The sequence below is a fragment of the Monodelphis domestica genome, chromosome 3 (assembly GCF_027887165.1).
Source record: "Monodelphis domestica isolate mMonDom1 chromosome 3, mMonDom1.pri, whole genome shotgun sequence".
In the NCBI taxonomy this organism is placed as follows: domain Eukaryota; kingdom Metazoa; phylum Chordata; class Mammalia; order Didelphimorphia; family Didelphidae; genus Monodelphis; species Monodelphis domestica.
Window position 1 is genome coordinate 3,647,639 of NC_077229.1, and position 125,516 is coordinate 3,773,154.

The window sequence follows — 125,516 nt, forward strand, 5'->3', positions numbered from 1 at the left end:
AATTGCCTTCCAGAATCCTTGGATCCATTCACAATTCCACCAGCAATGAATTAATGTCCCTACTTTTCCACATCCCCTCCAGCATTCATTACTTTCCTTTGCTATCATGTTAGCCAATCTGCTAGGTGTGAGGTGATACCTCAGAGTTGTTTTGATTTGCATCTCTCTGATTATAAGAGATTTAGAACACTTCTTTATGTGCTTATTAATAGTTTTGATTTCTTTGGCTGAGAACTGGCTGTTCATGTCCCTTGCTCATTTATCAATTGGAGAATGGCTTGATTTTTTGTACAATTGATTTAGCTCTTTATAAATCTGAGTAACTAAACCTTTGTCAGAGGTTTCTATGAAGATTGTTTCCCAATTTGTTGTTTCCCTTCTGATTTTAGTTACATTGATTTTGTTTGTACAAAAGCTTTTTAATTTGATGTAGTCAAAATTATTTATTTTACATTTTTTGAGTCTTTCTATGTCTTGCGTGGTTTTAAAGTCTTTCCCCTCCCAAAGGTCTGACATGTATACTATTCTGTGTTTACCCAATTTACTTATGGTTTCCTTCTTTATGTTTAAGTCATTCACCCATTTTGAATTTATCTTGGTGTAGGGTGTGAGGTGCTGATCAATTTCTAATCTCTCCCACACTGTCTTCCAATATTCCCAACAATTTTTATCAAATAGTGGATTTTTTGTCCCCAAAGCTGGGGTCTTTGGGTTTGTCATAAACTGTCTTGCTGAGATTATTTACGCCAACTCTATTCCACTGATCCTCCTTTCTGGCTCCTAGCCAGTACCAAATTGTTTTGATAACTGCTGCTTTGTAATATAGTTTGAGGTCTGGGACTGCAAGGCCCCCATCATTTGTGTTTTTTTTTCATTATTTCCCTGGATATCCTTGATCCTTTGTTATTCCAAATGAACTCTGTTATGGTTTTTTTCTAAATCAGTAAAGAAAATTTTTGGGAGTTCAATGGGTATGGCACTAAATAGATAAATAAGTTTGGGTAGGATGTTCATTTTTATTATATTGGCTCATCCTATCCATGAGCAGTTAATGATTTTCCAATTGCTCAAGTCTAGTTTTAGTTGTGTGGAGAGTGTTTTGTAGTTGTGTTCATATAGTTCCTGTGTTTGTCTCGGGAGATAGATTCCTAAGTATTTTATTTTGTCTAGGGTGATTTTGAATGGGATTTCTCTTTCTAGTTTTTGCTGCTGAGCTGTGTTGGAGATACATAGAAATGCTGATGACTTATGCGGGTTTATTTTGTATCCTGCAACTTTGCTAAAGTTGTTGATTATATCAATTAGCTTTTTGGTTGAATCTCTAGGATTCTTTAAGTAGACCATCATGTCATCCGCAAAGAGTGATAACTTGGTCTCCTCCTTGCCTATTTTGATGCCTTCAATTTCTTTGTCTTCTCTAATTGCTATTGCTAGTGTTTCTAGTACAATGTCAAATAGTAGAGGTGATAATGGGCATCCTTGTTTCACTCCTGATCTTATTGGGAATGCATCTAGTTTATCCCCATTGCAGATGATATTAGCTGATGGTTTTAGATATATACTGTTTATTATTTTAAGGAACGATCCTTCTATTCCTATGCTTTCTAGAGTTTTTAATAGGAAGGATGTTGTATTTTATCAAAGGCTTTTTCTGCATCTATTGAGATAATCATGTGGTTCTTGTTGGTTTGCTTGTTGATGTGGTAAATTATGTGGATGGTTTTCCTAATATTGAACCAGCCCTGCATCCCTGGTATAAATCCTACTTGATCATGGTTGATGTATGTTTTCTTGATTTTATCTCCAAAGAACACATAAAGTCTTCCTATGAGATCATATCTTGCTATTTTAATGTGTACAATTATTATTATTTTCCCAAGGTGATATATCTGTATTTATTTATTTCTATAGATACTCATCACCTGGTTATGATGTTGCAGAGTTTGAGAGAAATGTGTCCTATATGTGTATGTTATTTTGTAGTGAATCCAAATCTTTAAAGTTGTCCCCTGCTACTGTCTTCTGTCTTCGTGTTGTTACTAGGTAGTGTTTGTTTGTAACTATAGTGAAAGTGTGTAGTATTAGAATGGTGCAAAAATCTTATAGTTCATGTCAATAATCAGTCTGTGTTCCTCTTTTTTTTTCTGCAATGTCTTTGTTACAGTTCAATTGTCCTTTTTGCTGTCATCTATGTTTCTTCTATGTTGTTTTCTCCTTTGTCTTGATCTTGATCTCCATCTCCATTTTCTTCTTCTTCTGATATCTTTTTGACTGCAGCCATTTTGTCTGAAGTAATCTCTTCTTCTGCTGCTGCTGCTTTTTTCACATGTGAGCAATGCAATCATGCTTCTTTAATACACGAATAGCTGACAGTGTTGTCAAAATAACAAGGAACGGTCCTACCCATAATGGTTGTGTCGCGGTAGTTCTCTTAAAGTTTTTAATGTAACCTGAATCCCCAGGTTTTATCAAATGTAGTGCATAATCTAATGGATCCCTTTGAGTTAAAATTCCCATTTCTTGTAATTCTCTAACCCCGTTTTGTAACTCTGTCATGTATTCAGCAAGTGCAAGATCCCCTCCAAGCATAGATATATAAGCTGTTTTAAAACTTTTTGCCTGCAATGGTGAATGTCCAATTAACATTTCATATGGTGAGATATGCACATCTCCTCATGGTCTAGTGCGCAGATAGAACAGCACTAGAGGCAAAATCTCTGACCACTTCAAATGAGTTTCCATGTATAATTTCCCAACCATAGTTTTGATTTCTCTGTATAGTCTCTCCACCTGCCCAGAACTTTGAGGGCAACATGGGACATGAAATTTTTGCATGATACCTAGATTCTCATAAACTTGTTTTAGAACCGAATCTGTAAAATGGCTCCCTTTGTCAGAATCTACTCTTAGTGGTACACCATATCTTGGAATGATCTTTTTCAACAAGATTTTGGCTAGAAAGTTACTAAATGGAAAAGCTTCTGACCATCTAGTTAGATGGTCCAGTATTACTAGACAAAATTTAAGTTGTCCTGATTTGGGCATGTTGATATAATCTATTTGCAAATGCTCAAATGGTGTGTGAGCTAGTGGATGACCACCAAAAGCCTTTTGCTTAAATATGTTTTCGTTAAATTGTGTACACACCGAGCAAGCTGAGCAGATCTTATTTGCCACAGTGCTAATTCCCAGAGCTAACCAAGTTTTTTTTAATAGTATAAAGTAATGCTTGTGCCCCAAAATTACCCTTTTTGTGTATTGCTTGTCAGATAAGAGTAAAATGCTTTTGGAAGAATTGGTTTTCCCACTGACGCTATCCAAATCCAATTTTCTTTTCTAGCTCCAAAATTTTGCTCCCACTTCTGAATCTCTTTGTCATTGTATGCTTTTTCTAAATCTGTGGTATCTGTAACAGAGAGATTCATAATGCAAGCTGGAGCATTTTGCGCAGCATATTGTGCAGCCATATCTGCCATATGATTTCCTCTGGCAACTAAGTCTCATCCTAAAGAATGCCCTTTGCAGTCAATCAACTGCCAGCTCTTTTGGTAGTTTGAGAGATGATAGTAATTCTTGAATTATTTCTGCATGAGCGATTCTTTTCCCATGAGATGTTAAAAATCCTCTCTGAAGCCAGAGAGAACCGACAGCATGGCAAATTCTAAGGGCATATTTGGAATCAGTAGAAATATTTGCACATTTGTCTCTTGCAAACTCTCATGCATGTTTTAAAGTGATTAATTCTGCTCCCTGAGCACGTAGGTTCCTGGGTAGTGAAGCAAACCAAAGAGTTTCAAATTCGTTTACTACCACAGCACCTGTAAATCTTTATTTCATTCTGCATATGATTATCCATCTGTGAATAAGATCAGATCAGGGTCGTCAAGAGGTGTGTCTGACTGATTTTCTCTAGGCCTTTCTATTAATTGCACTACAGTTTCACAATCGTGAAATGGTTACTGCTGTGATGGCAAATCAGGTAATAATGTAGCTGGATTTAAGGTGTTGCATCTCTTTAATGTTATAAGTTCATTCCCCAAAAGCTCTATGTTATATTTAGCCAGGTGCTGATCTGAAAATGCCTGTGTTCTGAACTTTTGGAGAAGTGCCTTGACTTCATGTGAACAAAAAACTGTCAGTGGACAGCCTAACACCAAATTTGCAGATTTGGTAACAAGCAATGCAGTTGCTGCCACCCCTCTTAAACATGGAGCTATTCCTGTGGCTATGGGTCCCTCCTTAGAGGAAACATATGAGCTGATTGGCTTTCCAATGCTTATTTCCATTTCTAATTTAGTTGGATTATCTGATTTAGTTCCAACCTCTAATTTAGGTGCTTTATGTTCTTTAGTTTCTGCCATTGTCCCTTTAGCCTTGAGTAATTCCTCATATCGAGTTTGCATTTTATCTAGTTTAGTCTCTAGAGAGTTCACTTTTAACATTAGATCACTTCTTGCAGTAGTTTGATTGATGCTTGCTTTTAAATGTTTAAACACAAAGAGTTCATTCTCTAGATTCAAGGAGTTAGCAAGCTTCTTTTCTGAAATTCTTCTCAAACAAACCTTTAAGTCTTGGACTTTTTAATAAAATTACAATACAATCCCCACTGAAGACGGTGTTCACCAACACTTGGATCAACTCAAAGTGTTTGAATTATGGGTGTGTGAGTCACTTATCAAAAAAACAAACAAACCCAAAAACATAAAAGAAAAATAAATAGAGGAAAAAATTAAACTTTGGAAAGAAATCAAAGTCAAAATCAGAATCAAAATATCAAAAACTATGTATATAAAATTTCTGAATTAACAAAGAATAAATTCATAACAGGCACTTGTAATTAGGGTCCAATTAAAGTAAATTTCTGTCCTATAAATCTGTAGGGGAAAAAAATTGCAGTAATATTGTATTGAACCCTTATAACTCAGGACTACAGGAAGTTGTATTTTAAGAGAGGGAAAAAAAGGACAAGATTTTTGTGTAAAAAGGGAAGTGCCATTCTCTGGTCTGATCATTTCATTATTTCTCAGGAATAGAGGAACCAGACTAGCCAATTGTTAGGTACTTTCAAAGAAAGTGTTTTACAAGGAGTGTGGTTCAAAGAGTCCTGTGTCGTAACATATGTCAAGTGCCTCAAACTCAAATCTCACATTAGGTTCAAGTCCTTTCATATTGGCATAGAAGTTCATCAGTCCCATATGGATTGGTTTCCTTTTGACCGGTGTACTCTTTTGGTACTTTTCAGGTTCAATCTGTATCGGGTAAGCAGGGTCTAACCTGGCCTAGGATTATTGGACTAAGTCGGGCAACAGTTCCTAGGATGGCAGGCAAATACGAATCACTAGGGCCAGCTGTCATCTGTGTGGATGGCAGTGTGATTGGTCAGCTGGGACCACCCACCCTCCCTCTTGGATAATGGTCCCACAGTGCCCCCTCTTGGATCTAAGCCCACCTAACATTAGCCACTGCATTTCCCATCCATGTGGTCTCCGGCCATCTTGCCCTTGGAATCCCTACATCCTCTCCTTTACACAGGAACTAAGAACAGCACACCCACACCTCCATTTAAAGACTCCATTGCACCCATGTCATCTAGACACTGAACAGAAATGTAGCCTCTTGGAGTTGGAGGATGTCTGGCTACTACCCTCACTGAAAGGGTCGGATAGTATTGTGGGAGAAACCCAACCACGTTTGAAGTAGGGTCTCAGCCCAAGAATGGGAGACTCAAATGTCCCTCTATCCAGAAGGTAGAAAAGAATTTTATTTGAAAGAGAAGAGCTTTTTAAGTTTGTATATTAATGGAATTGCTTTAGGGACTGGTAGAGTGGTGTGGGAGCTGATGGGATAGCAGAGGCACTGGGTGGATCAGGTTTTACATATTTATTGAGGCCTTAGATTACCAGATTCCCAAGAATCATGTCCCCCCTACCCTTTCCCCCTGCCATCCTTTGTTAGTATGGGAGAAGTCTCACTATCCTTCTGGAATGTCTTCATCCAAGTGGGGAACATCACTAAGGTAAAATCTGAATACTGCAAACGGTTATTATAGTAACTGAATAATTCTAAACTAAGATAAATAGTGGCACAAAGCAACCTGACAGTTTTGAACTAAAGTACAGAACAGTACAGTTCCAGTAACAATGCAGAATGGCTAACTGATTACAAATACAGATTTTGCAGTTTCTGTTTAACTAGTGCTAAGTGGTGAGAAACACAAGATTTCAGGGCATGAGGGTCCAATCTTATTCACTACCCACTGCCCACTACCCACCTCCATCAAGATGATCTGCTGAGCTTGTTTCCAGGCACTCTAAAGAGAGCACCTCCTCTCTCAATCTGAGTTCATCTAGAGATAGCCCAGAAAAATACTGTGAAGTCCTCTTGGGGGTCACTCCCCCCATTTTACCCCTAGTTTGGATGCCCAAGGGGGAACACAATTTCTCTTCATGCATATAGAACTAACCCTGCTCATCTGGAGGTTTCAAGTCCTGTTGTCCACAAAGCATCACTCACTGCTCCCCATTTTCAAGCAACCAGTTGACATCAATTTACTTTTACAAAGGTGATTGGCTGAATGCATAGCAAGCACAGTGGTATACATCATTCCCTTCAGACCAGTTGTTCAGTTTCCCTTTGTATAATTGAAAATATGTTGCCCTAAAAAAGAACTACATTTCCTGGGAGCCCACTGACTTCCAGTCGTTATGTACCTCCTGTAGACAGGGGATAAACATTCAGTGGGAGGTCCTGCTCGCGCTCTTTAGCATCTTGGCTTGATGGTGGTTAGTGGGATTTTCAACTGGCTGATCAGCCATGGGCACATGGTCTTTTTTATGTTAACTTTTATTCCTTCATTTCTAATGGGCAGTAATAAATCTCCTAAAATATAGTATTTTATTATTTGAAATTAATTTTAACTTTTACATTTCTGGCAACCAGAAGTTGGAGAAAAAAACTCTACATTTTTTAAGATAACCTAAGTAATTTTTTAAGTCATGTTTTTCCTGCCACAGCTTTTCACCATGCCCACCTCCTGTGAGAACACCAAAGTCTACTTTCACTTTGCCTTTTTTTTTTTGGCCACTTGCACCCACTACTGGCTACTACTACTTTAAGGAACCTAGCCAGGGACTCTGGCCAGAGAAGAGATAAGCCACTTTTCTCACCCATCTCCTTGAGCCCTGGTTCCACAGTTCCTCGCTATTGTCTCTGGCATTTCTGCTCCTGATCCTTCTAGCTCAAGCTGCTAAGTCCCAGTGTCCTTCTAACTCCTGCTGTTGTCGATCCATCCTCCTGAGTTGTCACAGTCATCTGCTCTTGATATTCTTGATCATAATCTCTCATTCTCTTCCTGATTTTGGCCCCCTACCCACCAACCTTGGTAGTTGGTCCACCCAGACTGCTGATACCTCCTGCTGTGTCTTTGGAACTCATAAACTTGGAGCTGTTCTCTGGGCAGCTAGTAAAAACTGGGGTGTATTTTCCTTGGGCAACAATAAGCCTCCAAACTCCATCTCCATGTGGCTGGGGAAACAAACTGGTCCCTAGCTTTTAACGTCAAGGGGAAGGGGAGAAGTTTTTACTCTTCCAAACAGGAAGTAAATTACAAGCAAGGCCAATTCTATGAAAGAGCAGTGCATTGCCCATCTCAAACAGCTTCTAGTTCTAGAATGTTTTTTTCTTCTATCACTGATCCTTTCAATTATCTTGCTTGAGACTCAGGGGAGGAATTCATCTCCCTACAACCCTTTGCCATTTGGGCCTGTCCAGTCTCTAAGATTCATCCAGTTTGGGATTCCTAAACACCATGTTCTCCCTCACTATGGGAAGTCATGAGGAGCTCTGACAAAAGGAATCTGAACAGGGGGTAGCTGGGTAGCTCAGTGAATTTAGAGCCAGGCTTAGAGATAGGAGGTCCTAGGTTCAAATATGGCCTCAGACACTTCCCAGCCCTGTGACCCTGGGCAAATCTCTGTTAAGATTAAAATTAGTTTCTCTGTTAAAAGTATTATATTTTTAGAGGTTTATTAAAGATTAAGAAATAAAGAAAATACAAATATAGAAAGCACGTGTCTAGGCCCAGAAAGCCCATTCACAACCACTCACTCTACATCTTACCTGCCTGGTGGAGAGCTGAGTGTGCTAAGAAGCAGAAGTAGGGAGAGAGAGCAAGTAGATGGAGAGCCCCCTTAAATAATAATTGGTGATCTCGCACTCAGGTGAGATTCTGGAGAATTCTGGCAAGTTCCAAGGACTTCTGGGGATTGAAGTCTGGGGTTCAAATCTCCATTTTTACATTCTGTTTGATCTTTTGGGAAAAGATTTTCCCCAAAAGGATCATGAAAACATAATCAACTTAAGGATTACAATAATTTGAGGATAAGAGGAACAAAGAACAAAAGCAAAAATTGCTAGATGCATTGACAAAAGCCAATTAGGGGGCAGTCACCTTTGGCATGAAAGTATACATATAAATGTTCAATCAACCACACCCAAAGTTCATTCTTGATCTTCTCGTGCAGTTTGTGGTCTGGAGGCATCTTCATGGTGTCTTCTCCAAACAGGTCAGTTTCTGGATTCAGAGAGGTATCATGTTTCTTTACCTAATATTTTTCTTAAAAGAAATTTAAACTTTGCAATGTAAAATAATAATATTTTTACATTTCCCCACGAAGAGGGTGATTGAAAAACACAGGATCACTTAGGGATGCATGGCTGAGTTATGAGGCATATGAATCAATTTGCAAGAGAAATTAAAAACACATCAGAAAAAAAAACAAAAAAAAAGAAAATTTCTGGATGAAAATATAGACTATCAAAGTCTTATGTGTTAAAATTCCAAGTAAAAGAAAAGTAAATCTATAACAGGTCTTTGAATCAGGGCCCAATTAAAATGATCTAAGCAATGATGCATTTACCCAGTCAGTAGCCAGAATTACAGAAATTTTGCCACATTATGAAAGACAGAAAAGGGACTAGATTATAGGAGCCAGGTTTGGGATACTCATCTGTAAGTATTTTCAGAGTGAGTGTAGATACAAGGAAGGCCTACGTCTTAACATATGTCAAGCATTTCAACCTTGAGTCTTCACACTAGGTTCAAGTCCTCTGTATTGGCTTAGAAGTGCATCAATCTATCCTGGATTGGTTTATCTTTGGCCCTGTGCAATGGCTCTTTTGTACATTTTGTCCTGGCATCAGAATCATTAAGCAAAGTCCCATAATTTTGTTTAAACAATTAGTGGCATCATTTTTATAGTCTCAAGCTGTTGGGGCATGCATTGACATTATAGCAAAAGTATTTTGAACTTGTATTACTGCTAAATAAAAAAGTTAAAGAAAATCTTAATACTGTTGACATGTGCTTCAAATATAAAAAGAGAAAAAATACTGAAATAGTATATTGCACATGCAAGAAATATATAAGAGTTTAAAAAATTCAAAAATGTAGCTTATAATCATTGACACAATGTGTCAGCTAAGAAAATATAGAATACAAGGCTTTCTCACCGAAAATGAGATCCATTTCCTCTTCATATGTGGCCATGATCCACTGTGAGTACAAGCAAATGAATTTCACAAGGTAACATTTTTTTTAATGAAGAATCTTATTAAAGATATGTAGGAATCAGTATCCCCAAAATTCTCAATACTCCAGTTAATTACAATAGCAAACAAACACTATCATTTTTTCACATAACTTGCTATATGGCATTTTAAAACCCTATGAACTGATGGATATTTGTCACAATTTTTAAAAACATAGCAAATCTTTGAATCTCGGTAAATACATTTTTCAACAAAGTAAGACTTATTTCTGGTTTTGAACATTATCAAGAATTCTAGATATCATTCTGGTGGAAGTAAAATGAGCTGAAATGTTATAAATGAGAGATGCTCCACTTTTCGGAGTCTTCCAGGGGTTCTATATGCCCCGGCATTAACTTCCCGGCTTCCGTTCACATTCTCATAATGTGGGAGTTGGGAGTATAATTGTATTTCACTTCAGCTACTAAAATGGGTCTTACTTCGTTTTAAGGGTAGGCAAAATGTCCAGAGATTGTTGAGAAAAATTCTAAAAATCGTGTCTAAAGATTAAAACCCTTAAAATCAACTTGAGATAGTTAGCTCATTAAATTTTCCAAAGGTTGTTATAGCAAATTTTCTGATAGAGTCTATCTATCCTCTGAAATTTACAAAGTCAAAAATAGAAAAGCTGTTTTTATATGGGCCTACTCAATATTTGTTCAGTATGGTTATAGGGAAAAAGCTAACAGTAGTTAAAACCCAGTACATTAAAATGATTCAGTATAACAGAATAGTATTGAATGCAGTAATATATGAACTTAAATCACAAAGTTAAATCTTAAACAAACCAATCAGTAAAACACAATAGAATACAGATTTTTATAAAACATTGGAGTCTGAAAAACCTTAAAAATATAACCTCCAGTTTCTTTAAAGTTCCTTGGTTTTTTTTTTTTATCCATTTAGATGCCTATTGTCAGAAGGCAGAAGATTGGTAATGGTTAGGCAATTGGGGTTAAATGACCTGCCCGTGGCCACACTGCCAGGAAGTGTCTGAGGCCAGATTTCAACCAAGGATCCCAGTCTCTATGCCTGGCTCTCAATTCACTCAGCAGACTCCCCATAGTGAGGAATCTCAAATTTGGCTAAAGAGTCTCAGGGAGCTGAATTATTCCCCTGGCACTAAGGTGAAATAAATAAAAGTGTCAGTACGGTCAAAAGATATCCTTTTAAAGTAGCCATTCTTTAAAATCCTGTTTGGAAAAGTCTCTTCCTTCTTTCTTCCTCCCCCAGTGATATCCCCTGCCCCCAGTCCATGTGGAGGCTGATTGAATCCTAAAGAAAAAACACCAGCTGATGGAAGTGAGTCTTGGGCCTGGGGTGATGAACGATCTGCTCTGAGGCTCTGAGGCTAGAGTTAGCTGGGGCTGGGCAGGTGGGTTGCAATGTGATCGAGAGCACAGGTCCGGATTGCTGGCCGGGCAGGATGGGCTGGCATCAGGTGAGCGGGAGGAGGAGTGATATGAATCCAACAGGTCTGGATCATGAGGCTTTTCTGAAAATCCTTGGAAGAACATGGCTTAAAAACAAAACAAACTAGGTACTAGCTATGAAAAGGTGAACTTAGTTACAGTAGAGAAAAGATCAGAAGATTGAAGGTATTTTGTCACAACGTGGTTCGTCACAACCAACGTGGTTTGCCAACTGTTGAGATTAAAATTAGTTTCTCTGCTAAAGGTATTATTTTTTTAGAGGTTTATTAAAAATTAAGAAATAAAATACAAATATAGAAAGCATGTGTCTAGGCCCAGAGATCCCATTCACAACCACTCACTCTACATCTTGCCTACTTGGTAGAGAGCCGCATGTGTTAAGAAGCAGAAGTACGGAGAGAGAGCAAGTTGGCAGAGAGCCCCCTTAAATAATTGGTGATTTCACACTCTGGTGAGATTCTGGGGAACTCTAGGAAGTACCAAGCACATCTGGGGATTGAAGTCTGGGGTTCAAATCTCCATTTTTTACATCACTTAACCCCTAATGCCTACCCTTTACCACTCTTCTGCCTTGGAACCAATACATAGTATTGATTTGAAGATGGAAGGTAAGGGTTTTTAAAAAAAGGGAATCTGAACAGATATAAAGAGACTGGAGGTGAAAAATTTTAAGCCTTTTTAGACTCTATTGGTTTATGAAAGTCTCTGTATTTTATTGTCTGCTTTAAGATTTAATTTTGTTGTTTCAAATTCATACATTAATCTGGTCAATACCATTCCATTACACTGACTCATTTTAATCTACTGTGTTTTAACTACTGTTGTATTCTGTTACTTTTCCCCTATAATGATACTGAACAAATATTATTGAATAAACCCATGGGGAAAAAAACAGCTTTTTATTAATTGTCACATAGATGATGGATGGACTTCATCAAAAGTGGTCACAATTATACAACACCCTTTGGAAAATTTAATGAGCTAAATATGTCAAATTGATTTTAGGGGGTCTTCAAGCATGAATTTAAGATTTTTTCTTTCAACAACTATGAAAATTTTGCCCGCCTGTGGAGTTATTTGTAATAAGAGGTAAAGGGTCCATTTTAGTAGCTGAAATGAAGTACAATTATAATCCCGACCTCCCACATTTGTAAAAATGTGAATGGATGGGTTATGATGAACTCATACCAAAGGAGCTGAGAAGTTGATTCCAGGGCATCTTACTCCTAGATGGCTCCCAAGAGAGAGTAGCTCTCATTTGTAACTTTTCAGCTTACTATACACTTCCACCAGAATGATCAAGATTCTTGGTCACATCTCCTCCAAGTCTCCACTCCACTTCCAGAGGAAGCGGTGAATATGGTCACAGTGGTGAGGCAAGGGTTTTGAAATGGCTAATCAGCCATTCGCACATGGTCTTTATTTTGTATACTCTTTATTCCTTGATTTCTAATTATCACTAATAAATTCTTAAAATATATTTTTACTATTAAGATTTAATTTTAATTTTTACACAACTTAGTCACATGGTCCTACTGTTGGATAATAAACTTTGTAAAAATATAATTCAGGCATTGGATATTAATCTAAATCTTACATTTACAGTGACCATAGAAATACGGTTCGGAATTCTTAATTCTAACTAGATTAGTTTGAAAAGAAAGCAAGTTTCTTCTGCCATGGCCTTGTGCCAGTTTTCTGGGCTTTGCTGCTGCTGCCTTCTCCCTCCCTCCCTCACTGCTTGGGTGTTCCTCCTCCTGCTGCTGTACTTACTGCTGCTGTTCCTATTGCTGCTACTATAAGCTGGGTGTCCTTGGAGCTGGTCTCTTGAGACTGGGAAAGTAGAAATCCCTTTCCTTTATATTGTCAGTGGCTGAATAGCCATTATTCACTGTGACCCCTTAAGCCAGATATGTATGTGTTTTAGCGACAGTTATACTCTAACCCTCCTGGCTTCTTTCACCTGGGTGGAAGTAACACAGAACTCTAACAAGATTCTATCTCCAGATTAAAATTCCAGAAAACTGAAAGAAGAGTTAACCTTTTGTTATTAGAGGGTGTTGATTACTGAGGTAAAATACAGATTTTAGCCCTATTTTGCTCTCTGTAGTCTACTCTTTTCCTTTTTTCAAGCCTCCATGTGGTTTCAAGCATAGTAGCCACTTAAATCTTATTTTTGCCCCCAGCCATGTGGCCTGAAAGCAGCTCCCTGGAAACACTTGGCCTCTGGCATTTATCCATAGAGGGGAGGGCAAGGAAGGTTACTCCTCCAAAGTACAGACAGGAAATAGAATTGCAAGGATGGTCCACTCTATGGTCTCTAATCCACTCTGCTATTTGCTTGCGTTTTATGGGCGAGTTCATTCCATTCACATTCAGAGTTATGATTACTAGCTGTGTATTTCCCAGCATTTTGATTTATGCTCCTTTTCCTGCCTTTTCTTCTTTCACTATTTCCTTTTTTGTTTGCTTTTGAACAGTCCCCCTTGTTCCCACCCTTATTTTACTTCCGTTTCTAACCCCCCTCCCTATTTATCCCCCCCTTATTTTCCCTATAGTCTGTCTAAAATTAACCCCCCCCCTCCCTCTCTTGTACTGCTTCCCTCCCATTTGTTACCCTTCTTCTCCCCTATAGGGTGCAACTCTATTCTCTGCCCCCAATGGATTGTATTGTTTTTCCCTCTTTGAGTCATATGCTTGAGTATGCATTTTTGCATGCATATATCTATATATCTATTTATGTCTTGTCCTTTCATCCTATACAGTTTGTTGCTGTTCCCTCTAAGTATACTTCTTTTTGCTGCCCAGGTAATAACAACAGTTTTTAGGAGTTATCAATGACCTCTTTTCTTATAGGGATACATATCATTTTAACTTGAGTCTCTTAAATTTTTTTTTCTTTTTCTCCCTCTTTTTTAATTACCTTTTGCTGATTCTCTTGAGTTCTGTGCTTGGACATCAAATTTTCTGTTCAGGTCTGGTCTTTTCTTTACGAATTCTTGAAATTCTTCTATTTTGTTGAATGACCATACTTTCTCCTGTAAGAATGTAATCAGTTTTGCTGGGTAGTTGATTCTTGGTTGTAGACCTAGTTCCCTTGCTTTCCGGAATATCATATTCCATGCCTTGCTTTTTTTCAGTGTGGATGCAGCCAGATCCTGAGTTATCCTCACTGTGGTTCCTTGGTATCTGAATGACTTCTTCTTGGCAGCTTGTAATATCTTTTCTTTGGTCTGATAGTTCTTGAATTTGGCTATAACATTCCTGGGTGTTGTCAGTTGGGGATTAAGTATAGGAGGTGATCTGTGGATTCTATCAATCTCCACTTTTCCCTCTTGTTCAAGGATTTTGGGGGCAGTTTTCTTTAATAATTTACTGTAATATAATGTCCAGGCTTTTTCTTTTGTCATGGTCTTCTGGTAGGCCAATAATTCTTAAATTGTCTCTCCTTGAACGATTTTCTAAATCCTCTGTTTTGTGAATCAGATGCTTCATTATTTTCCTCAATTTTTTCATTCTTTTGGTTTTGTTTCAGTGTCCTGATGCCTTGTGACGTCACTTGATTCTAGTTGTTGTATTCTGGTTCTTAAAGACTGGATTTCATCTTTAGTTATTTGGTCGTCCCTTTCCTTTTGGTTGGACTTTCTTTGGAGGTCATCTTTCATCTTCTTCACCTCATCTTTCATCTGCTTTGCCTCATCTTTCATCTCCTTTGCCTCATTTTCCAGCTGGTTGATTTTGGCTTTCAAGACACTATTTTCTGTTTCCAGATGACTTATCTTAGTTTTAAAATTCTTTTCCCAATTGTCTTCAGCCTCTTAATTGTGTTTTGAATTGCATTTTGAGTTCTTCCAAAGCCTGTATCCAATTCGCTGGGATTTCTGATTTTTCCTTTGCTGATCCCTCCCCCTCTGTTTCATTCGCTCTTTGCTCATTACCTGTGCAGAAGCTGTCTATTGTAATTTCTTTCTTTGCTCCCCGTATTTGGCTGTGCTCTTGCTCCTCTCATTTTGTTTTGGTTTTGGGGCTGTCAGTCTCCCCTCTTGGAGCTTTGTCGGATCTCTTGGTACAGTCTCTAGGGGAGGAAAGTTAGCTTCCCTGTCCTCTGGAGGCATTTGATTGGATTGAGTTCAATTGCGTTGGGCTGTATGTGGTATGAAGCTCTGAGGCTCTGAAGACTCCTGGAAGGCTGGGTCACCCAGGTTCTCTCCAGTTCTCTCCAGCTGCTTCTCAGCTATCCGCAAGTGCCTTTGCCCGCCTCCCTAAACTCTGAGGAGTTCTAATGGGTTTAGGTTGAACTGGATTGGTCTGGATGTGCCCCGAGGCAACGGTGAGACTGGAGCCCGATGGAGGGACCCAGCCAAGGCCCTGTCTCTCCCTGGCTTCCACCCCGCTGTGGAAGCTGGATGCTCCGAGCCCGGCTCCCCACTGCTAACAAGGTAGACCCTCCAAATCAGCACCTTTGCCCGCTCAGAGCTTCCTGCTGCTGCTGGGGGCTCAGCCCTTTGGGTTGTGAGGGAGGGGTCCTGGGACCTACCCTCTACTTTCCCCTTAGCCTTGAATATTCTCAGATTCGGGCTATTGGGGGGCATACCTTTTGAGTCCAGAAGGAGGGTTTCCCGCTTCTGTCCTGTTTTTCAGCTTGAATTTCAGTGCCCTAGGAGCATTCAGTCTGTATCGGTTAAGGAAGGGTCTTCCATGAGGTCTGAACTTTTGCTGCTTGCTATGCTGCCATCTTGCTTCCTGGCCCACTCTATGGAAGGGCAACTAAATTACTTATCTCAAATAACTATCATTCCTAGCAGCACTGGTGCTTCCAATTACCAAGAATATCCTGAAATTCATCTCCATAGACAGCCTTGTCATTTTGGCCTGCCCACTCTCTACAACACAGCCTAAATGAGATTCCTCCACACTATTATAACCACAAAAATGTGGGTTTCCAAGACTGTGAATTGCCAAAACTGTAAAGGTTTCAGTCAAACTATAAAGATAATTTTTAGTGTCTTGATTTATATTAAAATTAAGTAGTCACCATGGGAAAATTCCCAAATATGAAAATACCCACGAGAGCTGGGTTTTATGGAGATTTTAATTAATACAAATGAAGCAATTAAGGGAAGAGAGTAGAAAGGGCCTAGGCCTGAGACTTAAGGAAAAGTGAGTCAGTCTTTATCACTCACCACAAGATAGTCTCAAGCAAGCTCCAGTCCTCCACTAAAATCCTGAACTGAGTTCAAAGCTCCAATTCAACTTAGAAACTGAACTACTACTAAACTGAACTGAATTCTCCTTTTAAAAAATTTTCCCTTGTATCACCTCCCCCAAATTTTCACATCTACCAATCAAAGTAGACGCTTTTTCCCAGGTCTGCCCAGTCTTAGTTATCACCACTCTTTAGTTCTCACCTTCTCTGGGTAAACTAAACCATCACACATCTTTTGTTAAGCTTGCCTTTTGTAAGTTGCTTGACCTATCAGTGATTAAGCTTTAATGGGTACTTAGCACCCTTTTGTATTAGATCTAAAAATAGACCACCTAACTTGGGGTTTTTGCTACACTATGAGTTGGGGACTTTTCATTGTTCAATCAAGAATTTGCAACTTTATCTTCCCCTAAGGCACTGTCTGAGCAGGGTGGAGTAATTTTAAAGTTCTCAATACATTCCTGACCAAGTACCTCTATTGTAAAAAATGGGGAATAGCTTACTCAAATCTCTGAAGTAGAGTCTGAGCAGTTTTATGATTCACACTATGCTCAGTGCAGAACTCTACCTCAATATGGGAGATCACAGAGATGTGACCTATGGAATGTGGGTGGACGGTGACACTAGGGAGGTGAAGGAAGCTGGAGTCTGGAGTTGAATTTGGAGTTCTGCAGACACCATTGCTGTGTCAATTCATTCTTTTCTGAATAGTAAATAAAGCTCTATAACAACAGATATTGAAATTTTAGAAAAGTACTCTTCAATTCAGTGCTGTATCCTGATATATATACTGTTTGTTGATTATTTTAAAAGACATGAGATTTGGATTAACACAAAATATTCAGTTAGTTTAAAAATAGAACATGACTTGAGTTTTTCTAGCTGCTCAAAGATCCCCATGTTCTCAGCTACTCTGACAGGTAGAGAAGTGTGAGAGGCAAGGCTCCAACAAAATTATATCCTGTCTATGCCAACATGTAAGAACAGGATAAATGGTATGTTGGGAATCAATTTTTAGGGTAGCATATTTCTAATTCCACAATGCTCTCCCAAAATGGACGAAAAGTTCCTCCACAAGACTGGAGCTGAATATGAACACCTTTCCACACAGTTTTCATTTTTGAATTTTCTCACTAGTGTGGTTTTCACATATAGCATGATTGAAGCCACAACTAAATGTCTTCCCACACTACTGGCAGTCACAAGACTTCTCCCCGGTGGGTTCTCTGATGTGTAACAAGAGAGGTCCTCTGATTGAATGCCTTTCCACATTGCTTGCATTTATAAGGTTTCTCCCCGGTGTGGATTCTCTGATGTACAACAAGTTTGGAGGTGCGAGGGAATATCTTTCCACATTGGTTACATTCATAAGATTTTGGTCCAGTGTGGATTCTCTGATGTACATCAAGACTGGAGGTGCACATGAAAGTCATTCCACACTGATTGCATTCATAAGGTTTCTCCCTAGTGTTTATTCTCTGATGTACAACAAGATGGGACCTCTGAGTGAACGTCTTTCCACATTCCTTGCATTCATAAGGCCTCTCCCCAGTGTGTAGTCTCTGATGTACAGCAAGATGAGACATCTGATTAAATGTCTTTCCACACTGATTGCATTCATAAGGTTTCTCCCCAGTGTGCACTCTCTGATGTACAGAAAGACTGGAGATGCGAGTGAATGTCTTTCCACACTGATTGCATTCATAAGGTTTCTCCCCAGTGTGCATTCTCTGATGTACAATAAGACTGGAGGTGCAAGTGAATGTCTTTCCACACTCTTTGCATTCATAAGGTTTCTCCCCAGTGTGCATTCTCTGATGTCTAGAAAGATTGGAATTACAGGTGAAAGTCCTTCCACACTGCTTGCATTCATAGGGTTTCTCCCCAGAATGGATTCTCAGGTGTGTAACAAGACTGGAGGCAGAAGCAAATATCTTTTCACACTGCTTACATTCATAAGGTTTCTCCCCAGTGTGCATTCTCTGATGTGTAGCAAGATGGGACCTCCGATTGAATGTCTTCCCACATTGTTTACATTCATAAGGTGTCTCCCCATTGTAGATTCTCTGATGTCCAGCAACATTGGAGCTCTCACTGAATGCATTTCCATATTGCTTGCATTCATAAGATTCCTTGCTAGTATGCATTCTGTCATGTCCAGCAATACTGGATCTATGTATAAAAGTCTTTCGACACTGATTATTTTCACTAGATTTTTCCTTAGGTTGCATTCTTTGATTTTCAATATGAGATGAATTTTGATGGGCAACACAGAATTCCCTAGAAGCAAAGTTATCAGGACTTCTATGCATGAATCTTTGTAAGTCCATTTCTTCCACAGGATAGTTAGCCTCTGTTGAATTTGCCTTCATTTCAGGTCTAATCTCTCCTTCTAAAAGAAACAATCAGTAAAACATACATATAGAGTGATATATACACATATATAAGTATCTTTCCTCTACTGTCAAAAAATAAACCACTTTCTATCCTATTTCCTCAGGTAAGAAAACATCTTCCAAATTAAATGGACAGAATCTATCCCTTGAAATTGCCATGGCCTCAAACTTAAAGAACACTTTAAATAATAAAGAACTTCCCATATAATATTATTGGTTCTTCATAAAAAATTTGGGATTCGGAACAGGCTAACTTTATTACATTCTTAACTCAGACCATGACCTCAGAAAGGCTGGATGACTGACATGACCTGAAATCCTGGCAGCCGAGACCAAATCTTGTGACTGGGCGTGCTCTGTCCACAATACCAAACAATTTACTTTCAATATTTTTGCTTTCATTTTCATTGTCTAGACATTCAATATTCTCCTCACAGGTATGACAAAACTTGGTGCATGTAAATGAAATAATTCTATTATTTCATTATCTAGCTTCTGCGTGATCATTATGTAATTCCCTTCATGATTGCTTTCAACCTTATTTTTTGTTCCCGTATTTGAGATCAGATGAAGATATTCAGAAATCTTTTTTTCATTTATCCAAGGTATAAAAGATTTTGTTGAGTTCCCTACTCCTTGAGAGAAGCCATTACTTTTCTTTTAATGCCTCTTTTTAATAAAACCCTTCCACTAAATATAAATTAAATGGAAACATGGCATTGCCCATGTTTAAAACGATGTCTCATATACTGAGTTGAGTCCTAGGTCCTTCTGTAAGGAAATGGTCATCAAAGCTCCTACAACTCGCTTCCCTATTTCCCACCTCATATAGGTAAAGGCATTTTCATGATACTCTGTTAAATAATTCCAACATAGGTGGTGGTGCGTTCTCATTGGACCCGAGAAACTGGTGAGGATTCTTAACCATGTGTAAGTCACAGAAATTTTGTTGGTCTCAGGTTCTCCAACTATACCTTGGACATAATAATATCAAGTGACTGCCAGGGTTCCTATGAGGATCAAAAGAGATCAAATTTATAAAGTATATGACACATACTAGGGGCCATATGAAAATGGTGTTCATTTTTATCATTAGAATTGGGATTATTTCCTCCTTTGATTGTTTTTCTCCTTAAACTGTCATTCTCTACACTTTTCTAGTTTCTGATTTCCCTGTTGAATAAAATGCATTTCCATTCCCCAACACTCCTTTCTCCCTGGATCATCTGAGAGTGAGATTGAGGATCTGTTACTTCTTTCTAAATGATCTTCAAATTTGTATTTTAAATTGTGAGCTCTAAGACAAACCAGATTGGTATTATCCTTCCTTTGTATACGGAGAGCTTACCTTGGTTCCTAGAACATATTTCTTATTTAATACATGTTTACTGACTGGGTCCTGGAATTCTGTCAGGCCCAAACTCTACCAGAATCCTAGTCTGGAATCTCTCCTGGAAGGCAAATACATCCTCTGGCCTCAGTTGTGATTCTGCCCCTCTCTTCCCCATATTTCTCAGCAGTCAACAATAACTCTGTTGGAATTAGAGTAGACCCAATCCTGGAGATCTCAGAGGCTTCACTCCAGCCTCTCATCTCCCTCAAGTGAGGTGCTGTGGTCACCCGATTGTCCAAAAACAGGACAAAGACTGGAACCCTGAGACCAGGAAAAGGCTTGGGCTGATGATTTAGGGAAAGCTTAGCCCTGGATTGCTTCCAAATAAGGCAGCAGTCTTCACTCCTGCTCATAGGCTGCAGGTCAATGGAGAGAAGGAAAATCAGGAAACCAGCTGCCTGGCTGCACTCTACATTGAGGTTCCCTGACCTCAGCTGGATCCTCAGCAGGGCAAGGCAATGCTATGACTTCTCCTTCATGTATTTCATTTGCCACCACCAAGGCAACCTTCCAAATATATCCCTGGTTTCTAGCTCTCCTTCATGGCTTCCTAACAACTCCTACCTCACCTTCTGAGTTGAGAACTTGGCCTCATATTCCACTGAACAAAAGCTGGACCTCTCTGCAGAGCTCTCTCTTATCCTCCACCTTTCACCCAGCTCAGCTGCCTCCTTTTCCTCTCTGGCCTCAGGATCAGAGGAAAAGGTCATTCTTCTGCAAACTAGAGAAAATCTCTTTCCATGGCAAAGAAGCCCATCCCATCCCTCATCTAAGCCCATCTATTCTTCCTTTCAGGACTCCCATTGTTCTTTCACCTTCAGCCTTTCACACACTAATGAGATAAGGACTCTCTTCCTCTGAGAAACAAACCATTTCTCCCCAATGCTCCAAACACTCTCACTTGGTGTCTTTCTCCTCAGGAGGTAGTCCAACATCTGTTCTCAGGTACATGGCTAAAATACTAGACATGGCCATTTGCAGTAAGTTATCCTGGTGCTTCTCCCTTGTTTTCTATACTATATTTCCCCCCAGAATCCTCAGTCTGGCTCTCCTGAAGCCCTAGGCCACCTCTCCCATTAGACCTCTCCAGTGCTCCTTCCCTGCAGAGACTTCCCTCTCATAATGAGCTTCCTTCGAACAGGGATCTAGAGGGATTTCACAGAACTGTTGGCATTGTGCTATCTGCTCTAACAGAGGGTGAGTTCCTGGAGGGCAGGGGATGTCAGCTGCAGCACTTTATGGGCCCGTAACTTAACCCAGAAACCAACATAGAAGAAGCCCTCATATATGTTTCTGGATACTAAAAAACTCAGAGGTGATTAGCTCACCTCTTCTGGCTCCTGGAGGAGACTTTCAAGCCTTTCAGTCTAAAACAATGATAGGCAGACCTCATGAAGGGAGCTGATAGAAAAGGGAATCCAACAGCCTCATCTTACATATGGGGAAACTGAGGCTCAAGGGTTCAGTGACTTGCTCAGGGAGCCTTAGTAAAACCTCTGAAAAAGAATTCCATGTCTGATCCTCCCGCCCCCAAATCTAGCACTGGCTTCACCAGAGCACCCAGAAGCACCCAGAGCACCAGGTCACCCTGGCTCTCCCACGCCTCTTTTGACCTCCTTCACCTGGGCAGCGGCTCTGTAGGCCTTCTGGCTTCAGCATGCACTGGACTTCCCTCTGCTCCAAATAAGAGATCACTTCTTGTGGGGGAGCTGGAAGCCCTAGGAATGGGGAACAGGCAGGGAGGAGAATTGAGAGAAGTTTGTCACTGAGTTCTCTTGAGGGAAAGTTGGGGGAGTCCAGTGACTTCACTCAAGACAATCTGTCCATGGGGTTCCTCCAGGATTCTGCACTTCCCCCCTCAGTGAATGTAATGCAATAGTCCAGGGTAGGATGGGCCTGTTAACCTCCTGGGGGGCCTTGAATAAGCAACAGCCCCTCCACACCCCCCAATCCTGTTCTGGTCCATTCTGGAGGAACTCCAAAACTTCCAAACTAGATGCAAGGGTCAGTGCTTTGGGTCACTCTGAAGCTCCAGACACAGGGACCTTGAGGAATCGACTTCTATCCCATTACACTGCATTCTCCTCCCTCTCTGACAGCTCTTTGAGCCTCGTGGACTCTTCTCTCCTGGAGCTCTGCCTCCTTTCCTGTGAAATTCAAAATCCTACTTGAGCCCAATGCTATCTCCCAGCCAGTCCATTCATTCTGAGAATCACAGAGGTGTGCAAGAAGGGCCTTCAGGGGCCCTAGAGGAGAGTTTCCAGAGCATTTAGGGAAGGGAAAGGAGGGGGAAGAAGGTCAGGAAACCAATCTGGAACCGTAAAGTTTGGTTCTCAGGCATTTTCTTTAGAGAAAGATAGACTGAATCCATAGTTTTCCATTATTTCAAAATGAGAAGCAGCTAGAAGAGGAGGGGGCAGGGGCTTTGGATTAGAAGCAGGAAGGCCTCAGTTAACATTTTGCCACAAACAGCTCCTATGTGGATGCCTGAGAATAAGGCACTTAATCAAATCTATTTCTTCATCTGTAAAATAGAGATAATTTTATCACTTAATAAGGAAGAAGAAGGTAAGGAAGAAGTGCCAGAATATTACTGAGAAAAGCAGCCGTAGAGCCCTAGGCAAGAGCAGGTCATTATAAGTTCTTCATCCCTTCCTTCCATTTTTTACTGGCTCTGCTGGAGGCTTAATGCAATAGGAAGAAAGATTAAGAAGAAACCATCTCTCCTGAGGACATCAAGGAGCTGTGAGTTTATGATGGTTAAAGAGAAAAAGATCCCCAATAGAGGGGAAGAGGGTGGGAGGAATAACTGCCTGAACAGGTTTCTCAGATGGGTTTGGGGGACCTAATTCTGGGTCCTAAAGACAAGAGAGAGAAGCAGCTCTGAGATTACTTCCACGTCTGAGATTGGTCAGAAGCACCAAAGGGAGCTCCCTAACGTCCCATTACATGATGCAAAGTCCTTTTACAGGAGAACCAGGCAGCAGGAGGGCTCTGGCTCTGGGACTCAGCATACCAGCCCTCATCCCTTCCTCATGACTGAAAGCTGCTCCCAACCCTGCCTGCTGCTGAGGGCGATATTCCCTTGGATGGCAGACACAGACAGCAGGGAGAGGCTCCTTACCCACAAAGAGCAGGTTCCGGGCATTCTCCAGCATCACCTCCTTGTACAGCTCCTTCTGGGGAGGGGACAGGAGGCGCCACTCCTCACGCGTGAAGTCCACAGCCACATCCTGGAACATCACAGCTTCCTACAGCAGCCCAAGGCAGAGCACAGAGAGCTGAAAGCCACATCACAATGAAGACCCCACCTCTGGTCAGTTACAGGAGGAAACTGGCCCACAGAGAAGGGAGGGGCCCAAAGTCCCGCCCTTTGTCAGTGTCAGAGCCAGCACTAGAAGCTGAGTCTGTAAGAGCCCAGTGGAAGCTGGAGAAGAGCAGCTCTAGGATGTTCTGGAAGGGAGCTGAGGAGGTTCTGGTAAGTGAAGGGAAATCTCTAGAGGACCTCCAGTGCTGCCTGGATCCCAGGGGCCACATTGCTGGGATGTAGGTGTCACAGAATCATGTGTCTGAGGCCCCATTGCTGTGTCCCAGGGCAGTCAGCGACAGTGTGAGAGTCACCAATGTGCCAGAGCCAGAGCCACAGAGGGGGGAGCTGGAGGAAATATGAAAGGCAGGCGAGGGAGGGAGAGGGGGCTTTTGACCCTTCCCCAGAACTGACTGGCTCTCTGGGCTTTCCTGATCTCTTGAACTCTGGCAAGCCCAGCTGAGCAAGCTGAATGGAAGAGATCTAGAACGGCTGAGACCTCCCTCTCTCCCTCCCTCTCTTTCTCTGTCTCTACTAATAAATGCTCATCAGTCAGGTCATGAGTCACCAGATCATATTTTACGGATAACACTGTGGAAGGCACAACAAAGGAGAGAAGGTGCTCCACAGAGCTCGGGGACTCGGGATGCAGCCCGGGTGACCCATCCTCGGAGAAGGCTGAGCTGATCTCAGATCATTTACTTATTCATCCTATTGACCAGTAACTGCTTTTGTCTGCTAACTGCCCGAGTCCTGCTTCTCTGCCTCCTGGCTCAGCTCCACACCCAGCCAGCCTGTAACAGGGGAAGTGCAGAATCCAGCTCTTGGGCACCTCATCACTGTTCTAGCCTCATTTCAAGGCATTCGTTGGCCTTGGAAGATTCAGGGGAGTCCCAGGGAGTCAGTTTAGTCTTTCTTCTCTCTTGAACCATCTCAGACATGTCTGGTTTGCTGCCCAGTCAGGGCCCTGACCTTGCACTGGACTCACACAAAAACTTCCTCTTAGTCTGAGGAGAGAAGGAAGGCTGGGGTGCTGCTGGCCCCTTATTACTGATGATTCCAGTCAATCACAGCATCCCTGACCATCTCAGTTCTATAACCACTGGTCACCCTCCATCCTGTAGTAGATGTCACTTACTCTGTCTTGTCTTTGTTCTGTGCTCCCTCAACCCAATCAATGAGATCTAACCTTCTGTTTAGGGTTTGGAGCATTAACAGAGGCAAGCCCCTGGCCCCTTTCAGTGATAGGCAGTATTGTTCTGCTTGTCTTTCTTGGAGACCTGCCTCAGTTTACCCTTTCGTTAAATTTCACTCTCAACATCTGCAAATGTGAGCTTCACAATCATGGACAGAACAGTAGATGTTCACTAGTGAAGAGGAATCTGCAGTATTTTTAGAAAGAGTCCCCAAAGGGAAAAGATCATTTGCTTCTTGAATACCCCAAGCAGAAGAAATGCAGGAGGGGTGAATAACTGAAGACAACAGCAGCATCAGAAGAACATCAGAGAGAGCAGAAAGAGGCTTCTTTGAAAAACTACAGTGAAGGAGAAAGGGAGGAAGGAGGAAACCTGGGAAGGCTAAAGGTGAAGCTGAACCCAGAGGGATCCTGGGAAGACTTCTGTGGCCTCCCATCTACTCTAGGAGGATGCTTCTTGTGTAGGATTGCAGAACTACAGGGGAGAAGAGGAGGTAGATACAGAGAAAAGACGGGGACTGGTGAGGCCATCTAAAGGATAAGAAACTTTCCTTTCCATTCCCTCTACACTCAGCACCTGTTCTGCCCTTCAGGGGATTCCCCAAGAGGTAGAAGACAGTCCTTTGCAACAGTTCATGGAAGTCTTCCCAGGTTAGTCTGAAATGCTGCTGCCGGTTATTCCTCATAACCCAACAGGGTGACGCTATAATCACACGCCACAGCTTGGTCAGCCATTCCCCAGTGAATGAAGGTCCCTCCATTTCCAATTCTTTGCTACCACAAAAAGACCTGCTATATACATATCTTGGCATCAATAGGTTCAGCCTGTGCCTGGCAAGGACCCCGACCATTCCTACAACAGGCTCTCCTGGCATATACTGACCTTCCACGGTCTGAATCGGGGCCTCTCCATGGGCTGTCTGTGTCCCTGCAGGGAAGGTTCTCCCTCCCTCCCGCCTCTGGCCTCGGAGCTTCCTTCCAGTCCCAGCTGAATCCTCCCTTCAGGAATCAACGATCTCCCCAGAGCCCTGAGAGCTTCCCTCCCGCAATTCGGGCCTCCATCCCACCTACAAGAGCTGGTTTGGACACGGCTGCTGAGGGGTCTCCTCAGTCAGACTGGGGGGGCCTGGAGGGTGGCCGATGGCTTCTCCCTGCCTTTGGGCTGAGCAGTGACTCAAGAGGGATCAGGTGAAAAGAAGCAGAGGAAGAGGGTGTGAGTGTCGCTGGGAGAGCAGAGAGCAAAGACAGGATCCCCAGACAGGGAAGAAGAAGGAGGAGTCCATGGCCGTCCTGGGCGCTCACTTGTGTCCAGAGAGAAATCCAACAAGGGAGGCAGCGCCTGGGGGGAGCTCTTGGGGCCTGAGCTGCCCCAGGGCCCAGGAATCACTCCCAAAGCCGGGGAGAGAGCCGGGAAGGGCTGGTCCTCCTGCCTGGGATGTGGGGACAGACGTGGCCCAGCTGGAAGGAGGCAGCAGCTTCCTAGCCCTCTTGGTCAGAGCCAGGGAAGGGCCTCCCTGGCTGAGGGGGCTCCATCTGGGGCTGGAATGCACTTACCTGGGCTGCGAGTCTGTCCCTCTCCAAGGCCATCCCGGGCACTCCAGGCTCCCTGTGGAGGCAGCAAAGCAGCCCCAGTGAGTCCCCCCTGAAGCTCCTCCAGCTTTCCCGGCCTCGTCTCTGTCAGGGTTAAATGAGGAGTTTGGACACAATAAGGGAGAACCTTGAATCGGTTCAGGTTTTCCGAGAATACAGCAGACGAGTAAATTCAGGTCAGCCCTTCAGGCCAAGGAAAGGAGCCGCCCAGCAGCTTTTCCTGTGAACGGTTTAGGTTCATTAAAGCAGAGACAGTAAAAGAATAAAGCAAAGAAATACAGGAAAATGTCCTCATGTCTACACTAGCTGCTCCCCAGCAGTCCAGGTGGGGCTCCCTTGGCCAGAGGGCAGTCCTCCCGGTGGGGAAGGCCCTCCTCCTCCCTCAGCCTCCCATCCCTGACTGCAGGGCCTCCTGGGCTCTCTTCCCCTTCCTGCCAGCCTCCATTCAGCCCCTCACCTGACTTTCCTCTGGCCCAGCCTCCTCATCAAATCCCCCAGGATGCTCTCTGGCAGTCCCAGTCCGGATGGCCCCATCCCCCTCCTCCCTGCCACCCACTTGGCCCCGGGACACACCAGCCTCCCGGGGGTCCATGAACAGCACCTCCAGCTCCCTGCCTGGAGAACCTTCTCTGGCTGTCCCCTATGTAGCGGCTCATAGGCTCTTCCTCCCTGGCTTCCCTACTGTGCAAAGTACAATCCCGCCTCCTCCAGGAAGCCCTCCTGAGCTCCTCTACACTCTCAGCCCTCTCTCTGTTCCTTATTGTCTGAGCAGAGCTTGCATGGGATGACTCTGAGGCTGCCCCAAGGGCGGGGGAGCAGGAGCTCGGGGGTCCGGGGCCCCGAGGCTGGGAGGCAGGACTCCTGGGTCCTAGCATGGCTCGGTAAAACTGCACCCAGTCCTGGTCCCTCCCCGCAGGTCGTTTTAGGAGCAAAGAAGGTCCCGAAGAGGAAGCCGAAGACCCCAGCCAAGCCCCGTCAGACACCAGAGCAGCCCCGGCATACATCCAACCCCACAGGAAACTCGGTCGGTCCCGCCGAACTACAGTGTCCCAAGACGCGAGGGGAGGGGAGGGGCTCGCGGCTTTGGGGGGCTCCAGGAGGCCCAGGCGGGAGGTGCCGGCCCCAGAGGGACTCTGAAGAGGCAGGATTCGAACTCAGCCACGTTCTCTGCCGCCCGCCCTCCCCCAGGCTCCTCGTCCTCGGGCCGCTCTCCACTCGGGCGTCCCTTTCCCCCCGGTGCCCCGCCACCACGTCATAATTACCGAGGCTGCAGGCGCGGTCTGGAGGGAGTCCCGCAATCGGCTACTGAGAGCAGTCAGAGAAAGCTTTGGACGTGGAGGAGGGGAGAAACTGGCGGCGAGCTTCACTTCCGGCTTCCCGGAGGCCTTTGCGCACCCGGTTTCGCTGCTTGATTGCTCCGCCCCGCCCCTTGGCGCTGACCCTTCCCCTCTCCCCTCCTCCTAAGCCTCTCTTCCCCGCCCCCCGTCCTCCCCTTTAATTCTCCGCGCCCACTGAGGGTCGGGCCCGGCCCCGCCCCCGCCCCCGCTCCCGCCCCCGCCCCTCCTTTGTGAGTCATTTAGACCCTGGAGCCTGTGCTCGCTCCGCTCTCTGTAGGGCGCTCCGCTCTCCTGGCTTTCCCGGGGCCTCCGGCGTCCCCAGTTCCCAGCTCTTCTCTCTCCTAACACAGCTCGGGGCGCTGCGCTTTCCTCGGGGTCTCGGCATTCCCTCCTAGTGCGAGGCTGGAAGGGGGCCCGAGGGCACCGCGCGGGGCATTCTGGGTAGCAGAGCGATCTCCACGTGGGCTCTGGTTCTCGGATGGGGACTTTCTCTGGCGCTGCTTCCCAAAGCCAGTCAGGAAGACGCGGGAAGGAGGCCCGAAGGGGGTTCCTGGGCCGGGCCAGCCAGATTCGGGCCGTTTCAGGTGTCGGGCTCCCTTTCTCCGTAGCCTGTCAAGGAAGCCCCCTTCTGCCCAGTCTCTGCAAGGCTTCCTGGAGCCTTTCCCCGGCCATCACGCGGTTTCCTTCTTCCCGGCATCCTCTCCGCTTCCCTATCTTCTCTCCTTTCCCGCAGCCTCCTTAGGCTTCACCTTCCCCCGCATCCTCTCCCTCTTTTCGGCAGCCCTTTAGCCCTCTGTCCACTTTCTCAGGCTCCCGCCTTCGACCCTCCCCCCCTTGGCGGTTTCTCTTTCCTCCTTAGATTCTCCCCCCCCCCCCAATCTTGCTAAGCCCCCCCTCCCCCTCCCCTAACTCGGCCTCCCTTCTCAGGGGGGTTCTGGTAGTCCATGAGGGAAGGGGAGGGGAGGGGAGGGCAGGGGCGGAGGCGGGGCTGGTGGAGATGGAGGAGGCCTCAATTTAGGATGCTATGAGAGAAATTCTCTGAGCTGGAGCTGGAGCCACTTCCTGTCTCACATGTACCACTGGTAGCTTAAACTTGGCTTTGGACAGCCCAGGGGTCAGCCAGTTGTTCCTGATTTGTCACTTGCTAGCACACGTGGGTCATAGACCTTCCTCCCCCACACTTAATCCTTAAGGCTATTGAGGCAAAGGGACCAGTTGAGTGACTTGCCCATGGTGAAATCGAGGCGGTCAGTCTTTCAGATTAGAGAGAAGAGTGGAGACCCCCCCTTCTCAAAGTGGGGTTCAGGGGAGTCAACAGAAGTAAAGGATTGGCTCAGAGAGAGGAGAGGAGATGTGAAGATTTCCCTCTTTAGCTATGGCTGCTCTCCCAGATTTGCTCTTGTCCCTCTTGCTTCCCCCTCTACTACTCCAGACGGTCTCTATTCACTCACACTTGATTCACTGCTTGGGGAAAAGATTATTATTATTTTAATGTCAACTCAATCAGGGTAATACAAAAGAAATAACTGGCAAGGAAAGTGGGGAAAGGGGGTCCTTGTCTCTATCTAAACCCTTTCCCCTCCCTCCTCAAGTTTGGGGGGCACTCAGGCTTTGGCAACCTAAGCCCCCTAAGTGAGTGTAAGGTTGACTCACCCTGGGTTTGGCCCCTGGGCCACAGTTCAGACCCAGGCAACAGGAGCTGAGGTAAAGTCTGACAGAGATTCAAAATGCCTTTCTCAGGTTTCTCTTCAGTAAGTCCTTTCAATTGGGAAGTATTGGTGGGAAGGATTTCCAGTCACAAGCAGGAAAAAGTGAGTAACCCTCAGGAGAAAGTGTTATTCAACCCTCTCTCTTCGGCTTCTCTCAACTGAGAGACCAACTGATCTTCCAGTAGGAATCTTCTGCTGAAGATTCCAATCTCCTGGGGACCCTCCCCTGTCGAAGTGATCAGTTCCACACACTCTTCAGCCTGGCACTTTTTCTTTAGTGCCAGCCTCTGTCACAATGGTCACACAGCTCAAATACCAGAGATCATATCTGAACTCAGGTCAGGACCTCAAGCCTGGCTCTATCCCTCCTGCCACCTTACGGTCTGGCCAGTACTCAGGTGGTTAGCCAGCATCTGGAAGAGTCATGAGTCTGTGCCATGTGAGACCTGGAGAGTTTAAGGTTGGAAATGAGGAAACTGGAGAAGCTGAGGCAGAAAAGACATGCCAGTGATCTCCAACCATTTGATGATCTGCCAAGTAAGGAAGGATGAGGTTTCCCATGTTCTGTTTGGCCTCAGAAGGCAGACCTGGGAGTAACAGGTTGGCAGAAGCAGGAGCTGAGAAGAACCTCAGAGGCCATCCAGTGGGATCTCTCTTGTGGGACTGTAAGGGTAAAAAATGAGGGGTTATTGACTGAATATATTATACTGGTGGTCACCAAGGATTAATTCAATCCCAATAAAAAACTCAGTTTAGGATTTTTATGGTGGTTTAATTACTATAGAGGGAACAAATTAAGAAGAAGAGAGAGAGAGGAAAGAATTTAAACTGCTCCAACCAGGGTGGAGCCAGGCAGGAGTTCAGAGGCCTTGGCCAAGGGGCCTTCTCAATCTAGCTTGCCTACCAGCCACGAGACCCCTTCCTAGATGAGGGGTCTCCTAGGAGGATAGATTAGGAGGTAAAGAAAAGGATGAATCAGCCTAACCACTCACCACGTATGCTAAGAACACCACCACAAGCTCCCCATGCTGCCGAGTCCAACGTCTCCGTGAGAGAAAGCCCAGAGAGAGGAATTGATGGGAAACATATGGTATGGTAGTAGTCTTTCGGTAACCAAGGATGAAGATTGTCTTTGTGCGTTTTCATCTATGGTGTCTAGATGAGTGTGCACAAAGACACTTTTGTGAAGGAGATTTAAGTGGAAAAGTCGTTGCACACAGTCCCACTCTCTAGGCACTGGAAGCCTGGGTCCAGTGGCACGAAAAATCGTTAGGCCTGGAGACTTCCTCAGTTGCATTGGATGGCCGTGTTGTCCTTTGTGCTCCAACATGCCCTAAGCACTCCACAGTGCCTTGCTGTGTCGCCATCTCAGCCGTTGAACCTTGTAAAAAATAGACTCGAATACAGGACTACAATCCCCATGAGCCTTTGCTCCACTTCCCCAGAATGCCTTGTAATCTCACCTGGGCCGAGATCAAGAAGGTATTTAAGTTGATTCAAAGGCTTTTGAGGGGCTCTTGGCTCTTTTTGGACTTCCTTTTGGAGCAGGCTCGTCTCTTGCGTGATGTGAGGTTATTTTGCTAGGCCTCTGGCCTAGGCACATGTTTCTTACTTGTATGTTCTTTAATCTTTAGCCTTTAATAAACCTCTAAAAAATATAATACTCCTTGCAGAGAGAAACTAATTTCTACCTGCCTCAGTCTCCCCATCTCCCCTAAATTTTAATCTTTACAGATGGCGACCTAATGGGAAAAAAAACCTCAATCTTCTGATTTCTTTTCTGATCTTAAATTCAGTTTTAATAGCTAGTACCTAGAAATTTTTTTTTGAGCCATAACTCTCTGGCCAAGGTTTTCTACCCTCACAAAGCTGCTACAGGCTCCGGACCTGCTGCCCACCCCACCTGGCTCAGTCCCGCCGCTTCCTGCCTGCAGCCTGCAGCCCTGAATCGTCCTCACCTGGTACCTGGTCTTGGCCTTGCCCACCCCCGCAGCCGCTCCAGCTCCTGGCCTCTCACCGGCCCGCTGCCTGCCTATTTCTGCACCCCAGACCCATGAGCGTGACCCCAGCCAGCTCATCACCCAGATCCTTGGAGCAGATCGCTCAGGACTCATTGCGACCAGCTGGTAACAGTATTGGCCACGTGGGCGGAGGGGAGAGACGAGAGGGAAAGGAGAAAGGGCAATTTTCCCTTAGGCTAAGCCTCCACGTGGCTGGGGGTATTGGCCACAGGGGGATCAGAGAGGGGAAAGATAGAAAAGACTAGAGAGAAGAAATAGATCTTTTCAAACAGAAACTAAAAAGCAATGGGTTTAAAAGGATTTTTGACTCTTCTGGCAATTTCATTGATTTTGCCTGCCTGTCTGGGAGCAGACTCAGCCCAAAGATTCAACTGAACTTTGGGGAGGAAAATGGGTGGCCCAGCGAACTGGAAGCCAGGCCCAGAGACGGGAGGTCTCTAGTTAAAATCTGGCCTCCGATGCTTCCCAGCTATGGGGCCCTGGACAGATCCCTTGAACCCCATAGCCTAGCCTTTACTACTCTGCCTTCGGACAATAGACATTTAAATGGATAATTAAAAACAAACAAACAAACAAAAAACCCAAGGAACTTTGAAGAGACTAAAGGCTATATTCTAAGGCATTTCAAACTCCAATGGTTTATAAAAATCTCTGTATTCTATTGCATTTTTTGTTATGGTTCAACTTTGTGATTTTAAGTTCATATATTACTGGATTCAATATTATTCTGCTTGATCTGAAGGTTGATTGAATTTATTTTGAATGTACTGAGTTTTGAAATTCTGTTGTTTTTCCCCTATAACTGTGTAGAACAAATATTATTGTGAATAAGCCCATATATGAAAAAAACAGCTTTTTTCTATTTTGCTGAGGATAGATGGACTTCAGAACTGGTTATAATTGTATTAACAACCTTGGAAAAATTTAATGTGCTAAATACCTCAAATGATTTGATTTTAAGGGTTTTTAAATATGATTTTTGGAATTTTTTTAACAATCTGGTTATTTTTGCCTGCCCCTAGCCAATAGTAGCTGAAGTGAAATACATTTTATAAACCCCCAACCTTCCCACATGTGAATGGAAGTTGGGCAGTTAATCTCAGGGCATTTGTATCCCTATAAGCCTCCAAGAAAAAGGAGCACCCCTTTATTTATGCTCTTCAGCTCACTATTTTACTTCTACCAGAATGATATCTAGATTTCATGATTATGTTCTAAACCCAAGATGAGTTTTACTTTGTTTTAAAAAATATGTTTAAATACCAAGGTTGAAGGATTGCGATGTTTGTAAAAATTGTGACAAATGTGCATCAATTCATAGATTTTTAAAATGTCATACATCGACTTATGTGAAATATGAAAGTGTGTTTGTTTGCTATTGTAATTAATTGGGCTATTGAGAATTTTGGGGATATTGATATCTACATATTTGTACTACTGTATTTTTTTTAAAATATATTTTATTTGATCATTTCCAAGCATTATTCGTTAAAGATCATTTTCTTTTCCTTCCCCCCCACCCCCCATAGCCGATGCGTAAATCCACTGGGCATTAGATGTTTTCTTGATTTGAACCCATTGCTTTGTTGATAGTATTTGCACTAGAGTGTTCATTTAGAGTCTGTCCTCTGTCATGTCCCCTCAACCTCTGTATTCAGGCAGTTGCTTTTCCTCGGTGTTTCCACTCCCATAGTTTATCCTTTGCTTATGAATGGTGTTTTTTTCTCCTGGATCCCTGCAAGTTGTTCAGGGACATTACACCGCCACTAATGGAGAAGTCCATTACGTTCGATTATACCACAGTGTATTAGTCTCTGTGTACAATGTTCTCCTGGTTCTGCTCCTCTCGCGCTGCATCACTTCCTGGAGGTTGTTCCAGTCTCCATGGAACTTCTCCACTTTATTATTCCTTTTAGCACAATAGTACTCCATCACCAACATATACCACAGTTTGTTCAGCCATTCCCCAATTGATGGGCATCCCCTCGTTTTCCAGTTTTGGGCCACCACAAAGAGCACAGCTATGAATATTTTTTGTACAAGTCTTTTTGTCCATTATCTCTTTGGGTGTACTACTGTATTTTTAAAGATGAAAAAATTGTTAACCTTGTTCAATTCATTTGCCTTCTACTCACAGTGATCATGGCCAGATACAAAGAGGAAATGGATCTCATTTTTTGGTGAGAAAGCCTTGTATTTTATATTTTCTTAACTGACACAGAGTGTCAATGGTTATAAGCTATATTTTTGAATTTTTTAAAGCTCTTTTATTATTATATTTTTCTTGCATGTGCAATATACTTTTTGAGTTTTTTTTATTATTTTTCTCTCCTTTTTATATTTCAAGCACATGTCACCAGCATTAAGATTTTCTTTAACCTTTTGATTTTTCAGTACTACAAGTGTAAGATACATTTGTCAGCATGCCCAAAAAGCTTGTGACTATAAAAATGATGCCACTAATTATTTAAATAAATTATGGGACTTTGCTTAATGATTCTGTCTGATTCCAGGAGAAGATATACACACAAGAGCCATTGCACAGAGCCAAAGAAAGGCCAATCTAGGATGGATTGATGCACTTCTAGGCCAATACAAAGGTCTTGAACCTAGTGTGAAGACTCGAGGTTACTATGTTTAACATGTGTTAAGACATAGGCTTTCCTTGTATCCACACTCACCCTGAAGATACTCACAGACGAGTATCCCCGAAACCTTGGCTCCTATAATCTGGTCCCCTTTTCTGCCTCTCATAGTGTGGTACCTTTCTGTAGTCCTGGCTACTGATTGGGTAAATGCATCATTACTTAGATCATTTTGATTGGGCCCTGATTGAAGGACCTGTTATAGATTTATTTTTCTTCTACTTGGAATTTTTACACATAAGACTTTGATAGTCTATATTTTCATCCAGAAATTTTTCTTTTCTTTTGGATTTTCTGATGTCTTTTTTAATATCTCTTGCCAATTGATTCATATACCTCATACCTCAGCCATGCATCCCTAACTGATTCTGAATCTTTCAATCACCCACAACACGGGGGAATGTAAAAAAAAAATCATTATTTAAATTGCAAAGTTTAAATTCCTTTTGAGAAGAATTTTAGGTAAAGAAGATGCTACCTCTCTGAATCCAGAACTGAACTGTTGGAGAAGCCACCATGAAGAAGCCTCCAGACCACAAGTTGCACAAAATTGAACTTTGGGTGTGGTTGATTGAACATTTATTTGTATGTATACTTTTATGCCAAAGGGGACTGCCCCCTAATGGCTTTTTGTCAATGTGTTCAGCAATTATTGGTTTTATTCTTTTTTCTCTTATCCTCACACTATTGTAATCTTTTAAGTTTATTATGTTTTTATGATCCTTTTGGGGAAAAATTAATTTTTCCACAAATGATCACACGGGGGAATGTAAAAAATAGACTCGAATACAGGACTACAATCCCCATGAGCCTTTGCTCCACTTCCCCAGAATGCCTTGTAATCTCACCTGGGCCGAGATCAAGAAGGTATTTAAGTTGATTCAAAGGCTTTTGAGGGGCTCTTGGCTCTTTTTGGACTTCCTTTTGGAGCAGGCTCGTCTCTTGCGTGATGTGAGGTTATTTTGTCTAGGCCTCTGGCCTAGGCACATGTTTCTTACTTGTATGTTCTTTAATCTTTAGCCTTTAATAAACCTCTAAAAAATATAATACTCCTTGCAGAGAGAAACTAATTTCTACCTGCCTCAGTCTCCCCATCTCCCCTAAATTTTAATCTTTACAACCTTCTTGTTGGTTTCTTCCGTCTGTTCTGCCGAAGCAGTCTTCACATGCTGGGTGAGCAAAGCCTTGGTTCACCAGGGGTCTGCGACCTGATGGCTACCTTCACAAGGTTTAGCCAGCCTGTCGAAGCCGTTGCCCGGGGTGTGGCCACTGCCGCATGCTAGCAGCTACTGGGAGCCACAAGTGAGAGCTGGGTGTCAGGTGGGGGTCAGAGGCTGGAGAGCTGCCCTAGAAGGGCATGACAAGCCCTCCATACCAGAGATACTACCCCTCCCTGAGCACCCCATACACCCTAGGGAAACATATAGACAGTTCTTTACATCACTTCCTGCGTCTTCCATGTACCAATGGTAGCTTAAGCTTGAATTAGGACAGCCCGGGGGTCTGTCAGTTGTTTTTGATTTGTCACTTGCTAATACATGTCAATCATAGGCCAACCTCCTCAACACTTGGGGTGTATACATTCCTGGTTGCTAGAATTTCTAAAGACTAAGCAGGGCAGAGAAAATCTAGAATTCACAGCACCCATTAGGAAGGAAAGGACAGAGAATTGAAAGGACTTGACTGAGGTCACACAGGCACTTCTTGTCTGTCAGACACAGCGTACTCCAAGCTATGATGTTGGACCAGGGCTGAAGAGCTCATTTGGTAATACAGAGTTTTGGCCTTGGGATCAGGAAGAACTGGGATTGACTCCCACCTCAGATGAGTGTAGCTATAGGATCTCCCACAGGTCACTTCACCTGTCTCAGCCTCATCTCATAAATGGGCATAAGTATATTGACTACCTACCAAAGTGATGAGGACTGAATGAGCTAATAACTTTAGAGCACCATGGCCATCCTTAAATTCCTTAATTTGCTCTCTTCTATTGTTGTTGTTAAAGATTGGGGGGGGGGTGAGGGGAAGTGAGAGAAATGAGTGACGTCAAGGGGAAAAAAGAGGGTTTTGGGGTCATTTTTTAGTAGAATGAGATGCCTCCTGAGAGACTGGGCAGGTTCACATTGGTGTCAGGGAGATTGGAGTTCAAGTCCTTTCTCTAACATATTATACTCAAGTGTAATCTTGTTCACCTTCAAAAGGAAGGGCCCAGGTTGGCCTCAGTAGCCTCTAAGGTGCTTTCTAGTCTCCTTCCTTTCTCGGAAGCCTTCTAACAGGCTGCGCATTGGCTTGTCCGTATTCTGAGAGTCAGGATTTCTTTCCTATATGAATCCAACTTGGTGGCCTCTGGATCCCTTCCAAGCCTAAAGTCCGGTGCTTCTGCAATCAATCAGCTCCCCTGACAGGCACATATTGATTGACTCCTCTGTGTAGTCGACTACTACCAGTGATCCCCTCAGTCCTAGAGCGGGATGCTGTCTTTCAGAGCCATTCAGAACGGACTTCATGGCATCTCGCTTGAGGTTCTAGTACCTTTGAGACCCGGGGATTCAGGACCTGAGGGCTGCCTCAGGTGTTCTTCTCTTGTAACCTCCTGGATATTTGTGAGGTGAGAAGACCTGGGGGACAAGCAGCTTTGGAAAGAATTCTGCTCCAGCTCTCTTAGGGTCTCCCCCATTCCCAAGTGCGAATGTTCTCTCTTGGTCTGTTTGTTCAAGTCTTTGGGATGTTAGATTTAAAATAGGTTGGAGCAAGGGAAATATAGAACAATTATGAATATGGCCAAGTCAACTGAGTTTTATAGAGAAATTTAATTAATAATACAATGATCAATCAAAGAAAGAGAGAGAGAGTAATCAAACCTTCCCTATGACAACCATCTTGTTAACATGTTTTCTTAGAAGTATTCCAGGTCCACTCTGGATGTAGGAAATAAATAGTGCTCCTTTCTAGCTCAGTATAAGGGCTCTGTTCACAGTCACAAGATATTGTAGTGACTGAATAAATGATGGATCACACAAGTGGAGAGTAGGGAAGGGTTCTATATCACCTTCTCAGGAGCCTGGTCTTCTGTGAAAAATAACCTTCAAGGGATCCTTGGCCTCTAAGGATTTATAACAGGTGTAATCAGTCTTATTCTCCATATGAAGGCCAGACATAGTAACAGAAGCAAGATTGGCCTCCAAGGATGGGCTGTTATTGGAACTATTGCACATGTTGGTTACCAATCCCTAAATTGTATCCAGTTAACTCAGATATCCCAACATTCAAGGTGACCAAATCAAAAGTCTGTGATCAAGTATTTAGAAAATAAGACCCAGTGACTAACGAGTCTGGGATGGAGAATCTCATCTTTCTCTTTCCCTTGGCTGGGGGAAAGGGGAGGGGAAGGTAAGAGACCTCTTCCCAGGATTATGAAAGCTTGTCACTTGGAATGAAAGAGAAACACGGAAAAAGGAAAGTAGAGATACCTTCCAGGGTACCTTATAGGTGTGCAGTTACTTACATATTGTCTCTGTTAGTCTGTGAGATCCATGAGGGAGGGCAGAGATCACATTTTTCTCTTGCTCTGGCACAAAATGGGTACTCTACAAATGCTTATTTCTTTTCTTTCCTTTCTCTTCCAATCTCCTCAAGCATTTCTGACAACACAATAGTGTTCTATCACAATTATATACTATAACTGGTCCATCCATTCCTCAATTGATGGTCTCTCTCTGAGGTTTCCATTCTTTGTCACCTCAAAAAGAACCATAAATGTTTTGGTATATCCTTAGAAATCATTTCCCTTAGGACTTTTAAACTTTTCTTATTAGAGGGTATTGATCACTGAGGTAAAATTAACAGATTTTAGCCCTATTTTGCTCTCTGAAGTCTACTCTTTTCCTTTTTCCAAGCCTCCATGTGGTTTCAAGCTTGGAAGCCACTTAAACCTTATTTTTGCCCCCAGCCACATGGCCTAAAAGCAGCTTCCTGGAAACAATTGGCCTCTGGCATTTACCGCTAGAGGGCAAGGAAGATTACTCCTCCAAAGTACAGACAGGAAGTAGAATTGCAAAAATGGCCTACTCTATGGAAGAAGCATGAATTACTTATCTCAAATAACTACCTTTCCTGGCAGCACTGGTCCTTTTAATTACCTAGAGTATCCTAAAATTCAGGGGAGAAATTCATCTCCCTAGACAGCCTTGGCATTTTGGCCTGCCCACTCTTTACAACACATCCAAAATGAGATTCCTCCACACTATACTCAGTGCAGAACTCTACCTCAATATGGGAGATCACAGAGAGGTGACCTATGAAATGTGGGTGGACGGTGACACTAGGGAGGTGAAGGAAGCTGGAGTCTGGAGTTGAATTTGGAGTTCTGTAGACACCATTGCTGTGTCAATTCATTCCTTTCTGAATAGTAAATAAAGCTCTATAACAACAGATATTGGAATTTAAGAAAAGTACTTTTAAATTCAGTGCCTGTATCCTGTTTTATACATTGTTGATTATTTTAAAACACATGAGATTTGGATTAACACAAAATATTCAATTAGTTTTAAAATAGAACCATGTGACTTGAGTTTTTCTAGCTGCTCAAAAATTCCCCATGTTCTCAGCTACCCTAACAGGTAGAGAAGCATGAGAGGCAGGGCTCCAACAAAATTATATCCTGTCTGTGCCAGCATGTAAGAACAGGATGAATGGGAAGTAGAGAATCAGTTTCTAGGGTAACAGATTTCGAATTCTACTATGCTGCCTGAAATTGGATGGAAATTTCCTCCACAACATAGTAAGACTGGAGCTGAAAATGAACACCTTTCCACAGAGTTTTCATTTTTGAGGTTTCTCCCTAGTATGTTTTTCACATATAGCATGATTGAAGCGACAACTAAATGTCTTTCCACACCACTGGCATTCACAAGACTTTTCCCAGGTGGGTTCTCTGATGTGTAGCAAGATAGGACCTCTGATTGAATGTCTTTCCACATTGCTTGCATTCATAAGGTTTCTCCCCAGTGTGGATTCTCTGATGTCTAGCTAGACTGGAGTAATCTGTGAATGTCTTTCCACATTGCTTACATTCATAAGGTTTCTCCCCAGTGTGAATTCTCTGATGTACAGCAAGACTGGAGGTGCATGTGAAAGTCTTTCCACACTGATTGCATTCATAAGGCTTCTCTCCAGTGTGAATTCTCTGATGTACAGCAAGACCGGAGGTGTGAGTGAATGTCTTTCCACATTGCTTACATTCATAAGGTTTCTCCCCAGTGTGAATTCTCTGATGTACAACAAGACTGGAGGTGCAAGTAAATGTATTTCCACACTGCTTACATTCATAAGGTTTCTCCCCAGTATGAATTCTCTGATGTTTAGCAAGATGGGAGGTATATGTGAAAGTCCTTCCACAGTGCTTGCATTCAAAAGGTTTCTCCCCAGTGTGAATTCTCTGGTGTACAACAAGACTGGAGGTGGAAGTGAATGTATTTCCACAATGCCGGCACTCATAAGGTTTCTCCCCAGTGTGCATTCTCTGATGTTTAGCAAGATTAGAGGTACATGTAAAAGTCCTTCCACACTGCTTGCATTCATAAGGTTTCTCCCCAGTGTGCATTCTCTGATGTACAGCAAGATGGGACCTCTGGTTGAATGTCTTTCCACACTGCTTGCATTCATAAGGTTTCTCCCCAGTATGCATTCTCTGATGTACAACAAGATGGGACCTCTGGTTGAATGTCTTTCCACATTGCTTGCAATTATAAGGTTTCTCCCCAGTGTGCATTCTTTGATGTACAGCAAGACTGGAGGTGTGAGTAAATGTCTTTCCACATTGCTTACATTCATAAGGTTTTTCCCCAGTGTGCATTCTCTGATGTACAGCAAGACTGGAGGTGTGAGTGAATGTCTTTCCACATTGTTTACATTCATAAGGTTTCTCCCCAGTGTGCATTCTCTTATGTACAACAAGACTGGAGGTGCAAGTGAATGTATTTCCACATTGCTTGCATTCATAAGGTTTTTCCCCAGTGTGCATTCTCTGATGTATAGCAAGACTGGAGGTATGAGTGAATGTCTTTCTACATTGCTTACATTCATAAGGTTTTTCCCCAGTGTGAATTCGCTGATGTACAACAAGACTGGAGGTGCAAGTGAATGTATTTCCACACTGCTTGCATTCATAAGGTTTCTCCCTAGTGTGCATTCTCTGATGTACAGCAAGACAGGACCTCCTCTTGAATGTCTTTCCACATTGCTTGCATTCGTAATGTTTCTCCTCGGTGTGCATCCTCTGATGTACAGCAAAATAGGACATCTGCTTGAATGTCTTCCCACATTGCTTGCATTCGTAAGGTTTCTCCTCAGTGTGCATCCTCTGATGTACAGCAAGATGGGATCTCTGATTGAATGTCATCCCACATTGCTTGCATTCATAAGGTTTCTCCCCAGTGTGGATTCTCTGATGTATAGCAAGACTGGAGGTGCGAGTGAATGTCTTTCCACACTGCTGGCATTCATAAGGTTTCTCCCCATTGTGCATTCTCTGATGTACAGCAAGACAGGACCTCTGAGTGAATGTCTTACCACATTGCTTACATTCATAAGGTGTCTCCCCTGTGTGGATTCTCTGATGTATAGCAAGATGGGAACTCATACTGAACGCCTTTACACATTGATTACATTCATAAGGTTTCTCCCCACAGTAGATTCTCTGATATCCAGCAAAATTGGAGCTCTCACTGAATGTATTTCCATATTGCTTGCATTCATAAGAGTCCTTGCTAGTATGGATTCTATCATGTCCCGCAACACTGGATCTATGTATAAAAGTCTTTCTACACTGATTGTTTTCACTAGATTTTTCCTCAGGTTGCATTCTTTGATTTTCAATATGAGATGAATTTTGAAGGGAAACACAGAATTCCCTAGAAGCAAAGTCATCAGGATCTCTATGTATGTATCGTTGTAAGTCCATTTCTTCCACAGGATAGCTACCCTCTGTTGAATTTGTCTTCATTTCAGGTCTGATCTCTCCTTCTAAAAGAAACAATCAGTAAAACATACATATAGAGTGATATATATACACATATATAACTATCTCCTTTCTTCAGCTTTCAAAAAATAAACCACTTTTTTTCCTATTTCCTCAGGTAAGAAAACATCTTCCAACTTAAATGGGCAGAATATCTTTTGAAAACGTCATGGCCATAAAGTCAAAGAACAATTTAAATATCAATGAGCTTCCTATATGATATCATTGGCTCTTCATAAGAAATTTGGGATTCAGAATAGGCTAACTTTATTACATTCCTCACTCATACCATCACCCCAGAAGGCTGGATGACTGAAATGACCTGAAATCTTGGCACCTGAGACCAAATCTTGTGACTGGGCGTGCTCTGTCCACAATACTAGACAATTTACTTTCAATCTTTTTGCTTTCATTTTCATTATCTAGACACTCAATTTTCTATTCACAGGTATGACACCACTGTATAAGAAATACATTGTAACACAAATAATTCTATTATTTCATCATCTACCTTCTGTGTAATCATTATGTAATTCCCTTCATGATTGCTTTCAACCTTATTTTTTGTTCCCATATTTGAGATCAGATGGAAGAAATTCAGGAATTTTTTGCATTTATCCAAGGTATAAAAGATTTTGCTATATTCCCTACTCTTTGAGAGAAGCCATTACTTTTCTTTTAATGCCTCTTTTTAATAAAATCCTTCTACTAAATATAAATTAAATAAAAACATGGCATTGCCCATGTTTAAAAAGATGCCTCATACACTAAGTTGAGTCCTAGGGTCCTTCTGTAAGGAAATGGGAAAGAAAGCTCCTACAATTCTCTTCCTATTTCCCACCTCATATACGAAAAGGCATTTTCATGATACTCTGTTAAATAATTCCAATATAGGTGGTGGTGCGTTCTCATTGGACCTGAGAAACTGGTGAGGATTCTTAACCATGTGCAAGTCACAGAAATTTTGTTGGTCTCAGGTTCTTCAACTATAACTTGGACATAATAAGATCAAGTGACTGCCAGAGTTCTTATGAGGATCAAAAGAGAAAAATTTTAAAGTATATGACACATACTAGGGGTCATATGCAAATGGTGTTTATTTTTATCATTAAAATTGGGATTATTTCCTCCTTTGACTGTTTTTCTCCTTAAACTATCATTCTTTTCACTCTTCTAGTTTCTGATTTCCCTGTTGAATAAAATGCATTTCCATTCCCCAACACTCTTTTATCCCTGGATCATCTCAGAGTGAGATTGAGGATCTGTTACTTCTTTCTAAACTATCTTCAAATCTGGATTCTAGATTGTGAGCTCCAGGTCAGCCCAGATTGGTGGTATCCTTCCTTTGTATGTGCAGAGTTTACCTTGGTTCTTAGAACATATTTCTTATTTAATACATGTTTACTGACTGGGCCCTGGAATTATGTCAGGTCCAAACTCTACAAGGATCCTAGTCTGGACTCTCCTGGAAGGCAAATACATCCTCTGGCCTCAGCTGTGTTTCTGTCCCTCTCCTCCCCGTATTTCTCAGCAGTCAACAGTAACTCTGTTGGAATTAGAGTAGACCCAATCCTGGAGATCCCAGATGCTTCACTCCAGCCTCTCATCTCCTTCAAGTGAGGTGCTGTGGTCACCTGATTGTCCAAGAACAGGACAAAGACTGAACCCAGAGACCAGGAAAAGGCTTGGGCTGATGATTTAGGGAAAGCTTAGCCCTGGATTGCTTCCAAGTAAGGCAGCAGTCTTCACTCCTGCTCATAGGCTGCCGGTCAATGGAAAGAAGGAACATCAGGAAACCAGCTGCCTGGCTGCACTCTACATTGAGGTTCCCTGACCTCAGCTGGATCCTCAGCAGGGCAAGGCAATGCTATGACTTTTCCTACATGGATTCCATTTCCCACCCATGAAGGCAACCTTCCAAATATATCCCTGGTCTCTAGCTCTCCCTCATGGCTTCCTAACAACCCCTGCCTCACCTTCTGAGTTCAGAACTTGGCTTCATATTCCACTGAACAATACCTGGACCTCTCTGCAGAGCTCTCTCTTATCCTCCACATTTCACCCAGCTCAGCTGCCTCTTTTTCCTCTCTGGCCTCAGGATCAGAGGAAAAGGTCATTCTTCTGTAAGCTAAAGAAAATCTCTTTCCATGCAAAGAAGCCCATCCCATCTCTCATATAAGCCTATGTATTCTTCCTTTCAGGACCCCCATTGTTCTTTCACCTTCAGCCTTTCACACACTAATGAGATAAGAACTCTCTTCCTCTGAGAAACAAATCATTTCTCCCCAATGCTCCAAACACTCTCACTTGCTGTCTTTCTCTCCGTGAGATACTGTCCAACATCTGTTCTCAGGTTCATAGCAAAAATGCTAAACATGGCCATTTGCAGTAAGTTATCCTGGTGCTTCTCCCGTTTTCTATACTATATTTTCCCCCAGAATCCTCAGTCTGGCTCTCCTGAAGCCCAGTACACCTCCCCCATTAGACCTCTCCAGTGTTCCTTCCCAGCAGAGACTTCCCTCTCACAATTAGCTTCCTTGGAGCTGAGATCTAGAGGGTTTCTATAGAACTGTTGGCATGTTTCTATCTGCCCTAACAGAGGGTGAGTTCCTGGAGGGCAGGGGATGTCCACTGCAGCGCTTTATGTCCCCCATAACTTAACTCAGGGCCCAGCATAGAGCAAGCCCTCATACATGTTTCTGGCTACTGTAAACCTTAAAATTTCTTAGACTTGTGAATGTTGGAAATTTCACCATTGGGAAATTTCATACTTGAAAAATTTCCTATTGATAGTGGGAACTCTATTGGAATGTGAACCCCATTGGCATGGGAGGTTCCTCCTCCTCCCTTCTTAAGATTACTTTAGGACAGAAACCTTTTGCTGAACAATGGAAAGGGCTTTGACCTATGCTTAAGCATAGAACAGGAAGTTCTTTGAGTCATGATTGATTTTAGAATTGATACAATAGAGATACTTGGAATGACAGAACCAGGTCTTGGAAAATAAAATTTCCACCCCACTCAGTCCTAACAGGATTTAGGAAGGGCTGCAGCAAAGGATCAAGATTTAATTATTTGAGAATATGACCTTCAACATACATGTGCAAAGCCAGAGACCTCTGGGCGGTCCTGGGTTAAGCTAGAGCCACCATTGGCACAGGGAAGACATGGACAGTGATTGGTAGATATGAGAACTGAGGGGAGGGAACTTGGATGGTTTCCTTAAAGATCAGGGGGGTCTGAGGACTAGAGGTGGTTGGAGAGGTTTTGCTCTGAGAGGTTGTGCTCTGAGAAGTTTGCTCTGAAGGAAGCTGGAGGTGGAGGCCCCTGAGACTGTTTCTCCATTTTGTTCACGTGAGTGATAGGGACTGATCTCTTTTCTTTGCCTCAGCTATCAAAGGGCTTGGGCCTTTTGGCCCAGCCTAAACAGAGGGGGTATTTAAGCCCTATTCCCTTCTCTCCCCTCTCTCCCTCTCCCTCTCCCTCTCTCTCTCCCTCCCCTTCCCCTTCCCCCTCCCTCTCTCTCTAATACCTTTCTTCCTCCTGTTTGTAATTAAACTCCATAAAAGGTTGACTGCTGACTTGAGTTTTCATTAAGGAATTACATAGCTGAATTCCTTGGAGACTTTAAATTAATATATATCAGTCTTTAAAAGTGATTTCCTTGTCACAATACTAAACAGCTCAGAGGGGATAAGCTCAACCCTTCTGGCTCCTGGAGGAGAATTTCAAGCCTTTCAGTCTAAAACAATGACTTCTTAGAGGATCACAGGTAGATCTCATGAAGGGAGCTGATAGGAAATGGAATCCAATAGCCTCATCTTACATATGGGGAAACTGAGGCTCAAGGGTTCAGTGACTTGCTCAGGGAGCCTTAGTAAAACCTCTGAAAAAGAATTCCATGTTGGATCCATCTGCCCCCAAATCTAGCACTGGCTTCACTGGAGCACCCAGAAGCCTATGGTCACCCTGGCTCTCCCACGCCTCTTTTGTCCTCCTTCACCTGGGCAGCAGCTTAGCAGGCCTTCTGGCTCCAGCATCCACTGGACTTCCCTCTGCTCCAAATAAGAGATCACTTCTTGTGGGGGAGCTGAAAGCCCTAGGAATGGGGAACGGTCAGGGAGAAGAATTGAGAGAAATTTGTCACTGAGTTCTCTTGAGGGAAAGTTGGGGGACTCCAGTGACTTCACTCAAGACAATCTGTCCATGGGGTTCCTCCAGAATTCTGCCCTTCCCCCCTCAGTGAATGTAATGTAATAGTCCAGGGTAGGATGGGACTGTTAACCTCCTGGGGGGCCTTGAATGAGCAACAGCCCCTCCACACCCCTCAATCCTGTTCTGGTCCATTCTGGAAGAACTCCAAAACTTCCAAACTAGATGCAAGGGTCAGTGCTTTGGGTCACTCTGAACCTCCAGACACAGGGACCTTGAGGAATTGACTTCTATCCCATCACACTGCATTCTCCTCCCTCTCTGACACCTCTTTGAGCCTCGTGGACTCTTCTCTGCTAGAGCTCTGCCTCCTTTCCTGTGAAATTCAACAATCCTACTTGGGCCCAATATTATCTCCCAGCCAGTCCATTCATTCTGAGAATCATAGAGATGGGCAAGGAGGGCCTTTGGGGGCCCTAGAGGAGAGTTTCCACAGCATTTAGGGAAGGGAAAGGAGGGGGAAGAAGGTCAGGGAACCAATCCGGAACCCTAATGTTTGGTTCTCAGGCATTTTCTTTAGAGAAAGATAGACTGAATGCATAGTTTTCCATTATCTCAAATGAGAAGCAGCTAGAAGAGGAGGGGGCAGGGGCTTTGGATTAGAAGCAGGAAGGCCTCAGTTAACATTTCACCACAAACAGCTCCTATGTGGGTGCCTAAGAATAAGGCACTTAATCAAATCTATTTCCTCATCTGTAAAACAGGGATAATTTTATCACTTAATTAGGAAGATGAAGGTGAGGAAGAAGTGCCAGAATATTACAGAGAAAACCAGCAGCAGAGCCCCAGGCAAGAGCAAGTTATTATACACTCTTCATCCCTTCCCTCCATTCTTTACTGGCTCTGCTGGAGGCTTAGTGCAATAGAAAAGAAGACTAAGGACAAACCATCTCTCCTGGGGACACCACGGAGCTGTGATGTAGCAGTCCAGCCCATAGGCATTATGGGGAGACAAGGATTGTGAGTGAGCACATGGCCATCCTGTGCATGGCAATAAATTTTATTGCCAGCGTGGCTGAAGTTTAGGCGCGAAACCTTGCTTTCCTTTGTCTCACTCTCCCGGGGATAATAACCCCACCTTCACCTTGTCATAAGTTGCATTATCCAATGGGAATACCCCAGGTAACTCATCCATATGTATTGAGGTATCATATAACTGTTCAATATGTATTGAGCTGTCAAGCATATAAATAAACGAGCCGCAGTCAGCTCCGCCCACTTGGAGGACATCCACAGGTTTGATAAGGAACATCTTCTCCCCTGTCTCTCTCCTCTCTATCTTTCTCACTAAGGCCTGGTCTTTAGGCCAGGCCTGCCTTACTTCCTCTCTCTCTCTCTCCTAATGCTACCTAGCATTATCTACCTCCTTTAGTTTCTGATCTCCTTTCCATCTGAGCTAGCATTATCCTCTGACCAGTGTAGTGTTAAATTGAGATCATTGGGTGGGACAGCCTGGATAATAACACCCAGTGGTCGGAGCAGCTGTGGCTCTTAAAAATTATAATTGTCTACTGACTCAATTATTTACATCTCTAAAGTCGGCTCGTTCACGCCCTTTGCGGGATCAAAACTTCTACTCTATCTCTATCTTCTCTCACCCTTGCAGCCTCTCGCAGGCCGGGAGGCTACATGTGAGTTTATGCTGGTTAAAGAGAAAAAGATCCCCAATAGAGGGGACGAGGCTGGGAGGAAAACCCGACTGAACTGTTTTCTCAGATGGGTTTGGGGGACCTAATTCCAGGTCCTAAGGACAAGGGAGAGAAGCAGCTCTGAGATCACTTCCGTGGCTGAGATTCTCCAACACAAATTTGATCTCAGACTTCAGGAGCACCAAAGGGAGCCCCTAAGGTCCCATTACATGATGCAAAGTCCTTTTACAGAAGAACCAGGCAGCAGGAGGGCCCTGGCTCTGGGACTCAGCATACCAGTCCTCATCCCTTCCTCATGACTGAAAAATACTCTTAACCCTGCCTGCTCCTGAGGGCGATATTCCTTTGGATGGCAGATTCTGGCACCAAGGAGAGGCTTCTTACCCACTGTTAGCAGGTTCCGGGCATTCTCCAGCATCACCTCCTTGTACAGATCCTTCTGGGGAGGGGTCAAGAGGCGCCACTCCTCACGTGTGAAGTCCACAGCCACATCCTGGAATGTCACCACCTCCTAAAGCAGACCAAGTCAGAGAACAGAGAGCTGAAAGTCACATGACAAGGAAGAGCCCACCTCTGGTCAGTTACAGGAGGAAACTGACCCACAGAGAAAGAGGGGCCCAAAGGTCCCGCCCTATGTCAGTGTCAGAGCCAGCACTAGAAGCTGAGTCTGTAAGAGCCCAATGGAAGCTAGAGAAGAGCAGCTCTAGGATGCTTCGGAGGGAAGCTGAGGATTTACTGGTGTGTGAAGGGAAATCTCTAGGGGACCTCAAGAGCAGCCTGAATCCCAGGGGCCCCCACAATGGTATGTGTCAGTCACGTGTCTGTGGCCCCATTGCTGTGTCCTAGGGCAGCCAGCATCAGTGTGAGAGTCACCAATGTCCCACAACCAGAGTCACGGAGGGGGGAGCTGGAGGAAATATAAAAAGCAGGCAAGGGAAGGACAGGCGGGCTTTTGTACCTCCCCCAGAACTGACTGGCTCTCTGCGCTGTGGGGTTTATCTCTGAGCTTTCCTGATCTCTTGATCTCTGGGAAGCCCAGCAGAGCAAGCTGAATCGAAGAGATTTAGAAAGGCTGAGACCTCCCTCTGCCTCTCTCCCGCCCCCTCTTCCCCCGTCTCCTAATAAATGCTCATCAGTCAGGTAATGAGCCATAATGAGCCACCAGATCATATTTTACTGATAACACTGTGGAAGGCACAACAAAGGAGAGAAGGTGCTCTGCAGAACTCGGGGACTCGGGATGCAGCTCGGGTGACCCATCCTTGGAGAAGGCTCAGCTGATCTCGCATCATTGACTCATTCATCCTCTTGACCAGTAACTGCTTTTGTCTGCTAACTGCCCGAGTCCTGCTTCTCTGCCTCCTGGCTCAGCTCCACACTCAGCCAGCCTGTAACAGGGGAAGTGCAGAATCCAGCTCTTGGGCACCTCATCACTGTTCTAGCCTCATTTCAAGGCATTCGTTGGCCTTGGAAGATTCAGGGGAGCTGCAGGGAGTCAGTTTAGTCTTTCTTCTCTCTTGAACCATCTCAGACATGTCTGGTTTGCTGCCCAGTCGGTGCCCTGACCTTGCACTGGACTCACACAAAAACCTCTTCTTAGTCTGAGGAGAGAAGGAGGGCTGGGGCACTGCTGGCCCCTTATTACTGATGATTCCAGTCAATCACAGTATCCCTGATCATCTCAGTTCTATAACCACTGGTCACCCTCCATCCTGTGGTAGATGTCACTTACTCTGTCTCATCTTTGTTCTGTGCTCCCTCAACCCAATCAACGAGATCTAACCTTCTGTTTAGGGTTTGGAGCATTAACATAGGCAAGCCCCTGGCTCCTTTCAGTGATAGGCAGTATTGTTCTGCTAGTCTTTCTTGGATTGCTGCCTCAGTTTACCCTCTGGTTAATTTCACTCCCAACATCTGCAAATGTGAGCTTCACAATCCTGGACAGAACAGTAGATGTTCACTAGTGCAGAGGAGTCTGCAGTATTTTTAGAAAGAGACCCCAAAGGGAAGAGATCATTTGCTTCTTGAATACCCCAAGCAACAGAAATGCAGGAGGGGTGAATAACTGAAGATACCAGTACCAGCAGCACAATAGTAGAGAGAGCAGAAAGAAACTTCTTTTAAAAACTATAGACAAGGAGAAAGGGAGGAAGGAGGAAACCTGGGAAGGCTAAAGGTGAAGCTGAACCCAGAGGGGATCCTGGGAAGATTCCTGTAGCCTCCCATCTGCTCTAGGAGGCTGCTTCTTGTGTTGGACTGCAGAACTACAGGAGAGAAGAGGAGGTAGATACAGAGAAGACGGGGACATAACAGGGTATCTCAAGGACCAGAAACTTTCCTTTCCATTCCCTCTACATTCAATACTTCTTCTGTCCTTCTGGAGATTTCTCCAAGAGGTAAAAGACTGTCCTTGCCCTCCAGGAGCTCACAGTCCGGGGGAAGGAGACAATACACAGAAACATGGACTCAAATCAAGCTCTGTCTAGGAGAAATGGGGAAGAATGGAAAAGATGGAGGTACTCTGAGAGGGATGAGGGAAGGTTTCTTGTAGAAAGTTTTGAGTTTTGAGTTGGGACTTACAGGAAGTTTAAATTGATCAGTGATCTAAAACGTGGAGGGAAAATATTCCAGACGTGAGGTAAAGTCACTGAACATGTCTGGAACGAGACACAGCCAGATCCCATGGTGGATAGAGTGCCAGATCTGGAGTCAGGAAGACTTGGGTTCAAATGTGACCTCAATCACTTCCTAGCTATGTTAACCTGGATAAGTCACTTAACTCTGACTGCTGAGACTTCATCACTCCTCTGTCTTAGAACTGATCCCAAGATAGAAGGTAAAGGTTTTAAAAAAAAAACAAAAAACTTTTCCATTTGGGGCAGTTGGATGACTTTGTGAATAGAGAAGTAGAACTAGAGACAGAAGGTCCTGGGTTCAAATATGACCTCTGACACTTCCTACCTATGTGACCCTGGGTAAGCCACTTACCCCCAATTGCCTACCTCTTAGCCATCTGCTGCTTCACAACAGATGCTCACCATCAACTCTAAGACAGGAAGTAAAGGGTTTTTTAAACTCTGTAGCGGAGGTAATCCAGGAGGCCAGGTTCCCTAGATTCTAGAATACAGACTGGGGAATAATGAATAAGAAGAGGGGAAAGAGGGCTTTGAACACCAAACAGAATGGTTTGTATTTGATCCCGGAGAGAATAGGGAGCCATTGGGGTTTACAGAGTAGGAGATTGACATGATCAGAACTGAGCTGTAGGAAATCACTCTGGTGGGAGACAGACCCAGCAGCAGGTTGTCTTAATAGTTCAGGAGGGAAGTGATGTGGGCCTCCACCAGAAGGATAGCAGTGACACAGGACACAAGGAGGCATGTTGGAGAGATATTGCAAAGGTGAAACTGACAGGTCCTGGCGCCATATTGGATACATGGTTAAGGGACAGTGAGGAGTCAAGGGGGGCTTCTTGGTTTTGAGCCTGAGGGATGAAGAGGCTACAGCTTTTATAAAGTGGGGGTTCTATCTAGGTGAGAGAAAAATGTGTTATGGACTGTAATAAGAAAAGGAAGATTGCAAAAGGACTTTTGCAATATGAATTTCCATTTGATTGACAGGGACATGATGGAAAGTCACATGGAGCCCTAGTCAAGATTCTAAGATCTCAACTGTAGTCTCCTGGAGGAAGCTTTTGCAGGAGATAGGAGATTTTCCATCTGTCTACCAGGTTTCTGGCCCTTTGGAAGATACCAGCTTGAGTGAGAGAAAACCTGCTTGGATGGTTGCTGGCAGCTGGACAGAAGAACCACTTCTCTACTGAACCTACTTTGGACATTTCTTCTGGGATCTTGGCTCATATACTGGACTCTATTTTGTGAGATCATGTTTGGGGAAACTTTATTTAGCATAGATAACATAGCCATTAAGATAATTTTATGGGAATTAGGATTTGGGGTTAAGATCCAGAACCTACCCGTACCCTTTTACCCTCCTTCCTCTCAGCCTTCCCATCAATAAACTTAAACTCTTTAGACGTTTTCTCTTATTATTTCCTCTAATGATCCATCGTAAGAGGACACACTGAGCTCAAGATGTCTACTGGTCACCTAGTATGAATTCTGTGAGGAAATTTGAGGTGTAAGACTGGAGAGATTGGGTCAAAAAATGTAGATCTGAGACTCATCAGCAAAGAGATGGTGCTTGCATCCCTGGTAGCTGATGAGATCACCAAGTAATGAAGTCCAAAGGGAGAGGAGTAGAGGGTCTAAGACAAGGCTAGAAGAACTCCCTCCTAACCCTAATGTTACTAGATCTAGAGGAGAAGCTAACAGAGAAGACAGAAAATCACAGGTCAAAAGAGGTAGGAGCTAAATCAGAAGAGAGCCATGTCGTAAAACCTTAAAGAGAAGAGAATATTGAGAAGACTGAACCAAAAGCATCAAAAGCTTTAGACAGGATTGAGAGGAGGACTGAGGAGGTAGTCTCTATTAATAATCTCAGAAAGGGAAGAGCATAGGGGAGGAGGTATGGAGGTAAGGAGGAGAAGGCAAAGGCTGAGAAGATAGAGAGAGGATGGAGGGGATTCCACTGATGAATGTTCTTATGGGGAAAGGGAGATGAGGCCTCACACTGAAGTTGGAGACACTTAGTGCTTACAGTCTACTTATTCTGAGGGGGGAGGCTGCAACTTGTAGTCAGGGTGGGGGTATCCAGTGTGGCACTTAGACAACTGGTATAGCCTTGACCCAGGGACCAGATTTCCAGACAAATGAGGAAGAAAACAAGAAGCATAACTGTGACAAGTGAAAGATGAAATGCCTGAGGAATCAAAGCTCTGCTCTTCTGAGCATATCAATTTATTAAATCAATGTACACCAAGTACCTAACCAATTAGGACCAGGCCCTTTCCTGGGCTTAGGACTGGACATCAAAACCAGGGGGAAAAGAAACTTATCTACCTTAAAAGAGGTGAATTGGGGGGCAGCTGGGAAGCTCAGTGGATTGAGAGCCAGGCCTAGAGACAGGAGGTCCTAGGTTCAAATCTGGCCTCAATGACTTCCAAGTTATGTGACCCTGGGCAAGTCACTTGACCCCCATTGCCTAGCCCTTACCACTCTTCTGCCTTGGAATCAATACATAGTATTGACTCCAAGTTGGAAGGTAGGGGTTTAAAAAAAAAAAAGAGGAATTGAACAAGACCAGCAAATGCAAAGGAAACAATCCAGTGTTGGTTCATGTGTTTTCTAATTGGAGAAAAGATTAGGGACTTGCCAAATCGGGATGGGGAAGAGGGACAAAGGAAGCTCCCTGAAAAGGGGTACCACTCCCTCCTAATGTCTGTAAGCAATCAAAAGAACAAAGAAATAAGAACTGATTGATCAGTAAGTACCCAGTGTGCAGATAAGACCCACTGAATGCCCGAGACATACAATCAGGAGAAAGCTCTTCCCATCAGTCTCAGAATTTGACTGTGTTTCTGGTCAGCCTAAGCTCTGGCCTTAGCTGAGGGACTCTAAACCGCAGGCACAGGCAGTCCAGTTTCCAGCCAGGCAAGAAGAGGTTCAAATAGTGTAAAGAGGCTTTCTCCCAATTCTCTCAATTGAATAAACTTTCCTCCCCAGACAGAATTTGGATGAGGTACACAACTGGAGAAGGGACCCAAGCCAGCTCCAGCACTGAGTCACAAGATGGAGATTGTTTCCACAATTCACCCCTTTCTGACCCAAAGTTCTCCCTTCCTTCCCAAGAGGGAATCAGTAGATGGCACAAGGTCAGCTTTTCACAGGTTCTTCACACACCCTACAGGAAATGCTGATACCATCCTTTATGGGAATACTGTGAAATTGAGATTTTGTATAATTATTATTTTAAATTACAAAGTTTAAATTTCTTTTGAGGAGAATTTTAGGTTAAGAAAGTTGCTACCTCTCTGAATCCAAAAAGTGAACTGGTTGGAGAAGACACCATGAAGATGCCTCCACAGATCACAAACTGCACCAGAAGATCCAGAGTGAACTTTGAGATATAGCGATTTGAACTGTGTGGGGTTTGAATGCATTTGTTTTGTATGTATACTCTTATGCTGAAGAGGACTGCCCCCTAACTGGCTTTTTGTTAATGCACCTAGCAATCTTCGGTTTTGTTCTCTTTTCCTCTTATCCTCAAATTATTTTAATTTCAAAGTTGGTATGTTTACAAGACCCATTGGAGAGACTAGTCTTCCTCGGATCTTAGGGAGAATGTAAAACTGGAGTCTTTGAACCCCAGACTTCAATCCCCAGAAGTCCTTATTATTTGCCAGAATTCCCTATAATCTCACCTGAGTCCCCAGGTTGTCAAGATCACAATTGGTATTTAACTGGCAGTAACCCCTCCCACGCTCTTCTCTACTTGCTCTCTTCTTTTCCATTGCAAAGATGTAGTAAGTAAGCTTTGAATGGACTAATCAGCCCCTGGGCACATGGTTCTTATTTTGTATTTTCTTTATTCCTTGATTTCCAATAATCCTTAATAAGCCTCATAAAATATATTTTATTTTTAGAGACTAATTTAATTTTTACAGTTAATGGAAACCACAATATTGGATGAGAACTTCTAAATTTTTTAAAAAAAGATATCCTAGATCATTTATTTTTAGCCACATTTCTCCTGCCAAGGCTCTCCTGGTTCAGCTTGTTTCTGCTGCCTGCTTCTGCACTCCATCCATGCTTGCCTCCAGCCATCCACTCCGGACCTGCTTGACCCAGATCTCTCTCCTGGTCCCAATCCACCCTGGCCCTGGCCCAGCTGATTTCCAGCCTCCCAGCCAGATCGCCCCAGGCCAGCCCCAGGCCTCAGGCTGCTGGTAGCTGCCCCTGTCTTCTGAATCACAAACCAATTGGTAAAAACTGGGGTGTCCTTTCCTTAGGCAACAATTAGCCTCCACTTGGCAGGGGACCTGGGGGGGCGGTGAACAAGAAGGAAGAGTCTTTTGCAAACAGGAACTTGATTGCAAGCATGGCGTATTTCAAAGGATGTTTTTGCATGTGTGCACTGATTCTTTCACTTAGCTTGCCTGAGATTGAGGGGAAAAATTCATCTCCCTGCAACTCTTTGCTATTTGGGCCTGTCCAGTTTGAGATTACTAAAACCTATGTTCTTCCTCTGTGGGAGATCCAAGAGCCTTGATAAAAGGGATATCAATGGATAGAGAAACTTTAAAGAGACTGGAGGGCATATTTTTAAGACTTTTCAGACACTATTGTTTTATAAACATCTCTGTATTTTATTGCATTTTGCTGATTGTTTTGTTTAAGATTTAATTTGGCTGGTTTTAAGTTCATATTTTAATGTATTCCATACTATTCTGTAACACTGAATCATTTTAATGTACTGGGTTTTAACTACTGTTATATTCTGTTGCTTTTCCCCTATAACTATACTGAACAAATATTATTGAATAAGCTCATATTAAAAAAAAAACAGCCTTTTTTCTATTTTGATGTTGGAAATTGTCACATAAAGAATGGATAGACTTCATCAAAACTGGTTATGATTGTATAACAACCTTTGGAAATTTAATGAGCTAAATATCTCAAATTGATTTTAAAGGGTCTTTAGACATGATTTTTAGATTGTTTTTCAAAAGCTGATCATTTTGCCTGCCTCTAATAGGAGGTAAGGTCCATTTTAGTAGCTGAAGTGAAATACTGTCTCTCTCTCTCTTCTATTTCCCTCTTATCTCTAACTATTGTAGTTTTCCTCTTAGAAGGTAAATTTTGTATGCACCTGCAGTTAGAAATTTTTGGGGTACGGGATGCTTATATTTAGTGATCAATTGGGGAGACTAGTCCCCCAATCATCATGGGGGGGATTGTGATTTTTAGATTTTCTCCATCTTGCTTAGTCTAGTACCCAGGAATGTACACACCCACACTACACTGGCATGTGCTAGCAAATGACAAATCAGAAACAACTGACTGTCCCCTAGGCTGTCCTAAACCAAGCTTGAGCCATCATTGGCACATGTGAGAAGCAGGAAGTGATGTAGAGAACTGTGCGCCAGTTCAATCCTGGAACTCGAGCCTGGAGGAGCTCCCTCAGACAGCTTCCTTAATCGGTCATAAGTGGTGAGTGATAAGATTGACTCCCGGGGACAGCTGGGTAGCTCAATGGATTGAGAGCCAGGCCTAGAGACGGGAGGTCCTAGGTTCAAATCTGGTCTCAGACCCTTCCCAGCCGTGTGACCCTGGGCAAGTCACTTGACCCCTACTGCCTAGACCTTACCACTCTTCTGCTCCAAGACAGAAGGTAAGGGTTTAAAAAAAAAAAAGATCAACTCCCCTTTCCCTTGGCTCTCAGGGCAAGGTTGCCCTTGGCCAAGGCCTTGAACTCCTGCCTGGCTCAGTCTGAGCCGGAACAGTTTAAATTAACTCTTTTTTTAAAATTTCTTACTCCTTCTGTGATTAAACACCATTAAATTCCATTCTGACTTGAGTTTTTAATTTAGGATTTAAGAAATTAAATCCTTGGTGACCAATAATTATTACATTCAGGCTCAACCCTAAATTTACCCCCTTACAATTTACTCCATCCTATTTATTCTTTAGAATTTTAGCCACCAGAAATGTAGACACACCCACTTAAGGATTAAGTGTGGGGGAGGACAGTCTATGACTCATGTGTGCTAGCAAGTGACAAATCAGAAACAACTGACTGCCCTCTGGGCAGGCCAAAGCAAAGTTTAAACCACCATTGTTACACATATGGCACAGGAAGTGACACAAAGAACTGCCTTTAAATTTCATGGTCACTTCCTGTGAGGACATCTTTGCCTTGGAACTTGACTCGGGCTGGAGATCTCAGACTGCTTCCCTTTGGACTGTCATGTGGTTAGTGAAAAGGCTGACTCCCTTTCCTTGGCATTTCTGGAGACACCAACTTCTGGAAAGGCCCCTCATCTTGGAGAAGGCCTCGTGGCTGGAATCTATGTTAAATTTAATCCTCTGGGAGCCCCCCTTGCTGGAGCCTATGAATTCCTGCCTGGTTCAGACCAGGGCAGAGCAGTTACCTCTGTTTCTTTCTCTCTCTCATTTCCTTAATTTCTTCTCACTATTTATAAATAAACTACCAAAAAAGCCATTCTGACTTGAGTAATTCATTGGGATTTAGTAATTAAGTATTCAGTCCAACCATAACTTTTACCTGTTATAATACGGAAGAACAGAGATTTTCTGGAACTCTCCTCAAAGAGGGGAAGCTCCATACTTTAGTCCCCATAAATTTCTCTAGTGAAACCTCACAGAAGCTGCTTCAGATTGAACAGAATCCTTAGAGTATCAAGTCAAAAAATGTAGTCCAGGAGAAAAAATGTAATTTCACCCCTCATGCCATGAGAAAGAGGATATTTGACAGGACTGGATAAAATCATAACAAAATTCACTTTGGAAAAACAGAAGATCAACCATATCAAGGAAGATGATGAAAAGAAGCCAGGATAGCTGGGGAGCAGCACGGCCAGAGCTCAGAGCAGATCACAAGCCAGCTGTCATCCTAAACCTGGGGGACTGGTAAGATAAGGACATAAAACAATGGAACAGGCTAAAGAAAATACCTCCAGTCAAGTGGAAAACAAGCAATTTGGGAGAAAATTCCTTATTTGGTAAAAACTGCTAAGAAAACTGTAATGCAGCCTGGAAGGAAAAGAGGCTCAGAGCCTAAGCCTACACAATACTCTACTAGACATGGTTTAAGCAAATGTGAGCTTAATGTTAAAGATGACACTATAACAAGGTAGGAGAGAAACATCTCATACATATCTCACTGCTACAGGGAAATGTATGTAGAATAATAATTTATTTTCTCCCTGATTATAGATAAAAACAACTTCTCACATTCATTTTTTTTTTAGTTCCAAATAGTCTCCCTGAGTGAGCAATCTGATCTAGACTTTACCTGAGCAATCACATAAAATATTTTTCCTCATTAGTCATTTGTGAAAGAAATCTCAAACCAAAGAAAATAAAAGGAAGGAAAAAAGGGAAACAAGTTTTCGTCTGAATTCAGAGTCCATCGGTTCTCTCTGGAAGCAGATGGTTTTTCTCATGAGTCCTTTGGGATCGTCTTACAACCCTAAACTCCTGAGAACAGCCAAGTCGTTCACAGCTTCTGACCACACAGTGTTGTTGTTAGCCTACAAAATGTTCCCCTGCTTTTGCTCATACTTCTCAACAATTTATGGAAGTCTTCCCAGGTTTGTCTGAAATGTTGCCTATTATTTCTCATAGCCCAACAGGGTTACACTATTATCACACACCACAACTTTTTCAGCCATTGCCCAGTTAATGAATGTCCTTCTATTTTCAATTCTCTGCTACTACAAAAAGACTTGCTATATAAATATCTTTGTAAAAATAGGTTCTTTCCCCCTGTTAGGGATCTCTATGATACATTCCTAGACCAAAGAGTATGCACAGTTTGAAAGCCTTTTGGGCAAATTTCCAAATAGTCAATCAATGGATGACTACTCCATCAACTATGCATGAGTGTACACAGGTCTCTGACATGATCATTTCCTTTTTCTGGCACAATGGCAAAATTGTCAGGTGTGAGAGGTACTTTTTAGTTCAAGGGCACAAGTGCTTAGCTAAACTCAAGATAGAGATAATACCAAAAAATTGGAAAACTTTGATTCCTTAAAACAGAAAAACTTCTGCACAGAACCTTAACCTCTGTTTGCCTCAGTTTCCTCCACTGTGAGATAAAGAGAATAATAACATTTACCCCAGAGTGTTATTATGCAGATGGCTAAAAGCAGATTTTTAGGAGAACATAAAGTACTCCAGTCAGTCTGTATCCCATTCTTTGCCACTGAGCAGGATGCCTTGGGGACAAGGCCAGGATGTCTCCCTCAGGACCTCCCTAATCCTATTTGCAGAGAAAACTCCCAAGCCTTCCAGAAACTCACCCCTTTCTCTCCAGCCTGTTCAACAAGGGAAGGACTAGACCAGTGTGGAATTCTACTGAACAGAGAAGGAATGTTCCCAGTTGCTGGTTCTGGTACAAACAGGTCTGTGCAAGAACACTCAAAGCTCCTATTCTGAGAAAAAGGTCCCATTTCTGTGTGTGGGTCCTTCCTGGGCTCACCCCAAACTCCTCGGACTCTCTCTAGGTCAGGGAGCTCAGCAGCAGGCCAGTGAGGGGGTCACTCTTTGGAATGGATACAAAAGCTACAGGGGAGCTCTTTGGGGGCCTCCCCAGCTGCCTGATTCTGGCTGTCACAGGTGTGATTTTTAATTTCTCTCCATCTCGCTTGGTCTAGCACCCAGGAATGTGCACACCCATATTACACAGGCATATGCTAGCAAATGACAAATCAGAAACAACTGACTGGCCCCCTGGGCTGTCTCTAAGCCAAGCTTGAGCCACCATTGGCACATGTGAAACTCAGGAAGTGAGGTAGAGAACTGCCTCTGGAGTTCTCGTCATTTCCCGTGGAGAGGGCTGAGTGGCAGTTCAATCCTGGAGCTCCAGCCCTGCAGACAGCTTTCCTTCAGATTGGTCACGTGAGTAATAAGGACTGACTCCCTATTTTCCCTTGGCTCTCCAAGGCCTTAAACTCCCACCTGGCTCAGCCTGAGCCAGAGTGATTTTGAGTTAACTCCTTTCCCTCTCTCTTAATTTCTTCCTCCTGTTGTAATTAAAGCACCATAAAACTCCATTCTGACTTGTTTTTCATTTAGGATTTTATAAATAAAATCTTTGGCAACCAAATAATTATTGCATTCAGTCTCAACCAGGTAAGGGCCCTGACCATTCCTATAGCAGGCTCCATTGACATATACTCACCTTCCAGCCTCTTCCTCTCCCTTCACACCTCCCTCCTTTTCCTCTGACCCAGAGACATAGGCCTCCTGGCTGACCCTTGGCCAAGATGTTTCATGGTCTGATTCTGGGTCTTTCCAGGGGCTGTCTGTCTCTCTTTAAGGAATGTTCTCCCTCTTGCCTCTGGCCTCAGAGTTTCCTTCGAGTCCCAGCTGAATCCTTCCCTCAGGAACCAATGAACAACCCAGAACCCTGAGAGCTCCCCCCCCCAATGCCTGCCTCTGTCCTGCCTACACAGAGCTTGTTTGGACACGTCTGCTGAGGGGACTCCTTGGTCAGACTTGGGGGGCCTGGAAGATGGCCGATGACTTCTCCCTTCCTTTGTGTTGAGCAGTGACTCGAGGGAACAGATGAAAAGAAGCAGAGGAAGAGGGTATGAGTGTCGCTAGACAAGCAGAGAAAGCAAAGACAGTATTCCTAGACAGGAGCTGGAATGCACTTACCCGGGCTGTGTGTCTGTCCCTCTCCAAGGCCATCCCTGGGACTCCAGGCTCCCTGTAGAGGAAGCAAAGTAGCCCCAGTGAGTCCCTCTGGTGAAGCTCCTACATCTTTTCCAGGTCTTGTCTCTGTCAGGGTTAAATGAGGAGTTTGAACAGAAAAAGGGAGAAGCATTGAATCATTTTAGTTTTAAAGAGAATATAGTAGAGGAGTAAATTCATGTCAGCCCTTCAGGCAAAAGGAAAGGAGATGTCCAGCAGCTTTTACTATTAACAGTTTAGTTTCATTGAAGCAAAGACAGTAAAAGAGTAAAATGAATCACCAAAGGAGAGAAATACAGGCAAGACATAAAGAAAATTTTCTAATGTCTATATGAAATAGAATAATAAACTGAAACTGTTTCTTATTGAAATCAAGAAGTAAACTCATGCAAACTGTTTCTTTTGCAATGACTGCTGTCCTCTGACTGGCGGTGACTAGAGAGAAGTGCTAAGGGAACCTAAGGCTGCTTATTTATAATGGAGATAGAAATGAAAAATGCTGAGGGATGCTGCCACTCAGAGATACTGGTACACGGGGATGCTGCCACACAGGGAAACTGCTCTAGATAGATACTGGGGAATACTCTGGGGTTTGCCTACTGATCCCTACTGATGGCTGATGGATCAATCAATTTCCTAACCTCCTTCCTCTCTCACTCACTCCCTTAACTGTAGCATACCAGGCATGCTAGCATCTGGGAAGTATGACTGATGTATTGATATTGTATTACCAGACACATGGTCAGACCTCTTGATGGTCATTGTATGGAAAGGGACAGTCCGAAGTTCTAGCATAGGACTGGCAAATTCATGGGCTGGGCCTTGATAGCCATGTTGCCTCAGCTTAGCTCAGCTCAAACTACATTCATTTGCAAAGCGCAGGTTGGATTAATCTCCACCTCTTTGATCTCATAATTGTCAATTCAACCAATGTTAAAACCTATGTCATGTTACATATTCGTGGATCACCTCCCAATACACATTCTTAAAACCTCCAATAAATACTGGGGAACTAGCGTGAAACTCCCTCTCTTACTTTCCCTCTCTTCCCTCCTCATCTCTTATTCCCTCTTCTCTTACAGCTCTTACTTCCCTGTATCTTCAAAGTGCTTCCTACTAATGCTGAGACTCTCTTGTCTATAGGAGGCACAAAGGAGTTGTGACTCCCCCCTTTTCTAGTGACGCTGTCGCCCCCAAAGCTTCCTATTAATGCTCAGACTCTCTTCTCTACAGGAGTATCAATGAGTTGGTAGTCCCCACCTATTCTCTTAATCCTCTTATTTCCTCGGAGTTCTTGTTACTCCCCATGTGTTTCAACTTTTGCCTTTGAGTCTATATTATTCTCCCATTTCCTTAGTCTCCCTTCTCCATCTCAGGTTATTATCCACAGATAAATAATATAGGACTCCCGTGGGGGGGTCGCTATATCAACCACCCTCTTCTGGAAGTCTTTGGCTCCCCCCCACAGTGGACTAAAAAATATTCTTTTCTTTTCCTTTTCAAGTCAAGGGATTTAGTGGGATAACAGGATGGGAAACTGAGGTGAGAGGGATGAGGAAGTCCCTAATCTAAATGAGGGATCGAGAAAGTAGTCCAGTCACAAATTGTGACTCTTATACAGTTAGGAAGATGGAGGACAAAAGCAGTTCAAAATCTTCTTTCTTCTTCTTCACAAAATCAGCCTGGCTTGTCTCCTTTCTCAGCTTCAACCCCAGAGAAAAACAAATTTCAAAGTCTCTCAGTTTCTCCTGGCCAGCTCAACTCTCAGATAGACCACCAACTCAAAGCCAAGTTTATCCTTCTTCTCAATTTCAACTGTCCAAAGCCAGAGAACCACAAAGCCAAGTCAGCTCCACCAGAGTCTTTCAGCCTCCAGAGAGAGTGATTCCAAGTCCAGACCAGTCTCTCTGGTCAATTCAACTGCCAACTCCTGGGAACATTGTTTTGGAAACTCCTTCTTTTGATTGACAGATGGGTCTCCATTTTCCTGCATCTTGGTTTACAAGCTCTCTCTCTCCCCAGCCTCTACTACATATACTAGCTGCTCCCCAGCAGTCCAGGTGGGGCTCCCTTGGCCAGAGGACAGTCCTCCCGGTGGGGAAGGCCCTCCTCCTCCCTCAGCCTCCCATCCCTGACTGCAGGGACTCCTGGGCTCTCTTCCCTTTCCTGCCAGCCCCCATTCAGCCCCTCAGGTAACTTTCCTCTGGCCCAGCCTCCTCATCAAATCCCCCAGGATGCTCTCTGGCAGTCCCAGTCCTGATGGCCCCATCCCCCTCGTCCCTGCCACCCACTTGGCCCCGGGACACACCAGCCTCCTGGAGGGGTGTGTGTGTGTGTGAACAGCACCTCCAGCTCCCCGCCTGGAGCACCTTCTCTGGCTGTCCCCCACTTAACGGCTCATAGGCTCTCCCTCCCTGGCTTCCCTACTGTGCAAAATACAATCCCGACTCCTCCAAGAAGCCCTCCTGAACTCCTCCTCACTCTCCGCCCTGTGTCCGCTCCTTATTGCTTGAATAGAGCCTGCTTGGGATGACTCTGAGGCTGCCCAAGGGCGGGGGAGCAGGAGCTCGGGGGTCCGGGGCCCCGAGGCTGGGAGGCAGGACTCCTGGGTCCTAGCATGGCTCGGTAAAACTGCACCCAGTCCTGGTCCCTCCCCGCAGGTCGTTTTAGGAGCAAAGAAGGTTCCGAAGAGGAAGCCGAAGACCCCAGCCAAGCCCCGTCAGACACCAGAGCAGCCCCGGGATACACTGAATCCCACAGGAAACTCGGTCACCCTGGAGCTGTCGATCCCGCTCCGCTCCCGGCCTAGCCAGCCCCGCCGAGCGGCAGCGTCCCAGGATGCGGGGGGGGTGTGGTGGGGGGAGGGGCTCCTGGTTTTAGGAGGCTGTAGGAGGCCCAGGAGGGAGGTATCGGCCCCAGAGGGATTCAGCCACGTTTTCTGCCGCCCGCCCTCCACGAGGCTCCTCCTCCTCTCCCTCCCCCTCGGTCCTCGTTTCCCGCAGACCCCGCCACCACGTCATAATTACCGAGGCTGGAGGCCCGCGGAGGAGGAACTCTCACAATCTACTGACAACAGTTAGAAAAAGCTTTGGAAGTGGAGGAGGGGAGAAACTTGTGGCGAGCTTCACTTCCGGCTTCCCGGAGGCCTTTGCGCAGCCTATTTTGGCGATTGATTGCTCCGCCCCGCCCCGCGGCGCTGGCCCTCCCCCTCTCCCCTCCTCCTGAGCCTCCCTTCCCGGCCCCCCCCCCCCCCCCCCCCGCCTTCAATTCTCCCCGCCCACTGAGGGTCGGCCCCGGCCCCGCCCCCGCTCCTCCCCTATGGGTCTTTGGGCCTCTGGAGCCTGTGCTCGCCCCGCTTACTGTAGGGCGCTCGGGTCTCCTGGCTTTCCCGGGGCCTCCGGCGTCCCCAGTTCCCAGCTCTTCTCTCTCCTAACACAGCTCGGGGCGCTGCGCTTTCCTTGGGGTCTCTGCATTCCCGCTTTGTGCGAGGCAGGAGGGGGGCCTCGAGGGCACCGCGCGGGGTATTCTGGGTAGCAGATCGATCTCCAGGTGGGCTCTGGTGCTCCGATGGGGTCTTTCTCTGGCTCTGCTTCCCGAAGCCAGTCAGGAAGATGCCGGGAGGAGGCCCGAAGGGGGATCCTGGTCCGGTCCAGCCAGATCCGGGCCTTTTCCGGTGTCGGGATCCCTTTCTCCGTAGCCTGTCAAGGAAGCCTCCTTCTGCCCAGTCTCTGCGAGGCTTCCTGGAGCCTCTCCACCGCCATCACGCTGTTTCCTTCTTCCCGGCATCCTCCCCGCTTCCCTGCTTTCTCTCCAACTTTCCCGCAGCCTCCTCAGGCTTCACCTTCCCCCGCATATCTTCCCTCTTCTCCGCTGCCATTTGGCCCTCTTTCCACTTTCTCAGGCTCCGGTCTTCGCCCCTCCCCCTCTAGGTGGTTTCTCTTTCCTCCTTGTATTCCCCTCCCCCCTCCCCCCCCTCCTCTAACTGGGCCTCCCTTCTCAGAGGGTCTTTGGGAGTCGGGAGGGGAGGGGAGGGGAGGGCAGGGGCGGAGGCGGGGCTGGTGGAGATGGAGGAGGCCTCAATTTAGGATGCTATGAGAGAAATTCTCTGAGCCTGAGCTGGAACCACTTCCTGTCTCACATGTACCACTGGTAGCTTGAACTTGGCTTTGGACAGCCCAGGGGTCAGCCAGTTGTTCCTGATTTGTCACTTGCTAGCACACGTGGGTCATAGACCTTCCTCCCCCACACTTAATCCATAAGTGGGGTGTCTACATTTCTGGTGGCTAAAATTCTAAAGACTAAGCAGGGTGGAGTAAATCTATAATTCACAGGAATGAGGGGAGATCTCTTCTTGTCCCCCCCCCCCTTTACCCAGCATCCTTTTCAGGCCAATGTTTGGCGCTCTCTCCCCGGAAGTATAGTCATGTGACATAAAGCTAGCAGGCTCGGGAAACAGGTAAGACCAGGAGGTTTCCTTCAGACAATAGAGTCAATTAAACACATTTCTAATAAGTACACTGGAAAGCATAGAAACGACTGGAGTTTTCTTAAAAAGAGAAGTCGTACCAATATCTAAAGGCCATCAAACATTTCAGCTGATGGGGATAAACTAGAAGCCTTTTGAATTGGATCAGGGATGAAGAAAGGATACTCATTGTCATCAGTCTGAGTTCATTTTGGCAGACAGTATTATGGGAAAGGAACTTGCTATTTCCCAACAAAAATCCTGGGATAGCTGGCAAGCAGTTGTCAAAAACTAAGCCTCCATCAACATTCACACCATATACTGACAGGAGGTCAACATTTCTACCCATTTTTGGCAGACATGTTCATAGCAGAAGGAAGTTAGGCAAGCAAATAACTCCGGTGTCATCCCTGGAAGTTAAAGGTAAAGTTTATATAATGAAAGCAGAGACAGAGAATTATATGACATAAAGTGGATAATTTTCATGACAGCAAATGAAAAGTTTTGCTCAAAAGAAACCCAAACAGGATTAGAAAGAGCAGAAAACCAGAAATGTTTGTAGTGACTTTTCTCCTAAAGGTCTCATCTATAAAACATTTAGTGAATTGAGTCACATTTATAAAATTGCAAGTCATTTCATAATTGATAAAGTGATAATTGATTTTGTTGTCTAGTTTATGTACAATATACATTATAGCAATAATCTTACAATGGAAGCTGGCATGTCTGTAGATATGTTTAGCAATGCACTGTTTCTGTTCTTCAATTATTTTCTGCATGTACCATATTTTGTATTTGTGATGTTCCTTAATTATTGTCATTATGTGTCTGCTATGGACTGCCTAAAACCCCTAATGGATGTTAAGCTATGTGACATTATGGCTTATGTAGCCCTGGCTGTAATCTGTGCCTGTGTGGTCTATATGTCTCATGTCTCTGTATGCCTATGTGTTATGTGTCTAAAATATCTGGTGACCTGGTTTAGAAGGGATGACATGAAGATGATGGTTATGCAAATGAAATTCCAACTAGATACCCTCGACCACTTAATAAATCTGAATATGACTCAAGGCTTTAAACAAGATACCAACAGATTAAACAATAATGGGAAAAACTTAAATAGGCAAGATAAAGAGGAAGCAGCAGGAATGATTTTTTATTTTTATTTATTTTTTAGATAATAGGAGACAGGTAGGAGCCAAATTTGAGATACTTGTCTGTATTTTCACAAAGAGTGTAGATACAAGGAAGGCCTATGTCTTAGCATCTGTCAAGCTTTGCAACCTCGAGTCTCACACTAGGTTCAAGTCATTTGCATTGGCTTAGAATTTTCATCAACCCCATCGGGAATGGTTGGTCTCTGAACTTGTGCTTGATTGTGTAACATTTAAAAGAGTGGTTGGCATAAACTGTGACCATGGAAATATGGTTTACATCAAAAATAAAGTGGTCGCCAGGGAAAAATTCCCAATCAGTCTTTAATCCACTTACCACAAGATTTGTCCCAAGCAACATTCTAGTGTTCAGAGAGACCCACCAGTTCAGCTCCTGAACTCCACTTCAGCTTCCAACACTGAATTCTTCCTGAACTCTCCTAAACTGGTTCAGACAGCTCCTTTTAAAGAGAATTTTCTTCTATGTCACCTTCCCTAAGTTCTCACATCTACCAATTACAGTAGACATTTTCCAAAGGACAAACCATTCTTAATTCACACCTGAGTAGACTAAACTTTTGAGTAAGTTCACACCTCTTTGCCCCTTGCAAGTTTGCAAATTGCTTAACCTTCATAGGTACGTAGCACCTCTTTGTATTAGATCTAAAAATAGACTTAGCTTAAGTGCTTGGCCTCACTATAAGTATGGGTTAAGTACTTTTTCATTGTTCAGTAAAGAGTTTACAACTTTATCTTCCCCTAAAGTATGCTTAAGTATGGGTGGAGTAGAGTTCTCACATTCCTGACTAAGTCCCTTCATTGTTTAAAATGGGGAATGGTCTTAACCAAGTGTTCTGAAGTAGGGTCTGAGAATTTTTAAGATTCACAATCCCCCCTGATGATCATTGGGAGACTAGTCTCCCCATCATAGTTTTAAGTTATTTGTTAATCCTCTCAACTTGGCCTGAGCTCTGGGGATGATATGGAACATGAAATTTGGGAGTTATTCCCAAGCAAGAATATATCTGATTTAGGACAGAATCAGTAAAATGACTTCCTTTATATGAATCAATACGTGCTGGTAGTCCAAAGTGAGGAATAATTTCTTTTAAAAGTATCTTAGCAACAAAATCTGCTGTGGCTCGGGTTGCAGGAAATGCTTCCGGCCATCTGGTTAGTTGATCTACTATTACTAGACAAAATTTATAACTTCCAGCATTTGGTATTGTTATGAAATCTATCTGTAGATGTTCAAAAGGTGTGTAAGCCAGAGGACGCCCACCAAACGCTTTGCCACGAAATGCACGTTGGTTATTGTAAGGTAGCACAGAGAGAAGCTGGTCAGTTTTCCTCCCCCCTCCCAACACAAATAAGCATAAAAAAGACCAAACTCCTGCCCTAGCCTTCTCTCATCTCCTTTGGGGGTAGGCTTCCTAGTAATTCCAATTTCAGTCCATAGTTCTGTGAGTGATACTCTCTGCTTGCCCCTTCCTCATCCTCTTCTCTATTCAGACTCCGTTAACTATCACATTCTCCCATCCAAGAGGCACACCTCTAGGAATTATGTTCTTTTTTCTTATTTTAATTTAAAATATTTTTCCATAGTTAGTTAGTGGTAGTCTCTCGGTGACCGAGAATGACAATTGTCTTTGTGCATTATCATCTATTGATGTACCCTCCTGTGGCTTTGGAGTCCAAAGGCTGAGGTGCACAGTTTGTAGCACATGGGGCATGGGACGCCAGTTGTTACGGGAGGTGCAGTTGTGGCCTGGTGTCGGCGTTCATGCGCAGCGTCAAGACGTCGATGTCGCTCATCTTCAAAGGTGGTGGCAGCATGGTGAACGTGGGCTCGCCAGCTGCTTCTGTCAGAGGCAGCAAGTTCTAGTTGCTTTGGTGTCATGCCAGCCCACTTCAAGTTGGACTTTAGCTGATCCTTGAATCTTTTCTTTGGTCGGCCTTATTTCCTGAGTCCAGCTGACAGTTCACCATAGAATACCTGTCTTGGTATTCGCTGTGGGTCCATGCAGATGGCGTGTCCAGACCATCGTAGCTGGGTTTTGAGGACCAGGACTTTGATGCTGGTGGAGTTGGCTCTGTCGAGGACTTCCTGGTTGGTGATTCGGTCCTGCCATCGGATCCTCATGATTGACCAGAGAGAGTGTTGGTGGAATTGCTCCAGCTGTTTCATGTGCTTCCGGTACAGCGTCCATGTCTTGCAACCATACAGGAGCGAGCTGAGGACCACTGCGTTGTACACTTTGAGCTACGTCGCAGTGCTTACACCTCTGTGTTGGAGGACTTTGCAGCGCAGCCGCCCAAGTGCCTGGCTGGCCTTTTGGATCCTGGCATTGATCTCGTGGTCTAGGGACCCGTCGTTGGTGATGGTGCTGCCCAGGTACTTGAAAGTGTTGACGTTAGAAAGCTGCGTGCCCTCGATTGTAATGCACGGCTGGTTCGTTGGCCTCCCTGGTGCAGGTTGGAACAGCACCTCTGTTTTACTGAGGCTGATAGTCAGGCCAAACAGTTTTGTTGCGGTGGAGAACCTGTCCACAATGGTTTGGAGATGATTTTCTTGGTGGGCCATGAGAACACAGTCATCTGCGAAGAGAGCTTCCAGGATGAGTCTCTCTGTTGTCTTTGTTTTTGTGGTCAGGCGGCGAAGGTCGAATAGTGAGCCATCCAGTCGGTATTTGATTTAGACGCCCAGGTCTACATCCATCACAGCATCATGATTCATAATTACACATACACACACACACACACACACACACACACACACACACACACACACACACACTCTCTCTCCTCCTCCCTCCCAAAGCTTACAAGTAGTTCCACTGGGTTAGAGGAATATCATTGTTCCAAATCTACTTCTATGTTATTCCTATTTGCAGTAGAGCAATCCTTTAACATTTAAAGCCTAATCACATCCCCACCTCACTACATGATTGATCATATGTTTTTCTTCTATGTTTCTGCTCCCACAGTTCTTTCTCTGGATGTGGATAGTGTTCTTTCTCACAAGTCCCTTGGGATTGTCCTGGATCACTGCATTGTTACTACTAACAAAATCAGTTACTATTGATTGTGCTACAATGTATCAGTGTCTGTGTACAACGTTCTGGTTCTGTTCCTTTCACCCTACATTATTTCATGGAGGTCTTTCCAGTTCACATGGATTTTTAAAAAATATTGTTTAATTTTTTTATGGAATTCCTCCATTTTTTTATTCCTTTCAGCTCAATAATATTTCATCACCAACATATACCACAATTTGTTCAGCCATTTCCCAATTGATAGACATCCCCTCATTCCAATGTATTTTACCACGACAAAAGATTGTGGCTATAAATATTTTTGTACAAGGCTTTTTCCTTATTATCTATTTGGGGTACAAAACCAGCAGTGTTTTTGTTGGGTCAAAGGGTTGACAGTCATTTAAAGCCCTTTGTGCATAGTTCCAAATTTTCCTCCAGACTGGTTGGACCAATTCACAACTCTACTAGCATAGTATTAGTGTCCCAATTTTGCCAAATCCCCTCCAACATTTATCACATTACTTTGCTATTGTAATAGATAATATTTGGAGGGTATATTTGATGGATAGTAGATAACTAATGGATCAGGTAGTTATCTTCCTTTGCTTATCCTCCTCCCTCTATACCTCCCTTCCTCCCCTCTTCAAATCCCCCCTCCTGCCCTCTTCTTCCCTTCAGTTTCCCCTCTGCCTTCTTCTTCAGTCTCCTTCTAAGTCACTCAGAGTGAGCTGTGATGTTTCAGTGGAAATGCTCTTTTCTCTTCTTTGTCTCAAGTGAGGGTTTGTTGGGGAAAAAAAAAAAGATAAAGGATAAGGTAAGAGGAGTGGGATTTCCCTATTATCTATAATGAATGTTAGGTTGGAGTATATTGAGAGAAATGGCAATTCAGTCACTAGCATGAAACAGTCAGAGAGAATTACATGGACTATTGTCCTTCTGCCTTCAAATCAGCCAGGCCACCGCCAACTTGATTATCCCAGGTCCCAGAGAAACCCAGCTTCTTCCTTCAGGGTCACCATCAGCCCAAAGCCTCAAAACAGTCACCTTAGGCTTGGTTCCCAAACTGCTTTTCCTGGTAACATTCCAAATGGAATTTTCCTTTGATTGACAGCTGATTCATCTCCAGCTTCTGTTCTTTGCATGCATGCCTCTTCCACACTGTCCTATTGGTCAATCTGCTAGGTGTGAGGTGGTATCTCAGAGTTGTTTTAATTTGCATTTCTCTAATCAGGAGCAATTTACACTTTTTCGTGTGCTTATTGATCGTTTTGATTTCATCACAGGAAAACTGCCTATTCATGTCTCTTGAACATTTGTTGATTGGTGAATGACTTGATTTTTTTGTAAATATGACATAGTTCCTGATATATTTTGGAAATTAAACCTTTTACAGAGTTTTGTTATCAAAATATTCTCCCAGTATGTTGCTTTCCTTCTAATTCTGTTTGCATTGGTTTGGTTTGTACAAAACCTTTTAAATTTGATATAATCAAAGTCATTCATTTTATATTTTGCAATGTTCTCTATCTCTTGCTTGGTCTTAAATTCCTTCCTTTCCCACGGATATGACAGGTATACTAATCTATATTTACCTAATTTATTTATAATTTCACTCTTTATATTTGTCATTTACCCATTTTGAATTTATCTTGGTATAGGTTGTGTGTGATTATCTATTCATAAAAATAGTCACTTTGGCACCCAGGGTATTCTGGACTCTGTTAAGAGAGAATGGATAGCCCCTGGGATAACTATTATAGCTTCTAAAGTGTGAACAGCCTGCCCTACATGCCAAGCATATAACCAACATGATTTTTGTGGAAAAGCCTTTGGTGGGCGTCCTCTGGATTACACACCTTTTAAATATCTACAGATAGATTTCATAACAATGCCAAAGGCTGGACAATATAAATTTTGTTTAGTCATAGTAGATCAACTGACCAGATGGCCGGAAGCATTTCCTGCGACCCGAGCCACAGCGGCTTTTGTTGCTAAGGTGCTTTTAAAAGAAATTATTCCTCACTTTGGCCTACCAGCACATATTGATTCAGGTAGAGGAAGTCATTTTACTGATTCTGTCCTAAATCAGATATATTCTTGCTTGGGGATAACTCCCAAATTCCATGTTCCATATCATCTCCAGAGCCAAGTTGAAAGAATAAACAGAGATCTTAAAACTATAATTGGCAAATTATGCACTGAGACACATCTAAAATGGACTGAAATTCTTCCTCTGGCCCTATTTTATCTTAGAAGCAGGCCTAGAGGAAACCTACACATCTCACCATTTGAGATGCTTTTTGGACATCCACCTATACAGGCTAAACCTTTCTCCCCTGCATATACATCACTATTAGGGGGATACTACTATTTCTTCCTATATGCAGGAAATACAGCACAAACTGCATGAAGTTCATGAATCCAGAGCTGCAGTACAAGCCGGACCACTAGACTTTTCTCTTTATGACCTGAACCCAGGCGATAAGTTGTATATTAAAAATTTCCAGCATACTGGAGCAACTCAACCTTCCTGGGAAGAGCCATTTCAAATATTGCTAACTACTCCAATATCTATAAAGATTGGAGAGGACTCTTGGATTCATTGCTCACATGTGAAAGGAACATCTTCTGTTGAGACTCATTGACTGTATACTATCACATGAATTGGAGATAATAATCCATTGAGAAGTAGATGCTGTTTTTCAAGAACACATTGAATTCATGATTTTTTTCCTTTCCCCCTTATTTATATTATTGCTTTTCTTTTATTTTGATGAGAATATTTGATTTTTTTTCATTTCTCGTACTTAAGGTACATACAATGTTAGTTTTGCTATAATATTAATACATACCCAGACAGCTTTAGACTGTGGGGACCCACCATTTATTGATAAGTGTTATGGGACTGTGATTAATGTTTGTGTCTGATTCTAGGAAATGGGATAAAAACAAAGAGCACAGAATTAACTTGAATAGTGCCAAAAAGAGCACACAGGGAAACTAATGTGAAACTCAAGGTTGCAATGCTTGACATATGTTAAGTCATAGGACTTCCTTGTATCTACACTCTTTCTGTACTCAGATAAGTACCAAAGTTTAACTATCATCCTGGCTCCCCATATCCCTGAGAATGACAAAAAATAAGACCAAGGAATGACACTTCCCTATCAAAATAAAATTCTAGTTTCTTTTCTTCTTATAGTATGGCAACTTCCTGCAGTCTTGGCTGCAAATGGGAAAGTGAAATATTACTGAATTCTGTCCCACAGACTTGTGGATAGAAACTACTTTAAATTGGAGCTATACAAGGGGTTATTAGAAATTTATTAAACCTAAATAAGGGTCTATTTTGAATTTTTTCTTTCTTTCCATTTTTTCCTTTCCTTATTTTTTTGTTGTTTTTCTCTTCTTTTGATAATTGACTCATACAACCCCATAACTCATCATTGCATCCTGAGCTGAACTGGATGCTTTTTTTTTAACACCCACTTTATGGGGGGGGTTGTATTGTAATAAAAATCCAAAATTTTGAATTTTTGTTTGAAAAATTTTGTTTGAGAAAGATCTTCAAGGAAGACACTTACTAATTCCTAAATCCAGAGAATGAACTGTTGCAGAAAGATACCAGAAAATCCACACTACATCAAGAAGATCAAGCATGAACTTTGGATGTGGTTGATTGAACTGAAGTTTGATTGAACATGTAAATGTACACTTTCATGCCAAAGGGGACTGCCCCTAATTTGGCTTTTTCTCAATGTGCCTAGCAAAACATTGGTTTTGCTTTCTCTCTTTTCTATTTCTATCTAACTATTGTAAATTTCATCTTAGAAGTTGAATATTGTATACATCTGTAGTTAAAAGTGCTTTAGGACTACAAGATGATTATGTTAAATGACCAATGGGGAGACTAGTCTCCCAATGATCATCAGAGGGGATAGTAAACTTTAAATTACTCCACCCCACTTAAACCTTATTTTAGGGGAAGATAAAGTTGCAATCTCCTGATTGAACAATTAAGGCATTGGAATGTCAATAATTTTATTTTATTAAATTTTGTTTCATATTTTAAATCCACAATATCATGGTATTTTAAAATTTTTGCTTTATAAGAATTTTTGGAAAAACTTTATAGAGAAAATGATGCTAATTACAAATTTCTACAGAACAAAGACATTATTTTCTTACTAAATTAACTCCACATTAGATCCAGTTAACATGAAATGAATTAAGGCTTCAAGAATAGTTAGAATTTTTAAAACCTGAAGTATGTAATATTGTTGTAAAGCAAATGATAACTTCTTGTTTCCTCTTTTTATCTTGATTGTATTAGTTTTGTTTGTGCAGTTTGAATTTGTTATCTATTTCTTAAATTGCCATAAATTCTTCCTTATCAAGAAATTGATCTGAAAGGTAAACTATTCTATGCTCCTTTAATTCTTATGGGATTACACTTTAGGTCTTAATCATATGCCAATGTGGACCTCATCTTAGGAGAATTCATGACATAGTAGAGTGAATTGTCTGATTTTGAGTAAGGTGACAGCTCAGTGTGAATGTCTGTGGTTTCTACGATATATGAGAGGGAAAATTATGAGTCTGGCCCTAAATTAATTTTATTTAAACTAAGGTAGTAGGGGGGAAAGATGGAAAAATAGGAAATATTTTCCTCACTGCTCCATTTTGTTTTCTATTCTGTGGTCACCATTAGGGTGCCCTAGCCATGCTTTCAGGGAAGTCCAGCCAGGAACAAAATTGAAAGAGAAGAGGTTTGATATCTGTTCTTACCTCCATTTATCAAACCTTTTCTTCACCCACTAACTCAAATCTTGTCTCAGGAACCAACAGGTTTTTTATTTTGCCTGGGCCCCCAAAGGGGGCAGTACAAGAGACATCATCCAGCCTCTGTCTTGTGACCTCTCAACTCTATTACTACCTTTTACCTGCTGCCATTCCATCTTCATTAAATGATTTCCATCATGCAATGCTCACCTCTGTGACAAGTTCAGACTCACGCTAGGTATACTGCCCCAGAAAGGGTAAAGGGAAAATTTCCTTCATAAATCACCAAGACTGAAACTACATATAAACATTTTCCCACAAAGCTTAAGGTTTCTCCCTAGTGTGGATTCTCTGATGAACAGCAAGACTGTAGCTATGAGTGAATGTCTTTCCACAATCCTTGCATTCATAAGGTTTCTCCCCAGTGTGGATTCTCTGATGTACAGCTAGATTGGAGTTATCTGTGAATATTTTTCCACATTGCTTGCATTCATATGGTTTCTCCCCAGTGTGGATTCTATGATGTACAGTAAGTTTGGATCTCTCTTTGAATGCCTTTCCACATTGCTTGCATTCATAAGGTTTCTCCCCAGTGTGAATTCTCTGATGTACAGCAAGATGGGAGTTATTTGTGAATGCTTTTCCACATTGCTTGCATTCATAAGGTTTCTCCCCAGTGTGAATTCGCTGGTGTACAGCAAGATGGAACCCCCGACGGAATGTCTTTCCACACTGCTTGCATTCATAAGGTTTCTCCCCTGTGTGAATTCTCTGATGTACAGCAAGATGGGAGTTATTTGTGAATGTTTTTCCACATTGCTTGCATTTATAAGGCCTCTCCCCAGTGTGGATTCGCTGGTGTACAGCAAGATGGGAGCTCATACTGAATGTCTTACCACATTGCTTGCATTCATAAGGTTTCTCCCCTGTGTGAATCCTCTGATGTAGAAAAAGATTGGAGCTCCGACTGAATGACTTTCCACATTGTTTACATACATAAGGTTTCTCCCCAGTGTGGATTCTCTGATGTACAGCAAGATGGGAGCTCAGTCTGAATGTTTTTCCACACTCCTTGCATTCATAAGGTTTCTCCCCAGTGTGAATTCTTTGGTGTACAGCAAGATTGGAGCTGCAACTGAATGACTTTCCACATTGTTTGCATTCATAATATTTTTCCCCAGTGTGGATTCTCTGATGTAGAAAAAGACTGGAGCTCCGACTGAATGACTTTCCACATTGTTTGCATACATAAGGTTTCTCCCCAGTGTGGATTCTCTGATGTACAAAAAGACTGGAGCTCTGACTGAATGACTTTCCACATTGTTTGCATTCATAAGGTTTCTCCCCTGTGTGGATTCTCTGATGTACAGCAAGATGGGAGCTCCGACTAAATGTCTTTCCACACTGCTTGCATTCATAAGGTTTCTCCCCAGTGTGGATTCTCTGATGTTTAGAAAGAGTGGATTTATCTGTGAATTTCTTTCCACATTGCTTGCATTCATAAGGTTTCTCCCCAGTGTGGATTCGCTGATGTACACCAAGTTGGGAGCTCTTAAGGAATGTCTTTCCACATTCCTTGCATTCATACGGTTTCTCCCCAGTGTGCATTCTTTGATGTTCAGCAAGACTGTCCCCATTCAGAAAAGTCCTTCCATACTCATTACTTTCACTCGATTTTTCCTCAGTGTGCATTCTTTGATGTTCAATATCAGATGAATTTTGAGGAGCAACACAGAATACTCTGAAAGCAAAGTTATCAGGCCCATTGCTCATGAATCTTTGTAAGTCCATTTCTAATACAGAAGCGCTCATATCTACTGGATTCTTCTTCATTTCAGGTCTGATCTCTCCTTCTAAAAGAAACAAATAGTAAACATACATATAGAATGATACATACATATATGTAACTATTTTCTTTCCTCATCTGTCAGAACATAAACTGCTTTGTATCCTATTTCCTCAGGTAAGAAGAAATGCCTTCCAAATTAAATGGACACAATCCATCCTTTGAAAATGCCATTACTTCAAAGCTAAAGAACAATTCAAATAACAATGAGCCTCCCATGTGATCTCATTGGCCCTTCATAACAAAGCTGGGATTTTGGCCAGGCTAGCTTTATTACATTCCTAACTCAGACCATGACCTCAGAAGGACTGGATGAGTGACTTGATCTGAAATCTTGGCAGCTGAGACAAATTTTGTGACTGGGCATACATACTCTGTCTAGAGTACTAGAATATTCAGGTTCAATCTTTTTGTTTTCATTTTCATTGTCTATACATTCAAACCTCTCTTCTTGGCTATGATGCCACTAGGTGCCTGTTGATTAAAATTTCTATTATTTGATCATCTAGCTTCTCTGTATTATATAATTCCTTTCGTGATTGCTTTCATCCTTATTTTTTGTTTCAGTATCTGAATAAGATGAAGAAAATCAGCACTCTTTTTTACATTTATCCAAGACATAAAAGACTTTGTTTCTGTTCCCTACTCCTTGAAAGCAGCTATTACTTTTCTTTAAATGTCTCTTTTCACTAAATACAATTTAAACAAAAACATGTCAGTTCCCATGTTTAAAAATGTCTTAAGTTGAGTCTATGATCCTTTTATAAGGAAATGGGCAAAAAAAGCTCATGCAATTCTCTTCCTATTTCCCACCTTATACAGATACTGATAATTTCATGATATTCTTGTTTAAAATCCTAATATAGGTGGTGGTGTATTCTCATTTTACCTTAGAAACTTGGTAGGACTTTTCAACCTGGGCAAGTCACAGGAGCTCTACTGGTCTCAGGCTCCTCAACTATAATATGGATATAATAATATCAAGTGACTCCTAGGTTTCCTATGAGGATCTAATGAGATATTTATAAATTTTCTGTCATATACTAGGGGTCTTATGCAAATGATGCTCATTTTTATCATTAGAATTTCAGTTATTTTCTCCTTTGATTGCTTTTCTCCTTAAACTGACATTCTCTTCACTCCTCTATTTCCTGAGTTCCCTGTTGAATTAAATATATTTCTGTTCCCCAACATTCCTTTCTCCCTGGATCATCTCAGAGTAAGATTCAGGATATGTTACTTCTTTGTAAACCACCTCCATGTCTGAGATGGGACTAGATTGTGAGCTCCAGGACAGTCCAGACCAACGTTTTCCTTCCTTTGTATGCTATGGGATTAGCATGGTTCCTAGAATGTTTCTTATTTAATACATGTTTACTGACTGGGCCTAGGGCTTATGTCAGGGCAAAGCTCTACCAGGATCCTTGCATTCTGGTCTCTCTTCTGGAACATAAATGCATGCTCTGTCCTCAGCCGTGTTTCTGTCTCTTTTTTGCACTTATTGCAGAGCAGCCAACAGTAACTTCATTGGAAATAGAGCAGACCCACTCCTGAAGATCCCTAATCCTTCTCTCTAGGATTTCATCTCCCTAAAGTGAGGTGCTGTGGTCACCTGATTGTCCAAGAACAGGACAAAGTCTGAGCCCCAGAAACTAGGAAAGAGCCTGGGCTAATGATTTAGGGAAAGCTTAGCTTTGGATCACTTCCAAGTAAGGCAGCAGTCTTTACTCCTACTCATGGGTTGTGTGAATCTTAGACATTGCTCAGACTATACCTTAGAAGATTTGGTTAAGCTATTCCCCATTTTAAACAATGAAGGTACTTGGTCAGGAATGTATGGAGAACTAAAATTACTCCACCCATACTTAGGCATACTTTAGGGGAAGATAAGTTTTAAACTCCTGATGGAACAATGAAAAAAGTCCTTAACTCATACTTATAGTAAAGCTAGAACCTTAAGCTAGGTCTATTTTTAGATCTAATAAAAAAGGGTGCTAAGAACCTATGAAGGTCAAATTAATCACTAAAAGGTCAAGCAACTTACAAAGGGCAAGCTTAGCAAAGAGGTGTGAAGTTTTAGTCTACTCAGAGAAGGTGATATCAAAAGAAGATGTGAACTAAGAACGGTCAGTCCTGGGGAAAACGTCTACTGTGATTGGTAGATGTGAAGATTTAGGGGAGGTGACATAAGAGAAATTTCTCTTTAAAAGGAGCTATCTCTCTCTGAACTTGGTGGTAGTTTGGACTAGTTGGAGTTCGGACTGGAGAGAGTTTGGAGTAAGTTTGGAGGAGCTGGGTCTCTGAACTCAGTTCAGGAGTTGAGGATTTCAGTGAAGGACTGGAGTTTTGCTTGGGTCAAATCTTGTGGTGGGTTAATAAAGACTAACTGTCTGCCTTAAGACTCAGGCCTAGGCCCTTTTTCTACTATTTCTCCAGGCCATTTGGCCTAGGCCCTTCCTACTATAAACTCATCTCTCTACTCTTTATCTTCCCTTAATTCTTTCATTTAAATTAATTAAAATCTCCATAAAACCCAGCTGACTTGGGTATTTTTCATATTTGGGATTTTTTTCCCCATGGCGACCACTTATTTTTTATTTAAATCAAGACACTAAAAATTATTTTACCAGTGTGGCCAAAACCTTATAGTTTGGCCATTTACACATTTTCTCAGTCACAGTTGCAGGTCAATGGAGATAACGAGAATCCGGAAATCAGCTGCCTGGCTCCACTCTACATTGAGGCTCCCTGACCTCAGCTGGGCCCTCACAATGGCAAAGTGTGAATTTTAGATTTACTCCACCCTGCTTAGTCTTTAGAATTTTAGCAACCAGGAATGTATACACCCCCACTTAAAGATTAACTGTGGGGGAGGATGGTCTATGACCCATGTGTGCTAGCAAGTGACAAATCAGAAACAACTGACTGACCCCCTGGGCTGTCCTAAGCCAAGTTTAAGCCAGCATTGGTACATGTGAGACACAGGAAATTACGTAATGGACTGCCTTTATATTTTGTGTCACTTCCTGTGAGGGGAGCTTTTTTGCGGACTTTGGGGGTGGAACTTGAGTCGGAAATGTGGGTCCTAAAACTACTTCCCTTAGACGACCACGTGGCGAGTGATAAGGCTGACTCCCCTTTTCCTTGACCCTTCTGAGGGCACCAGCCTCCAAGGAGGCCCCTCATCTTGATGGAGTCCTTGTGGCTGGAAGCCGAGGTAGATTAAATCTTCTGGGAAGACTCCTTGGCAGAGAGGCCTCTAAACTCCCCTGGATCAAGCCAGGCTAGAGTAGATCTTCTACCCTTTTCCCTCTTTCTCTCTCATTCTTAATTTCTTCCTTCTATTGTAAATAAGCCTCCATAAATTTCCATTCTGACTTGAGTATTTCATTGGGATTTAGAATTTAAATCCCTGGTGACCACTAAAATTATATTCAGTCTCAACCCCTAAAATTTACCCTTAAAAAAGGTAATCCTGTGATGTCTCCCTCATGGATTCCCTTTGCCACCCAGCACAGCAGCCTTCCAAATATTTCCCTGGTCTCTAGCTCCCTCTCATGGCTTTCTCTCACCCCCCGCCTCACCTTCTGAGCTGAGAACTTGGCCTAATATTTCATTGAAGAAAAGCTGGACCTCTCTGCAGCTCTTATCCTACACATCTCACCCAGCTCAGCTGCCTTAATTTCCTTTTTGGCCTCAGAATGGTCATTCTCCTTCCATGGACAAAGAAGCCCATCCCATCCCTCATCTAAGCCCATTTATTTCTCCCTGAAGGTCCCCCATTGCCCTTTCATCTTCAGCCTTTCCCACACTAAGGAGCTAATGAATCTCTTCCTCTAGGAACCAATGAATCATTTCTCTCCAGTGCTCCAAACACTCTCACTTGATCATTTCATCCCAATGAGATGCTGTCTAACATCTGTCTTTGGGTTCATAGCTAAACTGCTAGAAATGGTCATTTGCAGTGAGTTGTGCCACTACCTTTCCGTGGTTTTCTCTGCTATACTTTCCCCTAGAATCCTTAGTATGGCTCTCCTAAAGCCCCAGGCCACCTCCCCCCATTAGACCTCTCTAGTACTCCTTCTCTTCAGAGCCTTCCCTCTCATGACTGGCTGCCCTGCAGCTGGGAAGTAGAGGGCTTCTACAAAACCATCAGCATGCTGCTATCTGCTTCACTAGAGGGTAAGCTCCATGAGGGCAAGGGAAATTCACTGGAGCCCTTTTTATCCCCTATATCTTAGCAAAGGACTTGGCACAGAGTAAACCCTCATACATGTTTCTGAATACTAAAGAGCTCAGAGGGGATAATCTCAGTCCTTCTGGCCCCTGCAGGACACTTCCAGGCCCTTCAGTACCAAACACTGACGTCTTAGAGGGTCAGAGACTGATCCCATGAAGGGAGCTGATAGGAAATGGAGTCCAACAGCCTCATCTTACAGATGGGGAAACTGAAGCTCTGGGGTTCCATGACTTGCACAGGGAGCCCCTACTAAATCCTCTGAATAAGAACTCCATGTTGAGTCTTCCCACCCCCAAATCTAGTCTTGGCTTCAACAGACCATACAGAAGCCTTTCATCACCCTGAATCTCCCACATCTCTTTTCCCCTCCCTCACCTGGGCAGCAGCTCCTCAGGTCTTCTAGCTCAAGCATCCACAGGGCTTCCCTCTGCTCCAAAGAAGAGATCATATCTTCTGGGGGAGCTGGAAGTCCTGGGCATGGGGAATAGTTAGGGAGGAGGATGGAGAGAAGCTCATCACTGAGTTATGAGTTATCTTTAGGGAAATGTTGGGGAATCCAGTGAGTCCACTCAGAGACTCTGTCCATGGGGTTCCCAAAGAAGTCTGCCCTTCCCCCACCCCCTCAGTGTCTATAATGAAAGAGCCCAGGGTAGGATGGGCCTGTTACTCTGCTGGGGGACCTGGAATGAACAACATCCCCCTCCCCTACATCCTGTTCTGGTCCATTCTGGCAGCAACTCCCAAACTCCCACAATGGGTCTGAGGATCACAGTTCTAGGTCAGTCTGAAGTCCCAGACACTGGGACTGCTTTTGTCCTATTGCCCTGCCTGCTCCTCTCTGAGTCTCATGTACTCTTTACTATGGGTATTTCTGCTTCCTCTCCTGGGAAACTCAACAATCTTCCTTAGACCCAATGCTGTCTCTCAGTCAGTCCATTCATCTTGACAATCACAGAGGATAGCATGCAGAGGCAATGGGAAGCTTACAGAGTCTTCTGGAGGAGAGTCTCCCCAGCATATAGGGTGAGGAGAGAAGGAAGGAAAAATTTGGAGAACCAATCTGGAACCAGAACATTTGGTTCTGGATATTTTCTTGAGAGAAGGCTCAACTGAGACCATAGTTTTCCATTATCTGGAAATGAGAGGCAGTTAGAAGGGGAGGGGACAGGTGCCTGGGATTAGAGGCAGGAAGGCCTCAGTTTACATCTCACCACAAATAGCTGCTATATGGGTGCCTCAGAATAAGCTACTTAATCAAATGTATTTCCTCATCTGTAAACTGGAGATAACTGAAGGTGAGAAAGAAGTGCCATAATATTACAGAGAAAACCTTTGGCAGAGCCCTGGGACAAGAGCAGGCTGTTATAAATGCTTCATCCCTTCCCTTCCTTCCTCACTGACCGCTTAGGGCAATAGGAAGGAAGACTAAAGACAAACCATCTCCCCTGGGGACACTCAGGATCTGTGAGATATAAAAGATACCCAATAGTAGATCCACCCTAGAGGGGAAGAGGGTAGGAGGAAAACCCTCCTGAACAGTTTTCCCAAATGGGTTTGGGAGACAATTCTCGGCCTGGGAGAGGTGAGACAGAATCAGCTCTGAAATTACTTCTATGTCTCAGATTCTTCAACACACATTTGATCTCAGACTTCAGGAGCACCAAAGGGAGCCCCCAACATCCCATTACATGATGCAAAGTCCTTTTATAGGAGAACCAGGCAGCAGGAGGGCCCCTGGCTCTGGGACTCAGGGTACTAGCCCTTATCCCTTCCTCCTGACTGAAAACTGCTCCCAACCCTGCCTGCTGCTGAGTGTGATATTCCTTTGGATGGCAGACTCCGACATCAGGGAGAGGCTCCTTACCCACAGAGAGCAGGTTCCGGGCATTCTCGAGCATCACCTCCTTGTACAGCTCCTTCTGAGGAGGGGACAAGAGGCGCCACTCCTCTCGTGTAAAGTCCACAGCCACATCCTTGAACATCACCACCTCCTAGAGCAGCCCAAGTCAAGAGTACAGAGGGCTGAAAGTCACATCACAATGAAGAGTCTACCTCTGGTCAGTTACAGAGGAAACTGACCCACAGAGAAGGGAGGGGCCCAAAGGTCCCGCCCTTTGTCAGTGTCAGAGCCAGCACTTGAAGCTGAGTCTTCAAGAGCCCAATGGAAGGTTGAGAAAAGCAGATCTAGGATGCTCCAGAGTGAAGCTGATGAGTTTCTAGTGTGTGAAGGGAAATCTCTAGGAGACCTCCAGTGCAGTTTGCCTTTATATTTCGTGTCACTTCCTGTGAGAGGAACTTGGCAGTGGAACTTGACTGTGGAGGGGCTTGAGTGTGAGACCTTCGACTGCTTTCCTTAGACTATCACGTGGTTAGTGCAAGGCTTACTCCCTTTTTCCTTGGCTTTTCTGGAGACACAAGCTTCTAGAAAGGCCCATCTCTTGGGCCTCCCTTTCCCTTGGCTTTCTGGATGTACCAACCTCTGAGGAGGCCCCTCATCTTGGAGGAAGCCACATGGCTGGAAGCTGTGCTAGATTTAATCCTCTGCCCCTGCCTCCCCTCCTGGGCTGGGGCCTCTGAACTGCAGCCTGGTATCTCTCTCTTTTTCCTCTTTCTTTCTTCCTTAATATCTTCACTCTATTATAAATAAACCATCATAAAATTCCATTCTGACTTGAGTATTTTATTGGGATTTAGAATTTAAGTACCTGGTGACCAACTAAAAATATATTCAATCTGACCATAAGTTCTATCCCTAACAACACTGAAGGCAGAGAGACCTGGTGCCTGCATGCTACTTGTCCTGAGGGGGTGGGGGCTGCAACTTGTAGTGGGGGTGTCCAGTGTGGCACTAGGAGGACTGAGGATAGCTTTGACCCAGGGACCAGATTTCCAGGCAAATGTATAACGGAATAAAGAGCTTAACTGTGACCAGTGAAAGATGAAATGCCTGAGAAATCAAAGCTCTGCTCTTCTGAGCATATCAATTTATTAAAGCAATGTATGCCAACTGCCTAACCAATAAGGACCAGTCTCCTTCCTGGGCTTAGGGCTGGACATTGAAATGAGGGGGGGAAAGAAACTTATCTGCTCTAAAATAGATGAATTAAACAAGACCAATGAATGCAAAGGAAAAAATCCAATGTTGGTTCATCTGCTTTCTAATTAGAGAAAAGATTAGGGACTTGCCAAGTTGGGATGGGGAAGAGGGACAGAGGAAGCTCCCTGAAAAGGGGTCCCTCTCCTTACCAGTATCTGTAAGCAATCAAAAGAACAAGGAAGTAATAACTGATTGATCAATATGGATCCAGTTTGCAGAAAAGATCCACTTAATGCCTGAGATGTACAATCAGGAGAAAACTCCTCCCATCAGTCTCAGAATCTGACTGTGTTTCTGGTCAGCCGAAGCTCTGGCCTTAGTCTCTAAACAGCAGGTACAGGCAGTCCAGTTTCCAGCCAGGCAGGAAGAGGTTCAAATAGTGTAACGAGGCTTTCTCCCAATTCTCCCCATTGAATAAACTTTCCTCCGCAGACAGAATTTGGACGAGGCCACAACTGAAGAGAAGGGACACGAGCCAGCTCCAGCACGGAGTCACAAGATGGAGACTGTTTCCACAATCCACCCCTCTCTGCCCCAAATCCCTCCCTGCCTTCCCAAGAGGGAATCAGCTCAATAGATGGCACAAGGTCGGCTTGTCCCAGCTTCTTCATACTCCCTACAAGAAATGCTAACACCATGCCTTATGGGAATACTGAGAACAGAGATATTCTGGAAACAGCAGCCATGTCAGCCTCAGCATCTCTCCTCAGAGAGGAGAAGCTCCTCACTTTAGTCCCCATAAATTTCTCTAGTGAAACCTCACAGAAGCAGCTTCAGACTGAACAGAATTCTTAAGAGTATCAAATCTAAAAATATAATTCAGGAGAAAAAAAATGTAATTTTGCCCCTCATGCCATGAGGAAGAGGGTATCTGACAGGCTGGATAAAATTGAAACAAAATTCATTTGGGAAAAACAAAAGATCAGCCATATCAAGGAAGATGATGACAAGAAGCCAGGATAGCTGGGGAGCGGCACGGCCAGAGCTCAGACCAGATCACTAGTCAGCAGTCATCCTAAACCTGGGGAACTGGTAAGATAAGAAGATAAAGCAATGGAATAGGCTAAAGAAAATACCTCCTGTCAAGGGGCAAACAAGCAATTTGGGAGAAAATTCCTTATTTGGTAAAAACTGTAATGCAGCCTGGAAGGAAATGGGGCTCAGAGCATAAGCCTACACCATACTCTGCTAGACAGGGTTTAAGGAAATGTGAGCTCAATATTAAAGATCACACACTATAAGAAGGTAGGAGACAGACATCTCATACACATCTCAGGGAGATGTATGTAGAATATTATTCTATTTTCTCTCCAATTACAGGTAAACACAATTTCTAACACACATTGTTTTATTTTTAATTGAGTTCCAAATAGTCTCCCTACGTCCATTCCCCCTCCCTGAGAGAGTGAGCAATCTGATCTAGACCTGAGCAATCATGTAAAATATTTTTCTTCATTAGTCATTTTTAGAAGAAATCTCAGACCAAAGAAAAGAAAAGAAAAGAAAAAAAAAGGAAACATATTTTGGTCTGAAATCAGAGTCCATTTGTTCTCTCTCTGGAAGCTGATGGTTTTTCTCATCACAAGTCCTTTAGGATTATCTTACAACACTGAATTGCTGACAACAGCTGAGGGGTTCACAGCTTCTGATCATCCAGAGTTGCTATTATGCTATAAAATATTCTCCTGTTTCTGCTCATACTTTGCATCAGTTCATGGAAGTCTTCCCAGGTTTCTCTGAAATGCTGCTGCCTGTTATTCCTCTTAGCCCAACAGGGTTACACTATAATCACACACCACAACTTCTTTGGTCATTCCCCAATTAATGAATGTCTCTCCATTTCCAATTCTCTGCTATATGAAAAAGATCTATTATATAAATATCTTTGTATAAATAGGTTTCCCCACCCCCCTTGTTGGGGATCACTCTAGGATACATGCCTAGTTCAAAGGGTATGCACAGTTTGAAAACCTTTTGGGAAAAGTTCCAAATGGTCAATCAATGGACGACAACTCCACCAACAATGCATGAGTAGCCCAGCTTTCACACATCTCTGAAGAGAACATTTTCTTTTTCTGGCACAATGGCCAAATAAGCATTAAAGGGTGCTTCAGAGGTGTTTTACTTTGCAGTTCAAGGGCACAAATGCTTAGACAAACTTGAGATAGAGGCAATTACCAAAAAAATGAAAAAGTTTGATGCCTTAAAACAGAATAACTACTGCACAGATCATTAACCTCTGTTTGCCTCAGTTTCCTCAACTGTGAAAAGAATGAGAATAAGAACATTTACCCCAGAGCATTATTACAAAGATTGATGAAAGCAGATTTTTAGGAGAACATGTAGCACTCCATTCTGTTTCCCATTCTTTCCCACTCTTCCCATTCTTTGCCACTGAGCTGGATGCCTTTGTGACAAGTCCAGAATGTCTCCCTCAGGACCTCCCTAAGCCTATCTGCACAAAAAACTTCCAGGCCTTCCAGAAACTCGACCCTTTCTTTACAGCCTCTCCAACAAGGGAAGGACTAAACCACTGAGGAATTCTACTGCACAGAGGAGGAATGTAACCGGCTGCTGGCTGTGGTACGAACAGCTCTGCTCAAGAACACTCAGAGCTCCTCTTCTGAGAAAAAGGCCCCATTTCTGTGTGAGGGTCTTTCCTGGGCTCACCCCAAACTCCTCAGACTCTCTCTGGGTCAGGGAGCTCAGCAGCAGAAGGCTGGTGGGGGGTGTCACACTCTGGAGTGGAGACAAAAGCCACAGGGGAGCTCTGTGGGGCCTCCCCAGCTGCCTGATTCTGGCTGTCCCTGGCAAGATCCCTGACCATTGCTAAAACATGCTCCACTGGCATATACTGACCTTCCAGGCTCTTCCTCTCCCCTCACACCTCCCTCCTCCTCCTCTGACCCAGGGTCACTGGCCTCCAGGCTGATCCTTGGCCAAGACCTTCCCTGGTCTGACTCTGGACCTTTCCAAGGGCTGTCTGTCTCTCTTTAAGGAATGTTCTCCCTCTTGCCTTGGGCCTTGGAAGCTTCTTTCGGGTCCCAGCTGAATCCTCCCCTCAGAAACCAATGATCTGCCCAGAACCCTGAGAGCCTTCCGTCCCACAATGCCTGCCTCCATCCTACCCACATAGAGCTTGTTTGGACACGACAGCTGATGGGTCTCCTCAGTCAGACTTGGGGGGGGGGGGGGCGGCTTGGAGGGTGGCCGATGGCTTCTTCCTTCCTTTGGGCTAAGCTATGCCAGGCGCACACCAGGATGTTCCTCCACACTGGCTGACTTGGGCTAAGAAGAGGGAAAGAGGAAGGAGCTGGAGAGACCCGGGAAGACTCAAGGACTTGAGGCAGAAGCCAGTGAGCAGCACCAGAGGACAATGACTTCCCTGAGGACGGCACAGACCAGGGGACACCCTCAGGCTTGGCTCTAGGCCAGACTCAAGAGGGAAAAAGTAAAAGGAAGCAGAGGAAGAAGGTGTGAGTGTCGCCAGGCAAACAGAGAGAGCAAAGACTGGATGCCTAGTCAGGAAAGGAGTCAATGGTTGTCTTCGGTTCACGCTTGTGTCCAGAGAGAAATCCAACAAGGGAGGCAGCGCCTGGGGGGAGCTCTTGGGGTCTGAGCTGCCCCAGGGCCCAGGAATCACTCCCAAAGCCAGGGAGAGAGCCGGGAAGGGCTGGTCCTCCTGCCTGGGATGTGGGGACAGACGTGGCCCAGCAGGAAGGAGGCAGCAGCTTCCCAGCCCTCTTGGTCAGAGCCAGGGAAGGGCCTCCCTGGCTGAGGGGGCTCCATCTGGGGCTGGAATGCACTTACCTGGGCTGCGAGTCTGTCCCTCTCCAAGGCCATCCGGGCACTCCAGGCTCCCTGTGGAGGCAGCAAAGCAGCCCCAGTGAGTCCCCCCTGAAGCTCCTCCAGCTTTCCCAGGCCTTGTCTCTGTAAAGGTTAAATTGGGAGTTTTGACAAAGAGAGCAGATTGTAATCATTTAAGTTTTAATGAGAATATAGTAGAGTTGTAAATTAATATTATCACTTTAAGCCAGAGGAAAGAAAACTCCTAGCAGCATTTAACAATTACCAATTTATTTTATTTTATTTTTAAACCCTTACCTTCTGTCTTGGAGTCAATACTGTGTATTGGCTCCAAGGTAGAAGAGTGGTAAGGGCTGGCAATGGGGGTCAAGTGACTTGCCCAGGGTCACACAGCTGGGAAGTGTCTGAGGCCAGATTTGAACCTAGGACCTCCTGTCTCTAGGCCTGGCTCTCAATCCACTGAGATACCTAGCTGCCCCCACCAATTTAGTTTAATTAAAATAGAGATAGTAAAAGAATAAAGTAAAATGAATATAGTAAAGCAGAGAAATATAGGAGAGGTAGAGAAAGAAAATTCCCTAATGTCCGTTCTCCTATCACTCCCTATATTTACTACCTAAAATTGCCTATATCTACCTATAACTACCGCTAATAACAAAAACCCCATGAAGTTCCAACCCAACCCAGCCCAATCAAAACCAAGTCAATCAGTGTTTAATCCAACCCCAATTAGGTCTGTCAATGAAGACCAGCCACACTCCAAAAAGTTCGAGAAAGAAAAAAAAACCTAACAGCCCCAAACAAAACCCTCTGAGTAACCTGAGGCTCACCAGTTATATTCCAACAACTACATGCCAACCACCAACCCAACACACAGCAACAAACTTCTCCCTCAATTAACAGACCAACCAATTGATGCTAGGCCCCTTTTCTACCCTTTTTCTACCTCACTTCCCATCTATGGTTTCTACTTCCTATCACTGTGAGCTGGTTAGTGCCTACACATCTCTATGGTAAAAGGACCTCCAGGTCCTCTGTTAAATTAAAAAAGGAATAAAGAATTTATTTTTACATCTCCTAACTCTGGGTCCTGCCTCAGTTCCCCTTCCCCCAACTTCATGGCCCCCTGAATGGAGCTCCAGCCAAGGCTCTTCCCAACAGGCCACTCTTGGCCCAGCAAAGTCTGACTTCTCTGCCCTTCTGAGCAGCAGGAGTTGGCCAGGAGCCCCTCTCCCAAGGCACTCCTTCCACCCTTTCCCCCAGTGTAGATAAGCCCATCTTCCTCACTGCCTTTGGGCTCACTCTCTGGGCCAATTGCTCTTGGCTTGACCTCCGAAGAAGGCTGCCCTGATCTCCCTCCAAGTTTGGGATCTGGCTCAGCCCTATCCCTCCTGGGGCCAGGCCTGGGTCTCTGCACCCTGAGCTGGGGAGGGAGAAGGGACCCAGAGGACAAGGGGCCATAGGAATCACCCAGGGCCAGGCCTGCCCTAAGGGGAGAGGCTGATACCAGCGGAGATGGGGGGGCAGCTTGGGAAAAGAAGGGGGTGCAAAGGGCAGATGAGCCCCTCCCTCTGTTCCTCCTCTTCTACCCCCTCCCATCTTTCCAGACCCCGAAGAGGCAGTAGGGCTTTGGGATCCCACATGGGAGGGGCCCAGTCAGAGCCCAAAATCCCCTGGCAGGGAAGGGACCTGAGGGCTCTGCCAGAAGGGGGAGCAGGGAAGCCTGGGGAAGGGGAGCCAAGGGAGGGGCAGGGAATGCATACAGTAGGTCCTGGCAAGGAGGGCAGGGATCCTAGAGTGATTCAAGTGTTTCCCGGGGTGGTTGAGCCTGGAGAAACAGTATGAAGGCATGCTAGGGTCTCCCTAGGAGCTGGGGAGGGCACCTGGGACCCTCTTCGGAGGGGCTGCAGGAGGACCCCCGGAGCTCTCCCATCCCAGAAGTCTTCAAATGCCTGCTGGAGGCCCCCTTGGATTGGGGGAGGGTCATGGGGGTCCCTCCCAGTGCTCCAGGGGGCCCAGCCAGCCTCTAGGGGGAGATCCTCCAGCCAGGAAGCCCTTCCAGGAGGGCCAGGCTAGGCTGAGGGTTCAAAGACAAAAGGGGGAGCCGCCAAATGCACAGAAAGGGTCTGAGGCGAGACTGGATCCCAGGCCCTCCCCATGCAGGCCCCCCACTCTCCCTGGGGCTCCCTTTCCCAGAGGGCAGTCCTCTCTGTGGGAAAGGCCCTTCTCTCTCAGCCCCCCATCCCTGACTGCAGGGCCTTCCTGGGGCTCTGCTGGCCTCCTGGGCTTTCTTCCCCCTTCCTGTCAGCCTCCATTAACTCCAGCCCAGCCTCCCCCCATCAAATCCCCCAGGATGCTCTTTGGCACTCCCAGCCAGGATGGCTCCATCCCCCCTCCTCCCTACCACTCCCTCTGCCCTGGGACACACCAGCACCTCCAGCTCCTGGCCTGGAGCACCTTCTCTGGCTCTCTCCCATGGGCGCCTAACAGGCTCTCCCTCCCGGGCTTCCCTACAGCCCAAACGACAATCTGTCCTCCTCCAGGAAGCCCTCCTGAAGTCCTCTTCACTCTCTGCTCGTTATTGCCCGAATAGAACGTGCTTGGGATGACTGAAACTGAGGCTGCCCAAGGGGCGGGGGAGCAGGAGCTCAGGGGTCTGGGGTCCAGAGGCTGGGAGGCAGGACTCCTGGGTCCTGACTGGGGGAGGTAAAACTGCATCCGGTATTGACCCCCTAGCCCCACCCCCCGAAGGCCACAGTCGACCCGTCAGACATTAGAGCAGCCCTGGGATACATTGTACCCCGCAGGAAACTCGAACCCCCGGCGCTGCCCATCACATTCCGCTCCGGGCCCAGCCAGCCCCGCCCAGCTTCAGAGTCCCAGGACCTGGGTGGGAGAGGTGGGGCTCCCGGCTTTGGGGGGATCCAGGAATTGGGCTCCAGGAGCCACTGGCGGGAGGTGTCTTCCCCAGAGGGACTCGTAGAAGGGAGGATTCGAACTCAGTCCCTCTCTCTGCCTCCCGCCCTCCCGCAGGGCTCCTCTCTCTCTAGCCGCTCCCCATTCGGCCTCCCCTTTCCTGCTGTCCCCTGCCACCACGTCATAATCACCGAGGCTGGAGGCGCAGAGCGGAAGGAGTTCCGGGGCCGACTACAGAGCAGAAGAGGGAAAAGCTTTGGAAGCGGAGGAGAGACTGTCGGTCTTAATTTCTGGTTTCCCAGAGGTCCTCTGCGCCTTCTTGGGGCTGGCCCTCCCCTTCAGGTCTCCTCCAGTGTGAGCCCCGCCTCCCACCCGCTCTCCGGCCCTCCCCTTGATTCCTGCGCACCTTCGGTCCCGCCCCCGCCCCTCCCCCGTGTGTCAGAGGGCTTCTGGTACCCGTGCTCGCCCGCACCCTGTAGGGCGTTCCGGGCTCCTGGCCTTCCCGGGGCCTCCGGCGTCCCCCGTTCCCAGCTCTTCTCTCTCCTAACACAGCTCGGGGCGCTGCGCTTTCCTCGGGGTCTCTGCATTCCCTCCTAGTGCGAGGCTGGAAGGGGGCCCGAGGGCACGCGCGGGGCATTCTGGGTAGCAGAGCGATCTCCACGTGGGCTCTGGTGCTCCGATGGGGACTTGCTCTGGCGCTGCTTCCCAAAGCCAGTCAGGAAGACACCGGAAGGAGGCCCGAAGGGGGTTCCTGGTTCGGCCTAGCCAGAGCCGGGCCTTTTTCGGTGTCGGGCTCCCTTTCTCCATAGCCTGTCTAGCCCAGTGAGGTTTCCTGGAGCCTCTCCCCGACCATCACGCGGTTTCCTTCTTCCCGGCATCCTCTCCGCTTCCCTATTTTCTCTCCTTTCCCGCAGCCTCCTCCGGCTTCACCTTCCCCCGCATCCTCTCCCTCTTTTCGGCAGCCCTTTTGCCCTTTTTCCCCTTTCTCAGGCTCCCGCCATCGCCCCTCCCCCTCTGGGCGTTTCCCCTTCCCTCCATGGTATTCCCCTCCCCCTCTCCCTCCGCCCCCTGCTCGCTCCTCTAACTCCGCCTCCCTTCTCTGACCGGGCACTGAGAGTCCGAAGGAGGGGCGGGGCAGGGGAGGCGGGGGCGGGGTTGGGGTGGTGCTGGCAGGGGCGGAGGTGGCCTCCCTTTAGGCTGCGCTGAGAGACAAGTTCTCTGAATCTGGGTTCGAGCCAGAGGGAGGAGCGCGGGAAGAAGAGGGAGAGCAGGCCTCGGGCGTCGGCAGACCGCGCCCGGGGAGCTCCTGGTGTCCAGTACCAGGCACAGACTCCGCTCAGGGCGTTCGGCGGGCCTGGACGTGGGCCCCCCGCAGGGGCGCGGCGGCGATGCTGCGCCCATTCGGGGCTGCTGGGCGGGGTGGCGCCCGGAGGAGCTCCCGAGCTCTTGGTAACCGGAGCCCCGGAGCCGAGGCCACAGCCTGCACCCTCCCCAGGGGCACCGAGGGGGCGCTCAGCTGGGCCCCCGGAGCGCTGCTTTCCGTAGATAAGCCGCTTCCCGCGGCCTCCGCGCCCTCTCCTCGGACCCCGAGCCGCAGTGTGGAGACAGGCCGGGCTGGAGGAATGAGCTGCTGGGCCGCCGCTGGGGAGGGGGGAGCAGGGAAAGTTGCTCCTCCTCCAGGCCGGGAGTTTGACGGCCACGTGAGCTGGCCACAGCCTCAGCCCCAGCTGCTCGGAGCCCCGCGACTGCCCGTCGTTCTAGGGACCACAGCGGACACTTTCAGAGGGGGATCTCCAAGCGTCTTTTTCGTGGCCTTCAGGGCCAGGGAGCCCCAGCTGCAGAGGGCGAGGGTGGGAGGCACGGGGGGCATTAGAAGACAGAGTTAGCCCCGCACCCCCCCCCCCCCACACACACACACACAGAGGAGATGGGACTCTGGAAATAACCTGATTTGAGGAAAGATTGAAGGCAACAAGAATGTGCCATGTGGTGCTGAGAAGAAGGTGTATTCCTTTTTGTTCCTATTTATTTTTCTCCATATGTCTATTAACTAATTTTTCTAATATTTCATTCACTTCTTTTACCTCTTTCTTATTTATTTTTTGCTTTGATTTATCGAAATTTGCTTGTGGTTGGTTCAAATCTCCCACTAATATGGTTTTACTGTCTATTTCTTCCTTCAATTTTCCTAGTTTCTCCATTAGAAATTTGGGTGCTATATTATTTGGTGCATACATGTTTATTAGTGATATTTCCTCATTGTCTATAGTCCCTTTTAACAAAATATATTTACCTTCCCTATCCCTTTTGATCAGGTCTATTTTTGCTTTGGCCTTGTCAGATATCATGATTGAAACTCCTTCCTTCTTTCTATCAGTTGAGGCCCAGAAGGTCTTACTCCATCCTTTAATTCTGACCTTGTGAGTATCTACCCACCTCATGTGTGTTTCTTGAAGACAACATATAGTAGGGGTTTGGATTCTAATCCATTCTGCTATTCATCTACATTTTATGGGTGAGTTCATCCCATTCACATTCAAAGTTATAATTGTCATTGTGGATTCCCTGGTATTTTGATATCCTCCCCTAATTCTGACCTTTCTTCTTTAGCTATAACCTTTTAAGGCAGTGATTTACTTTAAATCAGTCCCCCTAGTCCCCTCCTTTAATATGTTTCCCTCTCTAGCCCCTCCCAACCGAGGTGTACAAGGCCTTAAATGGAAAGGCCCTCCAGGCATTCCACATAGTGCTGACCAGCATATGGGAAGAGGAAGACATGCCCCCAGAACTCAGAGATGCCTCCATAATATTCCTATACAAGAACAAAGGCTCATGAGCAGCCTGTGACAACTACAGAGGCATCTCACTACTCTCCACTGCTGGAAAGATCCTCACCCGTGTCATACTCAACAGACTCCTGTCATCTGTTTCGGAGCAGGATCTGCCTGAATCACAATGTGGCTTCCGACCAGATCGTAGCACCATTGACATGGTCTTCACGGTGAGGCAAATGCAGGAAAAATGCCTTGAGCAGAACCTGAGTCTCTACATTGTCTTCATAGACCTGACAAAGGCATTCGACACAGTGAACAGGGATGCATTGTGGGTGATCCTTAGCAAGCTCGGTTGCCCAGCAAAATTTGTCAAACTGATCCAGCTCTTTCATGTTGACATGACAGTGAAAGTCCTATCTGGTGGAGAGACTTCTGATCGCTTCAACATCTCCAATGGTGTAAAACAAGTCTGTGTCCTCGCTCCGGTACTATTCAATCTATACTTTACCCAAGTATTATGACATACTGTGATGGACCTAGACCTGGGCGTCTATATCAAATACCGACTGGATGGCTCACTATTCAACCTTTGCCACCTGACTGCAAAAACAAAGACAACAGAGAGACTCATCCTGGAAGCTCTCTTTGCAGATGACTGTGCTCTCATGGCCCACCAGGAAAATCATCTTCAAACCATTGTGGACAGGTTCTCCACCGCAACAAAACTGTTTGGCCTGACTATCAGCCTCAGCAAAACAGAGGTGCTGTTCCAACCTGCACCAGGGAGGCCAACAAACCAGCCGTGCATTACAATCAATGGCACGCAGCTTTCCAACGTCAACACTTTCAAGTACCTGGGCAGCAACATCACCAACGAAGGGTCCCTAGACCACGAGATGAATGCCAGGATCCAAAAGGCCAGCCAGGCACTCGGGCGGCTGTGCTGCAAAGTCCTCCAACAGAGAGGTGTAAGCACTGCGACGAAGCTCAAAGTGTACAACGCAGTGGTCCTCAGCTCGATCCTGGACAGTTGTGAGACATGGACACTGTACCGGAAGCACATGAAATAGCTGGAGCAATTCCACCAATGCTCCCTCCGGGCAATCATGAGGATCCGATGGCAGGACCGAATCACCAACCAGGAAGTCCTCGACAGAGCCAACTCCACCAGCATCGAAGTCCTGGTCCTCAAAAACCCAGTTACGATGGTCTGGACACATCATCCGCATGGACCCACAGCGAATGCCAAGACAGGTATTCTATGGTGAACTGTCAGCTGGACTCAGGAAACAAGGCCGACCAAGGAAAAGATTCAAGGATCAGCCAAAGTCAAACTTGAAGTAGGCTGGCATGACACCAAAGCAACTAGAACTCGCTGCCTCTGTCAGAAGCAGCTGGCGAACCCACATTAACCATGCCCCCACCACCTTTGAAGATGAGCGACGTCGACATCTTGCCGCTGCGCATGAACGCCGACACCAGGCCACAACCGCACCTTCCGTAACAACTGGCATCCCATGCCCCATGTGACACAAACTCTGTGCCTCAGCCTTTGGACTCCAAAGCCACATGAGGGTACATCAATAGATGATAATGCAGAAAGTCAATTGTCATTCTCGGTCACCGAGAGACTACCACTAACTAACTAATGATTGGTCTGTAGTTTTCTTTCTTGGTTTTTGGTCTGCATGGCTTTGGAATCCATACCATGAGTGTATCATATAAGGAATTTGGTAAAACTCCTTAACAAAAAATCTCCAGGGCCAAATGGATTCACAAATTAATTCTATCAAACATACAAAGAACAATTAATCCTATCAGTATACAAATTACTTGGCAAAATAAGCAAAGGAGTTTTACCCTTTCCACTTTTCACTACTTATCTCTGGTTCTCATTAAAATGGTTGCTGCCACCTTCTGAATACCAATCCTGATCTTTCCTACTGCGTACCCAACGAATGAGGCAGGCCCATCCCCATTTCAGAAATTATAAATTCAGTTACCTGTGGTGGAGGCAGTATCAGCAAACTTCTAACTAAGACCTGGGGGGGGGGGGGTAGGGATATAGAACACCTCAGCTGGTATAGTTAATGTGGGAAGGGAAAGTGTGAGTTAATGGTAATGGTAAAATTGGGGGTGGTGTCCTGTGGCTTAAAGGATGTGAATATGTGTGTGGACAGCCAGTAGCTAGTTCTAGGAGAGAGCCATGTTCCACATTGCCTCACAAGATGATCACCATGAGGTAAGAAGCAGAGAATGAGGCTCAAAGGAAAGGGGAGCCAGCCGAAGTCTGGTGCCTTCTGGTTTCCTGGCCCAGATTTACCTGGGACCTGTACCTGGAGGGTTGGTTTCCAAACGGTGATCTCAGCTCCTCGGGGTCTCGCTTACATCCAACTCACTCTGGGTGGATCTTCCCAGACCTAAGAGCCCCACTCTGCCCAGCCTCTGAAGCCCTTGAATGGGCCCTTTCCTCCAATGGTACCCTGGGTCAGGACCTCAAGATTCTGCCTGCCTCTCTACCTGCCAATCTCTGCTCTTCATCATGGAAATTCTCCAACACCCTTTCCAGACTTTTTATCCTTCACTCTGATGTAGGCTCATAGCAGGCACTGAGGGGGTAGTGAGTAAAGTGACCCTCAGACTATGAAATCTGGCATTTCTCACTAGTTAAAACTGGTTAAACATCAACTACAAAACCTGTCCTTTCATAATCAAACATGAATTGCATAGTTGTTACCAACTCTGTGTATGGGATCTGTAATATGCTGTACTGGGCTTCAGTTTTGTGTTTAATTGGTTTTATCAAGTACTCATATTGTTCTAAGAACTTTAATATCATTAACTACGTATGGTGGTCCTCCAGGGTGTCACATCCTGCATCCCATGTTCTCATTCCAGGACAGGGAGATCTCTCCCACATTGACCAATGATGACAAGGTGGAAAATGCAAAACAAGGGGCCTGCGCACTGGGGCTCTGGCACTTCAGAGAAATCCCCTAAATTTGCATATGCTCCTTATTTCCTATGACATGACACCCTAAAACATACCTCCACCTGAATTTGGCCATGGCCCATTTCCAGGGTTTTCAGAAAAGGTGAAGATTTCTCTGAAATGGGGCATGACAAGCTCCCTGGCCATAATAAATATGCCAACCCTAATGCACAGAGCTGGGAACCTGCTTTTTTACAGTTGTGGCTGCTACTTCATACATGAAGCTGCCACTATACAACAGAGCTGCTACTCTATACAATCAGCTGCAAAGAGGCTACCCTACTACCCCCTGGACTTGTCCATCAGCCCTGAGGATACATGATTAGCCTCCAGACTATTTGACTAGTTATTATACAACCACAAACTATTTCTTCAAATAAAATTTTTTTCTTACAAATTGAATGGAATTTGAGTCTCCCATTCTTGGGCTGAGGTTCTACAAACATAGGTGTGTTTCTCCCATAAGAACTTCTCTCTACTGTCTCAGACCCAGTGGTACTGGCTTCATTTTTGATTCTCGGTCAAGATCCTCCATCTTGTTACTGCCTTTCCCTTAGTTGTCTCCACTGCTTGGAATATGCCCTCCATGCTCACCTCGACCTCTTGGATTCAGTCTTCTCAGGTAGCATCTTACTTTCTGAGAAGTTTCTCTTGGTCCCTAAAACTCTTATAGCTTTCCTTCTGAGTGTCCTGGATCCTGTTCTTTTTCAGGACTTCAATTATACCCCAGGGCTTAAATTCTACTTGTGCCACTATCCATGCTCATACATAAGGCTCCACTTTCCATCTCTCCAACACTTGCCTCTTTTCCACCTTCATATCCGGGACTCAAATCCTTCTACTGAGTAGTGTGAAGACTGAATTTAGCTCTCCCCTGATTATAACAATGAAGGTACTTAGCTCTTCCTTTATAGTGAAGCTAAAATTGTATGCTACAATCTGTTTTTAGGTTTTAACTACAAAAAGATGTTAAGTAACTACAAAAGGTGAACTAAACAAAAAAGGATTTAAGTAACCCAAAAAGATATAATCTAACCAGAGAAGGTGAGAACTAAGGAAAGGGCAGTCCTGGAGAAAAGCATCTGCTGTGATTGGTAGACATGAAAATTTAGAGGAGGTGACACAAGAGAAAAAGATTTTTAAAAAGAGGACCAAAAGACAAAATCATTCATTCGGATTCAGACAGTCAGTCACCCCGGGCTTGGAGTGAAGGATCAGTCACTCGGAGCTGAAGGGAAGATGGACATTCGGAGATTCAAACATTCATTCGAACATTGGAGCACTGACTCAGAGGAGCAACTGGAATACAGACTCCCAGACTTCTTCTAGGCTGTTACCGTTGGTGAGTGAAAAGTGTAGTGACTCCACCTATCTGGAGGCATGAAGCCTCCAGGAAAGACCCAACTTCTTGAGAATGTCTTCCCCTAGCTGGGACTTAGAAATTCTAACAGATGTCAGAGGAAGCAAGAGGTTTTTTTTCTCTCTCTCTCTTTCCTTAATAACTTCCTTCTATTGTAAATGTTGTAAATAAACTACCATAAATTCCATTTACTTTAGTAATTCAGTTTGGGATTTAGAAATTAAATACCTGGTGACAACCTAATTAATATATTTCAGAGTCCAACTGCAAAAAAATTCTAACAGAGGGTAGACATCCATGAACTCTGAGCAGCAAACTAATATTAAAGAAGAGGTCCATGTCATGAGGTACTGACAGCAAATGTCTCTTGAGAAAAGATTCTATAGCGTACCATTTATAAGGATGAATCTAGATGTGACAGAATTGTCTTCAAACAAATTATAATGTAGTAGTACTTCAATTCACATCTGCTTTCCTATTAGTATAATTATCTTTGTCTTTGTATGTGCGAGGATGAAACTCTCTACTCCCTTTTATGATCATTAATAGTAGTAGCCTTAATGATTATTTTTATAACCCAATCATTAGTTTTGAGTTCATAGTCAAATAATATAATTTGCTTTAAAAAATTATAAACAGCTAAGAAAATTACAGTTTGGGGTGCTATCAAATATTGTTTATATCCCGGCCTATACCGAGGAGATTCCATAAATCCTACTACACCCCTCTTGGGTGTATAACAAGAAGACTAGACAAAAAGAGGGAAGATGGTCTTGTTTGTAGAACAAATCACAGAGGAGGTGGAGGGCTACTCTTGTTTTCACATATCAGTTATCCAAAACTGCTGACTCCTATTATTCCACCATAATCATCAGTAAAAACACCAAGACCCTGAGTACTGCCAAGTTACCACCCATAGTGCTCTTTTCTACACTTAAAAGATTAATCAGCACTTGTGTCATTAAGATACACATGTAAACAATTTTGCATCCATTTTATTTTCATCGTGACTGTGTTTTCTGCCACTGCATCCTGAGATTTTTTGGCACAAAAAAGGCTATCTCCTAAGGTTTGGGGTCTCTGCTCTTGATTTGACCAGGGTCAGGCTTTATTGGGAATCTGGTCTCCTCCCAATAAACCTATTTAGCTTGGAGTTCTATACTGGTGTGATAAATTTCTACCACATATGTAGCACAGACCTTAATGCAAAATAGGTTTCAGATTTGATATATGTGTTAGGGCTAGCAATTGTAGAAATAAGTCTAATTATATCAGTTATGGTACTTTGGTCTCTGGGTGCAATCAGTCTGAGTGTCAACCTGATAGGTACATGGTGGTTTTCCATGTAAGGTTATGCTGATAATGCATTCAACTGAATAGAATTCTTTGGAATGTCAATAATGTTTTCATGTTTGAAATCCACGATTTCATTTTTCTTTTAATTTTTGCTTCATGGGAATTTTTGGGAAAACCTGATATAGGAAATTATTCTACTTACAAATTATTTCTATAGGACAACGACATTATTTCATTAAGTGTTTAATTGAACACATTGTTGTAAAAATGATAACTTCTTGTTTTCACTTTTAATCTTGGTTGCATTAGTTTTGTTTGTAGTTTCTGAATTTAATATAACAAAATGTAACTACTTTATACTTCATAATGTTATCTATTTCTTATTTGGTCATAAATCCTTCCTTTATCAATGAATTGATCTGAAAGGTAAAGTATTCTACACTCCCTTAATTTTCTTATGGGATCACACTTTAGGTCTAAATCATGCCTATTTGGACTTCATCTTGGGAGTTTATGATACAGTAGAGTGAATAGTTTGACTTCAGGAAAAATGATAGCTCAGTGTAAATGTCTGTAGTTTCTATAATATACAGTCTAAGAGGGAAAATGATAAGACAGGCCCTAAATTTTATTTAAACTAAAGCTGTAGGGGAAAAAGATGGAAAAACAGGAAAGAAATACTTTTCTCATTGCTCAATTTAGGTTGCTATTCTGTGGCCATCATTAGGGCGCCCTAGCCATGCGCATAGGGAAATGTAGCCAGCAACAAAATTGACAGGAAAGAGCTTTGATATCTGCTTTTCCCTCCATTTATCAAACATTTTCTCTGCCTACTAACTCACAAATCTCATCTCAGGAACCAACAGCAGCTTTTTATATTGCCTGGGCCCCCTATGGGGGCAGTACAAAAGACATCATTCAGACCCTGTTTCATGATCAGTTGACTATTGCTACCTTTTTTCTTCTGCCATTCCATCCTCATTCAATGATTTCTATCATGCAATACTCAGTGCTGTGTCAAGTGCAGGCTCATGCTAGGTATTCTGCCATAGAGAAGGAGAAGGAGAAGGAAAAATTTCCTTCGCACAAAGCAAGACTGGAGCATCATTTGAAATAGCTTGTACTCTTAAGGCTCCTCCCCAGAATGCATTCTCGGATGAAAAGATTGGAGCATTCATAAGGCTTCTCCCATGCGGAGTCTCTGATGGGCAGCAAAATTGGATTTATATGTGAATGTCTTTCTACATTGGTTGCATTCATAATAGTTTCTCCCCAGTATAGATTCTCTGATGTGCAGCAAGACCAGAGCTCTGTCTAAATGTCTTTCCACACTGCTTGCATTCATAGGGTTTCTCCCCAGTGTGGATTCTCTGATGGGCAGCAAGGCTGGAACTCTGACTGAATGTCTTTCCACACTGTTTGCATTCATAAGGTTTCTCCCCAGTGTGGGTTCTCTGATGCACAGCAAAATTGGAGTGGCAACTGAATGCCTTTCCACACTGCTTGCATTCATAAGGTTTCTCCCCAGTGTGGATTCTCTGATGTTCAGCAAGGCTGGAGCTATGAAGGAATGTCTTTCCACACTGCTTGCATTCAAAAGATTTCTCCCCAGTGTGGATTCTCTGATGTACAGCAAGACGGGAGCTCATGCAGAACGTCTTTCCACACTGCTTACATTCATAAGGTTTCTCCCCTGTGTGAATTCTCTGATGTGCAGCAAGATTGGACTTCTGTCTAAATGTCTGTCCACAGTGCTTGCATTCATAAGGTTTCTCCCCAGTATGGACTCTCTGATGTGCAGCAACACTGGAACTATGACTAAATGTTTTTCCACAGTGCTTGCATTCATAAGGTTTCTCCCCAGTGTGGATTCTCTGATGCACAGCAAAATTGGAGTGGCAACTGAATGTCTTTCCACATTGTTTGCATTCATAATATTTCTGCCCAGTATGGATTCTCTGATGTACAGCAAGATGGAATCCCTGACGGAATGTCTTTCCACACTGCTTGCATTCATAAGGTTTCTCCCCAGTGTGGATTCTCCGATGTGCAGCAAGACTGGAGCTCTGTCTAAATGTCTTTCCACACTGCTTGCATTCATAAGGCTTTTCCCCAGTATGGATTCTCTTATGTACAGCAAGACGGAAGCTCGTACGGAATGTCTTTCCACAGTGCTTACATTCATAAGGTTTCTCCCCAGTGTGGATTCTTTGATGTTCAGCAAGACTGGAGCTCTGAATGAATGACTTTCCACACTGCTTGCATTCATAAGGCTTTTCCCCAGTGTGGAATCTCTGATGTAGACCAAGACTGGATCTTTGACTGAATGTCTTTCCACATTGGTTGCATTCATAAGGTTTCTCCCCAGTGTGGATTCTCTGATGTGCAGCAAGACCAGAGCTCTGTCTAAATGTCTTTCCACACTGCTTGCATTCATAAGGCTTTTCCCCAGTGTGGATTCTCTGATGTAGACCAAGACTGGATCTCTGACTGAATGTCTTTCCACATTGGTTGCATTCATAAGATTTCTCCCCAGTGTGGATTCTTTGATGGGCATAAAGACTGGATTTACATTTGAATGTCTTTTCACATTGGTTGCATTTGTAAGGTTTCTCCCCAGTGTGGATTCTCTGATGTAGACCAAGACTGGATCTTTGACTGAATGTCTTTCCACATTGGTTGCATTCATAAAGTTTCTCATCAGTGTGGATTCTCTGATGTGCAACAAGATTGGACCTCTGTCTAAATGTCTGTCCACAGTGTTTGCATTCATAAGGTTTCTCCCCAGTATGGACTCTCCAATGTACAGCAAGACGGGAACTCTGACTGAATGTCTTTCCACACTGCTTGCATTCATAAGGTTTCTCCCCTGTGTACATTCTCTGATGTGCAACAAGACTGGAGCTCTGACTGAATGCCTTTTCACATTCCTTGCATTCTTTAGGTCTCTCTTCAGTGTGGTTAGACTTTCCAAACTCATTAATTTCACTAGATTTTTCCTCAATATGCATTATTTGATGTTCAATATGAGATAAATTTTGAGGTGCAACACAGAATTCTCTGAAAGGAAACTTACTGGGACTATCACTCATGAACCTTTGTAGTTCCATTTCTTCCACAGAAAGGCTCATCTCTGTTGGATTCTCCTTCATTTCAGGTCGGAATTCTCCTTCTAAAAGAAACAAAGAATAAAACATACATATAGTGACATATACACATATATAACTCTTATCTACTTTCCTCTACTGTCAGAACACAAGCCCCTTTATATCCCATTTCCTCAGGGAAGAAGAAAAGTCTTCCAACTTAAATGGGCAAAATCCATCCTTTGAAAATGCTATTACATCAAAAATAAAGAATAATTTAAATAACAAAGAGCCTCCCATGTGATCTCATTGGTCCTTCATAATAAATCCGGGATTTTGGACAGGCTAGCTTTATTACATTCCTATCTTAGACATGGCCACAGAAAGGCTGGATGAGTGACCTGACCCAAAATCCTGGTAGATGAGACCAAATCTTTTGGCTGGGGACATTCTGTACACAGTACTAGACCATTTACTTTCAATCTTTTTGCATTCATTTTCATTGTCTATACATTCTATCCTCTCTTCATAGGTATGACACCAATGGGTGCATGTAGAATAAATATGCCTATTATTTCATCATCTAGCTTCACTGTACTCATTATGTAATTCTCTTTGTGATTTCTTTTGACCATATTTTTTTATTTCAGTATCTGAGATTAGATGAAGAAAATCAGAACTCTTTTTTATATTTATCCAAGGCATAAAAGATTTTGCTCTGTTCCCTACTACTTGAGAGCAGTCACTATTTTTCTTTAAATGCCTCCTTTCACTAAAATAAACTCCTACTAAATATAATTAAAACAAAAACATGGTATTTCCCATGTCTAATACAGTAAGTTGAGTCCATGATTCTTTCATAAAGAAATGGGCAAGAAAGCTTGTACAATTTTCTTCCTCTTTACCACCTTATATAGATACTGGCTTTTTCATTATATTCTTTAAAATCCCAATACAGGTGATGGTGCATTCTCATTGTACCTCAGAAAATTGGTAGGACTTTTAAGCCTGGGCAAGTCACAGTAGCTCTATTGATCTCAGGTTCTTCAATTATAACATGTACATAATAATATCAAGTGACTCCTAGGTTCCTATAAGGATCTAATGAGATAATATTTATAATGTGTATGACACATTCTATGGGCCATATGCAAAAGGGGATGTTTATTTTTATCATTAGAATTTGAATTATTTCCTCCTCTGACTGCCTTTCTCCTCAAACTGTTATTCTCTTCACTCCTCTAGTTCCTGATTTCCCTGTTGAAGTAAATTCATTTCGATTCCACAATATTCCTTTTGTGAATTTCAAAACTACTCAACCCTGTTCAAACCATTCTTTAGAGGATGGGATTTGGCTATTTCCTGATCAATAACAATAGAGATACTTGGAATGACAGAATCAGGTCTTGGAAACTACAATCTCCACCCTACTCAGGGTAACAGGATTTAGGAAGGGCTGCAGCAAACCTCAAGATTTAATTATTTGAGAATATGGCCTTCAACAGACATGTGCAAAGGGGACAGACCTCTGGGCGGTCCTGGGTGAAGCTAGAGCCACCATTGGCACAGGTGAGACACAGGAAGTGAGGTAGAGGACAGCTGAGGAGTCTGGGGACTTCCTGTGTGGGGGAAAGGAGGTTGTTGGAGCCTGGTGCTTGGAGTGGAGGCCCTCAGACTGTTTCTCCATTTTGGTCACGTGAGTGATAGGGACTGATCTCTTTTCTTTGCCTCGGCTATCCAAGGCCTTGGGCCTATGGCCCAGCCTAAGCAGAGTGGGTATTTAAGCCCTATTCCCTTCTCTCCCCTTTCTCTCTCCCCTTTCTCTCCCCTTTCTCTCTCTCTCTCTCTCTCTCTCTCTCTCTCTCTCTCTCTCTCTCTCTCTCTCTCTCTCTCTCTCTCTCTCTCTCTCTCTCATACCTTTCTTCCTACTGTTTGTAATTAAAAACTCCATAAAAGGTTGACTGCTGACTTGAGTTTTCATTTAGGAATTACATAGTTGAATTCCTTGGCGACCTTAAATTAATATATATCAGTCTTTTAAAGTGATTTCCATATCACACTTTCTCCCTGGATTATCTCAGAGTTAGATTCAGAACCTGTTGCTTCTTTGTAAAATAACTCCATGTTTGGTTTTTAGATTGCTCCAGGACAACCCAGACAGGTGTTTCCTTTCCTTTGTTTTCACAAGGCATAGCACGGTTGCTAGAAGATATTTATTATTTAATACATGTTTACTGATTGGGTGCAGGGCTTATGTCAGGCCCAACCTCTACCAGGACTCTGGTCTCTCTCCTGGAAGACAAATGCATGCTCTGGCCTTAGCCATGTTTCTGTCCCTCTCTTGCCTTTATTTCTCAGTAGTGAAAAATAATTCTATTGGAACAAGAACAAACCCAATCCTGAAGATCTCAGAGGCTTCCCTCTAGGCTTTCCTCTCCCCAAAATCAGGTCCTGTGGACACCTGATTGTCAGGGCTGATGATTTAGGAAAAGCTTTGCCTTGGATCACTTCCAAGTAAGGCAACAGTCTTCACTCCTGCTCATGGGATGCAGGTCAATGGAGAGAAGGAAAATCAGGAAACCAGTTACGTGGCTCCACTCTCCATTGAGGCTCCTCCACCTCAGCTGGGTGCTACAATGGCAAGGCAATCGTATGACGTCCCTCTCATAGATTTCCCTTTGCTACCCAGCAGAGCGGCCTTCCTAATATTTCCCTGGTCTCTAGCTCTCCATCATGGCTTCCTCCCACCCTCTGCCTCACCTTCTGAGCTGAGAACTTGGCCTCATATTTCACTGAACAAAATCTGGACTTCTCTTATCCTCCACATCTCACCTGCCTCCTTTTCCTCTTTCGCCTCAAGATCGGAGGAAAACGTCATTCTTCTCTTAACTAAGGAAAATTTCTTCCATGCACAAAGAAGCCCATCCCATCTCTCATCTATGCCCATCTATTTCTCCACTGTTCCTTCATTTTCAGCCTTTCCCCTATTAAGGAGCTAATGACTCTTGCTCTGGGAATCAATAAACCATTTCTCCCCAATGCTCCAAACACTCACTTGATCTCTACCTCCCCATGAGATACTGTTCAAGACCTGTCCTTGGGTTCAGGGCTATACTACTAGAGATGGCCATTTGCAGTGAATTGTGCCACAGCCTTTCCCTTGTTTTCTCTGATCTACTTTTCCCCAGAATCCTCAGTCTGGTTCTCCTGAAGGCTCAGGCTACCTCCCCCCATTAGACATCTCTAGTGCTCCTTCTCTTCAGAGCCTTCTCTACCGTGATTGGCTGCCCTGGAGCTGTGATCTAGAGGGCTTGTACAGAACTCAACAATTCTTTTTGGGCCCAATGCTGTCTCTCAGCTAGTCCATTATCTTTGACAATTAGACAATCACAGAGTAGGGCAAGTAGGGCTTGGTGGAGGCTTGCAGGGACTCCTGGAGGAGAGTCTTCACAGTATATCAGGTGGGGAGAGAAGCGGGGAAGTTTGGAGAAACAATCTGGAACCAGAATGCTAGGTTCTAGGGCATTTTTTTTAAACCCTTACCTTCCAACATGGAGTCAATACTATGTATTGGCTCCAAGGCAGAGGAGTGGTAAGGGCTAGGCAATGGGGGTTAAGTGACTTGCCCAGGGTCACACAGCTAGGAAGTGTCTGAGGCCATCTAGGGCATTTTCTTCAGAGAAGGCTGGACTCAGTTCATAGTTTTCCATTATCTGGAAATGAGAGGCAGCTAGAAGGGGAGGGAACAGCAGCCTGGGATTAGAGGTAGGAAGGCCTTAGTTTACATTTCTACACAAACAGCTCCTATATGGGTGCCTCAGAACAAGCCATTTAACAAATTTATTTCTAAATTGCGTCACTGACTTAAGATGATGAAGGTGAGGATGAAGTGCCATAATATCACAGAGAAAACCCTCAGCAGAGCCCTGGGACAAGAGTAGGTGTTTATAAACAATTCTTCCCTTCCCTCCCTTCCTCATTGGCTCTGCTGGAGGCTTAGGGAAATAGGAAGGAAGACTAAGGATAACCCTGTTCTGCTGAGGACATCTAGGAGCCATGAGTTATAACTTTATGAAAGTTAGAGAAAATGATCTCCAATAGTAAATCCACTCGAGAGGGAAAGAAAGTGGGAGGAAAACCCTCCTGAACAGTTTTCCCAGATAGATTTGGGAGACACAATTTCTGGCCAGAGAGGCGAGATGGAATCAGCTCTGAGATTACTTCCATGTCTGAGATTCTCTAACATGCATTTGATCTCAGACTTCAGGAGCACCAAAGGGAGCCCACAAGGACCCATTACACAATTCAAAGTCCTTTTACAGGAGAACCAGGCAGCAGGAGGGCCCTGGCTCTGGGACTCACCATACCAGTCCTCATCCCTTCCTCATGACTGAAAACTGCTCCCAACTCTGCCTGCTGCTGAGGGTGATATTCCCTTGGATGGCAGACACAGGCAGCAGGGAGAGGCTCCTTACCCACAGAGAGCAGGTTCCGGGCATTCTCCAGCATCACATCCTTGTACAGCTCCTTCTGGGGAGGGGATAAGAGGTGCCACTCCTCCCACGTGAACTCCACAGCCACATCCTGGAACGTTACCATCTCCTAGAGCAAAGCACAGAGGGCTGAAAGTCACATCACAATGAAGAGCCCACCTCTAGTCAGTTACAGGAGGAAACTGACCCACAGAGAAGGGAGGGGCCCAAAGGTCCTGCCCTTTGTCAGTATCAGAGCCAGCACTGGAAGCTGAGTCTTTAAGAGCTCAATGGAGGCTTGAGAAAAGCAGTTCTAGGATGCTCCAGAAGGAAGCTGATGAGTTTCTAGTGTGTGAAGGGAAATCTCTAGGGGACCTCCAGTACAGGACCACAGAGAAGAGAAGGCAGATATAGAGAAGACAAGGACACACCCAGGGAATCCTAAGAACCAGAAACTGTCATTTCTATTCCCTCTATATTCAGCACCCTGTTTTGCACTTCTGGGGATTCCCCAAGAGGCAAAAGACAGTTCTTGCCCTCCAGGAGCTGACAGCCCAGTGTGGAAGGGAGACAATAAGCAGACACATGGACACAAAGTGTCTTCTAGACTTCTGTCTAGAAGAAATGAGGAAGAATGGAAAGAATGAAGGCACTCTGACTAAGAGGGACAAGGGAAGGTTTCCTGTAGAAAGTATTTAGTCTTTAATTGGGACTTACAGGAAGTTTAAATGGACCAGTGATCTGAAATGTGGAGGGAAAATATTCCAGACATAAGCTAAAGCCATTGAAAATGCCTGGAAGTAGATGACAGCCAGATCACATGGTCAATAGAGTGCAACATTTGGACTCAGGAAAACCTGGGCTCAAATGTAACCTCAGTCACTTCCTTGCTGTGTGATCCTGGATAAGTCACTTAATTCTGACTGCCTTGCCCTCATCACTCATGTATCTTAGAACTGATCCTAAGATGGAAGGTAAGGGTTAAAAAAAAAAAAAACCTTTTCTATTTTGGGGCAGTTAGGTGACGCTGTGAAGAGAGAACTAGAACTAGGGACAGAAGATTCTAGATTTAAATATGACCTCTTACACTTTGTGAACCTTAAAAATTCTCAGACCCTACTTCATAAGGTTGGGTTAAGACCATTCCCCATTTGGGCAGTGAAGGTACTTGATCAGGAATGTGAGAACTCTACTTCACCATAATTAAGCATACTTTAGGGGAAGATAAAGTTGTAAACTCTTTTCTGAACAACGAAAAGTACTTAAACCCATACTTATAGTAAGGAAAAAGCACTTAAGCTGTGCCTATTTTAGGACTAATACAAAAGGGTGCTAAGTACCTATAAAGGTCAGGCAACTTGTGTACTTGTAAGTGGCAAAGCAGTGAGAACTTACTCAGAGATTCTAGTCTACTCAGGTGTGAATTACTCAAAAGTGGCTAAGTGAAATATTACTGCATTCTGTCCTACATACTTGTGGGATAGAAATTACTTAAAACTGGACCTATACAAGGCCTATTTTGAATTTTTCTTATGTTTTTTTATTATTTTTCTATTCTTTTGATAATTGACACATACACCCCCATAACTGAACATTACATTCTGAGCTAAACTTGATATATTTTTTTTAATACTTACTTCAGGGGGGATTGTATTTTAATTTAAAATCTAAGAATTTTTTTTTAATTTTTTAATTTTTTTTTGTTTGAGATTGTATTTTTATAAAAATCCAAGAATTTTGTTTAAGATTTTACTTTTATAAAAAAATTCAAAGATTTTGATTCTGTTTGAGAAAAGATCTTCAAGAAAGAAGCTTGAAACTTTTATATCCAGAGAATGAACTGTTGCAGAAAGATGCCAAAAACCTACACTTCATCAAGAAGATCAAGAATGAACTTTGGATGTGATTGGACTGAACTTTTGATTGAACATTTATTGTAACTGTACATATTTATGCCAAAAGGGACTGCCCCTATTTTGGCTTTCTGTCAATGCGCCTAGCAAACATTGGTTTTGCTTTCTTTTCTTTTCTATTTCCTCTCTCACTATTCTAATTTCTCTTAGAAAATTGAATATTGTGTATATCTTTAGTTAGAAGTGAATTTAGAACTATAAAATGATTATGTTAAATGATCAATGGGGAGACCAGTCTCCCAATGATCATCAGGGGGGATTGTAAACCTTAAAATTCCTTAGACTTATAAATGTTAGAAATTTCACCATTGGGATATTTCATACTTGGAAAATTTCTTAGTGATAGTCTATTGGAATGGGAACCCCATTGGCATGGGAGGTTCCTTCTCTTCCCTTCTTAAGATTACTTTAGGACAGAAACCTTTTGCTGAACAATGGAAAGGGCTTTGACCTATGCTTAAGCATAGAACAGGAATTTCTTTGAGTGATGATTGATTTTAGAATTGATACAATAGAGATACTTGGAATGACAGAACCAGGTCTTGGAAAATACAATTTCCACCCCACTCAGTCCTAACAGGATTTAGGAAGGGCTGCAGCAAAGGATCACCATTTAATTATTGAGAATATGACCTTCAACAGACATGTGCAAAGCTACAGACCTCTGGGAGGTCCTGGGTTAAGGTAGAGCCACCATTGGCACAGGGAAGACAAGGACAGTGACTGGTAGATGTGATAACTGAGGGGAGAGAACTTGGATGGTTTCCTTAAAGATAGGGGGGTCTGAGGACTGAGGGAGGTTGGTTGGAGAGGTTTTTGGTCTGAGAAGTGGTGCTTTGAGAGTGGCTCTGAAGGAAGCTGGAGGTGGAGGCCCCTGAGACTGTTTCTCCATTTTGGTCACATGAGTAATAAGGACTGATCTCCTTTCTTTGCCTCAGCTATCTAAGGGCTTGGGCCTTTTGGCCCAGCCTAAACAGTAGGGGTATTTAAGCCCTATTCCCTTCTCTTCTCTCTCTCTCCTCTCTCTCTCTCTCTCTCATACCTTTCTTCCTACTGTTTGTAATTAAAAACTCCATAAAAGGTTGACTGCTGACTTGAGTTTTCATTTAGGAATTACATAGTTGAATTCCTTGGCGACCTTAAATTAATATATATTAGTCTTTTAAAGTGATTTCCTTGTCACAAAGGTCAACTGGTACCCAACCATTGCCACAGGAAGTGCTGAGAACTCGAAAGGCAGTTCTCTACATCACTTCCTGCAACTCACATGTGCCAATGGTGGTTCAAGCTTGGCTTAGGACAGCCCGGGGGACAGTCAGTTGTTTCTGATTTGTCACTTGCTAGCACATGCCAGTGTAGTGTGGGTGTATACACTCCTGGGTTCTAGACTAAGCAAAATGGAGAAAATCTAAAATTCACCCCCCCATGATGACTGGGGGACTAGTCTCCCCAACTGATCACTAAACATAATCATACTGCATCCCTAAATTTCCTAACTGCAGGTACATACAAAACTTTACCTTCTAAGAGAAATGCTACAATAGTTAGAGATAAGAGGGAAATAGAAGAGATAGCAAAACCAATGCTTTGCTGGGCACATTGAGAAAAACCAATTAGGGGGCAGTCCTCTTTTGGCATAAGAGTGTACATTCAAAATAAATGTTCAATAAACCTTTAGTTCAATCAACTGTACCCCACAGTTCATTCTGGATCTTCCTGATGTAGTATGAGGTTTTAGGTATTTTTCTGCAAATAGTTCATTCTCTGGATTTTTAGGAGTTAGCAAGCATCTTCCCTGAAGATCTTTCTCGAAAAAAATTTTAAATCTTGGATTTTATGAAAATACAATCCCCCCTGAAGAGGGTGTTGAGAAACACCCAGTTCAGCTCAGGATACAAGGTTTAGTTATGGGGTATGTGAGTCAATTATCAAAAGAATAAACAAAAAAGACAAAAAGAAAAAGAAAGGAAGAAAAATTAAACTTTTTTTTCCTAAGAAGAATTCAAAATCAGAATCAAATATTGAAAATCTATGTACATAAAATTTTGAGTAAGCAAGGATAAATTCATAAAAGGCCTTTGTATTAGGGTCCAATTAAAGTAATTTATAATCCCACAAGTCTGTAGGACAGAATGCAGTAATATTTCATTTACCCATTTGCAGCCAAGACTACAGGAAGTTGCCATACTATAAGAAAGAAAAAGAACTAGAATTTTATTTTGATAGGGAAGTGTCATTCACTGGTCTGATTTTTTGTCATTCTCAGGGATATGGGAAGCCATGATGATAGCCAAACTTTGGTACTTGTCTGTGAGTATTTGACAAAGAGTATGAATACAAGGAAGTCTTACATCTTAACGTATGTCAAGTGTCACAACCTTGAGTCTCACACTAGGTTCAAGTCCTTTTGTAATGGCTTAGAAGTGCATCAATCCCACCTAGATTGGATTCTTTCTCTTTTTGACCTGTGTGCTTTTTGGCACTATTCAGGTTAAATCTGTGTTCCTTTTTGATCCCGTTTCCTAGAATCAGACACAAACATTAATCACAGTCCCATAACAATTATCAATAAATTGCAGGTTCCACAGTCTAAAGCTATTTGGTTATGCATTAATATTATAGCAAATACATACATATTTTTAAACTTATATTCTTATAGAATAAAAAATTAATATTGATTGTATGTACCTTAAGTACAAGAAATGAGAAAAGGGAAAAATCAAATATTCTAATCAAAATAAAAGAAAAGCAATAATAAAAATAAGGAAAAAGATAAAAGAAAAAAAAATTCTGGAATTCACTGTGTTACCAAAAAACAGCATCCACTTGTCAATGGATTATTATCTCCAATGCAAGTAAAGGATACAGTCAATCAGTTTCAATAGAAGATGCTCTCTTTACATGTGAGCAATGAATCCAAGAGTCATTATCTCCAATTTTTTATAGATGTTGAAGTAGTTAACAATATTTAGAATGGCCCTTCCCAGGAAGGCTGAGTTGCTCTAGTACACTGGAAGTTCATTATATACACCTTGTCTCCTGGATTCAGGTCATGAAATGAAAAGTCTAGTGGTCCGGCTTGTACTGTAGCTCCGGATTCATGGAGTTCACACAGTTTGTGCTATAATTCCTATATATAGGAAGCAATAGAAGTATCTCCCCCAGTAGTGATGTATATGCAGGGGAGAAAGGTTTAGCCTATATAGAAGGATGTCCAAAAAGCATCTCAAATGGTGAGATGTGTGGATCTCCTTTAGGCCTGCTTCTAAGATAAAATAGGGCCAGAGGGAGAATTTCAGGCTATTTTAGATGTGTCTCAGTGCATAATTTGCCAATCATAGTTTTAAGTTCTCTGTTGATTCTTTCAACTTGGCCTGAGCTCTGGGGATATGGAACATGGAATTTGGGAGTTATCCCTAAGCAAGAATATATAGGATTTAGAACAGAAAATGACTTCCTCTACCTGAATCAATATGTGCTGGCAGGCCAAAGCAAGGAATAATGTCTTTTAAAAGCACCTTAGCAACAAAAGCCACTGTGGCTCGGGCTTTCGGAAATGCTTCCGGTCATCTGGTCAGTTGGTCTACTACGACTAAAATTTATATTGTCCAGCCTTTGGCATTGTTATGAATTCTATCTGCAGGTCCTCAAAAGGTGTGTAAGCCAGAGGAAGCCCACCAAAGGCTTTGCCACAAAAGGCGTGTTGGTTATATGCTTGGCAGGTAGAGCAGGCTGAACACACTTTAGAGGCTATGGTAGTTATACCAGGGACTATTCATACTCTTTTAACAGAGTCCACGATGCCCTGGATACCAAAGTGACCATTTTTATGAACAGATTGGCAAATTTGGTGATAGAAACTTCTAGGGAGCAGGGGTTTTTCTTCAGATGACACCCATACTCCATTAATGTGTTTTGCTTTGAATTTATGTTTCCATTTTTCCTTTTCATTATAGGAAAGTGATAAATTTAAGTCATCAGTGGTTGTTAATGTTAAAATTAATTCAGGCCCTTCTAAACTATGGCCTCTAGCTTTACAGTGGTATCTGTCAGGAGGCCAGTCATTTCCCCTAGAGACAGGGTCAGTGCCACCTGTATGGGCAGAGCAATGAACTACAGCTAGGGCTTTGGGCAGCTGGAGAGCAGAAACAACTTCATTAATAATTTCTGTATTAGCTATGGATTTTCCAGCTAAGGTTAAAAAATCCTCTCTGAAGCCATAGCATCCCAACTGAGTGACAAATGCCAAAAGCATATCTAGAATCCATATAAATTGTTGCCTTTTTATCCTTGGCAATTATACAAGAATGTTTCAGAGCTATGAGTTCTGCCCCTTGAGCGCTAATATTAGAGGGCAGTGAAGCTGCCTTCAAGTCCCAGCTGAATCCTCTCCTCAGCAACCAATGATCTCCCCAGAATCCTGGGACCCTTTCCTCCCACAAAGCCTCCTTCCATCCTACCCATAAAGAGATTGTTTGGACAAGTATGCTGTTGAGTCTCCTTGGAGAGACTGTGGGGGCCTGGAGGGCAGCCCATGGTTTCTCCTTTCCTTTTGTCCTGAGCAGTGCCAGGCACACAACAGGGTGTTCCTGCACGCTGGCTTACTTGGGCTAAGAAGTGGAAGTGAGGAAGGAGCTAGAGAGACCCAGGAAGACCCAAGGACTTGAGGCAGAAACCAGTGAGTAGCATCAGGGGACAGTGTCTTCCCTGAGGATGGCACAGACCAGGGGACACCCTTAGGCTCGGATCCAGGCCAGACTTAAGAGGGAACAGGTGAAAAGAAGCAGAGGAAGAGGGTATGAATAGCCAGGCAAGCAGAGAGCAAAGACAGGATCCCTAGTCAGGGAAGAAGAAGGAGTCAATGGTTGTCCTTGGCACTCATTTGTGCCCAGAGAGAAATCCAACCTTGGAGGCAGTGCTTAGGGGGACCTCTTGGGATCTGAGCTGCCCAAGGATTAAGGAATCACTCCCAAAGCCAAGAAGAGAGCTGGGAAGGGCTCTTCCTCCTGCCTGGGTTTTGGGGATGGAAATGGCCCAGCAGGAAGGATGGTGAACATTCCCAGCTATCTTGTGTCAGAGCCAAGGACGGGCCTTCCTATTCCTAGCTTGAGGGGACTCCCATCTGGGGCTAGAATACACTTACCTGGGTTGGGAGTCTGTCCCTCTCCAAGGCCATTCCTGGGACTACAGGCTCTCTGTAGAGGCAGCAAAATAGCCCCAGTGAGTCCATCTGGTGAAGCTTCTCCATCTTTTCAAGGCCTCATCTCTGTAAGGATTAAATTAAGAGCTTTGACAAAATAAACGAGCAGCTTTTAATAATTGAATTTTTCATGAGAATATAGTAGAGTTGTAAGTTAATGTTATCCCTTTAAGCCAGAGGAAAGGAGACTTCTAGCAGCTTTTAACTATTAACAGTTTAGTTTAATTAGAAAGAGATAGTAATAGAATAGAGTAAAATGAATACAGTAAGGGAGAGAAATAGAGGAAAGAGGTAGAGAAAGAAAATTTCTTAATGTCTATACTAGTTATCCTATAACTACCGCTAATAACACCACCTTACAAAGTTCTAGCCCAATCCAAACCAAATCAATTAGTGTTGAATTCAACCCCAATTAGGTCTGTCAATGAAGACCAGCCACCTTCCAAAAAGATTAAGAAAGAAAAAAAACAGCCCAAACCAAAATCCCAAATCTGGTTCTCAACCTTTCTAATGCCGTGACCCCACAATACAGTTCCTCATGTTGCGGTGACCCCAAACCAAAAAATTATTTTGGTGGCTACTTCAAAACTGAAATTTTGCTACACTTATGATTCGGAATGTAAATACCTGATACGCATTATGTATTCTCATTGCTACAAATTGAGAGGTTGAGAACCGCTGCTCAAAAGGCTAAAGCTAAAAAGCCCTCTCACTAAGCTCAGGCCTGCCATTATATTCCAGCAACTAACTGCCAACCACCAACCCAACACACAGCAGCAAACTTCCCCCCAACTGCCAACCCTATTAGCAACTGACAGACTGACGCTGGTCCCCTTTTATAGACCTCCAGGTCCACCATTAAATGAAGAATTCCTTTTTACATCTCTACACTCAGGGTTATATTATGTGGAAGAGAGAAATTGAGAATGATTTTGTAGCAGCTGAGTTTGGAGCAGCTGTCGGTCAAACAAATGTTCTATGTGGAATGTTACTGGGAGAAACCGTTGGAGGCAAAGCCAACTGCTGGCTGGACCCTGGACCCTGGGTGTTTCTGGTTGCCTTGTATCAGGGAAGGAAGAAGCTGATTTTTCTCTTGGACTCTGGAAAATCAAGCTGAGGTGGCCTGGTGACTTTGAAGGCAGAAGAAGGAAGGACAATAGTCCACATATCTCTCTGACTTGTTCTATTGATGTTAGTGACTGAACTTCCAGACCTATCAGACATTTCTCTCAATATCCTCCAACCTAAGGCTCACTGTAGTAATAGGGAAATCCCCAACCCTCTTGCCTCCATTCTTTGTTTTCCTGTCTTCCTCAAATAAACCCCTTAAGATAAGAGAAGATAAAAGTATTTCATTTGAAACATCATAAACTCACCCTGAGTGATTTAGAAAAAGAAGAGGAGGAAAGGGGGAGGGAAGCTGAAGAGGCTGAAGAGAGGGAGGAAACAGGAGGAAGGAAGGGTAGACAAAAAGATAACTGCCTGATCTTTAGTTATGAATTACCAATCAACTATAGTCCCTTATTATTATTTATTATGACCCCCCCCCCCAATAATTCCCCCACACTTTATGGCCCCATGAATGGAGCTCCAACCTCTTCCCAACAGGCCTCTCTTGGCTCAGGGAATGTCTCACTTCTCTGCCCTTCTGAGGAGCAGGAGCTGCCCTGGAGCCCCCCTCCCAAGGCAGTCCCTCCCCTCTTTCCCCCAGTGTAGATAAGCTCATCTTCCTCACTGCCCTTGGGCTCCCTCTCTGGGCCAAATGCTCTTGGTGGGACCTGAGCAGAAACCTGCCCTGTTCTCCCTCCCAGCTCAGGATCTGGCTCAGCCCATCCCTCCTGGGGCCAGGCCTGGGCCTCTGCACCCTGAGCTGGGAGGGAGAAGGGACCCAGAGGGCAGAGGTTTTCCCTTCTCTTCCCAGGCTGAGGCTGCCCCACAGGGATCTACACAGGGTGAGGGGCCGCAGGAGTCACCCAGGGCCAGGCCTGCCCTCAGGGGAGAGCCTGCTACCAGCAGAGGGAGGGGGGCAGCTTGGGAAGAGAAGAGGGTCTGAAGGGGCAGCTGAGCCCCTCCCTCTGTTCCTCCTCCTCTGCCCCCCTCCCTTCTCCTCTCCAGACCTCCAAGAGGCAGCAGGACTTTAGGATCCCCCATGGGAGGGGACCAGGGAGAGCCCAAACCCCCCTGGCAGGGAAGGGGCCTGAGGGCTGTGCCAGAAGGGGGAGCCCAGGGAGAGGCTGGGGAAGGGGAGCCAAGGGAGGGGCTGGGAAGGCACCCAGTCCAACAGAGATCCTGGCAGGGAGGGCAGGGACCCTGAGGTGATTCAAGTGTTCCCAGGGATAACTGAGCCTGGGAAACATGATGAAGGGATGCTGGGAAGGGCTCCTGGAACCCTCTGGCCCAGCTGAGGCTGCAAATCCCTAAAGGGAACTGGGAAAGCCCAAGGCCTGATGGGGACCAGCTGAAGGGCTAGGGGGACAAAGAAGGGGTCCAGGAAAGGGCTTTGGCTCCTGCGGGAACAGGGGGTCCAGGGGCAGGAAGGCAGAGCTCAGGGATCGTCAAAGAGGACCCGGTCTGAGGGCAGCACAGAGGAATCTCTAAGCAAGAGCTGGGGGTCCGAGGCCCAGAGGCTGGGAGGCAGGACTCCTGGGTCCAGATAGGGCGCAGTAAAACTGCATTTGGTACTGGTCCCTCCCCGGACACCCCCTCCAGGCAGGACGTTTTAGGAGCAGAAAAGATCCCGGAGAGGAAGCCGGAGACCACAGTCTTCCACTGTCAGACACCAGAGCAGCCACAGGATACACTGTACCCCGCAGGAAATCGGCACCCCGGCCCTGCCAGCCCGCCAGCCCCGCCCAGCTGCAGGGGCTCCAGGAGGCACAAGCCGGAGGTGTCCGCCCCGGAAGGACTCGTAAGAAGGATTCGAACTCAGCCAAGCTCTCTGCCTCCCGCCCTCCCCCAGGCTCCTCTCCCTCCGGCCCCTCTTTCCCGCGTCCCCGCCATCACGTCATAGTTACCGAGGCCGGAGGCGCGAGACTGGGGGAGTTCCACCGCCCGGGAAGAGGTGAGGCGGGAAAAGCTTGGGAAGAGGAGGCGGGTCGTGGAACTGGCAGCGATATTAATTTCCGGTTTCCCAGAGGCCTCTGCGCCGCCTGTTCTAGGACTAATTATGCCGCCCTCCCCCATGGGGATGGCCCTACCCTCCTACCAAGCTTCCCTTCCCAGCCCTCCTGGCTTCCCCTTCATTCCTCCGCACCCTCTAGGGTCCTGCCCCGCCCCGCCCCTGTGGCTCAGAGGGCCATTTGTGCCTGTGCTGCGCTCATCTCTTTAGGGTGCTTCGGTCTCCTGGCTTTCCCGGGGCCTCCGGCGTCCCCAGTTCCCAGCTCTTCTCTCTCCTAACACAGCTCGGGGCGCTGCGCTTTCCTTGAGGTCTCTGCATTCCCGTTTTGTCCGAGGCAGGAGGGGAGCCCGAGGGCACGCGCGGGGCATTCTGGGTAGCAGCTCGATCTCCACGTGGGCTCTCGTGCTGCGATGGGGAGTTTCTCGGGCACTGCTTGCCAAAGCCAGTCAGGAAGACGCCGGAAGGAAGCCCGAAGGGGGTTCCTGGTTCGGTCCAGCCAGTTCCGGGCCTTTTCCGGTGTCGGGCTCCCTCTTCTCCGTAGCCTGTCAAGGAAGCTCCCTTCTGCCCAGTGAGGCTTCCTGGAACCTCTCCTGGGCCATCACGCAGTGTTCTTCTTCCCGGCATCCTCCCCGTTTCCCTGCTTTCTCTCCTTTCCCCCAGGTTCTTCAGGTTTCACCTTCCCCCGCATATCTTCCCTCTTCTCCGCTGCCATTTGGCCCTCTTTCCACTTTCTCAGGCTCCGGTCTTCACCCCTCCCCCTCTAGGTGGTTTGCCAGGCTAAACCTTTTCCCCTGCATAAACATCACTATTAGGGGGAGATACTACTATTGCTTCCTATATACAGGAATTGCAGCACAAACTGTGTGAACTTCATGAATCTGGAGCTGCAGTACAAGCCGGACCACTAGACTTTCCACTTCACAACCTGAACCCAGGAGACAAGGTATATATTAAGAATTTCCAGTGTACTGGAGCAACTTGGCCTTCCTGGGAAGGGCCATTCCAAATATTAACTACTCCAACATCTATAAAGGTTGGAGAGAAGGACTCTTGGATTCACTGCTCACATGTAAAGAGAACATCTGCTGTTGAGACTGATTGACTCTATCCTATCACATGAGTCGGAGATAATAATCCATTGACAAGTGGATACTGTTTTTCGAGAACACATTAAATTCCTGATTTTTTCATTATTGCTTTTCTTTTGATTAGAATATTTTATTTTTCCCTTTTCCTCATTTCTTGTACTAAAGGCACATACAATTAATTTTTTCTTTTCTCCAGTAATATAAGTTTATATATATACATATATATAACATACATACTTGTTATAATATCAATGCATACCCCAAAACTTTAAACTGTGGGAACCTGCCATTTATTGATAAACTCTTATGGGACTGTGATGAATATTTGTGTCTGATTCCAGAAAATGGGATAAAAACAAGGATCACAGACTTAACCTGAATAGTGCCAAAAAGAGCACACAGGAAAAAATACTAATGTGGATTCGAGGTTGTGACGCTTGACATATGCTGAGTCATAGGACTTCCTTGTATCTACACCCTTTGTGAAGTACTCATACAAGTACCAAAATTTGACTATCGTGCTGGCTCCCTATAGCCCTGAGAATAAAAAAAGTCAGACCAGGGAATGACGCTTCCCTATCAAAATAGAATTGTAGTTCCTTTCCTTCTTATAGCATGGCAACTTCCTGTAGTCTTGGCTGCAAATGGGTAAATGAAATATTACTGCATTTTATCCTACAGACTTGTGGGATAGAAATTACTTTAAATTGGACCTGTACAAGGGCCTATTATGAATTTATTCTTGCTTACTCAATATTTTATATATACATAGATTTTGGTATTTTGATTCTGATTTTGTTTTTTTTTTCTTTCTCCCAAAAGTTTAACTTTCTTCCATATTTTTTCTTTTATATATATATATATTTTTTGTTTTGTTTTTTTGTTTATTTTGTTTTTATTGTTTTTGAATTATTTTAATAATTGACTCATACACCCCCATAACTAAACAGTGCATCCTAAGCTGAACTGGATGTTTTTTAACAGCCACAGTCCATCAAAGGTCCTGGCAAGGAGAGCAGAGACCCTGGAGTGATTCAAGTGTTCCCTGGGGTGGTTGAGCTTGGAGAAACAGGATGAAGGTGTGCTGGGGTCTCCCTAGGAGCTGGGGAGGACAACTGGGACCCTCTGACACAGCTGAGGCTGGGAATCCGTGAATGGAACTGGAGCCAGGGAGCCCAATGCCTGGGACCTGATAGGGACCAGTCCAAGGGCCAGGGAGGCAAGGAAGGGAGTCAGGAAAGGGATTTTTACTACTGGGGTGTCCCAGGGGCAGGAAGGCAGAGTTCAGGGATTCTACCAGAGTAGTAGCAGCTGGGTGTGGGGGCACCTGGGTCAGGAATCCCTGGGCCACTAGACTGGGCAGGAGAGAGCTCCACTCTGCCTCTCATCTAGCTCCTCTTTCCCTCCCCCCAAACTGGGTAGATACAGCCTGAGAGAGGTGGGCACAGCAGAGAGCTCCTGGGGGAGCGCAGGCCCCCTTCAAAGGGGGTTAGGAAATGTGAGCCCCCAAAGAGGGGCCATCTGGGGGTTATGGAGAGGGTTTGAGCCATGTTAGGAGATTCAGGCAGGTGAAGAGGGGTTCAGTGAGCATGGAGGAAGAGGAAAAACAGGAGGGAAATGGGAGAGGAGAGAACCAGGAAAAGGGTCTGGATGTGGCCAAGAATCCAAAGCCCTGCTCTCAAGGGGAGGGGGAGGGGCTGCGGGAGGACCCCCTGAGCTCTCCCATTCCAGAAGTCTTCAAGTGCTTGCTGGAGACCCCCTTGGGCTGGGGGAGGGTTGTGAGGGTCCCTCCCAGTGCTCCAGGGGGCCCAGCCAGCCTCCAGGGGGAGATCCTCTAGCTAGGAAGCCCTTCCCTGGGGTTAGGGCAGGTTCAGGGTTCAAAGACAAAAGGGGGAGCCGCCAGGATCAGAGGAAAGGTCTGAGGCGAAATTGGAACCCAGGCCCTCCCCATGCAGGCCCTGCACTCTCCCTTGGGCTCCCTTTGCCAGAGGGCAGTTCTCCTGGTAGGGAAAGCCCTCCTCCTCCCTCAGCCCCCCATCCCTGACTGCAGCGCCTTCCTGGGGCACTGCTGGCATCCTGGGCTCTTATCCCCCTTCCTGCCAACCTCCATTCAACCTCTTAGGTGACTTTCCTCTGGCCCAGCCTCCCCATCAAATCCCCCAGGATGCTCTTTGGCCCTCCCAGCCCTAATGGCTCCATCCCCCCTCCTTCCTGCCACCCCCTCTGCCCTGGGACCTGCCAGCTTACTGGGGGGTCCATAAACAGCCCCTGCTACCTCCCGGCCAGGAGCCCCTTCTCTGGCTGTCCCCCATGGGCACCTAACAGGCTCTCCCTCCCCGGCTTCCCTACAGTCCAAAGGACAATCTGTCCTCCTCCAGGAAGCCCCCGGGAGCTCCTCTTCACTCTCCGCCCTCTCTCTGCTCATTATTACCTGTTTAGCCAGAACAGAGCCTGCTTGGAGTGACTGAAGCTGAGGCTGCCCAAGGGGTGGGGGAGCAGGAGCTCGGGGGTCCGGGGCCGAGGCTGGGAGGCAGGACTCCTGGGTCCGTTCAGGGCGCGGTAAAACTACATCCGGTCCTGACTCCCTGCTCCCCGGACACTCCCTCCCAGCAAGAAGATCCCGAAGAGGAAGCCAAAGGCCACAGCCGACCTGTCAGACACCAGAGCAGCCCCGGGATACATTGAACCCCACAGGAAACTCGCACCCCCGGCACTACCCGTCCTGCTCCTCTCCACGGCCAGCCAGCCCCGCCCAGCTGCAGTCCCAGGGCTTGGGGGAGAGGAGGAACTCCCGTTTTGAGGGAATCCAGGAATTGGGGTCCAGGAGGCCAGGCGGGAGGTGTCTTCCCCAGAGGGACTTGTAGAAGGGAGGATTCGAACTCAGTCCCTCTCTGCCTCCCGCCCTCCCGCAGGGCTCCTCTCCCTCTAGCCGCTCCCCACTCGGCCTCCCCTTTCCTGCTGTCCCCTGCCAACACGTCATAATCACCGAGGCTGGAGGCGCGGAGCGGAAGGAGCAGAAGAGGGAAAAGCTTTGGAAGCGGAGGAGAGACTGTCGGCGGTCTTCATTTCTGGTTTCCCAGAGGTCCTCGGAGCCTCCCTTCCGATCTCCAGCGTGAGCCCCGCCTCCCATCTACCGGGCCCTCCCCTTTATTCCTCTGCACCCTCTGTGGGCCTGTCCTGCCCCCACCCCTCCCCCGTGTGTCTGAAGGCTTCAGGTACCCATGTTCACTCGCATAGTAGGGCGCTCAGGTCTCCTGGCTTTCCCGGAGCCTCCGGCGTCCCCAGTTCCCAGCTCTTCTCTGGCCTAACACAGCTTGGGGCCTTGCCTTTCCTTGGGGTCTCTGCATTCCCACCTAGTGCGAGGCTGGAGGGGGGCCCGCGGGCACGCGCGGGGCATTCTGGGTAGCAGCTCGATCTCCAGGTGGGCTCTGGTGCTCCGATGGGTCCTTTCTCGGGCGCTGCTTCCCGAAGCCAGTCAGGAAGACGCCAGGAGGAGGCCCGAAGGGGGTTCCTGGTCCGGTCCAGCCAGATCTGGGCCTTTTCCGGTGTCGGGCTCCCTTTCTCCACAGCCTGTCAAAAAAGCCCCCGTCTGCCCAGCCTCGGTCAGTGAGGTCTCTGCGAAGGTCTATTCCTTTTTATCCCTATTTGTTTTTCTCCATATATCTATTAACTTTAGTTTTTCTAAGATTTAATTCACATCTTTTACCTCTTATTTATTTGATTCATCTAACTTTGATAGTGGTAGGTTCAGGTCTCCCACTAGTATAGTTTTGCTATCTATTTCTTCCTTCAATTCCATTAGTTTCTCCTTTAAAATTTGGGTGCTATACCATTTGGTGCATACATGTTGATTACTGATATTTCCTCATTGTCTATACTCCCTTTTATCAGAATGTATTTACCTTCCCCCTTTTAATCAGATCTAGTTTTACTTTGGCTTTGTCAGATATCATGATTGCAACTCCTGCCTTCTTTCTATCAGTTGAGGCCCACTAGGTCTTGCTCCAACCTTTAATTCTAGCCTTGTATCTATCTGCCTCAGGTGTGTTTCTTGTAGACAACATATGGTAGGATTTTGGATTATAATCTACTCTCCTATTTGTTTTCGTTTTATGGGTGAGTTACTCCCATTAACATTCAAGGTTATGATTGTCACTTGTGAATTTCCCAGCATTTTGATATCCTCTCCTAGTTATCCTTTCTTCTTTTGCTATATCCTTTTAAACCAGTGGTTTACTTTTAATCAGTCCCCCTAATCCCCTCCCTTAATATCCTTCCCTTTTTGTTCCCTTCTTGTTTTTTTAGGATCTTTTAAGTTCCCTCCCCCCTATCCTTCCCTCGCTTTTTGTACTTCTTCCCCCCAACCCCCCTTAGTTTTCCCTTCTGAGAAGAGCAGTTGATTGACTTTACAGTGTTAAGAAAGGAAAATGAGGAGTTCCAGACAGGAATGACAGTGAGGGGCTGATGCACTACAATGGACACAAAAGGGAAAGACTCAGCCTAGGGCTGGGCCACCTTGGTAATGAACTTTAACCTAAGGGGAGAAACCATTGGGACAAAAGAGACATTTAACATTGGATGGGATTAGCTACTCTCACCCAAACTCCCAGGATGTCCATTGTCTGGCAAAGTGGGACATTCCCTCAGGGGGAAACTCCCCTGTGACAAGGTCAAGACCTGGGGTTTCCTCCTCCCAACTAAATAAACTGGGGATCTCTAGATTTCTACGTTGACTCCCTCAATGCCCCGATCTCTTCCTGTGAGTGATTCTTTAAATTATTATAATAATGAATACAGTTCTTGAGAGTTACAAATAACATTTCCCCAATATATTAATATATATAATTTGAACTCTTTGTAGTCATTAAAGAAGAGAGTTTGAATAAAATAACATTTTCCCTTTTCCCTCTCTTTCTTATTTACCTTTTCATATTTCTCTTGATCTTTGTGTTTGAATATCAAATTTTCCACTTAGTTATGGTCTTTACAAATACTTGGAAATCTTATATTTTGTTGAATGCCCATACTTTCCCCTCGAAGTATATAGTCAGTTTTGATGGATAGGTGATTCTTGGTTGAAGACCCAATTCTCTTGCCTTTCTAAATATCATGTTCCAGGCCTTGTGGTCCTTTAGTGTGGAAGCTGCCAGGTCTTGTATGATCCTGATTGGTGCTCTTTGGTATCTAAATTTCCTCTTTTTGGCTTCTTGTAGAATTTTCTCCTTAGCTAGAAAGCTCTTAAATTTGGCAATTACATTCCTGGGAGTTGTCTTTTGGGGATTTAGTGTAGAGAGTGTTCTATGAACTCTTTCAATGTCTATTTTGCCCCCTTGTACAAGAACATCAGGGCAGTTTTCTTGGGTGATTTCTTGTAGTATGATGTTAAGATTTCAGTTTATTTCTGACTTTTCAGGTAGACCAATGATTCTCAAATTGTCTCTTCATGATCTGTTTTCCTCATCTGTCATCTTGTCATTGAGATATTTTATGTTTTCTTCTATTCTGTCAGTCTTTTGACTTTGCTTTATTAATTCTTGCTGTTTTGCAAGATCACTGGTTTCCAGTTGCTTAATTCTGGTCCTTAAGGCCTGGTTTTCTATGTTAATCTTTTTATTTTCTGCTATAATCTTTTGATTTTCCATTTGAACTATTTCCCATTTTTCTTGCCAGAAAGCTTCCATCTGTTTAATAAGCTCCAATTTAAATTCTTCCAGAGCTTGTGAACAGTTTCCATTTTTTGGGAAGGTTTTGACTTTGAATTTCCTCCTGAATTTCCTCTGTAGCCTGGGTTTTTCCTCCATAAACATTTTCGAGGGTCAATGCCTTTTATTTGTTTTTTCATGGAGGGTGTTTGTTGTTCCTGTGCACAATTTTCCATCACTGTGGAGACTTTTCCTTCCCTTTTTTTGTCAGAAATCTACGTAAGAAGGGCAGATTCTTTGTGTATGGAGTTAAGGATCAAGGATTTTGCCTGAGGCAAGCTCTCAAATCTCCAAAGCCTCCACTGTTCAAGGCCCTTCTCTGTGCTACCTTCCTGAGAGCCCTCAGGGTCTGCGCTCCCCAACCCACCAGGGTTTCAGATGTAGGTGCTCTCAGGGGTAGGTCTTTGGTGGTCTTAGCTCCCAAGGACCTAGAGGTGCCCCTTGCTCACTCTAGAGGTGCCCCTCGCTCACTTGCTAATTCTGGCAAGCGCTGGCTCGGACTCTGGCTCTGTGTGTGTGTGGGGGGAAGGTTAGATCAACTCACATTTGGATAGGAGCTTTTTTACCCCCATATAGTGTGGAAATGCCCAAATACCACATACCTTCAATGTTGTGCCCTACTGTAGTGTCCCTTTGTTCTTATGAATTTGGGTTTTTTGAGGTAGTCTATATCAGTGGGTGCTGAGGAGAGGAAGCATCCCACATCTAGCCTGCTGCCATGCTTACCCAGAAGTTCCCAGGGGAGAGTCTTTCACCGTGAGCTAATGTGTTTTTTCATAGTGAGGTTCCTTTCCCAGCTTTACAGGGTGCAGAGTATTGACAGAGATGTAGAGTATTGCTCCTTGGTCTTGATGGTCCTATGGCTAATGACAATATTCATAGCTAGCATTTCTTTAGTATTTTTAGGTTTCCAAGGAAGTTTACCCATGCTATCTCATTTGTTCCTTAAAATAGCATTAGGATATGGAAGCTTTTATTATCTCTATAGCAACATATATATATATATATATATATATATATATATACACACACACACACACACACACACACATATATATATATATACACACACACATATAAATATATTTATATTTATATAAAACAAGACACAGAAATATTGACTTTCTCAGAGTCACACACCTAGTGAATATGAAGATTTAAAATCAAGATTTACTGACACAAAGTCTGGCAATGTTTCCTCTAGGACATTCAGCTTAATGAGATTGTCTCTCAGAGAACCATCCACTTTCTTTCTGAGAAATAATGACAGACTTACCTGTGCTACTACGGAAAATTAGCTTCATTAGTTGAAAATAATTCCATTCAAGTATTATTGAAAAGCCCTCTGGCAAACAGGGTGGGCGTCTTTATTAGACTTTTTAATTGACAGCATCCACTCATAGCCTTATACACTCCTGACTCTCCATGCCTGGCCTGCTTCCAGAAATATAATGAGCATACATATCCATAGGCATGAGCACATTCCATCTTTGAAATCAGGTTTTCTCCATAGCATTTGATGGAGGAGCTGATTGAAAATGAGGAAAGACCAGGACAGGATGTAATAACTGTGTGACTTCATTGCCTAGCTACAGTGCTGTCATTGTGAACACTATGTGAAGGACTAAATGGGTTCTCCTTGCTCCAAATTCAGTTCACATGGTTTACCAAACATTTATTGAATATCTACTGTTGTAATGGGGGGGGGGGAATCCCACCAAAACCCTATCCTTGGTGCTGAAAACATGAAAGTTTATGTTAAAGAGTCGATTTTTTAAAAAATAAAACCTTACCTTACTTCTTGGAGTCAATACTGTGTATTGGCTCCAAGGCAGAAGAGTGGTAAGGGCTAGGCAATGGGGGTCAAGTGACTTGCCCAGGGACACACAACTGGGAAGTGTCTGAGGCCATATTTGAACCTCAGACTTCCCATCTCTAGGCTTAGCTCTCAATCCACTGAGCTACCCAGCTTCCCCCCAAGAGTCGATTTTCTTGCAGAAACCAGGATATTTATTACCCATACCATATAGGAACACAAATTTATGGTCATAAGCCCTAGGATCTCCTATGCAGCTGAGTTGTCCAGCTCTGGGAAGAGCCCTTTTGGGGGCATGTAAGGATAATTTTAGCATTGTGACTTAAAATCTATTTAATTTGGTCGCCAGGGAAAATTCCCAAATAATAAAATACCCAAATCACCTGGGAATTGTGGTGATTTAATTAATATGGAGAGAAGGAATTAAGGAAAAGAGAGAGAGAGGAAAGAGTTAATTTAAACTGCTCTGGCTCAGGCTGAGACAAGCAGTAGTTAAAGGCCTTGGCCAAAGTGGCCTCCTTGAGCCTAAGGGAAAGGGAGTCAGTCTTATCACTCACCATGAGACCATCTCCAGGAAGCTGTCTGAGGGAGATCCTCCAGGCTGAGTTTCAGTCCTGAACTGAACTGAACTCAATTCCAAATCCTCAACTGCCTTTTCTAGCCTCCTTTTAAAGAAATTTTCTTTTATGTCACCTCCCCTAAATTTTCACATCTACCAATCACAGTAGATGCTTTTCTCCATGACTGCCCATTCTATAGTTTTCACCTTCCCTTCTTTGATTATATTTTCTCCAGGACTGTCCACTCTTTATTTCTCACCACCTCTGGTTAGATTATATCTTCTGAGGTACTTCATACTTCTTTGTTAAACTTACCTTTTCTGAGTTACTTGACCTTTTTTGTGATTAATTTAACCTTTATAGGTACTTAACACCCTTTTGTATTAGATCTAAAAATAGACTTAGCTTAACTTCTAGCTTCACTATAAGATATGAGTTATGTACCTTCATTTTTCAATCAGGAATTTACAATTTTATCTTCCCCTAAAGTATGTCTAATTAGGGTGGAGTAATTTTAAAAGTTCCCAATTGTAACAATTAAAATTTAGGGGAGACGGGGAGACTAAGGCATCTGAGGCAGGTAGAAATTAGTTTCTCTCTGCAAGAAGTATTATATTTTTTAGAGGTTTATTAAAGGTTAAAGATTAAAGAATATACAAGTAAGAAACATGTGTCTAGGCCAGAGGCCTAGACAAAATAACCTCACATCACGCAAGAGATGTGCCTGCTCCAAAACAGAAGTCCAAAAAGAGCCAAGAGAGAGCCCCTCAAAAGCCTTTGAATCAGCTTAAATACCTTCTCGATCTCGGCCCAGGTGAGATTACAAGGCATTCTGGGGAAGTGGAGCAAAGGCTCGTGGGGATTGTAGTCCTGTATTCGAGTCTATTTTTTACAAAATACAGGGGGCAGCTGGGTAGCTCAATGGATTGAGAGCCAGGCCTAGAGATGGGAGGTCCTAGGTTCAAATCTGGCCTCAGAACTTCCCAGCTGTTTGACCCTGGACAAGTCACTTGACCCCCATTGCCTAGCCCTTACCACTCTCAGAAGGTAAGGGTTTAAAAAAAAAAAAGTTCCCAATACATTCCTGATTCTTGTTACACCAAGTATCTCCATTGTTACAATAAGTAAATAGCTAAACCAAATCTTCTAAAGTACAGTCTGGGTCTTTTAAATTTGATTGGGAAAAGGTACCACTTTGCTTATTCTCCTTCACCCACTCCTCCTCAAGTATCTCCTATTAAACAAGCCTGTCTTGTGGAGGTGGATCTCCTACTCAGTCCACCTCTGTCTTTTTCTGGGGCTCTCTGAAGTTCATAATTTTTCTCCTAGGCTCATCACATCAGTTGGTGAATCAGTCATTCAGGTCAAGCAAAGGCCATCTGTCCTTTCAGCCAATCTATCATTTCCCTTACTTTCATTTCCTGCCATATTTGATCCTTTCTTGAGTTTTTGCTTATTGAGTCCTTGAAATATTTCCCATTACTGTTTTTCTTCTTTTTTTCCTTTGCTTTGCTTTTCCCCCACTTTTTTCTCATAGAAGTTGAATGGTATGGTTGGGCCAGCAGGGTTGGGGGAAGACAGCAAATATTATGTAGAAAAAGAGAACCATCCCAGATTGTTACCTTGTCACGGGCAAAGTCCACCCTTGTCCATGACTCCAGGGTATCCTGACTGGTGGCAAACGATCAGTCAACAAAAATAACAAACGGAAGACAGTTTAATCATTACAGCCATGGGATTGCTTTGCATCT

The 125,516-nt window shown here is 44.3% G+C and overlaps 4 protein-coding genes and 1 long non-coding RNA gene across 11 annotated transcripts; 1 reads left to right on the forward strand and 4 right to left on the reverse strand.

Annotated features, from left to right (window-relative positions):
* Positions 1 to 13,910: 13,910 nt before the first annotated feature.
* On the reverse strand, positions 13,911 to 27,556 carry LOC130453489 (zinc finger protein OZF-like). The gene is made up of 5 exons (XM_056821260.1): positions 27,371 to 27,556; positions 26,073 to 26,192; positions 23,141 to 23,267; positions 21,639 to 21,734; positions 13,911 to 18,619 (listed from the first exon to the last, which is right to left on the reverse strand). The coding sequence occupies exons 2-5, from the start codon at positions 26,103 to 26,105 to the stop codon at positions 17,427 to 17,429; spliced, it is 1,449 nt and encodes a 482-aa protein (XP_056677238.1). The 5' UTR covers positions 26,106 to 26,192; positions 27,371 to 27,556; the 3' UTR covers positions 13,911 to 17,426.
* Positions 27,557 to 36,611: 9,055 nt separating this feature from the next.
* On the reverse strand, positions 36,612 to 63,167 carry LOC100617816 (zinc finger protein 420-like). Of its 4 annotated transcripts, none has more exons than XM_016432835.2 (5): positions 62,404 to 63,167; positions 59,008 to 59,059; positions 47,084 to 47,210; positions 44,842 to 44,937; positions 36,612 to 40,843 (listed from the first exon to the last, which is right to left on the reverse strand). In XM_016432835.2, exons 1-5 carry the CDS (start codon positions 62,514 to 62,516, stop codon positions 38,727 to 38,729), a joined length of 2,505 nt encoding a protein of 834 aa, XP_016288321.2. In that variant the 5' UTR covers positions 62,517 to 63,167; the 3' UTR covers positions 36,612 to 38,726. The 4 variants fall into 4 exon arrangements, with proteins under 4 accessions (XP_016288321.2, XP_016288325.2, XP_016288322.2 ...); XM_016432839.2 differs by lacking the exon at positions 62,404 to 63,167 and adding an exon at positions 62,070 to 62,197; XM_016432836.2 differs by lacking the exon at positions 44,842 to 44,937 and having other exon boundaries at positions 62,404 to 63,162.
* Positions 63,168 to 64,657: 1,490 nt separating this feature from the next.
* LOC100017598 (zinc finger protein 420-like) lies at positions 64,658 to 89,025 on the reverse strand. Of its 4 annotated transcripts, none has more exons than XM_007490179.3 (5): positions 88,861 to 89,025; positions 85,476 to 85,595; positions 80,433 to 80,559; positions 78,944 to 79,039; positions 64,658 to 74,335 (listed from the first exon to the last, which is right to left on the reverse strand). In XM_007490179.3, the coding sequence occupies exons 1-5, from the start codon at positions 89,023 to 89,025 to the stop codon at positions 72,807 to 72,809; spliced, it is 2,037 nt and encodes a 678-aa protein (XP_007490241.2). In that variant the 3' UTR covers positions 64,658 to 72,806. The 4 variants fall into 4 exon arrangements, with proteins under 4 accessions (XP_007490241.2, XP_056677242.1, XP_056677240.1 ...); XM_056821264.1 differs by lacking the exon at positions 88,861 to 89,025 and adding an exon at positions 88,580 to 88,753; XM_056821262.1 differs by lacking the exon at positions 80,433 to 80,559 and having other exon boundaries at positions 88,845 to 89,025.
* Positions 89,026 to 96,491: 7,466 nt separating this feature from the next.
* On the reverse strand, positions 96,492 to 115,510 carry LOC103105149 (zinc finger protein 420-like). The gene is made up of 4 exons (XM_016432867.2): positions 114,496 to 115,510; positions 111,425 to 111,547; positions 104,372 to 104,498; positions 96,492 to 99,982 (listed from the first exon to the last, which is right to left on the reverse strand). The coding sequence occupies exons 2-4, from the start codon at positions 111,527 to 111,529 to the stop codon at positions 98,067 to 98,069; spliced, it is 2,148 nt and encodes a 715-aa protein (XP_016288353.1). The 5' UTR covers positions 111,530 to 111,547; positions 114,496 to 115,510; the 3' UTR covers positions 96,492 to 98,066.
* Positions 114,358 to 116,273, forward strand: LOC130458157 (uncharacterized). The gene is made up of 2 exons (XR_008917240.1): positions 114,358 to 114,542; positions 115,444 to 116,273. It is a non-coding gene; the product is annotated as an uncharacterized LOC130458157 (long non-coding RNA).
* Positions 116,274 to 125,516: the final 9,243 nt, after the last annotated feature.

Bases quoted from the DNA above. Each gene is read 5' to 3' on its own strand.
- LOC103105149 (XM_016432867.2), bottom strand. From the start codon at position 111,529: ATGGAGAAGCTTCACCAGATGGACTCACTGGGGCTATTTTGCTGCCTC. The intron at 104,499-111,424 runs GTAAGTGTATTC...GCTTTGCTCTAG, and splicing joins GGGACAGACTCCCAACCCAG to GAGATGGTAACGTTCCAGGA. The intron at 99,983-104,371 runs GTAAGGAGCCTC...TGTTTCTTTTAG, and splicing joins CCGGAACCTGCTCTCTGTGG to AAGGAGAATTCCGACCTGAA.
- LOC100017598 (XM_007490179.3), bottom strand. From the start codon at position 89,025: ATGCCCCGCGCGTGCCCTCGGGCCCCCTTCCAGCCTCGCACTAGGAGG. The intron at 85,596-88,860 runs GTGCGGGCGAGC...TAACCTTTACAG, and splicing joins AGCCCGGAACGCCCTACAGG to AGACAAGGCCTGGGAAAGCT. The intron at 80,560-85,475 runs GTAAGTGCATTC...GGGCTGCTCTAG, and splicing joins GGGACAGACTCGCAGCCCAG to GAGGTGGTGATGTTCAAGGA.
- LOC130453489 (XM_056821260.1), bottom strand. From the start codon at position 26,105: ATGGCCTTGGAGAGGGACAGACTCGCAGCCCAG. The intron at 23,268-26,072 runs GTAAGTGCATTC...GGGCTGCTGTAG, and splicing joins GGGACAGACTCGCAGCCCAG to GAAGCTGTGATGTTCCAGGA. The intron at 21,735-23,140 runs GTAAGGAGCCTC...CCCCATTCCTAG, and splicing joins CCGGAACCTGCTCTTTGTGG to GGCTTCCAGCTCCCCCACAA.
- LOC100617816 (XM_016432835.2), bottom strand. From the start codon at position 62,516: ATGCAGAGACCCCAAGGAAAGCGCAGCGCCCCGAGCTGTGTTAGGAGA. The intron at 44,938-47,083 runs GTAAGAAGCCTC...CCCCATTCCTAG, and splicing joins CCGGAACCTGCTAACAGTGG to GGCTTTCAGCTCCCCCACAA. The intron at 40,844-44,841 runs GTGAAGGAGGAC...TGTTTCTTTTAG, and splicing joins CCTGCTAAGCTGCTGCCCAG to AAGGAGAGATCAGACCTGAA.